This window comes from Sminthopsis crassicaudata, chromosome 5 (assembly GCF_048593235.1).
Source record: "Sminthopsis crassicaudata isolate SCR6 chromosome 5, ASM4859323v1, whole genome shotgun sequence".
Lineage (NCBI taxonomy): Eukaryota > Metazoa > Chordata > Mammalia > Dasyuromorphia > Dasyuridae > Sminthopsis > Sminthopsis crassicaudata.
Window position 1 is genome coordinate 150,383,023 of NC_133621.1, and position 144,179 is coordinate 150,527,201.

The window sequence follows — 144,179 nt, forward strand, 5'->3', positions numbered from 1 at the left end:
AATAATGAAATAATCAAAAATATATACAACAAGAGATATAGCATCGTATTCTTAAAGGGGAAGATAAGTGAGTTGCTGGAAGAAACAGACAGCAAAACTATACTAATGGAGGAATCTCAACCTTCGTCTGTCAGAACTAGATAAATCTAACCACAAATAATCAGGAAAGAAGTTAAGTAGGTAAATAGAATTTTAAAAAAGGTTAATGTGATAGACATCTGGGAAAAAATGAATAGTGATAGAAAGTAATATCCTGGATAGAAAGAATTGTATGATTTTTTGTTTGTTTGTTTGTTTGTTTGTTTTTCTTTGTCAGTGGTACAGACACCTACACAAAAATTAGCTGTATATTATGGCATTAAAACCTTATACTCATATACATAAAGGCAGAAATATGAAACTCTATCATTTCAGACTATGATGTAATGAAAATTATGTATAACAAAGGCCTATGGAAAAGTAGACCAAAAGTTAATTGAAAACTCAATAATCTAATGCTAAAAAATGAGTGACTCAAACACCAAAATCAATAATTTTATCCAAGGGAATGACAATAATGAAATGAATCAAAATTTGTGGGAAGCAGAAAAAGCGGTTCTTAGGAAAATATTGATATCTTTAAATGTTTACAATAGGAAAGAAGAGATCAATGAATTGGGCATGCAATTTAAAAAGCTAGAAAAAGAAAAAAAATTAAAACTCAAATACCAAATTAGGAATTCTGAAATCAGAGTAGAAGTTAATGAAATTGAAAATAAGGAAAGTACTGAACTAATAAATAAAGCTAAGAATTGGCTTTCTGAGGGGAAAAATAAAAAAAAAATAAACCTTGAATAACTTTAATAAGAAAAATAAAAGAAGAAAACCAAATTAGAAGTATGCAAAATAGAAACTTACCATCAATGAAGAGGAAATTAAAGCAATAATTAAGAACTATTTTGCTCTACTATATGCCAATAAATCTGACAATATAAGTGAAATGGATGAATATTTACAAAATCGAATTGCCTGGATTAACAGAAGAGGAAAAAAAATATTTAAGTAGCCTCATTTTTGAAAAAGAAATTAAACAAGCCATCAATGAACTCCCTGAGGGGGGGGGGGGAAACTGTATGGCTTGATGGATTTTCCAGTGAATTCTACAACACATTTAAGTGACAATCAATTTTAGTACTATATAATATATTCAGGGAAATGGGTAAAGGAATCCTACCAAACTCCTTTTATGGCACAAATATGGTGCTCATGCCTAACCCCAAAAGAGGGTTAACAGAAAAAGAATATTATAAAACAATTTCCTTAAGGACTATTGATGCAAAAATATTAAATAAAATATTAGCAAAGAGGTTATAGCATCTTATTACCAGGATAATACACTATAATCAAGTGGGATTTAAACCAAGAATGTGGTTCAATATAAGGAAAACTATTACCATAATTGCCTATATTAAAAAGAAAATAACAAAAAAGTGTATGATAATCTCAATAGATGGAGAAAAAAAACCTGTTGATAAAATACAGTACTCAGTGCTAATAAAAATCATAGAGAGCAGAAAAATTGTAAAGTTCTTGAATTGTGAGGGTCTGGTAGTCTGCTCAATTATAATCCTTCTCTGGGAGGAGATCTGTAAAATCTTTTCCTCTGTGTGCAGGTTTCTTGGGAGCTCTGAATCTTCTCCAACTCTTGTCCTTTCTCAAACCAGACTGGTCTCCTTTCAGCCTGCCTGGTGTCAAGACTTTATCCCAGAGTGCATTCTCTCAGACCTAATGCTGCCCTTCTTTTATCCTCCCAGAGAATGGGTGTGGGATAATGCAAGGGCTTCTGGGAAACATTACTTCAGCCAATGAGCTTGCTCCTCCTAGAATTCCTAAGGTGTAAACTCCCTTTAAAGGCCCAAACCAAAGGTCTGAGCCAGAGAACTGTCAAGTCAACCTGAATTCTCACCTTGTCACTGTCCAGACAACCTGAGTTCTCACCTTGTCACTGTCCAGACAACCTGAGTTCTCACCTGGTAATCCTAACAAAAAATAAATGGAGTTTTTCTTAAAAGTTTAAGTAACATCTATCTACAATCATCAGCAAGCATTATCTTTAATGGGGATAAGCTAGAAGCAATCTCAGTAAGATCAGGGGTGAAACATCAGGGATGACCATTATTACCACTATTATTCAATATTGTACTAAAAATATTAGCTTTATACAATAAGAAAAAAATTGAAGAAATTAGAGTAGGCCATGAAGAAATAAAATTATTCTTTGCAAATGATACGATGATATATTTAGATAATTCTACATAATTGACTAAAATATTATTACACACAATTAAACAATTAGCACAGTTGCAGGACATAAAATAAATCCAGATATATCATCAGCATTCCTAAATATTGCCAACAAAATCCAGCAGCAAGAGATAGTATCTGGGACTCTACCTGTCAAGACAGAGCTGGTAATTGTATGAAAACAATTATAAAACACTTTTCTTAACAGTCAGATCTTCACATGTGAGAAAAAAAATACCAATTGCTCATGAGTAGACCAACCTAATAAAATAAAAATGACAAATGCTACCAAAATTAATTTATTTATTCAGTGTAATATATTACTTAATTCAAAAGTTTTTGCACAAACAAAACCAATTCAATCAAGATTGGAAGAGAAACATAAAGCTGGGAAACAATTTTTATACCTAATGTTTTTGATAAAAGCTTCATTTCTAAAATATATAGTCAAACTTTAATTTCTTCACCTGAAAATTACCTGTTCAAACTTTTTAACCTTCATCAATTGAGGGATGACTTTTATTCATATAAATTTAAGTTTAAAAAAGGCAGATCTAAATATATGGGAAAATATCAATTGCTCATGAGTAGACCACACTAATATAAAAAAGTGACAAATTATACCTAAACTAATCTACATATTCAGTATCATTCCAATTAAAAATGGCAAAAATTACTTTATAAAACTAGAAAAAGTAATGAGAAAATTCATTTAGAAAAACAGTCAAGAATATCAAGGGAATTTTTTTTTTTTAAAAACTGCAAAGAAAGGTGGCCTAACCATACCAAAATATGTGAATATAAATCATTCCTCAAATGATAAAAGTCAAAGGATATAACCAGACAATTTTCAGATGAAATTAAAGCTATTTGTAATTACCTGAAAAATATCACTATTGAATAGATAAAAGCAAATTAAGATAACTTTGGGGAACTACTTTATGCCTCTTAGTTTGGCAAAAAGAAAAAAAAAATGACAGGAAAAGAATGATAAATGTTGTGTGGGGGGAATTTGGGAAAACTGGAATACTAATGCATTATTGGTAGAGTTATGAACTTAAACCAACTATTATGGAGCACAATTCAGAATTATGTCCAAAGGGCTATCAAACTGTACATATCCTTTGATCTATCAAGTCACTACAGGATGAAAAATATTTGTGGCAGCTCTTTTTGTAGTGGCTAGGAATTAGAAATTGAGTAGATCCCTACAATTGGTAAATGGCTGAATAAGTTATGACATGTGATTTTAATGGAATAAAAATGAGGGAGCAAATTGATTTCATAAAAATTTGGAAAGCCTTAGATGAAATGATAGAGTAAAATGAGAAAAATAGGACAACACTGTACAGAGGAGAACTTGTATAAACATTGAGCACAAGATTATATAATGATCAACTGGGATGAATTTGCCTCTTCTTAGCAATGCAGTAATCCAAGACAATTACACTAGACTTGGGATAGAAAATGCCATCTGCAACTAGAATGAGAATTATAGAGACTGAATGTGGATCAAAGAATAGTATATTAGCCTTTTTGATTGCTTGTATGCTTTTTCTTTCCTTTTTGAAATATGTTTAAAATATTTCATACATTTAACCTGTATTCCAGTGTTTGATGTCTTTGGGCAAGAGAGAAGTAAGGAAGGGAAGAATAAAAATTGGGAACATGGTCTTACAAAATCAGTGTTGATGGGACACTGATAGATTATTGGTAGAAATGTGAATGGATCCAACCATTGTGGAAAACAATTTGGAACTATGCTCAAAAAGTTATGATACTGTTCATACCCTTTGACCCAGCAATGTTTCTAGTGGGCTTATAGCCTAAAGAGATCTTAAAAGAGGGAAAGGGACTCACATGTGCAAAAATGTTTGTGGCAGCCCTTTTTGTAGTGTAAAGAAACTGGAAACTGAATGGCTGCCCATCAATTGAAGAATGGCTGAATAAATTATGATATATGAATGTTATGGAATACTATTGTTCTGTAAACAATGACCAGCAAGATGATTTCAGAGACACCTGGAGAGACTTTCATGAACTGATGCTAAGTGAAATGAGCAGAACCAAGAAATTATACATGGCAACAACATGTTATGCTGGATGATCAGTTTTGATGGATGTGGCTCTCTACAACAATGAGATGATTCAAATATGTTCTAATTTGTTCAGTGATAAAGAGAGCCATCTAAACCCAGAGAGAGGACTGTGGGAACTGTGTGGACCACAACATAGCATTTTCACTTTCTGTTGTTTTCTTGCATTTTGTTTTTTCTCTTTTTTTCTTATTTGATCTGATTTTTCTTGTGCAAGATACCTGTATAATTATGTATACATATATTGGATTTAACATATATTTTAACATATTTAACATGTATCGGACTACCTGCCATCTAGGAGAGGGGGTAGCAGGAAGGAGGGAAAAATTTGGAATATAAGGTTTTACAAGGGTCAATGTTGAAAAATTACCATTGCATATGTTTTGTAAATAAAAAGCTTTAATTTAAAAAACAACAAAGTTGAAAACTATCTTTGTATGTATTTGAAAAAAGTATACTATTGAAAAATTATGAAAAAATTAAAATACAAATACAGGACAAATGAGATATGAATGAACAAAAAAGTTATTAAGAACTTTCTAGATGAAATCACTGTGGCAAACTTTAAGGATAAAAATATAAAAACTACTCCCTGCTTTTAAGAATTTACATTCTAATATAAAAAGAAAATATACATAAGAAAGTAGTAGTAGCCAGGAAGGGTCACTATGATATGGATAACCATTATCTCATCAATCCTTTTCTTCCCTTCCTTTCCTCCCCCCCCTCCCCTCTCCTCTCTTCCCTTCTTTCTCCTCCTTTCCCTTTTCTCTCCTTTCCTTCCCTTTTCTTCCTTGCCCTTCTTCTTCTCCACTCCTTCTCCTTTCCTTCTCTTTTCTTCATATTCTTATATGGGATTCTCCTGAGAGGGAGTACCAAGACCATCTCTACCATTGATGCACAATAAGTTTTCTGCCATGTTGCAGAAACACCCTTGGACTATTTCTAGGACTTGTGGAGATGTATAATTCCTCATGTTGATTCATGTTGTTTGTTTGTAATACCTCTCATGTTGATGGATTTATGTATACCTGTTTCAAGTGAGACCCTTCAGAAACCTTCTAATCTGGTTTGATTCCCCATTTCTTTTGGTGTTTTCATCTCCTTTCCTGAGATGTCAGGGAGGTTGTGATCACCTACTTTTATGGTGTTTTCACCCCCTTTTTGGATGGGTTCACCTCCTTTTTGGGGTTCACACCTTGAGAAGTCAGGGAGGTCATGATCACCTATGTTCAAAAACAAAAACAAAAAAAAGTGGGAGATGTTATGGTCCAGAACTCTGAAACAAGGATTCTTACAAGATGTTAAGTCAGTGGAATTGATGAGATAATGGTTATCTAATTTAGCATGGTGTTTAATAGTTCTCTAAGTTCAGTATAATTGATTTAATCTTACAACAAATAATGGTTTCCTAGTAATATAATGATTTGTCTATATTCAGTGTAGAGCATATAAGCTAGGAGCCTCAACCAGATTCATTCAGAGCCAGCAAAAGACAGAAGACTAGAGGCAGTAGCTCAAGCTCTTGGACCCAAGGAGAGAGAGATTCATTTCCATCTTCATCAGCCTCGTGTTGGCTGGCCTGTCCTCCTGCATTTTCTCCACTGAAACCAAGTCCCCTCTGAAGACCACAAGTCCCCTCTGAGCACCAGGTGAAGGAGACAAGTCTTTATTGTCTCTCCTTGGGTCCAAGACATGGGAGTTACAATGATCTGTATAAATTCACTATGAATCAACAGCATGACATGGTAACCAAAAAATAAAAAAGCTATATCAATATGGCCAATGTTACACTCCTTTAATAGAATTATTGTGTCCAGAATGAAGATGATAGTAGACCCTCCCATCTGTAATGCCAAATTCTGATACCTCTACCAATGTATCTCTTTACCTTCAAAGCCTATCTTCTCCAAGAAGTCTTCTCAAATGAACTTCATGGAATTTATTTTGATCATTCACTTACACTTTATTTCAGCTGGTGCTATTAACTCAGAGTTATTATATTGATCTTAAATTTTTTTGATCACTTTTTGTCTTTAATTTGTCATTTAGAGGGTTTCACAAAAGTCAGGTTAGTTTTTAAAAATCACCTTAAATTTCTTTCTATTCATCTGAGCATGAATTTCTAGTTACAAAATGGATGCTAAAATAATTGTATAATTTATATTGAATAAGAAATCAAAACTCCTTAAAGATTGCCTCTCTATATAATGTCTGGAGCTAATAAGTGAATCCTGAGTCAGCAACATAATTTGATTTATATACATTTATTTATATAAATGAATTTACATGAATGAAGCATTTTTTAGACAGTCTTCATATATTGTTGATTGAGTTCATGCATATATCAATCATCCAGGATCTTTTCATTCCATGCTTTTATCTTAGCTCCTTCTTGGGTTAAGTTAAATATACATATACATACATATATACATATATACATATATACATATATATATATATATATACATACTTGGCTTCATTCTACAAATTCAATGATATAAAATAGCCTTCATTATTGTTATGTGAAGTGAGGTTTATGTGTTCTAAAATGATTCTATAATTGTTTTTATTGGTTTATGGTGTAATCTGAGTATATCTATCAATCATCAGCCTTTTATGAACAAGTATTAATCTGTGTCTTGCTGCTGTGATATGTGTGATAAGATAATCTCAATGTAAATTTTTCTTCCCACCTACCACAGGGGAATGGCCCACCAAAAAGAAGATCCCCAGTGGGATCTGATTAACTCTGGTCACTAGACTTCCTAGTTACCTAAGGGTTTAAAAAGACCCAGTCATGTTGAATCTAAACCTACCATACTTGGTGAACTTTTGAAGTGCATTTGAGTTAATTTATCTTGTTCTGATGTTGTTTGCCCTTCATTTTCAAAGAGGACCATGACATCAAACAGATACTGTCATGACAAGAAGTGAATTGAATTTAAGGGAGGGAGAGCTGTGAAAAGTCATTAGTCTCACTTTCCCTTCCAGAGCTATATGACTCCAGTGGCAAAATACAGATCAGGACAAGTGAAGATGGCTCTGGATTCAATAGGAGAACTTTTAAGCTAAGGCCTTCAACAGGTCTCATTTTGACTGAAAAAACACCTAATGACCTAATCAGGCATTAAATCTAGGTAAGAAATGAGGTAGAAGATGGCTTCTTTTACCAGTTGTATCTATGTATGTCTCTATCTGTGTGTCCATGCATGCATGTATGTTTACTTCTTTTATTTCCCTTCCCCTTTTGTAATCCTTTTCTTCCCTTCCTTTCCTCTCCCCCCCTCCCCTCTCCTCTTTTCCCTTCTTTCTCCTCCCTTCCCTTTCCTCTCCTTTCCTTCCCTTTTCTTCCTTGCCCTTCTTCTTCTCCACTCCTTCTCCTTTCCTTCTCTTTTCTTCATATTCTTATATGGGATTCTCCTGAGAGGGAGTACCAAGACCATCTCTACCATTGATGCACAATAAGTTTTCTGCCATGTTGCAGAAACACCCTTGTTGAGCAAGGAATATTGAATTATCATCATGGGAACAGATGAGCCAGAGGGTCATAGCCAGTGGCTCCGTGAACAGGTTTGCCTGAATAGGGTCTCTTGCCTGTGAGTGAGTTGCTGAATTGCTGGATTGGCTCTCCTCCCACTGGTAGATACCACATATACGCAATGCCCATGAGCTGCTTCTCTGAATGGTGATTGGGTATTGCCTACTGTCCACATACTGATCATGTTTGCAAAAATGTATATCAATAAGGCTGCCCAGCATAATAAACTGGCTCTTTTCACACCCATGAGTCCCCTAACTCATTTATCTCGCCTCTGAGATCAAAGGGCTCATATGCCATGAACTATTAAAAACCAGATGCATCAACTGGCAAACGAACAGGGATGTATGAGAACCTATATGGGTGCCAGAGCGACCACTTCCTGGGCAAACACTGCTACATGGTCAAGACAACCTCTATGAGGATTCCAGAGGGAGAACCCAGTGAGCTGTGCTGTTTCTGTACCAGCCAGAGTGCAGTAGATAGTGGTTAAGTAATCTAATGGGGCAGAAAATAGGCACCCTACCCCCTTCAGACAAGCAAGCATATGTCAGGTCTATATATAAATGTTTAAAAAAATCAGGGGTGCATAATTTAATTAGGAGACATTAGGACATTCTTGGGTGTAGAGTTCTGTTGTCTCTAAATTGTAGTCCTTCTCTTGAGGCAGATTTCTTGGGGAGGCTTCTGGAGGCAGCCTTAGTTTTAGTTCCAGTTCATTAATCCCAAAATGCAGCCAGGACTTAAAGTCCTTTACTATCTCTTTCCAAATCTTATCTCCAGATCTTTTATTTTCTCCTTCAAGCCTTGTCTCCTTTACTTGGGGCTTGGCCAACTTTAGTAGAGGCCTATCTCTCTTCTTGACTGCCAAGAGCTCTTGTCCGAATGTCTCCAAATCCAAAGGTTAGTCCTCCAGCCTCCAGGCTTTCGTCTTCTCCAGTGTCTCCAGCCAGCTAGCCAGGTAGACATGGGAATGAAATCTTACTCTGCCTCCCAGAGTGTGGGATTATGGGTTTCCAGAAGTCAATCCTAGTTGTGAATCTCCCAGAAGTCCATGAGCAGGCTTTTCCTTTAGACTTGTGAATCTCCTGGACTTGCGTATCCACTGAATCTTGGCTCTGAATCTTCTCCAGCTTCCCTGAAGTTCTCCCCTTGACTCCCTCCAGACTCTCTGAGAGTGGGCTTTTATATCCTCCCAGAGAATGGGCCTGTGAGTACTCCCTGGGCTTGTGGGAGCTCCTTAAAGGACCAATGAGCAAGCTCCTTTAAAGGTGTAAGCTCCTTTAAAGGGGTAAACTCCTTTAAAGGTATAAACTCCTTTAAAGGTATGAACCAAGTACATTACCTTGTAAGAATACTAACTTGGACATTGGTTACAAAGTTTCTTCATGGTTAATTGAGAAGGGCTGTTATAATTGTGATAGATGTATTGTTTTTTGGTGAACAGCTCACTGCCTTTGATAAACAATGCCCAGGAAAAATACAAAATAATTTCATTAAACAAAGTCCGAAATCAGAACCAGAAAAAAAAGTCAGGAGATTTATAATTGGAGCACTGGCAGGCCATCTCTTAGTAGTAGATGGCCCTCTCCGAACCTGAGCAAGATGACTTTGAATGGCCTCCCCCTCTCCACCACCTTCTGCCCTGCTTAATGTTGTGTTTATCCAGACCTACAGCCTTTCAAAGGCTCTCCTATTGTAAAAAATGAAATAAGAATTGAGGAAAAGTAGGATCAGAAATACAAAACAAAGACCACAGTGACACTTAGCAGATCAAAAGCAAAAGGTAATCAGTTATATTCTTTATCTTCACTTTAAAAAGTTTTGCAAAAGACTATAGATCAAGGAAAAGACATAGAGGGGTGGGAAGAATTATATCCTGTTATAGAGAATGATGACCCATTTAATACAGGGTAGAGAAGACACAGATATAAACCACTTCCCTTTAAAGTTCTAACCCAGCTTAAGGACTGAACTTATATATTACAATTTGAAACAATGTCATGGGAAATTTTGTACCCCAATCTTTGGAAAGCATTCTCACAGTGTTGATTCCAAGCCAGGCAGTGCTCAGGATGACAGAATTTTTAGAACAGACTCAGTTGACTGTCACTTAGGTTGCTTCAGGAACAAACATGAAGTTATATTTTGAGTAACTTAACGGCACTGGAGCCCCAAAACCAACCTGGGGAATGACAACTCAAGTAGGGACAGATATAAGTCTTGAATGAAGGAATAGGTATGCAGCTTTAGACACCAAGGAACACTCACTCGGGAGCAATGATTATTACTATCTGCCTCCTCATGCTATTTGTGAAGTGCCCATTCAACAGTATCAAAGAAAAAAAAAAACAACTAAAAATCCTTGTTATAAATTCTCCACTACCTGATTTTCATTAGCTATCCCAGTCATACAAATATATGAGAAACTGCCTGTCTGTAACTATGAGTAACACTTGCAATATTGAAACAAATCTTAATAAGGGACAATGTATAGCTCGCAGAATAGTCATTCCATCTGAACTTACAGTTAAAATAGAAGATAATAATTGTGAATTAGTTTGACAGATGGATCCCAATTCAGAGGCTGTTGTACAAATATATTTTACAAAGGCTATCACACTTGGCCGATACTAACCCTTACTTTAAATAATCAACAATTTGAAGGATTAATAGACACTGGAGCTGACAGGATTGTGGTGGCTGCTTCTCAGTAGCCTCCTTGGCAGAGGTAGGAGGCAGTAAGGAGGCTTTGATGTCCACTGAACCAGTAAATTGGCAAAAAGATGTAAAGACACGAACCATTTTTCCTTTAATAATAGATGGCTTACATATTAACTTATGGGATAGAGAAATATTACATGAATTTAGGGATGAAATATTACCACAAAATTTTTAGGAGGGGTCATTGCTATTAAGACTTCCAATACACTGGACCCTGTCCAAAGAGAAAACAGCCGTTCTACATCAGTTAGTACAAGAAGAATTAGAATTAGGACATATTGAGGAAACAAATAGCCCATGGAACTCCCCTATTTTTGTTATAAAGAAAAAAATGTGGTAAATGGAGAATGTTAACAGATTTAAGACAAGTAAACTCAGTCTTGAAAGATATGGATTCTTTACAGGTAGGTTTGCCATTTTCAAACATGATCCTCAGGGAATGGTCCTTATGGATAATAGATACTAAAGATTGCTTTTACTCTATCCCTCTTCACCCTGAGGACAGAGATAAATTTGCTTTCTCAATACCAACATATAACTCTCAAAGACCTGTAGGGCTGGAGATTAACCCCAGAGGTGACAGGCCAAATGATATATGGCAAATGGATGTTACACATATGGGAAAAACATGTATGCATGTTACAGTTGACACTTATTCAGGCTTTGTATCTGCATCCTCTCAACTAAGGGAAGCTTCACATGTAATAAATAATCTATTTCACTGTTTTACCTCTATGTATATTCAACACATCTTTAAGACTAATAATGAACCCTCATATATCTCAAAAATATTAAAGCAGTTTTTACAGGAATTCTCCATACATCATATTTTTGGGATCCCTTGCAACCCTACAGGACAGGTCATTGTTGAAAGGACTAATCAGACCCTCAAGAGATTTATCAAAAAACAAAAACAGGGAAATGGAGGTAGGGTTACTCAGAAAGATATAAAGCAGTGTACAGAATAAATAACTTAAATTTTGATTCAAATGATTTAAGTTCAGCTATGAAATATTCTTTGGTAAACACAGACAGAGAATCACTCAAAGATAACAACCACATCTTCATTAAGAAGGCCCCCTAAGAATGAGATCATAGTAATGAAAAAGGGTACTGAAGGATGGGAGGGACCCTATAGGGTCCTAATATGGGGCCAGGATATGCTTGTATCTCCACAGGAGAAAACCTTCAGCAGTGGATTCCCACCAGACACTTCAGAGTTGTCCATAGAACTAAAGAAGAAAAGAAGGAAAAAGAAGTGACCATCCAACAGGAGGAAAAGACATGCCTCTAAGACCACTAGATAAATGTATATATATATATATATATATAGATTTGTATTACACACAATCAGGACTGGCAACAGAGGCCAAAAGGTGGGCTGGATCACCATGGCCTAGTACTGTCTCATGGAGAGTGAGGTATCATGTGACACAAGCTGGGCAGGCAGGGGATGCCCTGTCATAGCGACACCCTCTTCTGAGCAAGAGGGGTGTAGCAGTGTGTCTACATAATGGATCATCAGGTTGGCCCCTTAGTAAGCACATGCCTCTAATGGGACACATTCTTGTCATTCAAGAATTGGGCTGGCAGTTTGGCACATGGAAAAACACTTTGGGACCTGGTTCTTGGAGAAATGGCATGAGAATTGGATACCAGTTTTATACTAAAGCCTGTCTAGGAGGGAAGTATGCATTTATATGGGGAGGTTCTGTAACTTACCAAAGAAACATTAGATTTTTACAATGTTACCTGTTGGAATTTTATACTGAAATTGAAAATCAGACTGTATTTGTGATCACTAGAGCTCATGTAGCAATGCTTTCGGTCAAAAGTAAGAAATAGATCTTAATCCCATTAGAAAAAAGAGAAGTATCATTAGGAATAGGAGCAGAAATAGAGTTATTGAAACTCCAGGCTCAATTTCAATGTGAATCCAGATAAAATTGCCCCAAAAAAAATCATACATTGGTTGATAATACCTTTTTCATAGTGATTAAAATTAGAATCATGGATTGCCCTGTGTGTTGTTACTGCTTTGTTGTTGCCCTATAATATTAGGATGCTTTTATATATCTTTCTCCACTATCCTTTCAGAGGTTGTAGATCAAAATATAACTTTTTATCTAAAAGATAAAAAAGGGGGAATTGCAAGAATGTAGGATTCTGCTGAGAGGGAGTACCAAGACCACTTCGACCCTTGATACACAATAAGTTTTCTGCCACTTGCAGAAATGCCCTTGTTGAGCAAGGAGCATTAATTTATCATTGAGAGAACAGGTGAATTGGTGGGTCACAGCCAGTGGCTCAGTGAACAGGGATGCCTGAATAGGGCCTCTTGAGTGAGTTGCTGCATTGATGGATTGGTTCTTCTCCACATTGGTAGATACCATGCATACGCAATGTCCAGGAGCAGCTTATTTGAATGGTGATAGAGGATTGTCTACTGTCCACAAGCTGATCACACTTGCAAAAATATATATCAATAAGGCTGCCTGGCATAACAAACTGGAGCTCTTTTCACACCCTATGAATCTCTGGCCTCATCATCTTGCCTCTGAAATCAAAAGGCTCATATGCTATGAGCTCTTAAAAGCTGGTCTTAACACCTTTCCTTTTCTTTCCTTTTTCCTTTCCTCTATCCAAATAGATTATTAGATCCTTACCTGCTGGTGCTGTGCTCAAAAGGAATGCAAATTTTGATTGATAAATAACATCTTGGGAGATCTCTTGGGGTGACTAAGAGCAGCTTGAATTGGCTAGAGAGATTTGATTGTTAAATTTTCAGCATTTACACCTCGGAAATAGGCAAACACCTAGGAAATAGGGCTTAATTCCTTGTTTTGTTGATATCTTAACTTGATAAAAAAAAAAAAAAAAAAAAAGATGAAGACAATGTTAACAAGTCAGACTAAATTTAAAAGTGGGTCATACAAACATTTTTCGCCTCTCCCCCAGAGAGCTGGTTGTTAAATATTAGCAATACATATGTTCCTGTGGACCAGACACATTTTCATATGGTGACTTTGGGACAACATCTAAAAAAGTTAAGTGTTGTTGCATATCCTTGTTGGATTAGGACCAAGTAAACCTCCTTTTGCTAAATATTCAATGACTTGCAATTGTCTTTTTTCATCCCAATATCAAAATTGAACTAAAAGATGGTATTATTAAAATCATTTTTCTTACAAAGGGATGAGGCCTGTTTATTTTTAAATAAATGTTATGAAGATTTTTGTTAGGAAGAATGTTTGTTCATAATGGTTATAGAAGTAACCATTTTTAAAACTGGTCTAATAGATGGCTTTTTGCTATCAATCTCAAAGTAATTATATCTATCTCCTTTTCAAAATCATTGTAGCATTATTAGATAGTATTTCTGGAATTTGGTTTCTGAGGAAATTAGATAGTACATTGAATAGAGCACCATCACTGTTGTCAAGAGGACCTGAGTTCAAATTCAGCCTCAGATAACTTTTTTTCTAGTTATGTGACACTAAGTTTTCAAACTTTGGTCCTTCAGTTTTGAATAACAACTCACCTTTCACTCTTATTCAGGTGGTCTTCTCCAAACAAGTTACATTGAACATAGGGCTATGAAGAAGAAGAGGCCATATTAGTTGACAGACTGACTAGAATCTTGAACTTAAAACTTAAAGACAAAAACACATTTTGGGAAATTAATACCTACATAATATTTGTGTTAAGTATACTTTTGATCTTGTAAAATCAGTAGTCAAAGATTAAAATATGCCCTAAAATATGCCCTCCAAAATCAATATAATATTGATATAAAACAAGTCATCACCAAAATGTTTCTAGCAAATGGGTGATGGGGATTTGTGATTTGTTCTCATATATGCTTGCTTTTCTGTAGTGCTATATCAACCACTAATGGTACAGAGTAGGAATAGCTAGTAGCCCCTATGTCGATGTCTCTTTCTTTTAACTCATACAAGTCATTTCATCACACTGGTCCTGTTATAAACCTTATCGATGATATTTTCAGGCACTTAATGGTGAGCAAAAGGTTATTTTCAGAATGTCAAATCAACAAAAATAATTTGTTAGGTTATCTATAATGTACCAGGCACTATATCAAGTGTTGGGGATACAGAATAAGACAAAAACAAAAAACAAAACAAAACAAAACAAAAAACAAAACAGACCTTGCTCTCAAGAAACTCAAATCTAGTTGGAAGGAAGTAATGCCTTTAACAGAAATGAGGAATTTAGGAAGTGCACAGCTATTATAATAGTCTCAGGGTACTTGCATATCATCTTGACTGTCATTTATTTACTCTGCTATTATTAGGATTGCTATCATTTCCTTCTCTCTTCTTTTTTTTCCCCAATGAAGTACAAATAGGGAGGGTGACAGGACACATTATATCCTGCTGTTATTTTTTCATATTTAGTGTTCCATGGACTGTTACACTGATAAATAAAGGAAGTATTTCATATTTCTGTAGCTTTATATACCTTTATATACTTTATATAATAAACCTTTTTATAGATACACTGCAGGCATCTTCAGTATAACTATTAGCAAATAGGAAAACAGTGATGGATGTTTAGTATCCTATTCTCCTTAGATAACTCTCATCTCCCAAGTCTCTATTTATTTATTTTTTTTCATGGTACTTAACTTGAATATTATGAACATTTAGTTTCACAATATCTATTTAGGATGCTGCTGTTCTTATGCTTTACTTGTGAAGTAATTGCCTTTTTTAACTTAACAGAATAGAAGGAATATAAATTTTGATAGTTTAGGCTGATAAATTAATAATAATCTGGAACCTGTCCCTGTTGGTGTTGTAAGCATTTTAAAGAAGGATTTGAGGTATGACTATAGATATCATTTCATAAGCTTAGTTGGGCTGACTTAGAGTTGAACATGTATTTACTTGTTGTTCCATGCCACTTCTGCCAGTCAGCTTTCTTTGGAGATCTGATCTAAGGCTATTTGGATTATATCATTAATTAGACCCACCTTTTTTTTTTTTTTTTTTTTTTTTTTCTTTAAGGGGAAAGAAATTTAGTATAATACTACCACTCTCTGCTGTTTCAGCAGGAAAAGAAAACCTTACAAAGAAATCACATACTTTTCTTTTCTTATCAGAAAGCAGTTTTGTCATTCTCATTCCCACCATTATTCTATTTACAACAGCAAGTGATTGTTAAATTTGTTTTCTTGAGGAGCCATTTGATAACAGTTAATGAGCATCTACTATGTGAAAGGCACTATACCAGGTCTTTGTGCTGATGAAACATAATTTGCTAGATATGACGCTTCTTAAAAAAAAAAAAATATATATATATATATATATATATATATATATATATAACCTAACTGAATAGCAGGGTAAATTGATATTTATACAATTCAATAAATGCTTATTAAGTTCTAATAAAAATGGCACTCTCAGGAATACAGGATCATAGTATTATAGTTTAGAAGAGATCTTAGAAGTCATCTAATCCAAACTCTACATTTCCCTGATAAACAAAGGAATATTTGGTCATGTTTTCTATGAGGTGGAGAGTAAGAGATGTAATATTTGAATACAATTCCTTGAACTTAAACTCCAGTGCACTTTCCAACATAAAACATAAAAACAGAAGTCAGATGCTTCCAGCTTATTAGCCTATACTAACCATTACACAAATTCAGCATTTATTAAGCACCTACAATATGCAAAGCATTTAACAGATATGGTCCTAACTTTACTCAAGGAGAATTATTATCAAGGGCAAATAAGACAAAAATACCCACGTGCCTCTAATACAAGTTAAAAGAGATTAAGGAAGAAGTCCAAAGAAAGTACTGGTGGAAATTCATAGAGAGGACCTTTTAAAATGAGATCTACATGCCCTAGTGGGCAGTTAATTTAGCCTTGAAAAGGAGGAAGGATATCAGAAGAGGTAGAGATAGGAGAGTCCATTCTGAGGACGAAGTGGGGAGGGTATAAGTATATAAAGCAGAGGTCTTCAAGGTACATCATGCATCATAGTTTCTGATGGAGTTAAAGTGCCTGTGTTTATCCAAGCACTTTATTCCATGTTTTGTTAGTTTATATGAAAATCTTGCTCTCTGAAGCCGTTTTATTTAGAACAATATTAGAGCACTGCTGGTGGTATCACTTATCCTAAATTTCTCTCCCACTTTTCTTCTCTGGCTTTCCCTACGTAGGGAGGGAATGGGGGATGGAGAGCAATCTTCAGCAAATGCTTTTGCTCCCTTCTTCCTTCTTCTCCATTTCCTTCCCACAGGCCTCAAATGCCAACAGACATGGGATCTACACTTTGAGAACTCCCCTGCGGCTTTAGCAACGGAGCTGGGCATGCTCAGACACCAAGGACTCGGTTTCTTTGGCTTCTAAGTTTGGCAGCTTCCCTCACCCCACAGCATATGAACAGGCAGATCTGCATTTGGGAAATGCAAAAAACCCAGGAGGAAATAAACCCATTTCTCACAGTGGTGGAAGGGAGCAGGGAAGAGGGGGCGGCCCCTACATTGGTGGAGTTTCTTTTTTCCCAGAACTTGACCTTCCTCTTCCTCTGGGCTGGGAAGTCTAGCAGGAACCCGAGTCAAGAAGAAGGGGCGCAAGCTTTTGCGCACTGGCCTCGGAAAAAGGGGGCGGGGGAGTGAAGTGGGTGGGAAAGGAAATGCGGGGGCGCGCGCGCGTCCTGCAGAGGGTGGTGTTGTCCGAGTGCACGTGTGCGGGTGCGCGCCGTGGGGAGTGGAGGGAAGGGAAAGAGGCGGGGCTGCCGCCAGGACCGGGTTGGGGTGAGAGTACACGGGCGCATTGCACTCCCGAGGAGGTACAGCTACAGCAGCCCGAGCAGTAGCGGTGGCGGCTGCGCGTAGATACTATATGTATCAGTTTTGGCAGCAGCAACAGTATCCCCTGAGTTCCATCCTTCAGTCTGGGTCATAGGAAACCGAGGTGCTCTTCTCAGAAGGGGAGCACAGGGCCTGAGAATCCACCCCTGGATGCTACTGGCACTCTGTTCTTAGACTCTTACTTTCGCCAGTGGGCTGGAGAGTGGGGAGAGCTCCCGGAGAGGGACACTGTGGAACCTCTCCTGCCGTCAAGCTCACTAGCGAGCTCATAGGCGACCGCGAAGGAGCCTGGCAATTGGGATTGTAGAAGAAGAAATAGACGTCGGAGGTGGAGGGAGGAACGGTCCTTCCTGACGCTCCACAAGATGGGCTGTACGTTGAGTGCGGAGGACAAGGCGGCGGTGGAACGGAGTAAGATGATTGACCGTAACCTGCGGGAGGATGGCGAGAAAGCCGCCCGGGAGGTCAAGCTGCTTCTGCTGGGTAAGAAAGAAAAAAAACCATAAGGAGGATGGCATGAGCTGAGGGTGTTGCTTACGACTACTGTAGTATTATATATCTCAGTTTGGGGGAGGGAGACGGACCCGAAGGATGTGGCTTTGGTGTGAATCACCAGATGATCCCATTTTGCTGAGTTGATCTTTTCAGTGGAGAGGCTGGTAATGGGTGGGGTGGGATGAGGGTGAGGGGAGAGTTAGTCTACACTGCCTTTTTTCCTTGCTCTTCCTGTTCACAGATTGGGTGGGTTTCAGAAGCCAGCTTGGAGGGAGGTATTGAAATATGTTCTTAAAGATGCAGACTCCTTTACGAAGGAGAGGGGGAGAGTGTATATATGTGTGTGTGTGTGTATATATATATATATATATATATATATATATATATATATATATATTTTTTTTTTTTTTTTTTTTTCTTCTTTTTCCTTTCCTTTTAAAGAACTTCAGTATATACACAGAGAGCTAAGGAGTAAGATGTTTGTTGATGTAGCGTAGGTTAAAAGCAAGCAAGCGCTCGATTTTCCCCACCCCACTTCTCTCCTCCCTCCTAAATGTGCTTAACAGAACTTGAGGAGAGGTTGGTTGTAGAGTAGATTTTTTTTTTTTTTTTTTACTTTACTCCAAAATCTTTTGATGCCATCCTTATTAAAAAGACAGGATCAGTTTTTGATTACATAGTGTGTACCTCAGTACATTCTAAAAACATTACTTTTAAAGTTTATTTTTTTTTTCACTACAGTGAAGGGTTTTTTTAAAAATCGACAATGATGTTCTCAGTCTTTAGGCGAGATTGAGTCTGCAAAGCTATGTACCTTGCTTTTACAAAGGTACTTTAGATATTGAACTTCAAAAGACCATTTCCTAAATATTAAGGTAATATTGCTGTTTTTAAGTTTCTAAATGACCTCTAAAGCATTAGAAGGTTGATATTTGTTGTTGCAAAGATGTAATTTTTCTGTAGCCATTACTTTAATATTCAGTTATTGTTTTATGTAGAAAAAATGCAAAGAATAACTTTGAAAAATTCATTCTCATCTATTTGCCCCCCTCATTTTTTCCTCTTCCCCTTTTCTTTTTCTAACCCATATAAGTAATTAACGTATATGAAACTTGGAATATATATATTCCATTCACCATCTTAGAGAGCAAATTGCTCATGTGAAATGCAAGGGAAAAATAAACAAAGTTTATGAGTCAAGGATATATTAAGTAGTTAGGTTGTTGTTTTTGTTTGTTTTGGGTTTTTTTAGTGAAAGGGTCCTATTCCCTTTAAACCCATAACATATTACATATAAAATTTGATATTTTCATTCTGGAGATTGTTAGGCTGTAAAGAAGCTTTTTGTTTGTTTGTTTTTTCCTCTTTTAAAAAATGGTTCAATGGAAGAATATTTTCATGGGCAATCTGTAGTTTTATTTTACTTGGTTAAATTAGCTATAAAATAAATGGAGGCTTTTGATTAGTTTTCCTGTATTATGTTTAAAAGTATGAAACTTGGACGGATTAAAATTCATAATGAATCATGTCATGTTGTAAGCAAGCTGTGAATATTTTAAGACTGAGATAGCCACTCTTTTTCTTGCTAATGCCTGCTTTTTCAGAGTTAAAAAAATTTTAAGTTCATGTAGCATGATATTGATATAAAGATACTGATAATGTCAAGATATATATGATATGTACAAAAAAGTCATGCAACTTAATGTCCATTTGTCTTGTGGGAGTGATCATCTTCTGATGTGGATGCTTTTGAGAGCACATGCAAAGCAAGAAGCCTCTTTCAAGTTTCAGGACTCTTGCTCTGAAATTATTATATAGGCCCAGTTCAAGCTGTCACTTTTAGAAGTCCATCTTAAAGGTTTTCATTAAAACAAACTTAAAATAAATTGGGATACCATTTTATTTGTTTAAAAATAAGGGGGGAAAATGGCCTTAAATTCTCATGAACACGTCCTGAAATTGCTTTTGAACATGGTAGTACATAGCATAGATAGCTCAGTACAAGTGCTAGATCTGGACTCAGGAAGACTAATCTTCCGGGGTTTAAATCTAATCTCAGCTCCTCAGTAGCTGTATGACTTTGGGCAAGTCACTTAATCCTGTTTGCCTCAGTTATCTCATCTCTCAAGTGAGTTGAAGAAAGAAATGGCAAACTACTATCATTGCCAAGAAAACCTCATCTGAAGTCAAGAAGAGGAAAACAAGTGGAAAAACAAACAAAGAAACAAACAAAAACAAATAGTAGATACTGTACTGGACCTGAAATAAGAATCTTTTGATACAAATTACTTTTTAAGCTTCAATTTCAGAAACTTTAAAATGCTCACATGTTCTGCATTTGGTTAATATTAACATTCAAGCTCTTCATTTGAAGTGCTCTGTAACTAAAGTTTATTATTATTAGTCTTGGTTCTTAGTTATGTCACTTCTATGCTTAACTTCTCTATAACTCAGCTTTCTAGTCTGAAAATGGAATTAATATTTCAATTGGGTATATTAGATAAGTAATATATAAGGCTTTTAAATTTCATAATATTATAGAAATATAAGCTATCATTCAAATTAATTTCACTAATAATAGGTTGATAGTCTGAAAGCTACAAGGGAATTAAAACAAATATAGGCCTACAGTGATCTATCTTCATTTTCCCAAGGCCATGTTTGCAGTATATATGGAAGCTGAGATTTCAATTCAGTCTTCCTCCATATCAAACATTCTTTTTTTATCATGTTGCCTCCTCATGAAGTAAAGTTATAAAATGGAGAGATAATTAAGGCCAGAGTGCTCCTTTTGTTTTTGCCACCTCTTGGGGGCCAATGCTTTTTAAGAAAATCTTGTATTAAAATATGTTTATTAAATCAGTGTTTTCTTTAATTTGCAGCATGTTTAAAGAATGTGAAGCTTTACAATACATGACAGGGAAAACAACCAGTAAATTAATAGTGGGTTCAGAAAATCATAAGAGATTAAATACTTGGTGCTAATTACACATAAATGTTTTGAAACAATTTTTCATTACTCTTGGTGTGGTGGGAATAAGTTTCCATAACTCTTTTTTTTTAATTGTTCTGTTTCTAGCCTTGGGTTCTTATTTTCTGAACAGAATTATGGCTAATTCCTTTTTTTTTTTTTCTTTTCTTTTTTACTTCTATTAATAGTGATGCTAGAGTACCATTGTGCCCAAAGTTCTCCTAACATTTTCTCAATTAGTAGTTCAGTGATTTCATAAATTTATCCTTCTATAATGTTTGAATACAGGCTTTGATTTCACTTTAGACTGTCAAAATCTGATCTTCACTACTTTTATTAGCTGCTAAAATTTTTATAGGTAGTTTAATCATTCCAATTCAAGGATCCACATGTATTAGCAGGAAACATAAAGTGATTTATAAGGAACACATATGGCCAGCATAATTTTCTATCTAATAAATTAGTCAAACAAAATTTTATTAAATGCCTAATATTGTGTTGAGTTTTGGGAGTACAAAGATAAAAAGCAACATTTTTCCTTTATGGGAGTTCCAGTCTGCTGAGAACATAAGATAAGGCATATATACAAATTAACATACTAGAAGAAGAGATTATAATTGAAATAATAAAAAAAAATGTTAACTAGCATTTATATATCACTTTGAAATCTGCAAAACACTTTACACTAACCTGTGAGGAAGGTGCTGTTATTATCCACATTTTATAGATGAGGAAACTGAGGGAGACAGAGATTGAACAGTTATTCAGAATTGCGGAGCTAGGGTTTGAGGCTAGATTTGAATTCAGTCTTTGAGGTCCAGCATTCTTTCATTGTTCCCCAGAGGTATATAACTGCTTTTTATAATAGATTTTTATCAACTTTCTAAGGTTTCCTATTCATCATTAAATCCTTCTAAAACCTCTGAGGTTGTTAGAGTAAGGAGAACGTTACTTAATGTCCTTAGACCTGTTTCCTCTTGTGTAAAATAAGGGATTTGGATTTTTGGTCTCTCAGGTTTCTTTTAGCTATCAATTTATGATACTTTACAAAAAATAATTGAAGAAACTGAAGCCCAAGAAAATTAGTTCAGTGATTATCTAAGGCCATAAGAGTAAGTGACAGAAAGGAAATTCAGGCTCAAGTCTGATGACACTAGGACTGCTAATCTTTCTTGCTCTCTCCCCTTGTGGTTACAGAAGTCTAGACACAGTGTAATAAGATATATGAAAAGAGAAAGATCCTTTTCAGCTGAGGAAATTGAGGAAAGAAGCTTCATGGAGAAAATAGCACCTGGCCTGCAACATAAAGGAAGAGGATCTAAGATATGTTCTTCTGATTATAGAACAACCCTTGAGAGAATGCTTAGAGGAGAGAGGACAGAAAAAAGAGGACAGGTTGAGAGTCCCTAGTGGTAATATGAAATGAGACAACAGAGACAGGCTAAGAAGTTTGTATTTTATGTCACACTAAATGAGGCTAAACTGACAATTTTTGAGTATTTAACCTTGTCTGGTTATAATTTCCTAAAGATACCTGGGATTTTGCAAGATACGTTAGGAACATACTTTCTGTTCTATTGTAGGAAAACACATCCATCAGGTGAATTCTTCACTAGAATTCATTTTCACTAAGTGTATACTCTCTGATGACCTTTTTTTTGTTTGTTTTTTGTTTTTGTTTTGTTGCTGTTGTTGTTTGTTTATTTTTATTCTTGTGACTTGAAGGAAAACTGCATTTTTTACCACTTTTTCTATGACACCTGTTTTTCTTTTTTTCTTTCTGATGAACTTTGCTATTAGAAATATTAGTTTGGTGTGTATGTGAAAGTTGAATTGCAGAAAATTAGGAAACTATACAATAGTATAGGCAATGGTATGAACTAAAAATTAATCAGGGAAAGAGTGCCAACTCAAAATTAGTAATTGATTAACTGTATTGTAGGTGTCAGAGAAGAGAGGTTTGATTTTGAGATTTCAATCTTGTTTTGAACTTGACTGGTAGATCATTTCCTAGTTTCTTTTTCTTTTTTTCTTTTCTTTCTTTCTTTCTTTCTTTTTTTTTTTGCTTGCTTTAATCTCTCTCCTTTTTAAAAAATGAAGCCTTTAAATTAAACTTAAGAAAACATCCCCATTTACTCCATATGTAAAAATGCAGAGATTGAATTGAATACTGAAGTCCATTTCCTTGCTAATAAGTCTCCCCCATGAATAAGGAGGTTTAAGATATATGTTTGTGCCTCTTGAAATTGTATTCTTATAACTAGGATTTGTTAGTTAATAGATTTTATAAATATATAAAATTACACTAAATTTTAATTTATCTTACGTGTTATTAATTGACTAGACCATGACAGCATAATCCAAGAAAGTATATCATTTATTCATTTCTTGATTGTGGTTTAGGCCTTTATTTTTTAAGTTTGATTTGTTATGTTTTTATATTGGAAAGATTTCTCAATATTTGTGTCAAAAAATAATGCCCTTTTCTTTAAAGTCAGAACTAGTTGAAGAACCCATTTTAAAAGAGAACAAATATCTTTGCATTGCATTTGTTTGATTCTTTTAAGAGGAAAAATAGTTCATATCGATGAGTTTTTTCTTAGAAGGGCCACAATTTGTATCTAGGATATACTATAATATATTTAATATGTATGGGAATGCCTGCCATCTAGGGGAGGGGGTGGAGGGAAGGAGGGGAAAATTCAGAACAAAAGGGAGTCAAGGGATAATGTTGTAAAAAAATGATCTATCCATATGTACTGTCAAAAAATGTTATAATTATAAAATTAATTAAAACAAAAAAAAACAAAAACAAAAACAAAAAAACCCAAACAAAAAAAAAAGAAGGGCCACAATTTAATATTGATATATATTTACTAGAAAAAAAGCTAGTCCTTTTTTTTTTTTCCCCTAAGGCAATTTGGGGTTAAGTGACTTGCCCAGGGTTACACAGCTAGGACATGTTAAATGTCTGAGACTCAGGGCTGGTCTATCTACTGTACCACCTAGCTGCCTTGAAAAGCTAGTCTTAACTTTTAGTGAATGTGTATATGTATGTGTTTGCCTTTAAACTGACTGCAATCTCTTTTTGTATCTCTCACACACATTTGTTAGATCATAACTTTCAAAAATTGATTTTTTTAAAGGGGCATTTGTATACTCTAGTGGTTCTTAATTTTGTCAACTGCCTCAATATTAATTTTTCAGTACATTAACCTTTATTACATCCCATCTTCACTAAAAAGAAAAAAAAATATCAGTTTTCTCTTGGATTTTGCAAGTAGGGTAGAAAGAAGATAAAAATTACAGTAAATTTGTTCCTAAGTGTATCTTTTATCACTAAAACCAACAAATTGCTGTTTAGAATGTAGCAATCTTAGTCTTATTTGCTTCCTTTGAATTTAACCTATGACTTCCCTAGAGATCCAGATCAAAATTGGGAAATCCTGGCAAAGCAAGACTTAACACAATTACGTTATTTCTTTTAAATTTGCACATATAAATATATTCCTAGAATCTCTTTTAGAGTAATCCAGTTTTCATTTTTAACTTTATAGATGAAGGACCTGAGGTGGAGAAGATGCGAAGTGATATGCCCAAGTTTTATTACCTCATATACTAAAAAAAAAAAAAACTTAGAATTTATAGTTTAAAATCATTTCCTTTTTTCAAATAAGATGATACTTGAACATTACATAGCTTGTCTTTATCATGTAGGTCCTGTATTTGGAACTAGTCAAATTGAAGTCATAAATTATAAAAATATTTCTGAAAGTGATTAATTCCTTCACCCCCCACATTTACAACTGTTTGATGTCTCACAAATATTCTCTTCATTTTTGTGTATTCATTTAATTGTCATATAGCAAAATTTTACAAAAAGTTCAGACCTGCAGGCTAAAGAGGACCTGCAAAAATTGAAAATAAAGTTCAAAAGCTATTTATCTCTATCACAATAATTATACTTCATATAATATAGTATATGATACTGATATTTGTTGTGATAATTGGTAAATAGATATTTAATCTGCCTCTCTGATGAGTTTCTAGTTCAATTTGATTAAAATACTGAAGTTTTAAAATTGATTTTTAAAAATTGGAATATCTCATGTCAATAATGGAGTACTCTTATACTCTATTGAATTTATTTTATTTGTATGCAAAATTGTTTTATTTAAGACTTTCTATAGTCTATCTTAGATATATATATATATATATATATATATATATATATTACATTTGATTTTAAACTTACTGCAGGCAAGCTAAGATTATAGGAATAGTTTGATTCCATTTTAACAAATCAATATCTCTCTCACACACAGATGGCTACATGTATATGTATGTATGTTCATATGAGTATGTATATTATTTATGTAAGTATATATGGCTAAATCAATCTATCTCTTATCTATCTATGCTGGGGAGAGAAGGGAAGCTAGGAGTCTAGAGCTCTGAGCTTGGAATTGAAAGACTGGACTTCAGGAGTTCAAATGTTACATTTAAGTAACTTTGTTTTCCTGGACAAGTCACTGAATCCTGTTTGCCTCTTAGTTCCTCATCTATAAAATGAGCTGGAGAAGGAAATGTCAAACCACTCCAGTATTTTAACACATAGGTATAAATTTGTGTGTGTGTGTGTGTGTGTGTGTGTGTGTGTGTGTGTGTGTGTGTGTGTGTGTTGTATAAATGTTTACATAGCTATTCTAACTGCAAAATTTGTGCTTTTGTTGTGTCATTTGTAAATTAGATCAATATATTTGATTCAGTGATGTTTAATACTTTGAAAAACTTTCCTCTTTGATTATAGTCTTTGAAGTAAATTAGAGGATGGATTTCTCTATGCATAATTCTTTTATATTATAATTGTGGATGATGATTCACAATTTTTATGTTGTTATTTTGGACCATTTACTAGCCTTGATTCCTGAAAGTTCTTGAAAGTAATTAATAGGCTTAAATGGCAGGAGGGGGCTGATGCCTTTGTGCAGGTCCTTCATTTCTAAAAAGCCTATAAGAATGTTTGTCTTGCTATTGTTTTCTCCTTAATGAATCTTGTAGAATACTTGAGTCTGATAAATGAAAGCTCTCTGTGTATATGTATATGTACACAAACACATACAGATATACATACACACACGTATACACATATTCATTTATATCCATCAGTCTGAACTCATTCAATTGAAACTCCTCTCCAAAAGTTACTAATCATCATTTTCTTGTCAAATCCTATGGATTTTTCTCAGTCTTTATCCTTCTTGATTTGTCTGCAGCATTTATTAGTGTTAGTGGTCATTTTCACCTTAATAGATTTTTGGGACATTGCTTTCTGGTTCTTCTCCTACTTATTTCTGAGTGTTCTTCTTAGTGTTCTTTGATGGATCATCAAACTGTCCTCACTAGGAAACAGCCCTTGGAGTCCTTCTATCTTGCATATTCATTTTCTCTCTCTACTGTTCTCTTGAAATTTTCATCAACTGTCTGTGAACTAGTTCTACATTACCACCTGCCTATTGCACATTTCAAATTGATAATTGTGTAAGATGTTTAGAACACTCCTCAGTATAGTTCCTTACACCTTATAACCTTGTGAATTTCACTGTTTCTATGGAAAGCATCTCAATTTATTTTGGTCATTTTGTTTTGCAATTTTGAAGTCATTCTGGAATTCCCACTCTCTCTAATCTCACATATTCAATTAGGTGCTTGCCAAGTCTTTTTCATTACACCTCTCAAACATTTCACAAGTCTATTCCCTTTACCACAGCCACCACCCTTATTTGAAACCCTTATCATCTCCTTTCTGAGATATTCCAGTTGCCATAATTGCTATATCTGCCTTCAGTTTTTGCCTTTTCCAGTTCTTCCTTTATTCATGCCAAAGTGATTTTCCAAAAAATAAGCCTCTGTCACTTCTCTACTCTATAAAACCTAGTGCCTCCCTATCATATCTGGGGTCATATATACAATACTCTGCTTAGCATTTAAAGGCCTTCCCAACCTAGTTGCAACCTGCCTTTCCAAGCATATTATACTCTTATCACGCTGTATGGTATAGTTAGACTGACCTGCTTGATGATATCTTCCCCCCTTTCACCTTTGCCTGTTATAATTCTTACCTCTCTGAAAATTTAGCTCCCTAAGTAGTCTTTTCTGTTTCCCTCATCCTAAAGTTACCTTGTATATATACTTTTGTAAAAAAAAATTTTTTTTTTTGTACTTTGTTGTTTCTTTTGAGAGTCCTGCAGTTGGTTCAGTCATGTTGGCTCACAAATTAAAGTCATTTTGTTCTAAGGAACGCCTCTGTATTTCTCTATTTTTCATTTCTCTTCCTATATAGTTTATTCAAGGATGATCATGAATATTTATTGGGCACCTACTCATAGTGGCAGTGTGATAGTATAAAAGTGTGGATTTTTTTGTGTGTGTTGACATCCTAGATGACTCAGTAGTACACTCCCTCTGCTGATGTAGGAAACAGGTTATGGTAGCCCATAACCTGTCAAAACAATTTCCTACTTCTCATGAATTCCTAAAGTGCTTTACAACTCAATGTCCTATTCTGTTATGTAGAGTTCATTTAGAGAGAATTAGTAAAATGGCCATATCCTAGCATTACATAGAAGCTTTAGTTTTACACCTGATTCTACAGAGACCCTCCCAAACTCTTATCACCCAATGATTTTGGTAACTGTCCAGAAGGGAAATACATTTTAGTGATAGAAAAGGAATTCTCTTCCTCTCATACCCTTCTTTTCAGTGTAGATAACCCATGGTACTACCGAGAGGAGTATGTTCCCCATGTTGTGACTTCAGTTCCTGTTAGAAATGCCAGCTTCATGGACTTCACAGGCCATCCTCTTTCTTTGAGAGGCATGCTTCTCAGAAGCTCCCCTTCTTTTTTTTAAGAAGGGCAAATCTTCTTATTCTTGAACTTGGATTTACCATGAAGACACTCTTGGGCTAACATGGCCTCAAAATTCTGTATCATTTACAACTAGTGCTGACTTTTAGTTCTTGTGAGATTCAGATTGACTTGAGACTACAAATTAATATTATCTGTGTTTTACTGTATTTTTGTTTATTTTGTTAAACATTTCCCAGTTATATTTTAATTTGGCCTGGTCTCAATAAGCACTGCAATTTGATACCTCTGTTCTAGAATGCTTGTTTTGAAACCATCTTTTCTGGAAATTGTATCTTCTAACTAAGAAATGGAAGTTGGGAAAATTTGACTATGAACTTAGATCTCAGCCTCATTGAATTCATTATTTAAGCCAGCCTTATGCTTCTATAGGAACTTTCCTTTTGTCTCAGCTGTCATTTCTTAAATTGAGAAAGTTTATCCACAGAACCAGCCTTCATGTCATGTGATCAAGCATTTACAGCTTATCAAACTGTACACCTGATGTACACCCTATACATTAATGGTGAATCTATAGGCAGAACTCAGGTTTACTCTTAGTTTCACTGCAGCTCATAGCTCATTTCAAAGACAATCAAAAATAGTTCCAGAATTGTTAAGTGAGTCTTAGCACTCATGTATGTAGACAATAGTATTTTGCTTTTTCCAATAGAGTCCATTATCCTAAGGTTCTGAAGCAACCAGGTCACCTTAAAGGCAGCCCTAGTTTCTGAAACACTTCTAGAATGGTGTCAAACATGAGGATTATAGATTTGGATTTGGAAGAGGCTTTAGAGGACTCCTAGTTCAATCCTCTTATTTTATAGGTGAACAATCTAATCTCAGAGAAGATATGTGATTTACCTAAGATCATACTAGTATTAAAAGGCAGAGGGAGGGAGGGTGTGAATTAGATCCTCTGTCACTTGGAGACAGCCTCAAATTAATAAGGAGTTATTTTTCTCTATAACATCTAACATTAATCACAGACTTCCCTTTATAGACCTTAAGTAATACTAGAGAGGACGTGAAGAGTAAGTGGAATAAATAGTGGCACAAATGGGACTAAATTAACCTTTTTAATAGTTTCATGATTGCTACTCTGAGACACCTGCCAATTTCCTATAGATAAGTGGGTCCTTATTTTTTTATTTTATTTTATTTTTGGCTCAGGGTACAAGTCTATTTTTTGCAGTGAGGGATACATGGCATGATAAATGTTTAATCTGGCAGAATTACAGAGGAGTTGCACATGTGCATGTGGTTGCAAATATGAATTCTGTATAATTTTTAGCACATCTCATGCCACAGCCAGCAAATGGCTTGGGAATCACTGCTATAGTTTTTCCTACAGGACCTGGATTATCGATTTAATTCTATTTGGCTGCTTAAACTTTGGGTGTATAAGCCTTTAATAAATACAAATTGCTGACTAGGAAGGCAGGCATGTTTGATTGAGATAGCAAACCATTTTACCTAAGTGATTGATTGATTACCTTTTGTATTTGTAGTCAAAGGCCTGGAATTCTAGAATTGAATGAACAAATAATGCCTTGTTTCCAAGAAGATCAGCTCCTCAATTTTTTGTTCCAGTGAATTGGTCTCTAGGAATGGGATTCATGAGTCCTATTTGTTACTGTTCAAAATTAATAGTTACAGTAGATATACAGTATTTTACAATTGTCTCTTTTGGTTTTTAAGATAGATACATTTGGAGTAATGAATGGCACCTGTTCATTCAACACAGATCCTGTAATGATAAACAAATAGATGAATTTCCTTGATATTTAGCTTGAATATTCAGAAGCAATAGAAGTGACAGAGGATTTTGGCATTCTAATGTTGGCTCTGGCAAAAACTGTGACTGTGGGCAAATTACGATCTTTTTGAAAATCGGTTTTCTTAAGATGAAGAGGTTTAGCAAGGTTAAAAGCTTTGGCCTTCTAATAACATTGCTGTAGAATGTCTCTTGAAGATCCCCCCTCCCCCAGTTTCCTTGGAGGCAGGCTATTAATATGTTATAAAATAACTCAACAGAAAATGTTTTCTTCGAAATAGTTTTTTTTTTTTTTTAAGTAATTCTCAACCCTGACTAAATAATTATTCTGATTCAGACTCCTGAATCGATACCCTAATTCCTAATTTTCTAAAGAAGGACAAGTAGGCAGTATGGTATAGTGAAAAGAGTACAGGCTTCAGTGAGTCTCAGAAGGGATCCCAAAAGATTGGGATCACAGACTGGTGTCCCGAGGTGTCCCAAAAGAATTTGCAGCCTTGAACCCAGGTCAGGAGGCAAAGTTTATTGTCATTGTAAGCTCAATTGAAGTGAGCTAAATTCTTCCAAAAGAATTTAGCAAAAAACTAGAAGCAAGGAGATATATTTATCCAGTTTTTCATGACATTGATATGCTAATTTTATGACCTAGAAGTAGAACTGAGGAGTGGTCTCTGGAATTTGATTATCACTGACCAGTAGATCCAGGACTATCCCAGGGCCAGAAGACTTTAGAGTCCTTGACAGAGTCAGAGCAATAGCACTCTTAAGGTCAGAGAGCCTGAGGATCACTATTATATCTTCCCTAAACTCTAAGGGAACAATTATTATTATATTCCTAGGTCAGAACACTTCTACAACCATTGAAGGACAGATTGTTAGAATGATTATACTCTAAGGTTGGGGAGACCTCAGTATTATTGATTCTAAAGTCAGAAATTTTAGAATCATTGACAGATTGTTAGAACAGAAGCACTCTAAGATGGGGGATGGGAGCCTCCTTCTTGCTATTTTCCCTACAAGCTACATTTCTACAGTTGGAGGACTTGGGTTCAAAATCCCACCTTGAATGCTTATTATTATATAATTGTATGATTTTTGGCAAATCACAACCTTTTAAAGTTTTAGTTTTGTCATCTGGAAAAATTAAGGCATAGCATCTGAGATCCCTTCCAGTTCCAGATCTTTGGTCTTATGGTAAGCATATGTGAATGGGACTGATTTTGAAAGAAGTATTTTTCAGTATTGTCACATGATCCCTGTTCCCAAAACTCTGGGACTTTGGGGAGGTCATTTGATCTGTGAAGGGATGAACTTTGAACCTTGAGGGTACAGAAAGTTGCAGGAAGTGATATGACCTGTGGGAGGCAGTCAACATTGGGTACAAGTCTATTCTTTGCAGTGAGGGATACATGGCATGATAAATGTTTAATCTGGCAGAATTACAGAGGAGTTGCACATGTGCATGTGGTTGCAAATATGAATTCTGTATAATTTTTAGCACATCTCATGCCACAGCCAGCAAATGGCTTGGGAATCACTGCTATAGTTTTTCCTATAGGATGGTTATGTCCTTTTAGTCTATCCAATGAGAAAACTCAAGTCTTTTGCTTTTAAACCCTGGACAAGCCTGAAACTGACCAGGTTTCAGGTGTACATGGTGGGAATTGGGATGGCTCCCAGGTGTGTCTGGGCCTTTCCCTTCAGGGATTAAATAAATGCTTTCTCTTTGTACCTGATTATGTCTCTGACATCAGTTAATAGGGAAGGGGGTCTTATATCCCACCTGCCCCACACATAGGTTATCTTTTGCTTAATTTGAGCAAAACTTATGTGACTCCCCACACTAACATTGTGCTGTTGTTGTTTTGGTTCAGTCATTTTTTCAGTCATGTTTGATATTCTGTGACCCCATTTGGTGTGTGTGTGTGTGTGTGTGTGTGTGTGTGTATGTGTGTGTGTATATATATATATATATATATATATATATATATATATATTTTTTTTTTTTTTTTTTTTTGTTAAGTATCCTGGAGAAGTTTGCCATTTCCTTTTCCAGCTTGTTTTACATCCAGCGAGGAACTGAGGAGAAACAGGATTAATTGACTTGTCTAAGGCCAAATTTTTCCTCAGACAAGTCTTCCTGACTTTTGGCCTAGCACTTGCTATCCAGCTGCCCAGAATTGTGCTTGGCTCTTCATAAAACAGTACAGGCAGTTCTTGATTAACATAAATTTACATTGTGCAAATTGACTTTCTATAAAGAATTCTAAAAGAAATTTTAATTAAAAAAAAAAAAAACACCCATGTTAACTTTATTTTACTCTCTCTAGGACCCTGCCTCTCAGTTTGAAACTGCCAGGAATCCTACTCTCCACTAAAAACAAACAAAATCAAAAACTAAACAAACCTTTAGTTGAAAGCAAAAGAAAGAAGCCTATGTCCTACCCTGTCACATGTTTTCTATTATTCAGTGTTGGGGGACTGCATCTGTTCCCCACCTCTCTTTGCTACCCACCCTCTCCTGTCTCAGTCAGATCCCAACATTTATGTTTCCCCTCCCCCTCAGTGCCCTTCTTCTAGTCATTTAGACCATCCCATATCTTCCTCCTCCTTTTCTCATTATTTTTCTGTCTCCTGACCCCAAATGTCCTTGAATTTTTCCTTGGGATTATCCCTCCACCCTTGTTTTGCTCCCTTTCTTCCTTCTTTCATTCCCTACTTCATTCCCTACATACTCCCTACTTCTCATTAAGTAAAGTAGTTTTAAGTAGGTGTGTGCATAATATAAAGCAAGAACTGTCTATATTGTGTAACGCTTATTATTCCTTTTGTTCTAATGAGTATTTAATTGATAAAATTTGTGAAAAGAAACAAAGATTTCAATTTTAGTGGTAGAAATTTTTTAATAAATTAGCAAATTTAATTTGAAATCTTTGATCCAGAATTCTATCTCTGAAAGCTGTCCTTTATTTATCTTACCTTTCTAAAGAGTTTTGCATTGTCTTCTCTGTTTACATTTGTCTTTCTCCTTTCCCTTTGCTTGTTTAGTTCAGTACTCTCATAAAAGGGCTTTCCTTATTTTGTCTCTTGTTGCTCTTATTTTTTTTTTTTTTTTTTTTTTAATCCTGGCATACAAGCTCAAAGACATAAAACCTGAAAGGAATCACACAAATGAAAATCAATAGCTGTAATTGAGTTTTAGAGCAAAATTATCTTCTTTCTTTGATACCATCTGGGTAGCAGAATATTCAAAAATCTTTGAACCTTGATGCATATTGTACCCTAGGCAACTACCTACCTTACCTACCATTATTTTACTCTGGCCTTTAATTTTGTTTATTTGGTGTAGATTTGTTTGATACTATGAGACACTGAGACACAGACCAAGTAACTTATCTGTGATCACCCTCTGTTAGATGGGAGATTACAACCTAAGTCTTCTTGATTCTAAGGCTATGCTTTTTTTCTTCTGACTCATAGCAGTTACCTTTTAAGTTAAGTTTAGGAGATGTTTTAGATAATGTACATATTTCTTTTTTCAATAGTGCCTAAATGAAATGTTGAAGGCCTTTAAGATTAAAAAGGCCTTCCCTCCAAAAAATTATTTTGATAAAAATAAAAATAGCATATTTGAGTGATTTTCTCTTAAAGAGTTACTTTTATTGATTGCATTTTAAAATAAATTTTGTTTTCATTCTCTTTTGTGAGTCTTTTCAAAGAAGTTAGCCTTTTATTTTAAAGTAAATTTGTCATAATATTAAAGGGTATCAAGCTGTGCATTCTTTCTGGTTTGTGGATCAGAATATTAGATTTTTTAAATGAGCTAAATTTTGTGTAACTTTTTACAAATTTTACACAGTTCAGTAAATGGATAGAATCTAATATAGAGAATTTGATTGGCAGTCATCAATCACCTTCATCCTATTAAAGTATATAATCAGGCCCTTCCTAATTGAAATAGTACCCCCCCCCTTACACTCCTGTAATTTCCATAGCCTGATCTTGATACACAATTGAGCAATGGTTCCTTGATCATCCCATTCCATTTTTAAGTCCATAAGTTATATCTATTTATTCTCATTTGGCAATAATGGTATTATATCTCCAGTTCATAGAGCTATTATGGTTATGATTTTCAAAAATCCAGGGCATTTAATGTAGATTTTTGTGAATACTAATTCAAAAAGCATATTATCTTCCTAACTGCCTTCCTGTAAGGTACTAGGGACTAATTGAAGATAATGGTATAGAGCATTTTATTTTCTGTGAAAGAAATATTCCAATCCAATATCAAGTTCATGATCTGTTTCTGATGCTTATTGCACGTAAACAATCACCTCACAGTCAGACTGCTGTACTAAATATGATGACAGTTGATGGGAATTTTGAGATGAAGCATATGCAAAGGTAGGAAACTTTGAGTTGTAAGTAAAAGTCATAATTTTTAATGTCTCTCTGGGTTACTATCCTTCCTTATCCTTAGTTTAAGCTTGAAAATTGTATTCACTTGAAGATGGCTTTCTCACGTTCAAGGTACTTTAAAAGATTAATCCTTCTAAAACTAAAAGCTTATCAGCTGATAAGACCTGGGTGTTGTTTATCATGGCTGTTTTTTAAATTGTTGATTCAAGTCATCTAGAGCAAGATTTCTCAAATTGTTTCAACTTGCAACCCCTCTTCACTGGAGAAATTTTTACATGAGCCTAGGTATATAAGTATATAAAATAGGTATACAAATCAAACATTTACTTATTGTAAATCATAATTTCACAACTCCCGCATTCAATTATGAGACTCCTTGGGTCACAAACCAGTTTAAGAAGCTGGTTCTTAGAGGACATGATTCGCTCATAACAAAGTCATGTAGTGACCTAATGTAAGAAGAGCAGTACCTTAATATTCTCTGGAGAGGACGCAATAATCAAGCTTCAATCTGGAGGATGGACTTAAACTTCTCAAGTAGACATTCATGCAAAGAGGGAACATAGGGCCATGCTGAGAGGCAATTTATGCAGGATTGCACAGTGTTGCAGGATTATCAATCTTGGTCTCTAAATCATTTGTGGGTGTTGCTTTATTCTGGCTCTAGTTACAACTGCCTCCAGCATTTAGCTTAGCTAGCATCCTGGCCTAGAGTAACTATATATCATTCTAGAAAAAGCTGGAACCTGTGAGTAGCCTAAGAACACTAGGAGTTATGGTATATGATATCTCTTGCTCAATAGTCATCTCCAGTCTCTGCACTCTAAATTATGTTCATGGACTTCACCTGAGTTAGCTGGTGGGCACTGTTAGATGCTGTCAAATTTCCACCATGTTTTTATGTATTTTCTAAGAGGACCAAGGGCAAGGTGAAAAGACAGTTTCCTAAAGCTGGCTCTCTTGTCCATGTCTCTTGCTTGGAACCAGTTTACTTTTTAATCTAGATTATAAAGAGCAGAGCTAATCTCTCAGCACATCATCGATTGTCACTATCCTAATACTGTATGATGGGTGCTCAAGTCTGAAAAGGTCTCACCTATATATCCTATAATTTTATCAACCTAATCTAGGAGGACTGTTTGCTGGAGTTCCTTGATCCTCACCTTTGTAGGCTTTCTTTTAAGGCTGCAAAGTAGATCTATTTATTCTCTGTTGGTATTAATAGTATTTTGTTTCTAAATATGCTTACTGTTATTTTGCCTGTCTTCTAAGTAACTAATTTCAAGGAGACATGTTTTATCAAATGCTATCACATTAACTCATTTACCTGTGAGACAGCTTTCCACAATTTGGCACCTTTGTTACATTTATTATTCTTGTCACATAGTCACTTCTCAGACTACTTGATTAATGTGAACTAGACATGCCAATTCTGCTGAAATATAAATAGTGGAGTTGATTAGAATAACACCAGTAAGAGCATTACAAAGATTTTCTGAGTCCTTTTTCCTATCAGACAACAATATTATAGTTTATTAATGCTATTATAGTGTTTTCCTCTTTTTGCCCTGTGTGATTTGCTTTGGCTCACTAGTACTTTCTTCCCTTCTCTCCTTCCCTGCCTCTCCTTTCCCTTTCTGTTTTCCCCAGGACCCTTCCATAGCTTGTCCAGTTATTCATTTTGACTTAGTTTTAGTGATCTTTTCATTTGCATTGTTTGTTATATGTATTCTTTCATTTCTGATTTTCAGTCTGCATTTGTTCACATGAATCTTCCTGTCTTTGATTTCCTCATTCATTATTGTAAATACTATTATTTTTGGCTCATAGGTCCTTTTTACAACCATTAACTTAGTCTCTTTCAGCCTTAGTTTTCTCTTTTGTAAAATGAGACTCTATCAGAGGCTTGTAGGGAACAAGTGAAATAATGTTTGCAAGCATATTATTACATCTCTAATTGGGAACTCTCATATGGTTTTAATAATTTTGTAATTCTATTTTTGAGTATAGGTTGTTCATATTCTTCATATTTGAGGGAATGGCTTTTAGTCTTATGTATTCATATTATAGCACAGTCCTATAAAAAATCTGAATAGAGATATTTTATGCAATGACTTTTCTCACCCCTTCCATCCATAGCTTTTTTTTTTCATTATAATAAAAAGCATTTATATAATACCAAGAGCTAATACAAGGTATAATTAAGTATAATTAAGAAACCCTTTCCCATTTAAATGTAGGATGTACTCTCTACCTAGTATTACTTAATATAGTACTAGAAATACTAGCTAGAATAACAACAAAACAAAATAAAAGGCCTAAGTATTGACAAAGGAAGAGTTAAATGTATTCCTACATGCAGATGAACTGACATATATATATATATATATGTACCATTATTATATAATACAATATGTTATCATAATATATAATATAGTATAATATAGCATTATATTATGTTTTTATAATGTTATAAATAATGTATCATATTATATTTATATATTAAATGCTATGTAAAAGTCTATTTTATAGTACTAACAAAAATCAGAAAGAAATTATGAAAAAAAATCCATTAAATATTGGTAAAAATAATTAATACAAGTAGGATTTATATAGCTGTAAATATAAAACTGTATTTACCAAAATATTTAAATAATTATATTCACTAGCAAAATTGGCTTTAAAAATATATAATAGATCACTTAATTTAGTAATTGGGTTTTAAGACATACAAAAAAGTACAAAATCAGCAGAATAAAAAAAAAAATAAAGTTCCTTAAAAATAGTATTTTACTTTTTCCACACATGAGATCTTTTTGAGTTTTATTATGTTTAGCTGGAGGCTTTGGAGCCATAATTGCCTTTTGGGCAATTGTAAAGTATTTTGGCCTGCAGTTTTGTAGATAGAAGATTTTTTTAAAGTTGATTGCATATTTCAAAATCTAAATTTCAACTTTAATGAATAAAAGTATTGAAAAGAGACATTTATAATGCATTATCTAAATTTGTCATGTATTTAGAGAGTATATATCTTTGAACTAGTCTGTATTTTATTCTGTATATTAACTTATTAGAAAGATATAAGCTGCTCATTTGAATTTCTTTTCAGATTAAACAGATGAATAAAAATAGTTTCATTTTTGAACTACTGGACATTTTGTCATAGAAAGGAAGAAAAAAAAAAAACTATTCCCCTCTGTAGCTGTAATTAAAAAGTTTGTAGTTCCTTAAAATCTTTATTTTCAGTTTGGAACTTGACCTTTTAACATGAATAAGGTTAAATTAACACTTTATTATTAGGTGTTGATTAGAAGAACAAGAAGCATCTTGTTTAAATGACATCATAATTACAAAGCATTATTTGTTTTGACTCTTCACAATTTATATTTATGTATAATTTCTAATCCTATTTTTGTTCTTAATTGAGGTAGTCACCAATATATATGTCATAAGAGAGATGTACATAGAGAGATACAGACAGGCAGAGAGAGGGGGAGGGTTAAAGAAGGAGGGATGCAGATGGAAGGGAGGGAAGGAGAGAGAAAGAAAGCCAGCCTGTGGTCACAGCAACTACTCATTCCTTACACATACATACACCACCCCATTTCATTTGGTATTTAATAGCTCCTATTTTACAAAGTTGTTGTGAGAATCAGCTGTGATACTATTTGTACAGTACTTAGCATAGTGCCTGGCACAGAATAGGTTCTTAACAAATGCATTGCTCCTCTCACCCTATCCACTCTATCCCTTTTCTGAGACCATTACCCTGTTTGTTTCCTACCAATTTTAGCTGCTTTGTGGTCTAGGGCCATGTTTTACTTGACTAGAGGGATGGTATAAAAAGAGAAGGATTGGAAGGGAAGGTAGAACCTCTGTTATTGAATTTATATTTCATTACTATTCTCTTACCCCCTTCTCAATCACATCTTAGCCCTTTCCTACCTTCTAAACACTTTACTTTCTCCCAAATACTCTACTACCCACCTAGAATTGCCTGCTTGCTAGTCCTTAATCAGGAAAATAATTTATTTTAAAATTTTCTGCATTTCCCAACTCTTTTGAATTTGTACTAGTTGTCCTCTATGTCCTAGAGTGTTCTTCTCTCTTTGTTCAGTTTTCCTTTTCTATTCTTGGCCCTTCAAGATTCAGACTAAATCTCACCTATTGTATAAAGACTTCATTAATCCTCTCCCTGAGATTTCATACCCTTCATTTACATACCGTATGTCTTAGATATACACATATGGCCAATGATTATGTTTTTGCTTTTCTTTATACTCTAGCACTTATCACAATGTATGATACACAGTAAATGTTTTATAAGTGTTATTTACTTCTCATGCTGCCTTTTTAAGGGCCTCCAACCACCTCTTCAGCCTCTCTGCTCTGTGGTCTTAACCTCTTCACCCCACAGTCCACATTAATACCATAAACAAAATGATAAGGATAACCTGAGGGTGATTTTCTTCTATAATATAGATGAATCTTATTTAAGTCTCTTATGTGCAGAACTTCACCGTGTAGCTACTTACGTCTTGATTGATGTGTAACTTTATTTTCCAAAAAGAATTAAGTGAAAAATGAGAATGTGGTAAAGAATTTAAAGTCCCTTTTATTCCTTGATGATTTTCTTTTTGTTCACTTTTTAACTATTCTAAAATAGTGTGAGCTTTCTAAAGTAAAAGCTTTCATAGAAATAATCATATTACTCATTCTCTAAATAATCATATTATTTACTCTCTAAAATAATTGTAAAATTTCTGTGTGCCACACTATAGCCACACTATATGTGTGGGCCGAATGAAAGAGAATCCCTGGGAGGGAGGGGGGTAAGATATGGTGATGAGGTCAGTCCACAGGGGTTCAATATAAAAAGATATGTCAGTTTAGATTAAAAAAAAAATTCCAAATGTTGCTACCAGCTGAAAGTTCTGATCCTTCAGTACTTTCTATAAGAAATCTTACCTTGAGCTTTAGGCCTTGCTATCTATTGTCATCTACAATTTTTGGAACCAATCTAGTGTTACACTACTTGTTGCCCAAATTGTTGCTTGGATTTCTAACTCCATGCTACCCTCATGGAGCCCTTTTCATTTTGATCCCTGAACATATCTAGCAACATGGGTTCCTATTTAGCTACCTAATTAAGTCTCTTTCTCCAACCAAAAGAGAGAAGAGATAATAAAAATAATCATAATAATTATATTTTCATCATTATCATCAAAAGTAAAGTAAGCTTTGTCTAACATCCAGTTTATCCCCAAATGTCACAGAAGACACTCCCTTTCATTAATTCCATTTTATTGTACTTACCAGGTATTTATAACATAAAGATAGGTAGCTTCTTCCCTCCAGGAGCTTACATTCTACTGGATTGCCCTTATCTGTCACTGTGGGAATATATCTCAGATTTCATATTCAGAGTGTTACCCTACACTATTTATTATCTCCATCTATGCAATCATATTCCAAATCTTGTGGTTTCTGTAGTTTATGTTTATGCAGGTCTTTATAGATTTTTTTTTCTGAAATTATTCCTCTCATCATTTCTTATAGTATAATAATAGTTCATTACAATCATATGCCACAACTTGTTAAGCTGTTCCTCAACTGATGGACATCCCCTAATTTTCCAGTTCTTAGTCACCACAAGAAAGAATTAATGTAAATACTTTTGTACAAATATTTTCTTCCTTTTCCCTCTATGGAGTACCAGTATCTGTCTATGCGAAAATAAGTTGGACAGAGGAGTAAAGGGGTATGCTATGCCTTCACAATCACAGTGGTGAAGACTCTTGGCTTCATAAAATGGAGTGTATTTTTATATCTTTTTTGCCATATGGCCACAGGTTGGACCTAAGGAACATAAATAGGATGAAAACTTTCAACCACTGGTGTATGAGCTGGAAAGGATAGCATAGGCTTTGTCCTTTTGGATGCAGAGCAAGGCTGTTTCAGAAACATGACAATCACATGATACCTTCAATTTCTTAGTCCTTCCCCCCCTCTGTTCTTTCATCTCCCCCTCCACTACTCCTGCTCATTGCTGTCTCTAACACGAGTCCTTTTCAGACTGTCTGGATACATAAAGGCCAATGATGTTGGCTGTAACTTAAAAACTAGAAAGTGTGTGAGTATTAATACACTTTGTCTAAAGCCATTTAGAGATCATCCCTCATTAATTGGTTCACAATTCTGATTTCATTCTTCTCCTAACTCATGTTTATATGGTACTTAAGATTATTTGTTGATCAATCTGCTACTGATATATTTATTGTGCCTTCAACAAATCCCCTTTTACATTTTTTAACTTGTGTGGTAACAGTGAAAAACTTGACCCACCTCTTCCTAACCCAAATCTTAAAGCCTTATTAGGCTAATCTTATTTTGAGCCTGGCCAGGTAGAACAAGGCAATTATCCACCATCCCCAGGAGACATCCTGATAGTTTAGAATTGGGAGGAAGGAAAAAAAACTGTGTTCCTGGTGTATTATTCAATTGTGAATGCATTTTCATGTAGAAACATTGCTCATTGTTAAAAGTATTTTCTTTTTATTAGTATATTGTATAGTATAATTGTTCAGTATAACATTAGCACATCTCAACTTTAAATGCATCATAGTTACAATAGTCTTTTCAGGACTGGTCTGAGATAACACCTTTTTTAAAGAATCTGATATGAAAATGTGTTCAAAATGTCAAATGTAAAGACTTATACATGTACTTTTGGAATGCAATATATATTTGTAAGTTCGGCACTATATTTTATCCTCTCTGGTAAATAAAACCGGAAAAGACAGCATATTAAATATTTATAAGAATCTAATAGTAACTAGGCAACTGAGAACCCAGAATGAAATCTCTGTTTTCACAGTGTTAAGTGCATTGCATTTCCAAGAGCACATTCAAATGTGATCCCAGTTTGTTTTCAGACTGCCAGGTTAGATCTCATGCCATGAATACAGGTGCTCAATAAATATTTGTAGAAATGAAAAATGAGGTAGAAAATATTTTTTAAACATGGTGATTAGGAAATAATAATCATATCCTTACTCTCAACTTAACAGAGGCTTGTATAATTTCCAGAGTAATGCTTTGCTGCTGGGGGAAGGGTGATAGAGCTGGTTATTTTTAGTTATGGGATGGATCTTGGAGGTAGACACAATTTATATAGTGACTTAAAACAACTTGAAAATATTGGTTACATCCCTGAAAATGATGTACTAGTTAATTAATAGACTGGAAGTAGTCTGTGCTCCTCATTTTACAGAGGTGAAAATTGAAAAGTGAAATGACTTTCCCAAGATCACAAAAATAATAAATATTGAGCAGAGAAATTTAAGTTTTAGTGAGTTACCAGGATCAAGATAGTGACTGGGTTGGTACGAAATGTCTTGAACTCTGAGGTCTTCTAGTTCTCTGTACCTTTTCTATAGTTGATGCCTGGTTGTTCAAATTATCACCAAATAAATTTCTCTACTACTCAATATCATATTTAGACTCCCTCTTTTTAATTGTAATGTTTTCCAATTTCTAAATAAGCCATTAGTTTAATTCTTAAAATAGCTATTTATTATTTTCATAAACTCACATACCCACATTGATGAGGTTTCAAATCTACTGAAATATTGATATCACAGAAGTGGAAACACTTAGGAGAGCTTGTTGTGGTGGAGAGAGTAAATGTCTGCTTTTGGATTCAGGAAAACTTGGGTTAAGGTTCTGTCTCTGACAAGTACTATCATCTCAGTGTCCCAGATAACTCTTTAAAACCTAAAATTATAAAAATTGTAATTGCTTATGTGTTGTATCTGTGGAGACATTTTAAAAGCATTACATGTAAAACAAATTTTTAATATTAGCCTTTTTAAAAAGTTTGAGTTACAAATTCTTTCCCTCCTTTCTTCCCCTTCCCCCATTAAAAAGGCAAGTGATTTGATATATGTTATATACGTGCAGGCATAGAAAACATATTTCCATATTAATCATGTTATGAAAGAAAACACAGAGCAGGAAAAAAAGAAGTTTAAAAAATTATTTATCTCTGGAGGTAGATAGCACCCCTCCCTCCTCCTCTACCCTTCACCCAAATCATAAGTCCTTCAGGATTGTCTTGATTCATTATATTGTGAAGAATAGCTAAAACATGCATTGTTGATCATTATAAAATATTAATATTCCTGTATACACTGTTCACTTGGTTTTGCCCATTTCACTTGGCAGCAGTTTGTGCAAGTCTTTACAGGTTTTTCTGAAAGCATCTTACTCATCGTTTCTTATATAGCAGAATAACAATCCATTTCAGTCCTATACCACAAATTGTTCTGCCATTCCCCAATTCAGTTCATCCATTCAATATCCATTTCTTTGCCACCACAAAAACAGCTGCTATAAAAAGTTTTGCAGTTCCCTTTCCTTTTTTAAAATATCACTGGGATAAAGAACTAGTAGTGATATTATTGGATAAAAGGACATACATTTTTAAGCCTTTTTGGTATAATTCCAAATAACTTTCCAGAATGTGGATCAGTGTACAATTTCACCAGCAGTCTTTTAGTATTAATTTTTCTACATCTCTCTCAGCATTTGTCCTTTTCCTTTTCTATTAGCCAATCTGATAAATGGGAGGTGGTATCTCAGAGTTCTTTTAATTCGCATTTCTCTAGTCAGTAGTGGCTTAGAGCATTTTATATGATTATAAATAGCTTTGATTTGTTCATCTGAAAACTGCTTGTTCATATCCTTTGATCATTTATCAGTTGGGTAATGATTTACATTTTTATAAATTTTATACAATTCTTTATGAGGTCTTTATTGAGAAACTTGCCTTAATTTTTTCATAGTTATGATTAGCATTATGATTCATATCCATTATATTTTTTTCATTTCTTATTTTCTCTCAGCCTTTTACTATTACCACTTGAGAAGTATTTTGCTTCTGACCATGCCTCTTCCAATATGTCTTATGTTCTTTCAAATATCCCCACCTTCTCTTATTACTTTCCTGTGGCAAAGATAGATTTATATACTCAACTGAGTTGTATAATATTCCCTCTTTGACCTAATTCTGAGGAGATTTAAGGTTTGAACATTTTCTGTACCCCCCATCCACTATAAAAGCTCTTTCATATGAGATAATTTCCCTTTCTTTCTCCAAGTGTGTATTTACTTCTTGCCCCTTAGTTTTATTTTTGTTTTTTAGATAGCCTTCTATCATAATCGATCCATGAACTGCCTCCCTCTCTCCCCTCCACTCCCCTTTCTCTCTCTCTCCTTTTAACTTACCTAATAAAAATAAAGTTCTAAGGAGTTACAAGTCATCTTTCTACATAGGAATATAAACAGCTTATCCTTATTGAAACCTTGAATATTTCTCTTTCCAATTTACCTTTTTAGTACTTCTCTTAAGTCTTAGATTTGAAAGTAAATTTTTCTGTTCTATTCTTTCCTTTGCATAAATAATCCTCTATTTCATTCAATTCCTATTTTCTCCCTGAAAGATAATAGTCATTTTTCTAGGTTGGTTGATTTTTGAATTGTAATGTTACCTCCTCTTTCTCTCCAGAACATCATATTCTAAGTCCTTTGATCATTTAATATAGAAGCTATTAAGTCTTTTGCTATCCTATGTCTGTATGTTTGGATTGCTTCTTTCTGACTGCTTATAGTATTTTCATAATTTTTTTCATTTTTTGTTTTATTGCTGTTTGATATCTCATAAAGTCATTAGCTACTGTCTGCCGGATTAATAATTTTTAGGTATTATTTTGTTTAGTGTTTTCTCTTGTATCTCTTTTCCATTTGACTAATTCTATTTTTAGAAGTTCTTTTCTTCATGAAATTTTTGATGACTATGGGGATAAGAATGGAGAGATAGTGAGGGATTCATGATGATTCCTAGGTTGTGAGCCTGATGGACAGGAGGATGGTGTTATACTCTATAGTAATAGGAAGGTAAAAAAATGAGAAAGTTAAAGGACAAAAGTAATGAGTTTAGGAAATTAACTGGGCATCCAATTTGATGTTGAAAGAGCAGTTGGAGATATGAGACTAGATATCAGTGGAGAGATTGGGTCAAAATAAGCAGATTTGACAATTGTCAGTATAGAGATAGTAATTTAATCCATGGAAATTGATGACGTTGCCAAGTGCCATAATATAGAGGAAGAAGAAAGAGGACCCTAAAGAGAACCCTAGGAACACCAATATAAATATTGGAAAGAGCAGTTTCAGTGGAATCATAAGAGAAAGAATGTGAATGACACAGGGATTTGTTGGAGGAGAAGAGATAGAATGGGATTGCTTGAACAAAAAGATTAGCCTTGTTAACAAACTTCATCATGTGCGTCAGGAGTAAAGGAGGAGAAAATGGCATAAGGTGTTTGAGTAATAGAAGGTGAAAAAGAAAATTCGTGACAATGAAATGAACTAATTTTTTTCTTGTAAAAGGAAAAAGTGAAGCAAAGTTTTCAGCTGATGGAATGAGGGTAAAGGGAGTGATGGAATATTTATAAAGGGATGAAAAAATTTTGAAGAGTTAATTTGGAGAGAGTTAATAATGGAGAAAATGGAAGAATTGTATAATAGCAATGAATATCCAGTTAAGGTTATTCAGAATGATTTCCTGATTTTCTCCACCTTCATTCATTTGTAAGCATATTTGTAAGCCAGAAAATGGCCAAGGCTAAAGATTGACTGAATGTAATTATTTATATAATAAGGGGGTTAAGGATTTATGAGAAGAGGCAATAGAGTTGAATTGATTAATGAAAGAGTCAAGATGGGGAGAAAAGGAGCGAGTGGCTAGAGCAAGGGAGATAGCTAGGGAGAGAATTGATGGACTAATGGATTGGAAGTTGCAATTTAAGTCAAAGCAGAGGGAGAAGTAAAAAAGGCAATAAATTATTACCAAAGGATAGGATGTCAGGATTTTTGAATTCAGAGATGGTACATTTGTTGGTGATGGCAAGATCAAAGGTATGACCAGCTTTTTTGTTTTTATAACCATTCTAGGGCTTTCTTTATAGAAGTATTTTTCTTTTTCTTTGTCCAAGTAGAAATATCTGTTGGTTACAGTTGTTTCAGGTCATCATCTGGTTGCCCTGAGGGGCAAAAGCTTACTTGCCCACTTTAGTGCTGACTTTGTGGCCATCTTTTCTATTGTTCATAGGCTATTGACTGACTTTTGTCTTAATTTAAAGTAGAAAAAGCCACTCACACGAATTTTACAATGTATTTGCTAATCCATATTCATTGTGGTTGAAACACTAGTTTTTTTTTTTGTTTGTTTTTTTGTTTTTTTGTTTTTTTTGTTTTTTTGTTTTTTGGCTGAAGTAGATGAAGGGCATTTTAGCAGGCTGTCATGACTGGAAGTCATACTTTTGATGACCAAGGGCTTGTAAACTGGCTTATAAAAATCTCATCTAGAAAAGATAGTGTGAAATTTTAGCGGTAAGGAAAGACATATTAAAAAAAAAAATCTGCAGTGAATTTTAAAATAAATCTTTTCCTAGTTAAGGAGGCTGGAACTAGTTAGTGTCCATACTTGGACACTAACGTTACAATTCTTTTTTTGTTTGTTTCTTTGTTTTGCTGAGGCAGTTGGGGTTGTGATTTGTCCAAGGTCAAGTGTCTTAGACCAGATTTGAATTCCGGGTCTCCTGAATTCAGATCTGTGCTCTATCCACTGCACCACCTAGCTGTTCCAATGTTACAGTTCTGAACAAGCTTCTAGAAGAAGTGGAAATAGCATCATGGAGAACAAAGATATGAAAGTCACAATGATAGTACTAAGAATTACACAGAAAGGATTCATGCTGGAAGCAACAAAACCACAAAGGCACCGGGACATAGAGAAACTTTTGGAAAGAATAGGAAGATAGAAAAAGCATGGGGGAAAAAAACTCAGACTTTGCCATTCTGGGAAAAGCCAACATAGAATAGTATTAAGTATTGACAGAGGCTGTTATTATTCCCATTTTATAAGAATAATCTGTACATTTATCAGGTGTAACGTTTTATTAGTAAGGAACAGAGACAGCCTTGTGAAAGTTGTATTGTATTGTATCTGGTATCTTTACCGCCACATAATGGACTTTAAAAAGTATGATGGTTAAATTCATTCTATATTTACTTTTTGAGGATTTTTTTTAATTGATTCTATTTAAAAAGTGTCACTTTTAAGTTGTTTTGTGTGTGTGTGTGTGTGTGTGTGTGTGTGTGTGTGTGTGTGTGTGTGTGTGTTTTAACAATAAGGTATCTGTCTACCATGGTTATGTTAAAATTATTTAAATTTCCTTAAACAATATCAGATGAGGTAGAAAAAGCCAGACATGTGCCTTCTAGAAATGTTACTGGTATTGGTGGTTGTAGGGAAGATAAGGGTATTACGGGTAGGGGGGGCTGGGGTAGGGATTAGTGCTGATGGGAGTGAGAGTGGTGATGGTGGTGGTACTGTTGCTACTCATAATAGAGTAGAATTCAATTCAGAATCTAAATTGAAGAATTCCCTATAAGTGAAATCCTTTATGTTTGAAGTTGACATTGTTAGTTATATTCTGCTTCACAGTGTTGTAGAGCCTTCTGGAGAACTTTATTCTTAGTATTCCAAAATGTACTATGGCTATAAATGATTTTTCTTGCTACAAAATATGATATGGTATAAAACAAAACTGTTAATTAACTCCTAGTCAAGCACTTTTGATGTTATATTTCCATTGAGTTAGCTTACTCTTTTGACACTGGTGATATTCTTAGACAATTAGAAATCAATGTCAGTATTACCTAAGATAAAATGTTAGCATTGATAATATGATGAAGGTAAAAATAAGAGAGGCAGGGAGGTAATCTTAAAAAATGAAACAAAAACAAAACAAAACAAAACAAAAACATGAAATATGTAAGTTATCCTTTAGTATGAATCGCTCTGTGAAAGAACTCATTTATTGCTGTCAGTTGTTGATTGCTTATCTTGCAATATTTAAGACTGAGTGTATGAATGTTTTATGTTTTATGTAGGAGTGTGGCAGGTACATTGGTACAGAACTAAAGGTTAGAAAAGAATTTTAAACCTGTTTTTATGTGAAAATTAATATATTAGCAATATCAAACATTCATATAATCACTTTAAGGTTGGTAGAGTAATTTTTCAAGTCACCAGTTAAAAATTAGAATTTCACTACTTTTCTTTTTCGTTAAAAGTTTTTTTTTATTAATAATTTTTTATTATATATATATTTTTATAATATTATCCCTTGTATTCATTTTTCCAAATTATACCCCCCTCCCTCTATTCCCTCCCCCCGATGACAGGCAATCCCATACATTTTACATGTGTTACAATATAGTCTAGGTACAATACATGTGTGTGAATATCATTTTCTTGTTGCACAATAAACTTTAGATTCCGAAGGTACATGTAACCTGGGCAGACAGATATTAGTGCTAACAATTTACATTCACTTACCAGTGTTTCTTCTCTGGGTGTAGCTACCTCTGTCCATCATTGATCAACTGGAAGTGAGTTGGTTTTTCTTTATGTTGAAGATTTCCACTTCCATCAGAATACATCCTCATACCGTATTGTTGTTGAAGTGTACAGTGATCTTCTGGTTCTGCTCATTTCACTCAGCATCAGTTGATTTAAGTCTCTCCAGGCCTCTCTGTATTCCTCCTGCTGGTCATTTCTTACAGAGCAATAATATTCCATAACCTTCATATACCATAATTTACCCAACCATTCTCCAACTGATGGACATCCATTCATCTTCCAGTTTCTAGCTACTACAAAAAGAGCTGCCACAAACATTTTGGCACATATATGTCTCTTTCCGCTCTTTAGTATTTCTTTGGGATATAAGCCCAGTAGTAGCGCTGCTGGGTCAAAGGGTATGCACAGTTTGATAACTTTTTGGGCATAATTCCAGATTGCTCTCCAGAATGGCTGGATTCTTTCGCAACTCCACCAGCAATGTATTAGTGTCCCAGTTTCCCCACATCCCCTCCAACATTCATCATTATTTGTTCCTGTCATCTTAGCCAATCTGACAGGTGTGTAGTGGTATCTCAGAGTTGTCTTAATTTGCATTTCTCTGATCAATAATGATTTGGAACACTCTTTCATGTGAGTGGATATAGTTTCAATTTCTTCCTCTGAGAATTGTCTGTTCATATCCTTTGACCATTTATCAATTGGAGAATGGTTCGGTTTCTTATAAATTAGGGTCAGTTCTCTATATATTTTGGAAATGAGACCTTTGTCAGAACCTTTGTTTTTAAAAATATTTTCCCAATTTGTTACTTCCCTTCTAATCTTGTTTGCATTAGTATTATTTGTACAGAAACTTTTTAGTTTGATGTAATCAAAATCTTCTATTTTGTGATCAATAATGATCTCTAGTTCTCCTCTGGTCATAAATTCCTTCCTCCTCCACAAGTCTGAGAGGTAGATTATCCTCTGTTCCTCTAATCTATTTATTATCTCCCTCTTTATGCCTAAATCATGGACCCATTTTGATCTTATCTTGGTATATGGTGTTAAGTGTGGATCCATATCTAATTTCTGCCATACTAATTTTCAGTTTTCCCAACAGTTTTTTCCGAATAATGAATTTTTGTCCCTAATGTTGGAATCTTTGGGTTTGTCAAAGATTAGATTGCTATAGATGTACCCTTTTTTGTCCTTTGTATCTAATCTGTTCCACTGATCTACCGGTCTATTTCTGTAGCCAATACCAAATGGTTTTGGTGACTGCTGCTATATAATATAGCTTTAGATCAGGTACACTTAGACCACCTTCCTCTGAGTTTTTTTTCATTAGTTCCCTTGCAATTCTTGACCTTTTATTCTTCCATATGAATTTTGTTGTTATTTTTTCTAGGTCATTAAAATAGTTTCTTGGGAGTCTGATTGGTATAGCACTAAATAAATAGATTAGTTTGGGGAGTATTGTCATCTTTATTATATTCGCTCGGCCTATCCAAGAGCACTGAATGTCTTTCCAATTATTTAAATCTGATTTTATTTTTGTGGCAAGTGTTTTGTAATTTTTCTCATATAATTCCTGACTTTTCTTTGGTAGATGGATTCCCAAATACTTTATACTCTCAACATTTGTTTGGAATGGAATTTCTCTTTGTATCTCTTGCTGCTGCATTTTGTTAGTGATATATAAAAATGCCGAGGATTTATGTGGATTTATTTTGTATCCTGCCACTTTGCTGAAATTTTGAATTATTTCTAGTAGCTTTTTAGCAGAGTCTTTGGGGTTCTCTAAGTATACCATCATGTCATCTGCAAAAAGTGATAGTTTAATTTCCTCATTTCCTACTCTAATTCCTTGAATCTCTTTCTCGGCTCTTATTGCCGAGGCTAGCGTTTCTAGTACTATATTGAATAGTAATGGTGATAGTGGGCAACCTTGTTTCACTCCTGATCTTACTGGGAAAGGTTGCAGTTTATTTCTATTGCATATTATACTTACTGAAGGTCTTAAATATATGCTCCTGATTATTCTAAGGAATAGTCCATTTATTCCTATACTCTCAAGAGTTTTTAGTAGGAATGGATGTTGGATTTTGTCAAATGCTTTTTCTGCATCTTTTGAGATGATCATATGGTTCTTATTAATTTGATTATTAATATGGTCAATTATATTAATAGTTTTCCTAATATTAAACCAGCCCTGCATTCCTGGAATAAATCCTCCTTGATCATAGTGTATTATCCTGGAGATGATTTTCTGAAGTCTTTTTGCTAATATCTTATTTAAGATTTTAGCATCAATATTCATTAAGGAGATTGGTCTATAATTTTCTTTCTCAGTTTTCGATCTACCTGGTTTAGGTATCAGTACCATGTCTTTGTGATAAAAGGAGTTTGGTAGGACTCCTTCATCCCCTATTTTTTCAAATAGTTTATATAGCATTGGGGCTAATTGTTCTTTAAATGTTTGGTAGAATTCACATGTGAATCCATCTGACCCTGGGGATTTTTTCCTGGGGAGTTGATTAATAGCTTGTTCTATTTCTTTTTCTGAAATGGGATTATTTAAGCAATTTATCTCCTCCTCTGTTAATCTAGGGAGCCTATATTTTTGGAGGAAGTCATCCATTTCACTTAAGTTATCAAATTTATTGGCATAAAGTTGGGCAAAGTAACTCCTTATTATTTCTCTAATTTCCTCTTCATTGGTGGAAAAATCCCCCTTTTCATTTGTAAGACTATCAATTTTATTTTCCTCTTTCTTTTTTTTTGATCAAATTTACCAAAGGTTTATCTATTTTATTGGCTTTTTCATAAAACCAACTCTTGGTTTTATTTATTAATTCAATAGTTTTTTTACTTTCAATATTATTGATTTCTCCTTTTAATTTTTGTATTTCAAGTTTAATTTTTGGTTGGGGGTTTATAATTTGGTCTTTTTCTAGCCTTTTAAGTTGTAAGCCCAATTCGTTAATCTTCTTTTTCTCTATTTTCTTCAAATAAGCCTCTAAAGATATAAAATTTCCCCTTATTACTGCTTTAGCTGCATCCCAAAGATTTTGGTATGATGTCTCATCATTGTCATTATCTTGGGTGAAATTGTTAATTGTTTCTATAATTTGCTCTTTCACCCACCGTTAAAAGTTTTAATGAGAACCTATATGCTCAATAAAGCTTTTAGAGATTTCCAAAGTTCCAAACAGGCTTTTGTTCTTATTTTTCTGATATAGGTTTTTTGGGTCGTAAAGCAAAATAGTCATTTCTGCTTTCTTCTAGAAAGATATTTTAATGTAGTCTAGTTTTCAAAACTTTGCACTCTTAGTCATGGTGTCAAAGTCAATGAGTGGGCTGATGTCTATTATTATTAAAGATCAGTGATAATAATTGAAGTTTTAGAATTTTAATGGCATACCATTAACGATGATAGAAGGGTTTATACTCTTCGATGTTAAAATTTCTAGTGTGTCACTGATCATACTGTTAGAAAATTAATATGCATACAAGGAGTTAAGTCTGGCTTTTCCCAGTGACAAAAACACAGAAAACAAAGTTTTGTGGCAGTGAGTTTCAAGTGGCTTATGTTTCCATATTGTTCTTTTTTTGTTTTGTTTTGTTTTGTTTTTGTTTGTTTGTTTTTGTTTTGTTTTTTGTTTAATTTTACCATATTTTAAAAATCTCTTCTTTAAAATAACATCCAGATTTTTAGGGATACTTTAAATTCAGAATAATTTCTAATTAAGATTTAAATATATAAATATATACTTTTCATAAAGGAAGGCATATTGCTCTAACTTGTTAGTTGTATATGACCAGGATTTTTGTGTGTATACTCACTATAATTATTCCATTTTGTATCATTATTATATTTTAATTTTTTGTTTATTTTATAATCAAACTAGAGCTCACACAGAATATCCATCTTTTGTAAGACTGAGAGATCTTGAATCACACTAGAAACTTAACTATTTGCATTATCCATAAATAGGTTATCTTTCTTTTGGTTACTTTAACTTGTGGGAAATCTTGTTTTCAAATTGAGGAAGTAACGTAATATGGTTGAAAGAACATTTGTCAGGATGCCTAGTGTTGAAAACAACATTCTGAAGCCCCAAAAAGGCACAATAAGTAAACAGGGCACAATAAGTAAACAATCTCAGATGACTAAAACAGTTTAAACATTTAATGTAGAACCTTGGAAACTTCTTATTAATACACAAGCTGATATGAAAAGGAGAACAAGCTTTTATACTCTAAAATTAGTCCTACTCCTCACCTCAAAGTTCTGGTTGGCCCCAACCCTTCTGGGTTGCAGTCTTCCTTATTAGTCACTTACATGTTGCTCCTAGACATGTTCTTCCTACCTGGTCATACATCCCACCTTCAAAGACACACTTCAGGGTGTGTCAATTAATATGTATGAGGTTCATTAAGCATGCATCATTGCTAAAAAAACTATGTTCTGTCCTTGATTCTAGTGGGTTTAAGCCAGCTTTAAGTTTGGGCCCCTAATCAGGAATGCATGGTTTACCTAGATTCTTGACTCACAAGGTGATTGGTTAGTGATAGCTTAAGAAGATGTTTCACCCTCTTTGCAATGTTTGTGGAAACCTACTTTTTAACATTTCTTACATCTAGTTTATGGTGCTATCTCTGTTTATCTGTACATCTCTGTTTTATTATTATTATTATTTTAATTTGTAGAATGAGGAGATAATAAGAAAAGAACTCCAAAGAGTTCTATGATTTATATGTTCATTGATGTTATTTAGGCATTTTCTCCCCTCACTGATTTGTTTTGTTTGCATGTCCTTTTTTGTGTTATACTTTAATATCTTGCTTGCTCTGATTTTTAAAATATGCAACCAATATTTATTTATGCATGCAATTTCTTCTTGAAATCCAAACAATAACCACTGATTCTAATCTAATCAATGCAATTCAATTTTTTTGTGTGTGTGTGTCTAAGAAAATAGTTGTCCCTGAAAATTAAAGGGTAAATTTCTCAGATGAATTGAAATGAGGTCATGATTTGAAAACTATTTAGCTTTTCAGTGATGCCTGCTAAGCAAGATGTTGAAGGGTGGTTTTGTTATTGTATTTGAACTAACTTCCATTATTCCAAATTCATATAATGTAATAATCTACATCGAAATGAAAGGGAAAAATTCAATTTAAATTACTTCTGTTATTTCTAGGAATGTGATCCCCTCCTTTCATAGCTAAAATAAAAATGATTATGCTGCCTTGATTTTTGCATAAATGGACTCTTAAAAACTATTTTCACCCATTTATTTCATCTGAACTTTAAAACAACACTGGGAAAAATATTGGGCAAGTTATAACATTTTTTGTTAATAGCTGAGAAAATAGATATTGAGAAGTTAGGGGAATTTAAACACTTGGTAACAGGCCCATGGCAGTCACTAATTATATAACAGCCCAAATCATTCTTAGTCCAACACTCTAGAATGCAGCTTCTAATATTAGTAATTGGGTTTTTATGATGTGTTTAATTAATGATAGATTTCACTATTCAGTCCAGCATTTATTAAACATCTGCATTATTTATACCTAGCATTTTTCTAGGTACTGTGTGTTCAAATACAAGAGAGATAGTTCCTGGCATTAAGGACCTTATAATTTACTAGAGAGATCCAACAAGAACACAGATAAGTTAATAGTTATCTCATGGTGCATATGTACTAATGTCTGGGGAAAATAAAGAAAGGCCTCTGCAAGGAGGTGGTCCTTGTTGAGCCTAGAAGGCAAGTGGGAGTTCTTAGATGTGTGGGGTGCAAGTGATAGCATTTGATATACAGAGGACAATCTCTACAAAAGCATAGAATGGTATGTTCTAGAAATGATATATTGTATCTATGGAACAATTAATAGGCCTCCAATTTTTGCTAAAAGGTAGAATGCTTGATGGAGGACTAATGAGTCTGCATAGATTACCATATTGTGAAGAACTTTAATTGATAAACAAAAGAGTTTCCATTTATTCAGTCAGCCATAAAAGCTTCTTGAGCCAGGCAATAGTGGCAATTGGACCTATGATATAGGAATGTCAATTTGACAGTTGTATAGAGGTTGGATTGGAAAGAGGAGAAATGAGATGCAGAGAGATTAATTAGTTGGTTGTGTGATTGTGTATGAATAGAGAGAAGAGGATGAATGCAAGAGATACTGAGGAGATAGAATTGAGAAACTGTGACGATTGAATATTGTAATGAAAGGGCATTAGTGAGAACACAGAGTTAAACATGATTTCTAGGTAACTGGAAAAATGATGGTGTAATGAACAGAAAATAGGGTAGTTAGAAAAACTTCCCTCTTCCCTCTATGTGTGTGAAAGAAAATTTTGAGTTGTGTTTTTGAACATGTTGAGTTTAAGATGCTTTTTCTAAGCACCAATTTGAGATGTCTGTCTAGCAGGTAGTTAGTTAGACTTGTGAGACGTGCTCTGATTGGATGAATAGATTTAAGTAAGTAATAGATGAATCCACAGAAATTTATGAATGATAAAAAGAAAAGAGAAGACTCAATGAGAACAGTTATTTTCTTTAGTAAAGACACAAGTGAAGATGAATCAGTCAGTGAATAAACAGTTATAAAATGTTTGCATGCCCCAAGCCCTATCATAAATGTTAGAGGTACAAATATATATAAAAAAAAAAAGAAAGAAAGAAAGAAAGAAAGCAATGCGCTAGACTTTACCTTTGAGTAACTTATACTTTGAAATGGTGGGGAAAGGAATTTGATTCAAGAATCACAGAAATGGCGAATTGATCCATAGGGAAATCAGAATCAGCAGAATTTATTAATTATCCCAGAGTAAGAGATATAACTAATAGGAGATGACATAGAATGTAAGAGCAAAAGATGTTGAGACTAAGAGATATATAGTAGGATATATGTTTTAGGTTACCCTCACTCCAAGTAAGATGTCGGGGATATTTAGATAACTATATTTTGCTTTAAACTTCCTTCAGATTTTTTAAAGCTTCTGAAATTTTAAAAATCTTTCAGAACCTATTTAGGTTATTTTTGTTTGGTTTGTTTTTGCTGTGCTTTTATTTACAATGCCTGCTACATGATAAGTACTTAATAAATATGTATTGACTTGTTATTGATTACAAAATATAGCACACTGAATAAGGTATTATGAACTAAAGAAAATAGCTCAATACATATTAAACTTTTTCTTGGTCCTTTTTCATATTTTCACTGCACTTTTTTCTTGCCTGTGTATCTCCTTTGAGCATTTACTAAATGGTTTTTAAGTGAATGTTAAAGGTGAGGTCATGCTTGCTTTTGCTCAATCATTTTGTAAATTTTTTCACTTCATTATTGTCCTCATACAACTTTTCTCCAGCTCCAGCTCCATCTCTTTTATTCTGCTCCTCTCTCTGCTACTATATTTTCTATGAAATTCTATTGCATTCTGTGTGTATTCTCATATTGGGAATGTACCTCAAAAATAGTCTTTTTCAATTTGTATCTGAAAAATAATTCCTTTCCAGCATTTCTGACAAGTGGCAATCTGTCTCTTCCCAAAGATCACCAGTTGTGAAGAAATACAAATTTCTTAAATTTTGAGTAGCTCATTCTACCTTTGAATAACTCTTAATTGCAAGGAAGTCTTTCCTAATATTAAGTCAGTTCAGCTTTTTTACAAATTCTATCCACTGATCCTAGTTATCGTTTCTTGGTTCAAGAAAAACAAGTCTAAGCCTTTCTATGCATTAGTGTTTTCCAGATAGTTGATGGCTCTAATTCATTCTTTTCTTCCTCTTAACCCAAAGATTTCCATTGCCTAGTCTAATCCTGTTTGTTTCCTTGAATCACTCTTCATATGGTATTTTTTAGGTCTTTTGATTATACTAATTACTCTCTGGCCCATGGTAGATAATAAATATTTGTTCGATGAAGGGAAAGTAGAATTCATTCTTGATGGCTCATATACTGAATTTAGTATTTTTTTCCTAGAAAAAGTCCATGTTATAACAATTGTGTTAAGCCACGGAACATTATATTACCTTTACACTAAAATCCACAATTACTTAAAAGAGAACTAACATCCTATCCTGGGGAATATTTTTCAAAATGTAGCTGGGAAATGTAAACTTTTCAGTTTGGCCCATTTTAAAAAATGTCACAGTAATGCTATAGATTAATGGGATAGTGAGTGATTTGGGAAACATTTCTATTATATTGCTGCACTCCAAGTAGTCACTGCATTATCTTTATTTAAAATGACATCCAAAATTAAAAATACTGGAAGATTTTCTTTTCTTTTTTTTTTTTTTTTTCTCTTTTTTTAAAATAGCTTTTTAATAGAATCTCTGGGATTCTCTAAATATACCATCATATCATCAGCAAAGAGTGATAATTTGGTTTCCTCATTACCTACTCTAATTCCTTTAATCTCTTTCTCAACTCTTATTGCCAAAGCTAGCATTTCTAATACAATGTTGAATAGTAATGGTGATAGTGGGCAACCTTGTTTCACTCCTGATTTTATTGGGAATGATTGCAGTTTATTCCCATTACATATGATGCTTACTGATGGTTTTAAATAGATGCTACTGATTATTTTAGGGAAAAGTCCATTTATTCTATACTCTCAAGTGTTTTTAATAGGAATGGATGTTGGATTTTATCAATTGATTTTTCTTCATCTATTGAGATAATCGTATGTTTGTTGTTAATTTGGTTATTCATATGGCCAATTATACTGACAGTTTTCCTAATATCGAACCAGCCCTGAATTCCTGATATAAATCCTACTTGATCAGGGTGTGTTATCCTAGGGAGGATTTTCTGTAATCTTTTTGCTAATATCTTGTTTAAGATTTTAGCATCAATATTCATTAGGGAGATTGGTCTATAATTTTCTTTCTCTGTTTTCAACCTACCTGGTTTAAGTATCAGTACTATGTCTGTATCATAAAAGGAATTTGGTAGGACTCCTTCATCCCTATTTTTTCAAATAATTTATATAACATTGGGGCTAATTGTTCTTTAAATGTTTGGTAGAATTCACATGTAAATCCATCTGGTCCTGGGGTTTTTTTCTTAGGGAGTTGATTAATAGCTTATTCTATTTCTTTTTCTGAAACGGGACTATTTAAACAATTTATTTCCTCCTCTGTTAATCTGGGAAGCCTATATATGTATATATTTGGAGTAGTCGTCCATTTCACTTAGGTTATTAAATTTACTGGCATAAAGTTGGGCAAAGTAACTCATTATTTCTCTAATTTCCTCTTCATTGGTGGAAAGTTCTCCCTTTTCATTTTAAAGACTAATAATTTGATTTTCCTCATTACTTTTTCTAATCAGATTTATCAGAAGTTTATCTATTTTATTTTTTTTTCATAAAACCAACTCTTAGTTTTATTTATTAGTTCAATAGATTTTTTTTTATTTTCAACATTATTAATTTCTCTTTTTAATTTTAGAATTTCAAGTTTAATATTTGATTGGTGGGTTTTAATTTGGTCTTTTTCTAGCTTTTTAACTTGCAAGTCCAATTAATTGATCTTCTTTTTCTCTATTTTATTCAAGTAAGCCTATAAAGATATAAAATTTCCCCTTTTTACCGCTTTGGCTGAATCCCACAAATTTTGGTATGATATCTCATCATTATCTTGAGTGAAATTATTAATTGTGTCTATAATTTGCTGTTTCACCAATCATTCTTTAAGATGAGATTAGTTTTCAATTACTTTTTGGTCTATTTACCCCTAACTTTTTATTGAATGTAGTTTTTATTGCATTGTGGTCTGAAAAGAAAGCATTTACTATTTCTGCCTTCTGCATTTAATTTTGAAGTCTTTATGTCCTAATATATGGTCAATTTTTGTATAGGTTCCATGAACTGCTGAGAAGAAAGTATACTCCTTTCTGTCACCATTCAGTTTTCTCCAAAGATCTATCATACCCAATTTTTCTAATATTTTATTTACCACTTTAATTTATTCTTGTTTTGTGGTTTGATTTATCTGATTATGAGAGTGCAAGGTTGAGATCTCCCACTATTATAGTTTTGCTGTCTATTTCTTCTTGCAACTCTCTTAACTTCTCCTTTAGGATGTTAGATGCTCTACCATTTGGTGCATATATGTTTAGTATTGATATTGCTTCATTGTCTATGCTACCTTTTAGCAAGATATATTTCTTCCTTATGTCTTTTAATGAGATCAATTTTTGCTTTTGCTTGGTCTGAGATAAGGATGGCTACCCCTGCTTTTTTAACTTCACCTGAGGCATAGTAGATTCTGCTGCAGCCTTTTACCTTTACCCTGTATGTATCTCCCTCCTTTAAATGTGTTTCCTATAAACATCATATTGTAGGATTCTGACTTTTGATCCAGTCTTGCTATCTGCCTCTACTTTATGGGAGAGTGTATAATCTACAACAAAAATACAGTTCTCAAGAGTTCCTTTTACCTTTTTCTGCTTCTCTTGAGTCCTATGGTTAGAGATCAGATTTTTTTGTTTAGACCTGGTTTTTTCCTTAGAAACAATTGGAATTAATGTGTTTCATTAAATGTCCGTCTTCTTCCATGGAAGAAAATGCTCAGCTTAGCTGGGTAATTTATTCTTGGCTGCATTTCCAGTTCTTTTGCCTTTCAGAATATCAGACTCCAGGCTTTTTGATCCTTTAATGTGGAGGCAGCCAGATCTTGAGTGATCCTTATTGTGGCACGTCAGTATTTTAATTGTTTTTTCTTGGCTGCTTGCAATATTTTTTCCTTAGTCTGATAGTTCTGAAATTTGGCCACAATGTTCCGAGGTTTGTGTTTTTTTTTTTTTTTTTTTTTTTTTTTTTTTTTTTTTTGTTAGGGTCTTTTTTAGAAGGTGTTAGATGAATTCTTTCAATGCCTATTTTACCTTTTGATTTTATTACATCTGGGCAGTTCTCTTTGATGATTTACTGTAAAATAGTATCTAGGCCCTTTTTTTTTTCATCATAATTTTCAAGTAATCCAATAATCCCTGAGATTATCTCTCCCATATCTATTTTCCAGGTCTGTTGTTTTTCCAAGAAGATATTTAACATTTTTCTCTAATTCTTCATTTTTTTTGGTTTTGCTTGACTGATTCTTGATGTCTTAATGAATCATTCATTTCAGTTTGTCAGTTCTGATTTTTAATAAGTTATTTTCTTCATTAGCTTTTTTTACTTCTTTTTTATATATTTCCAACTGAATTTTTAAATGAGTTGTTTTGCTTCATGGAATTTTCTTTTCCATTTCACTATTTTTTTTTAAAGTGAGTTATTTTCTTTTTCCAACAAATCCTATTTTCTCTGGTTTCTTTACATTTTCCAATTCACAAATTCAGTTTCCCTCCACTTTTTGGGAATTCTTTACCTTTTTTAATTGACCTTTCAGGAAGTTATTACTCTCTTACATAGCTTCTCTTTCCTTCTTCCAACTCTTTTTTGAGATTTTTAATAGTTTCTTTTAGGAGATTGTTATTTGAGGTAGTCTGTAGACTTTACTATTTGTCTCCTTGGGGTTGAGAACCTGCTCTCTTTCTGTATAGAAGCTATACGTTGTCCTTTTGATTTTTTTTTTTTTTTTTTTACAAAATTTTAATAGCCTGTAAGATCTGCCTTCAGGCCAAGGAGGTTACCATCTTCCTCTGCAAAGCAGGGATACAGAGAGTGGCCAGTTGAGCTGTGGAAGTACCCTTTGAAGAACCCAGAGAATTAGCAACTTCCCTGGGGCTAGAGACGGGTAGTGAAAGTGTCACTGCCCCAAGCCAAAACCTGCAATGGGGCTGTAGGTATTAGCAGCTGACCAGCTTTGGGGATGGAAGTGGCTCTGCCCGGAAGCACAGGCTTGCTACAGAAGTTCTATTTCTCCAGGCCAAGCCCTCCACTGTGCCCCGAGGAAAATCCCTGTACTGCAGAATAGGGCCCTATAGCTGTGTTGTGGTCTGTGTTGAGTCATTTCTGGTTTTGGATGGGTATAGCCAGGTCCTGTTAGGATTTGGTGTTTTTTAGAGTACCCTCTGCCTTTGCTCTCTGCTGGTCTGCTGCTTTATAACCAAGGTAGAGCAATCAGCTTATGCCACAGTCTCATTTCTGTACTTTTTCTAACCACAGAGGCCAATCCCTCTCCAGGTCTGCTCTGTTTTCTAGCCTTTCCCACCTCCAAGTTTGTGCTGATGTGCTGTGGCCCCTCAGGACAAACCTTTTCTGATGAACTGCCGGATTATCTGCTGGGGGATGAGTTATACTTCTGTCTTAGTGAATTTTGCCCATCAAGAGCTATTTTTGAGGCTGAATTCAATTATTGGTCTTGACATAGAGAAGAACTTAGAAAGACCCATATGATTCTTCCGCCATCTTGGCTCCACCTGGTAGATTTTCTTAACAGGATATGTTTGTTCCTTTCCTCTCCTTCCAAAGTTCTTCACTATGCAAAATTTTAAAATAAAAAGTGCTTATGGGAAAAAAATAGTGCTCAAATATTTCATCAATAACACATTAAAAAATTAGGAACCTTATAAGCTATTGCACATTTTAATACATGACAAATGGTTAAGGAATACAAAAAACAAAACAAAAACAAAAAACAAACAAAAAACCAACAATAATCAGTGGCTAGATATATTTCCTTAATCTGGTACTCAGCCTGAATCTCAGGATCTGCATAAGCAAGTTGGACTGGCCAATAGGACTCTTACTGAAAGGTATAGGATGTGGATGGAAGTGGAGATCTTGTGTTTATGAAACTTCTTAAGGAAGAAATCACACAGAAGCAAATTTGTGCTATTCTTAAATTGTTTCTTGATATATCAGTTGTGTTGAAAGAAATCTGAGTTTTTGCAAACCATTAAAGTATAATTGACTAATAAGGGTGCTCTTTTTGTTGCATTTTCATAATATTCCTTTAATTTGAATAACATAAGAATTGAAAACATATTTTCACCCATCATGTCTTTCTCCATTGTTCCTTGGCTGAACTTTCTTCTGAGGTTGCTATTCCATAACTCATATTGATATTAAAAATGAGAGACTTTATTGTAGGAGAAGATGGAGTCATTTGCCCGCACAAAAAAGTTTCTGAAATGTAATTCAACTTACTCCATTTCAGTTATGTTCCCACTTTATTGTTCATCCAAAGATTTCTGCTGATAAATCAGTTCTCTCTGAGTCATCCATCTAACTCTCAAATCTTAATTTGTGTTTTTAATTCTATAGATAGATTGATCTCTTAAGCTGATCTTATTTACCCAGTTCTTTCATGTTCTAAAGTTGCTTTTTGTCAGCACGCTATCATCAGTAAACAGTATAGTGGCAAACAATTTTGGTTAGCTATTTATTTTTTTCTTCACACAGCATGAATAATCAGAATTTCAAAATAGTTGATATAACTTTTGATATAACTTTTAAATAATCAAAATCTCAAAGATTCCATTAACTTTTTTTGCAGCCACATCATGTCTTAGACTCAAACAAAACTTTTAACTTAAATTTACCTCACATTTTTCACATGGCTATGAAAAAGAAGTTGGTAAACTGTATCACTCCCATCTTGTACTAAAATTGAACTTTGGCTACTAAATATAGAATATATGTTTCATTGTTAACTTATTCTGTTTCAGCTTATAGCTCCATCTTTTTGTTTGTACTGCTTTTTTATCCCAAATTAGCTTACTTCTCCCTTCTTTGTGCCACCTGTTTTTTGATAATCATGTCTTCTTCAGATTCATTCAACATTTGAATGGAACAGGACACTGCCCTATTGCACTTAACTGGAGAATATCTTTCTAATTAACCTTTCTACATTTGTGAATATTTTTCAATCATTTTCCTTGATTGTACTCTCATTAAAACCACATTTGCCAATCTTTTTTACAAGGTGCTGTGAGAAACTTTATGAAATCCTTTGCTCAAATAATGGATATATCATCCGAATAACTTTTCTTTAATTTACCTGAAAAGATGGCCATTTTTAATAAAGGAAATTTTTTAATTGCACTTCTTCTACCACCGTAATTTCTCAAAGGTACTTCAATGCAAAGAAACATAGCACTTTGGTTTCTGAAGCAAAAGTATGCAGATGATATAAATAATGAAATTTTTTTTAATAATAGATACTTTTAAAATATTCTCTAAAATTGGATCTTATACTTGAGGAATAGGAAGATTTCATTAGGCCTTATTCCTTCTTGTTTTCTACAGCAAATGTGTAAAGCAAGATTGTTGCTTTTCAATTTTTATTTTTAGAAATACAGTCTGAAATGATTCCTAACAAACAGAATTGAGGATTGACTGTCCTATGAATCTTTACATACTTGTTTCGATGACCAGCTGTTCTTCACAGCCCACAAAGACCAAACAAGAGGAAATGAACTTAAGCTGTACACTGAAGAATTTAGACTGAGTATAAATAGGAATTTCCTGACTGTAAAAGTTATTAAGCTCTGGAATGATTTTGTAAAGGAAGTTGTGATATCTCTTTAACCCCCAGGAAGTCTCTAAAAATAGTAAGATTATAAGAGGTCAGGAATGATTTAGGTTGATCAGACTACTTTGAAGTAACAGTTACATATATAAAAACCATTAATGATCTTTTCCAACTTAATGATTATTCTTCTAATTTTCCTTAGTCAATTTTTCCAAGCTTTATCCTATATCCAGGTCACAGTTCAAATGTGTAGAGGAATACTTTTGGTTAAGAAGGAACAAAAGCCCTGTGATTTTGGTCACAAGGTATTAGAGACCTTGAGGAACAGTTTTATTTCCAGTTCAAAGTGAGTAGGAATACTGAGGAGTAGTACAAATGAAAACTTCAAGGGAACAGAGTCTCTTTCCTGGATAAGGAACAGAATGCAAAGAGAATAGTAATTATACTTCTTCCTGGTTCATTCCACATTGGAAGTATGAAAAGCTTCCAAACCCCCGGAACGAACTCTGAATACCTATGTGGAAACAATCTTGAAGCTTGAAACATTGACCATCTACCCCACAAATACATGAGTAACAAATCCCAATGTTAAAATAAACTTCTAAATCAAGTAATTGCATGGAAAAATCAGCAAATAACAAAAATAAATAAATAAATAAATAAAGAACCTGCTGATGCAAAGCTATTGTGGTAATAAGGAAGATCAAGACACAAAGCCAGAATAGTCAGGGAGCCAAAATAGCTATAAGCAAAGGTTCAAATTAAAAATGTAAGGAGAACAATGAGAATTTCTGAAAGAGATTTAGAAGATGTTTTCAAAGTCAAATAAAAGTAGTAGAAAGAAAATAAAGCTAAAAAGACAAGAAGAAAATCATGTAGATAACAAAATTAGTAAAAAAAGAAAAAAGAAAAAGCAAAGTACGAGCATGCACAATAGTGAAGAAAATAACGCATTAAAAATAAAGATGGGAGAAATGGAAAATAAGGGATACTAAAGAAGCTAGCCAAAGTCTATAAAAAATTTAGATTGGGTATGTGGAAGCAAATGACTCTGAGACTTCCCCAAAAAAATAAGTAAATAAATAAAGCCAGAAGAATGGAAGAAAAGAGAAGAAATTGTGACATATTTTATTTTTTATATCTTTTTTACTCACACGATATACGCATGGGTAATTTTTCAGCATTGGCCCTTGCAAATCCTTCTGTTCCAACTTTTCCCCTCGTTCCCCTCACCCCCTGCCCCACATTGCAGGTAGACCAATACATGTTAAGTATGTTAAAGTATATGTTCAATACAACATATGTATACATATCCATATAGTTATTTTGCTGCACAAGAAAAAATGGACTTAGAAATAAGGTAAAATTAACCTGAGAAGGAAATCAAAAATACAAGTGGACAAAAACAGAGGGAGTGGAAATGCTATGTTGTGGTTCACACTCAATTCCCAGAGTTCTTTTGCTAGGTTCTATTCATTATTGAACAAATGGAACTGATTTGGTTCATCTCATTGTTGAAGATGGCCATGTCCATCAGAATTGATCATCATATAGTATTGTTATTGAAGTATATAATGATCTCCTGGTCCTGCTCATTTCACTTAGCATCAATTTATGTAAGTCTCTCCAGGCCTTTTTGAAATTATACTGCTGGTCATTTCCTACAGAATAATAATATTCCATAACATTGATATATCATAATTTATTCAGCCATTCTCCAATTGATGGGAATCCATTCAGTTTCCAGTTTCTAGGCACTACAACAAGGGATGCCACAAACATTTTTGCACATACAGATCCCTTTCACTTCTTTAAGATCTTTTTGGGACATAAGCCCAGTAAGTAACACTGCTGGATCAAAATATTTGCAGTTTGATAACTTTTTGAGCATTGTTCCAAATTGCTCGCCAGAATTGCTGGATGCATTCATAATTCCACCAACAATGTATCAGTGTCCCATATCCCCTCCAACATTCAGCATTATCTTTTCCTGTCATCTTAACCAATCTGAGAGGTGTGGAGTGGTATTTCAGAGTTGTCTTAATTTGCATTTCTCTGATTAATAATGACTTGGAGCATCTTTTCATATGACTAGAAATAGTTTTAATTTCTTCATCTGAAAATTGTCTGTTCATATCCTTTGACCATTTATCAATTGGAGAATGGCTTGATTTCTTAAAATTAGACTCACTTCTTTATATATTTTGGAAATGAGGCCTTTATCAGAACCTTTGACTGTAAAAATGTATTCCCAGTTTATTGCTTCCCTTTTAATCTTCTCTGCCTTAGTTTTGTACAAAAACTTTTTAATTTGATATAATCAACATTTTCTATTTTGTGATCAATAATGATCTCTAGTTCTTCTTTGGTCACAAATTCCTTCCTCCTCCACAGGTCTGAGAAGTAAACTATCCTATGTTCTTCTAATTTATTTATAATCTTATCCTTTATACCTAGATCATAAATCCATTTTGACCTTGATGTACAGCGTTAAGTGTGAGTCAGTGCCTAGTCTCTGCCATATGGATTTCCAATTTTCCCAGCATTTTTTGTCAAATAGTGAATTCTTATCCCAAAAACTGAGGTCTTTGGGTTTGTAAAACACTAGATTATTAAATTTATTAACTATTTTGTCCTTTGAACCTAACCTATTCCACTGATATACTAGTCTATTTCTTAGACAATACCAAATGGTTTTGATGACCTGCTGCTTTATAATATAGTTTTAGATCTGGTACAATTAGGCCACCTTCATTTGATTTTTTTTTTTTTCAGTAGTTCCCTTGAAAGTCTTGACCTTTTGTTCTTCCAGTTGAATTTTGTTGTTATTTTTTCTATGTCATTAAAATAGTTTTTGGGGGGTCTGAATGGTATAGCACTAAATAAATAGATTACTTTAGATAGTATTGTCATCTTTATTAATATTCACTTGACCTATCTAAGAGCACTTAATATTTTTCCAATTGGTTAGATCTGACTTTATTTGTGTGGAAAGTGTTTTGTGGTTTTTTTCATATAGTTTCTGACTTTCCCTTGGCAGATAGATTCCCAAATATTTTATACTATCGGCAATTATTTTAAATGGAATTTCTCTTTGTATCTCTAACTGTTGGATTTTATTAGTGATATATAAGAATGCCGATGACTTATGTGGGTTTATTTTGTATCCTGAATCTTTGCTAAAGTTGTGAATTATTTCTAATGGCTTTTTAGTCTCATCTCTGGGGTTCTGTAAGTATGCCATCATATCATCTGCAAAAAGTGATAATTTGGTGTCCTCATTATCTACTTTAATCTCTTTCTCAACTCATTGCTGAAGCTAGCATGTGTAATACAATATTGAATATTAATGGCAATCTTGTTTCACTCCTGATCTTATTGGGAATGGTTGCAGTTTATCCCCATTACATATGATGCTTATTGGAAAAGTCCATTTATTCCTATATTTTCAAGTGTTTTTAATAGGAATGGATGTTGGATTTTATCAAATTTTATCTATTGACAAGATCATATGTTTTTTGCTAATTTGGTTACTGATATAGTCAAGTATGCTGATAGTTTTCCTAATATTGAACCAGCCCTGCATTGTTGGTATGAATCCTACTTGGTCATAGTCTATTATCCTGGGGATGATTTTCTGTAGTCTTTTTGCTTATATTTTATTTAAGATTTTTGCATCAATATTCATTAGAGAGATTGATCTATAATTTTCTTTTTTTATTTTCATCCTGCCTGATTTAGGTATCAGTATCATGTCTGTGTCAGAAAAGGAATTTGGTAGGAGTCTTACATTCCCTATTTTTTTCAAATAGTTTAAATAACGTTGGAGTTAATTATTCTTTAAATGTTTGGTAGAATTCACCTGTAAATCCATCTGGTCCTAGGACTTTTTTCTTAGGGAGATGATTAATAGCTTTTTTTAAAAAATGGGACTATTTAAGCAATTTACTTCCTCTTCTGTTAATCTGGGCAGCCTATATTTTTGGAGGTAGTCATCCATTTCACTTAGGTTATCAAATTTATTGGCATAAAGTTGGGCAAAGCAACTCCTAATTATTGCTCTAGTTTCCTTTTCATTGGTGGAAAGTTTTCCCTTTTCATTTTTAAGACTAATAACTTGATTTTCCTCTTTCCTTTTTTTAATCAGATTTACCAAAGGTTTATCTATTTTTTTTTTCATAAAACCAACTCTTAGTTTTATTTATTAATTCAATAGCTTTTTACTTTCAATTTTATTAATTTCTCCTTTTAATTTTAGAATTTAAAGTTTAGTATTTGATTGGTGGGTTTTAATTTGCTCTTTTTCTAGCTTTTTATGTTGTAAGCCAATTCATCTTCTCTTTCTCTATTTTATTCAAGCAAGCCTTTAGAGATATAAAATTTCCCCTTTCAACGATTTTGGAATGTTTTACCTCTTTAACTTCTTTCTTAGTTTTGTTGTTTGATTTGTCTAATTCTAAGAGTCCAAGTTTGAGATCTGACACTATTATAGTTTTGTTGTCTGTTTCTTCTTACAACTCTCTTAACTGCTCCTTTAGGAAGTTAAATGTTGTACCACTTGGTACATATATGTTTAGTATTGATATTGCTTCATTGTCTATGCTACCCTTTAGCAAAATATACTTTCCTTCCTTATGTCTTTTAATTAGACCAATTTTTGCTTTTGCTTGATCTGACATAAGGATGGCTACCCCTCCTTTTTTGACTTCACCTGAAGCATAATAGATTCTGCTCCAACCTTTTACCTTTACTCTGTATGTATCACCTGCTTCAAATCCCCAGATTATGATTTTCTTTTTCTTCCCCCCCTTAACTCCCTTCCCCAGTATTAAACTTGTGGGCGCTGCTTGCCTCATGCAGCGCTCCCTCTTTAGAATCACCCCCCCATCCCTTGGAGTCTCTTGCCCTTTCCTATACCCTTATTTTTTCTGTATTTCCTTCTATTTAACCTACTCTTTTCCTTTTCCCTTTTCTCACTTTTTAATGAGGTCAGAGAAGTTTCTCTTTAAATCAAATATATCTAATCTTTTCTCTTTGAGCCAAATCTAATGAGAGTAAGATTAACATAATGTTTCTCCCCCTCCCTTGATTCCCTCAGATATGATAGTTTTCCTTTGCCTCTTTGTGGGATGTAATTTTCTAGCTTTCTTTTAAGATCTTTTATAATTTCTTCTAGGAGAGCTTTGTGTGATGCGGACCAGGTTATATCCCCCTTTGGGGTTTTGTCTGGAGGCTGTCTGTTGTTAGTCTCCTCAGGGTTGGAAATCTGTTCTCTTTGTGTATAGAAGCTATCTATAGGGAGAGTTAGCTTTGCTCTTTTACTTGTTTTTTTAAAAGTCCTTTGGGCCTGCCTTCAGGACAAGAAGGTTACCAGCTTACTCTACATAATAGGGACAGATGGACAGTAGCTATTCTACAAATGGGCTGCAAAGATCAGCCAAGCTGCTGAAGTACCACTGCCCTGGGAGGAGCCCCGCCCATTGGAAGTGCTACTTTCCTGGAAAGAACCCTATAAGCAGAAGTGCAACTGCCCTGAGAAGAGCCTTGCAGTGAAAGTGCCACTGCCCTGGGAAGAGCCCCTCTGTGCAGAAGTATGACTGCTCTGAACAAAGCCATGTGGTCAGTGCTGAGTCACTCCTGGTGCTGCGTGAGTGTGGCCAGGTCCTTTTAAACTCTGGCATTATGTAAATTCTGAGAACTTTATTATTATTATTATTATAGCTGTTAAAAGAAATGTTCATAGAGGGAGTAGGAGTGACTAATTTATATTGGGATGATGTAAAGGAGAGGAAGAATAGGGAAAATTATTTCACGAAAAAGTGGCATTTTACATAGACTTCTCTAATGATAGGAAAAAGGCTGCATGTGTATGTGACAACATGAACCTCATTCAGCTCAAAATCAGTTGAAGGAAGCAACCAACTTACTTAAGGAAATCTCTTACATAAAAGGAAATAAAAGGAGATAAGAAAAAACAAAAGATAAAATGGAGAGTGAGTAAAAGGAATCAGTAGTAAGAAGTAAAACAGATTTTAGAGAAGAGAAAGAAAAATATAGTATGAAGGAAAATGTGAATGTGAATGAAAATGAGATGAACTCACTCATAAAACTGAAATTTATTACAGAATGGATTAGAAACTAGGATTTTATAATGTTTTTTACGAGCAACATTTTTGAAAGAGAGAAACATTCTCTTGAGTCAAAATAAGTGACTGGAGCAGAATAAAAATTCTTTAGCTTAAGTAAAACAAACAAACCCGTAATGAAATCACAAATCTCTGAAATGCAAAAGCAAAACTAGACATGATTAAAAATCATAACCAGGGAAATTTTACCTTGCTGAAATAGATCATAGACAGTAAAATAATATCAATACTAAAGATATAAGTATAAAATATCATTTTATCCAAAGTTTTAAATGAAAAATATAATCAATTATCAGAGGAAATAATAACACTATCTCCCCTTCTGGAGAACCTCAGCTTTCCCCTCTTTGAGCTGGATATATATAACCACAAAATAAATAAGAAAGAAGTCTAGAATCTTAAAAAGTTAGATATGGTAGAACTCTAGAGAAAACTGAATGGATATAGGAATATACCTGTTTTCAGATATACATGCCACTTCCACAAAAATTGACCACATATTACAACATAAAAGCTTCACAACCAAGTTCACAATAGCAGAAATAGTAAATGCTCCTTGTTCAGACAATACTGAAAAATTAAATTTAATTAAGAGTCATGGAAGCATAAATGAAAACTTAATTGGAAATTAAACAATCTAATCCTAAAGAATAAATAGGTGAAAGGATAAAACATAGAAACCATCAATAATTTCATTTAAAAAAAAAGATGACAGCAGTGAAATATGCTTCCACAATTTGTGTTCTACAACAAAGCAACATTTAGGAGGAAATGCGTTTATCAGTAAAAGAGAAAATCAGTGAGTTGAGATGAATTTGAAAAATACAGAAAAATAATATATTAAAAATCTCCAAAATGGAAAATTTCAAAATCAAAAGAGAGATTGTAAAATTAAAAGTAAAGGAAAAAAATGAACTAAGAAATAAAACTAGGAGTTGCCTTTGTTTAAAAAAAAATAGGAAAAATGGTGAATTATGAAAACCAAATTACAGGTATCAAAAAATGAAAATGTAAAAGCACTACCAGTTAATATGAAATCAACACAATTATTTGGAGCTATTTTGCCCAATTATGTATCATTATAACTGAATCTATACGAAATAAGTGAATATTCAAAAATATAAATAATTTATAGCTGAACCCACCAAGGCAAGACTATCCAAGATCAGAAGGATTTATAAGTGAATTCTACTAAAGAATAAAGAACAGTCAATCTCAGTATTGTATAAACTACTTGAAAAAGATGTCATTGTTCATTCTTTGTTCTTGAAGAGAACCTGTGGCATCAAAAGAGCGATGACTTGTAAGTGAATTAGAGGCAGGGCTGGGCAAAGTCATAATCCTCACTTTCTTCTCTGAAGTCAAAAGGAGTTCAATGGCAAAAAAAAAATAGATCAATATAACTAGTGATAGTGCCATGTTTGGGGGAAAAAGAAAACTGATAAAGCAGTACTATCAAATTTCTTTTATAACATGGTTCTGATATGTAAACCAGGGAAAATAAATATAGAGAAAGAAAAGTATTTTATAATTTATGTAATGATTATTATTGTAAAACTTTTAAATAAAATACTACCAAGGACATTATTGCAACATATCACAAAGATTAATCACCTATGACCAGGTGGAATTTTTTAGGGAATCTTGTATTAGAAAAAATATTATTTGATTTTAAGAATAAACATTATTCCTAAATATTTTAGAACTACTAAGAAGCTAGAAACTATTAGCAAATTTATTTTTAGGAAATAATATTGAGACTATTAGGATATAAGTGTAATTGAGCATCTTAATAACCAAAATAATAATTGTATGATTATATTAGAAATAGAAAAATCCTTTGAGAAAATACAACACTATTCCTATTACAAACACTATAAAGCATAGAAATAAATGGAACTTTTCTTAAAATGATAATAATATTCATCAAACACCAGCAGCAAGCAGTATAAGTTATAGGAGTAACCCTTCCCAATAAAATCAGAGATAAAGTAAGAATGTACATCATCCCTACTATTTATTCAGAAGTGTATTAATAATGTTAACTATATCCATAAAACAAGAAAAAATAAATTAGGATAAAAATAGACAATAAGGAAGCAAAACAATTACTCCTTGAAGATGATATAATGATATGTTTAGAGAATTATAGAGAATTAATTGAAAAAACAGTCACAATAATTAGCTACTTTAGCAAAGTTACAGGCTATAAAATAAACATATATAAATCTTGTACTACCTTATACTATCAAAACAAAACAAGCAAACAAAAAAAAAAAACTAAAAACATGAGATAGAAATTCTATTTGAATATTTGAAATAGCTATAGACAATATAAAGTAACTCGGAATTTACTGATAAGATAAATTCAGTACTATATGAATACAGTTAAAAAACATTTCACATGAATAAAGATAGATCTAAAGAACTGAAGAAATGTTAACTGCTCATGGGTAAACTGTATCAATATAATTAAAATGACAATTCTACTTATATTAATTTGTTCAATACCATAGCTATCAACAACCAGAGAATTGTTTCATAGAGCTAGAAAAATAGAGTTCTGTTTTGCACAGCTAAAATTCATCTGGAAGAACAAGTCATAGAAAAATTAATGGGGGAAAAATATGAAGGAAGGTGGCCTTAGCAGCTCCAGGTTTTAAACTGTGTTACAAAGCAATAATCACCAAAACAAATCTGGTAGTGGGTAATAAGTAGAGTGATGTAATAGACTAGGTACACAATGCACAGTAGTAAAGTACTCTAGTGATTTATTTTTGAATAAACTCAAAAGATTTAAGCTTTGGGGGTTAGAATTCAACATTGACAAAAACTTCTGGGAAAACTGGAAAACAGTTTGGAAGAAATGAGGCATTGACTAACCTCACACTGAATACCAAGATAAGATGAAAATGATTAATTGATTTAGACATAGAGAGTTAAATAAATAAATAAATAAATAAATAAATAAATAAATAAATAAATAAATAAATAAATAAATAAATAAATAAATAAGGGAAACAGATCTATGGATAAGGGAAGAGTTTATGACCAAACAAGACATTGATAAGATCAAAGGAAATAAAATGAGTAACTTTGATTAGTGGAATTAAAAAGCCTTTAAAAAAGTAAATCTAATCTTGAATTAGAAGGAAAATAAGAAGTTGAAAGTAGGAGAAATTTAAAGGAGATTACACCTTTAAAAAGAACTTACTGCAAATTTTCTGATAAAGCTTTTCTCAAATTTATAGAAAACAGGACCACATTTTTAAAAATAACCATTTCACAGTTGACAAATGATCAAAGGATATGAACCAGGAGTTTTTAGCAGAAGCAATAAAAACTATCAAGTCACAAAAAACAAAAACAAAAACAAAAAAACTAACAAAAAAACACCAACTGCTGATCAAAGAAATGTAAATTAAAATATGTGAGATACCACCTTACATCTTTTAGATTAGTTAAACTAACAAAAAAAAAATGGCAAATGTTTAAGAGGATGTGGAAAAGTTGTGATACTAATATACTGTTGGTAGATTTGTGAACTAGTCCAATTATTCTGGAGAACGATTTGGAACTATGCCCAAACAACTATCGAACTGATAATCTTTGACCCAGGTGCTACTAGTAGGTCTATATGCCAAAGAAATCAAAGAAAATGATCTATCTGTATAAAATAACAAATATGTTTATATTTAGTTGTGCAAAATATATTTCTGCATTGTGATGGCAGAGAATTAGAAATCAAGGGTGCTTTCCCCTGAGTTGGAGAATGGCTGAGCACAAATGTAGTGTGATGGAAGCTGATCTATTAGAAATAATGAAATGAATAGTTTCAGAAAAACCTGGGAAGATTCATATGAACTCATACCAAGTAAAGTGAGTGTCAAAATACTGAAGAAAGTGAAAAAAAAAGTATTGTAAGAATGATCAACTGTGAAAAACTTAATCGTCCAAGATAAGATCATGGTTTTGATCCACGTCATTTCCAAAAGACCCATGCTGAAGAAATGTCATATCTATCTCCAGAGAGAAAACTGATGAACTCAAACCACAGATTAAAGTTTGCTTTTTGTAACTTGCTTACTTTTTCTTTTCTTCTGTAACATGTCTTTTCTTCTGTAATGTCGTTAATAATAGAAATATGTAAATTCTATTCATGTTTTACATGACTTCACATAAAGTTTGCTTTTTGTAACTTGCTTACTTTTTCTTTTCTTCTGTAACATGTCTTTTCTTCTGTAATATCGTTAATAATAGAAATATGTAAATTCTATTCATGTTTTACATGACTTCACATATCAATATCATATCACATTACATCATAAATCAGTATCAAATAACTAGCCTTCTCCAGTGGGTTGGTACAGGAGGGATGGAGAGAAGTTGAAAGTAAAAAAAATTCTGGAAATAAATGTATAAAAATTTACATGTATTTAGGAAATATGTAATAAAATAAAATATATTAAACAAAAAAAATTAGATACCATTAGGTATTAACTACCAGAAAAGTGAATATTTTTTAGAATTCATATTTTAACCTAATAAGACCATGGTTTTCAAAACTAGCCTAAGTACTTAATTCAACTTTTTTTTCTACATTTTTATATCTATCATAATTAAGTCAATAATAAGTATATTAAGTCAACTACCAAGAGGGTGAACTTCTGGGAACAGAGGGACAACCAAGTTGTCTTAAGGAAGGACAAATCATTCTGCTTTCTAAAAATAGAGTACGGCTTTGTGGTTTATCAGTATTCGAACCAACATGAATGTCTGCTATATTTGCGGCCTCAGTCATATAAGGAGACCTAGTCTTATCTCTTCCCCATTAAAAAAAAAAAAAAAAAAAAAAAAAGTTAAATGTCTTGTCATATCTCTATAAGTTTACATTCTTGATGTTTCCGATAATACATTGGAGTCCTGGTTTCTGTAGTTACTGTGATATATATTCAAAGAAGTCCTTAATGATATGTCACATTAATATTATTGCTATGGGAAAGTATATTCACAAAAGTCTTCTAGTCAGCACCCCTCAATAGTTCTTGAGTAATATATAGGAAATGGCATACATTTTCAATTAAATACAATAACTATATCTTTTCCTATTGAAGTAGTTAAAACCAGAAGAGGAAAAATGTTTTAAAAAATGTGAATTTTGAGAATTTTATAGGAAAACATACTTATGGAGACTGGAAAGGACATTTTGAATGAACTCTTGGTATTCATAAACACTGATTTCCTTTTCTATTCCTATTCTATTAGATAGATAAAAGTATTTCATCACTCTCATAGATAAAAGTATTTCATTACTAGAACAATTTTAAAATTAATCATTCATGATTAGAATCTTTTTTTACTCACAAATAAAATGAAGGAAATATATAGAGAGAAATAGGGAAGAGATTTTGCCAAGGTAATTGTATTACAAGAGACACAAAGAGAATATGTTAAGTGTGTGTGTGTGTGTGTGTGTGTGTGTGTGAGAGAGAGAGAGAGAGAGAGAGAGAGAGAGAGAGACAGACAGACAGACAGACAGACACACAGAGATTGTGTGTGTATGTTCCTGAGGTAGTGAAATCTGATGATCATATGTAATCATCATATTGAAATATTATGAAAAAAGCTTAATGTCATGGATGTCCCTAAGTGGGAAGCAATGGGTGGTGGCAGAGGAGAGATGGTGCAAGTTATGGGGAGCTGCCTGATTTGACAGTGGTTCCTCAACTGAAATAACTTCAGATTTATGTTCAAGTGGAGTATGATGAGGACAGAGAAGCCAGAATACTACTAGCTGTTTGAGTGACTAAAAGTGTGTATGTATGTGTGAATAGGTGGATAGCATGCCAGACCTAGAGTCAGGAACACTCATTTTCCTGAATAAAATCCAGCCTTTTGACACTTCCTAGCTATGTGGGCCTGAGCAAGTCATTTCACCATGTTTGTCTCAGGTCCTTATCAATAAAATGAGCTGAAGAAGGAAATAGCAAACAACTTTTGCCAAGAAGAATTGCGTACAACTGAAAAACTAAGACTAACAAGGTTCTAGACAATTTAATATATCTTTGACTTGTGGAAATGACTAATTACAATTGCATGTTGTGGAAAAATTATTTGAGTTAATTTTATTTTGATTTACCTCATCCTTACTTTCTGAATTTTTTTTTTCCTATAAAGCTACAGTGATTTGGTAATCTAATGATCCTATGAGAATGTTTTATGGTACTGATTCTTTTGTTAAAGCTTGCCTCTTCCCCTAGATTTATAGAACCTCTCATAAAGGGGTCTAATGTATTAGACTATATTTCTTGCTCAACAAATTATTAATTAACATTGCTTTCTTTTTTATATTAAAATATATGTTAAATCCAACATATTTATACAGTTATCTTGCTGCACAAGAAAAATAAGATCTAGAATGAAAGAAAAAATTAAAAAAAAAACCTAAGAAGAAAAACAAAAATGCAAGCAAACAATAACAGAAAGAGTAAAAATGTTATGTTGTGGTCTACACTCAGTTCCCATAGTCCTCTCTCTGGGTGTAGATGACTCTTTTCATTACTGAACAATTGGAACTGATTTGAATCATCTCATTGTTGAAGATAGCCACACCAATCAGAATCGATCATAGTATAGTCTTCTTATTGTTGTGTATAATCATCTCCTGGTTCTGCTCATTTCACTCAGCATCAATTCATGTGAGTCTCTCCAGGCCTCTCAGAAATCATCCCGTTGGCTATTTCTTACAGAATAATAATATTCCATAACATTCATATACCATCATTTATTCAGCCATTTTTCAACTGATGGGCATCTATTCAGTTTCCAGTTTCTTGCCACTACAAAAAGGGCTGCTACAAACATTTTGGCACATGTGAGCCAAAGGAGTTCCCTCCTTTAAGATCTCTTTGGAATATAATCCCAGTACTAACGCTGATGGATCCAAAGGTATGATTAGTTTGATAACTTTTTGAGCATAGTTCCAAATTGCTCACAGTTTTGTTCACAGTTCTACCAACAATGTATCAGTGTCCCAGTTTTCGCACATCCCCTCCAACATTTATCATTATCTTTTCTTGTCTTCTTAGCCAATCTGAGAGGAGTGTAGTGGTATCTCAGAGTTGACTTAATTTGCATTCCTCTGATCAATAGTAATTTGGAGCACCTTTTCATATGACTAGAAATAGTTTCAATTTCATCTGAAAATTGTTCGGTCATGTCCTTTGTCCATTAAGCAATTGCAGAATGGCTTGATTTCTTACAAATTTGAGTCAGTTCTCTATATATTTTAGAAATGAAGCCTTCATCAGAACCTTTGAATGTAAAAAAAAAAATGTTTTCCCAGTTTATTGCTTCCCTTCTAATCTTATCTGTATTAATTTTCTTTGTACAAAAACTTTTGAACTTAATATAATCATATAATATATAATCTAATAATACAGTCAATAATGGTCTCTAGTTCTTTTTTTGGTCACAAATTACTTACTCTTCCACAGGTCTGAGAGGTAATTACCCCATAGTCTTCCCATTTATAATATCATTCTTTATGTCTAAATCATGAACCCATTTTGATCTTCTCTTGGTATATGGTGTTAGGTTTGGGTCAATGCCTCGTTTCTACCATAATATTAACATTGCTTTCTAAGAAGAAAGAGAGTAGTCCTGGAAGAAGAGCCCCCCCCCCCCCAACACAGGTCTAGTTTAAAATTGTACCTCAGCTAGGAGCTTCAATGAACAATTCCAAACATTGTCCTTTTATAACTCTTGCCTCAGCTTTCCTAAAAATGTACTTATACTTAAGATTGTGGTTAATGCAACTCTGACTTACTTTGTAGTTTAATTTTTCAAACCACTGTTTTCTATTTCTATCATAACTGCCTTGCTACCCCTCCACTGATGCTACATCGTGGTATCATCTTCTCTGTAACGGAGTACATGTGGAGCTTTCCATTTACAGATTCAATCAGTATGTTTCAAATTCAGAAATATTTCTTGACCAAATTAGCTTGGGCATTTTATTTATTTATTTTTTAAATTCTCAACTTAAATACATAATAAAGCAAGCATTTCTATCTATAAAAGACCAGAAAAAGATCAAAGACAAAATTGCAAATTGATGCTTTTGCTTTGAAATGGAGCCAACATGTAATTTTAAAGGTGTTCTTCTCATCCAAATTTCCTTCTGGTTTTTCTTCTGTTTTCTTTGGTATTAAAAAAAAATGTTTCAGTGATCCTCTTTGAGGGGGGACAGGTAGTCCTCTTATGATACTTTCTCTCTCTACAATTTTTCACCTCATCTGAAAAAAAAAAGTATGTTATTAATAGATAAGCAGTCCAGACAAACAAATTGACATGTAGACCAGGTTTCATTCTGTCTCTTGAGTCTATCACTTTTCTTTCAGGAGGAAGAATGTGTGCTTCATCTTTAGCATTCTGAAATTATTGTTGATTATTATTATATATTTTTTCATTTTTATTTATTTTTTATTTTATAATTATGACTTTTTTTGACAGTACATATGCATGGGTAATATTTTACAACATTATCCCTTGTACTCACTTCTGTTCTGATTTTTCCCTTCCCTCTCTCCACCCCTTTCCCTAGGTGGCAGGCAGACTCATACATGTTAAATATGTTATATATATCCTAGATACAACATATGTGTGCAGAACCAAATTTCTTGTTGCACAGGAAGAATGGGATTCAGAAGGTAAAAATAACCTGGAAAGAAAAACAAAAATGCAAAGTTTACACTCATTTCCAAGTGTTCCTTCTCTGGGTGTAGCTGATTGTAGCTGATTCTGTCCATCATTGATCAATTGGAACTGAATTAAATCTTCTCTTTGTCAAAAATATCCACTTCCATCAGAATATGTTGTCATACAATATTATTGTTGAAGTGTATAATGATCTGGTTCTGCTCATTTCACTCAGCATCAGTTCATGGAAGTCTCTCCAAGCCTGTCTGTATTCATCCTGCTGGTGTTTCTTACAGAACAGATTATTATTATAGTGATCCTAAATCTTAAGTTTTTGTTTTGGAAATCTCTTTGTGCCTCCTAGATTAGTTCAAAAGCCACTCACAGGCTCAGTGCAAATACGGACTGATACAGAAGCTTTGAAGTGCTGCATTCCAGTCTTTTCTCCTTCCCATAGGTAGTCTAATGACTCTAAAAAAGCAAGAGTCGTCATATTCTTGCTATGCTTATTTGTACAGACCCAGTTGCTTAAGCATACTGTTACCTCAGAATTCCAGAGCTCAAGCAATCCACCAGCTTCTCCTTTCCTAATAGCATTGATTACAGGCATGTAGTACCACACCCAGCTGTAAATCTTTCACAGTGGTTTTCTTTGCAATCTTACTGAATAAATTGTTTAGGCCCTACTCATATTGCTATGCATTAGTCCATGCAAGTAATTTTTATTTTCTTAGTTTCTCCATTTACTTCATCATTGCGATATGATGCAATAATACTACATTACATTCATATGTAATAATTTGTTCAACCATTTCTGATCTGATAGGCACCCCCCTTGGTTTCCTGTTTGTTTGTTTTTTTGTTTTGTTTTGTTTTGTTTTGTTTTTGACTGGCTCATAAGTGGTAGTAGTCATAGTAGGGATGCTAAGACAAAAACGTGTAATTTAATGACTTTGGCATCATAATTCAAAATTACTTTCTAGAATTGTAAGACTAATTCACTTCTCTATCTATAATATATTATTGTTTGAGTAATATTTATTTTAAGCTTCCATAATGGATGGAAGCGACTGGCCTTGAAATCCTAGAAGACTGGGATTCAAGTCCTGAGTCTGACACATCAGGGTTATGTGATCATGAGCAAATCCCTTACAGCTTCGTGCCCCTGGAAACTCTCTTTAATTATTTCTTATAGACTTGTAGCAGATCTGCTTGGCAAAGTTAGGAGTGGGGAATATGAAGTCGTCCTACTCTGCCTATTCCATGAGTGTTTAGGCTTTTTCTTAGTTCCATCCTTTAGTTGTAGCTATAATGTGTAATACAGTTATTCACATTTGTGTCCTAGGGGAAAAGTTTTAACATATCTAGTCTTGGCTAAAAGATGTATCATAATTAAGGACCAATCTTATTCTAAGTAAACTTTTAAAATATGATTTAACTATTAACAACACTTTAGTTTCATTTTATAGTATCATTAATCATATACATTATGAAGTATTTATGCCATGCCATTGTCATTTTTCTCTGTGGATTTGGGAAAAGTGTAGGAAACTTTGTTTTTCAAAAGATCTTCTCTTCTTATTACCTTAAAGGACTTGATTTTTTAAAAAGTTATCCTTAGGTATTCTCAGCAACTTAGATTCTTAGAGTTTTCCAAAACACTGAGAAGTTAGATCATTTGCCAGAGTCATAAAACCAGTATGTATGAGAGGTGGAATTTAAACTGAACTCTTTCTGTTTCATAGGCTAACCCTATCCAAGATATCACACTGAAAATAATTGAAGATTATGTGGACTTTTTTTTTTTTAAGAAGACAGTGAATATAAATGATCTTAATTATTTGTAGGTAGCTGAATTTAAGAAGATACCCTGAAAACAATGTAGAACATAAGCAGTATGTCTGTGTATTATTTCTTTAAAACTAAATAGAATCTGGGAAAGAAAGAAATTTGGGGTCTGCAAATTAAATTCATTTTATTGAGTTTGAAGTGAGTTATCTTCCCTTTTCCTCTGGCAAAGCTATAAGAAAAAGTCTTTTAAAATAAAAAGGTTTACTTGAGTTAACTTTGAACCATTTATTTCCTTTCTTCACATAGCCAAACTAAAGAAGGTATGAATTAGTCCAATAGGGAATTTAACAAAAAGGAAAGCTATACAAAAATGTTTGAATCTTTTCATTATAATGTTATGATATCTATTCCTTAGTGAATCATTAATTTTCATTCTTTAAAAAAGTAATGGATGAGGGAAGCTGGGAATATTAAAAGGTTCCATAATAAAATATTCGTAATATGAATGTATTATTGAAAAGCTTCTTAAAATGTAATATGTGTATGTGGGTGCATATACATATATATGCGTGTATATATTCAAGTTTATATGTGTGTTTATGAGTTAGTAAAAAAAGAAAAGAAAAAAGATGAGTGTGCTACACAATGTACCTATAAATAGAATAGTAGCTTAATTACATTACATTTTAATCTGCTTTGTGTTTTAATTTTGAACTCAGATTTGAGTTTCTCACCTGAAATAGGAAAATTGAGAGAGAAAAAGATATTTCCACAAATAGATTTCGTTGATATTTGACTAATGGGTAATTCTACCACATTAAACTGCTTGTAATCTCAGGAAGCAACAAGGTCAGTCATGTGTATGTATCCTTGAAATAAAAAAATATCTTGGAAAATCATTCACTTTATGATCTTAGAGTATTTTTCCTATCTTTTCCCTACATTGCCAAAAGTTGAAACTTTAACAATTTGGGTTTAATCCAAATTTTATTTTTATTGTCTGTTTTTACTATGAAATGTATCTAGAAAATGAAGTTTTAGAACTTTGCTGATTACATTTGGAAGACTGCTATTTCAAGATCAAAATAAGACCAGTCAATAAGATTGATTAAAAGATATTTTGAAAGAGATTCCAAGTAGTAATGCCTCTATTTATCCATTCCATATAAAGATAAATATATTTCATCAAATAACATAATAATTAAATTAGAGGAAAACAAAACAAATTGTAATGCTATTGGACCATAAAGTGTATGTAGACATTCAACCTATTTGACAAGTCAAGTAAATTGGTCAATGTCACATATCACCTTTATAAGTAAACAGCAAATTAAACTTGGAAGAAAATTTCTTGAATGATTCTGTGAAAATACTTTTTGAACATAGATATTTAAAGTAATTCTTTTTACCTGCTCAGTGGTGTACATGACTTTCAAAGTTTAGAGGTTTGTGTGTTCTCTTTCAGAAGATGCATCTACTCCATAATAGTGGATATGGCAGGATTTGAAGTGTTCACAGATTTATGGGATTATTTCCACAGTGGCTCACTAATATTTGATATGCATTCTTGTATATTTTAATGAGGCATCAGTGCTAGCCAGAAAATCTGTGAAATGTTTGGGAAACTCAAGAAGCATTATTGTTATGTGTGCCTCTTGATAAAAGCTGACCATGATGGATGACTATAGTTATTTACCCCATAAATGCTGAAAAATAGTTTTCTTTACTAAGCTGTAAAGACTGAGATTGTGATTTTCACAGTGCCAAATACTCTATTGTTGATTAATAAGTAATGGTGTGTTTATCTTGGAACTGTGTTCATTGACACAAACTCTAGAAAGCTGAGGCTATAAATGTGATTGTGGTGGATCCAGTTCTTGTTTTGTGTTTTCTTTTCTTTTTTTTTTTTTTTTTTTTCCTGCTTCATGGAGAGTAGACGTTGAATGTAATTTCTTAAAATATTGAATGACAACTCATGTTTATTTTTTTCTTCAGGCATTCACATCAACGGTAAATTATTTGCAATTATATATCTGGAATACCATGAATAATTAAATCCCCAGTTAAGCCCAAACTCAATTTTAGCACATAGCTAAAACTTCCCTCCCCCCTCATTTTGTCAAATGTTTCACACCATTATCTTTTTTCTGAGTATAGTTTTCTCTTCACTTTTTAACAGAATGGCAAAAAAGGAGCCCTGTGTGTGCAACTCTATGAGCTACAAACTAGATAATTAAATGTTTAACTATCAAGAGAGTTAGTAATAAAGACCAGAGATCTGTTTTTGTACCATACTTCCTTCTTTATACAAGTTCAACCTTCTACCTTCAGGGTTCGAGGGATTGTAATTATGATTTTGATATTATAGAGTCATTCTAAAGTATGTTTTTTTTATTAAACTACTCTCAATCTTCATGGACTTTATATAAAAAATTCTATCTGCATCCAGAAAAAGAACCAAGGAAACTGAATGTAAATTAACTCATGCCATGTTCACTCTTTTTCTGATTTTTTTTTTTAATCTCTCCCATGGTTTTTCCCTTTTGCTCTAATTTTTCTTTACCAACATGATTCACAAAGCAATATATGTTAAAAATAAATAAAAAGTACTCTAAATGTTGGGATATATAATTGCAAAATAATATTTTGTATGAAACAAATTAGCATCCTAGAATAGCAGAGAAATACCCCCATTTCTTTATCTACACATTTTAGATAGTCCTAATTAATAGGAAATTAAAATCTGCTCTTGCTCTAGTATTTTATTCTCTCCTCCTCCCTGAGTACCGCAATATATTTTTACAAATATAAATACAAATAAGATAGTAATGTGGCTTCTCTGATATGAGGAACTCCCAGATGTGGAAACTCATTCTACTAAAATAGGTCATAACCCTCTTCTGCAATTTGTAGTTTCTTAGAGCATTCAGAGTTGTCACAGATCACATAATATGTGTCCCTGGTTTGGAGGTTTGCCTTCTATTCACTATGTTGCCTCTCAGTTACAAATAATATACTAAAAATAACTGCCTTAGAAATAGCATTTTGAGAGATGTTGATAAGGATAACTTAAAATTACATCATTTTTAAAGGAAAGACTTTCTTCTTTCCTTTAAAATGGTATGTTATATTAGAGCTTTCTCAAAAATAAAAGCATTTTTTGAAATTAAAAAAAAAAAGCCAACTTAAGTTTTGTAATAAAAGCTGTTGTACAAAGAGCCTTTGTAATTGTGTCTCTTCATTTTTAGGAGCTGGTGAATCAGGGAAAAGTACAATTGTAAAACAAATGAAGTAAGTGGAATTAAGAATCATTGTGAGATTCCTATTTGGAATATGCCTTTTTGGTAAAAGAAATAAATTATTGTTCTTTCTCTTAGAATTATCCATGAAGCTGGTTATTCAGAAGAAGAATGTAAACAATATAAAGCAGTTGTTTACAGCAACACCATTCAGTCAATTATTGCTATTATTAGGGCAATGGGAAGATTAAAGATAGACTTTGGAGATTCTGCTAGAGCGGTAAGTATCATTGGGCAATCACATTTGATAACACCCTACTAGATTTAAAAATAATTTTTCTTATATGTTTTGTTTTTCTTAAAAAACATAACCATGTTGTCTTATCTATGGGAAATCTTACCTGATTTTCTCCAACTGTGCCTTCTCTCTTAAATTACCTTTCATATTTAATTACTTTGTATTTATTCTGTATCTACTTAGGTAAAATAAAAATTAAAGTTACTTGTGTATAAGTGTTGTTTGATTCATTGTATTTGTGCCCCCACCATCTAATAAGCCTGATATATTGATCATTTTATGTTGAAAGGACAAATTGCATAGTGGTAATATCTCATAGTAAATTTTAATAAAACTATCTAATGTTGATTTTAAGCAGGCAAGGTCCTTGTTAACAAGGTCTTCCTTTTCTCAGTCTCTACAAGGTATCTTCTTTTGGATTTGATCTAGATCTGTGATTTCATCTATATAGACAATTCTTACTGAGGAAAGCCATTTTGCCATTTGTAAATCAACAAGTATCCTTGAATTTATAATCTTAGGTCGCATGGGCTACAGAGTTTTAGGCCTCAGTATCACATAACCAGAATTTATAATAGGTACTTAATAATAAATGCACATTGACTGTCTCATCTACTTGGAGCCTTGATCCTGCTAATGTAGAGTTTAGCTCTCTATCCATTATGGACAGTGTTCTGGGAGCTTGTTTAAGGAAGAAAAAGTACAAAACTAAAATATTTTGTAATGAATTCATATATAAAATGAATCTTCTTTCAAATAATTCTCCCACATATTTTCAATATGAGTGTAGATAGAACTGCAAAAAAATAATAATAATTAAGAAAGGAAAGGTTCTTGGGAAAATTGATGTAACACACAAATCATTTTTCTGGAGCAAAATCTTTATGAATTCCCTATAAAATTCAGACATATAGTGACAGATGTTATATTTTGTCAAAAAAAAATTCCTCAAAAAATCAAGACTAGAGTCTAAAATTTAGTGCATATGTGTAGTTACATATTCTAGTTACATAGTGTATTTTTACATAATATATTTTGTCAAAATTCATATGTTTGTATGTATCTGTATATATCTGAAGCTAAATTCCTAATTAATCCTTTGAATGTGTACCATGAGAAAATCAATCTCTATTTTGATTGATTAAGAATCAGTCATCATCAGAGGTGTACCTCCAGTGGTAGTAAACTGTGTAAAAGATAGACAAGGGGATATTTATAATGAAATATTTCTTAAAAACCATGACATTAGAAACTTGAAAATGATGGGATAATTATTCTCTGCTATAATTTTATCTCGCCAATGGCAAACTTGATAACTTTTTTCAGTGAAAATGTTCTACCTATATAATGACACTACTCTAGAGGCCACCAAGATTCCTTCCAGTTTTAGATCTATGGTTGTAATTATATTTTCAACCTTTTCAGATCACCTTAAGTATTAAATCAATGTAGGAAGGTTCAGGATTTGTTTGGGTGGAGCATACAGAATATAATGGGCACAATAATAAAAAGAAGGTAGTTAAAGTAAGTCCTAGAAAGAACATAATAGATTTATTGGTTTAAAATCAGAAGAAATTAGAGTCCATTTAGTCTATCCTCATCATGGCAGAGATGAGGAAATGGGTCACAGAGCTGTTAAGTAATTTCACTCAAAATCATATTCAAACTAAGAAGCAGGATTAGACCCAGTGCCTATGATTTCCATGCTGCTTATCTCCTGGTTTTATGTGTCATGTGACATTAACAATTGGAATTGTTAAACAGATTTCTGTTTTTTATCTTCCAAGGTTTTTTTTTTTTTTTTTTTTTTTTTTTTTTTTTTTATCTTGACATGTTCATGGGTAGTGCATATTAGTTTTTACTTACATGGACATTACACTAGTTTAGGATTTTTATGACCTCACATGTAGACTCTCATTTCTCTACTTCTCTCATTTTTTCTAGGTTTATTTTTTTTTCATTGTAATATTCTCTATTCTTTTCTCAATTCTTCCTACCAGATTTTGAAATGTTATTCTGCAGGCACTTTTTTTCTTCATGTTAAACTTTAAAAAGAACTTAATCCATCACCTATCATAATAAATTGAAATTTTTACCTTTGTAAAACTTAGTTTAGTTGAATGTGTCTTAATAATAGCTAACTATGTGATATATTATAAATATCACATAATTATATATACAATATAATTTGTAATTTTATATAATATGAAATAATATAACATTTACTATGTACCTGGCATTATTCTTAGTGTTTTATAATTATTATCTCATTTGTTCCTCACATAAGAAATAAATGATATTTTATCCCCATTTTACAGATGGGGAAACTGAAACAAGCATAGTTAAGTGATTTTGTTGAGTCACATAGCTAGTACATATATGAGGCTGGATTTAAACTGGTTCTTCCCAACTCCAAGCCCAGAATTGTATTCAGGTGCCACCTAGTTAACTCAATTTTTTGGTGTGATTTCTTTAGTATAGAGAAACTCTCAGATGAGATTCTACCAATGTAGATGGTCAATTGCTCTAATTTTCTTAGAGCAATAGTGTTAAACTCAAGTAGAAAGAGAATACACAACTAAAATATTTCTGGTTTTCCATATTGACTTAGAAAAACACATTATCTATGTTGTATAGAACTCTGATTTATTTTGTTAAATATTTCCTAATTTACTTCTGGTTCTCACTGTATTTCAGGCAGAATAGTTAGCTTTCTGTTTGGCACCTGTCTTAGATCATTGCCTTGAGCAACAAGAAGATGAATAGATTGCCTGTGGATATGCAATGTGGATTGCCAGGATTTAGAACCTGGTTTTATAACTTTGAGGACAGCTGTCCTGTCTCCTAAACCACACTGTTTTTACCAATTAGATTTGTCACTATTTTGGGCAAAACTGATTTAATTGAGCATGTACCCTGTCTACTTTTCATTTATTTCTCTTTTTAGAAATATTCTCTGCATTTTTGCATACTTTTTTGTAAATTTCTATTACATGGTAAACATATTGAATATAAGGTCCTGTTGACTTGTTTGGAAACTCTTCTCTAGTTCTCCCCACTTGTTTTCAGTGCCAATGCTTATTAAAATGTGTGTCTATATAGACACACACACACACACACACACACACAATAACTGATTTAAATGTTATGTCTGAAAGTGCATATTCATTTGGATTCTAGTGTCTTACAGATGATTATATGGTTAGTAATCTGTTGCTATTTGGATGATTTTATATCATTTAGGGGAATTGGTTGCTTTTGTCAAAGAAAGAGGACAAATGTTATTAATAAATATAGTGAAAATTGTTTTGAGTTCCCCTTCTATTTATGAAATACTCCTTTAGTTTTACATGCTATATTATAGTCCACAAGTTTTAGCACCCCAATATTGAGAAAATAATAATAAACAATTATAAATGAAGCACAGTTCTTTCCCATACAATCTCACCTTACACCTTAACTTTGAGCCTTTAAAATAAATTGGGGAGTTTTATATGAATAAGTTTTGGATAGAAACAAATAATTTCTTTTTACTTCAATTTTGCTAATGATTACAGAAATGTGAACTTTTAAGGAATTTTTAAATTTGGGGTTTATTAAGGATGTATTACTTATGGTGGCTGATTGCATGCATTCTTCTTGAGATTTCCTCAAAAAAAAATTAAATGAGACATATGCTTATGTGTGATTCCATCTGGAAGACTTGATTATTTTTCACATTTTTTTCACATCTGAAAAAATGGTGAGCTTTATATATTGCCAAGAAAAAAGGCTCTATTTTCTTTCAACTAATATGTTTCACTATACAACTCTATTAAAAAACTCTTTTCTTTTCTCTATTTTCACCACAGGTTTGTGGGTTTTTTTTTTTTTTTTGGGGGGGTAAACAATCATATTTTTCCATTTTGCTTAAAAAATACAGAATATAGACTAAAGTGAATAACTATGAGGATTTTGGATTTTAAGTTCTTAGGGAAGCTAAGAAATAAATTTTTGAAGGTGGCCAAAGTATTTATTCCTTTATTAAACATATTACGTGTAAATGAGGAAGTAAAATAAATAATCAATTAAAAATTATCTCAACTGCATAATTATAGTCAAATCCATTCAAGACAGAAATATGATGCTATAATCATGCCTTTTTCATTTTCAAGCAATAATTTTTTTAACTAAAGTTAATAAATGGCCAAGAATCTGGTACTGACTTTTAAAAAATCACAATATAATTTAGTCTGTATTGTGGTCTACTTATATCTCACATGGCATGTTGCTGACTTTTCTGAAAGATGCTCAGAGTAGACAGTACATTCTGGCAGATGCTAGCTATTTGGAAGAACATCAGATAGGTCTTGCCCTAGAAATAATCTAGTTAAGCCCTGGAAGATTTTTTTGCTCTACTGGCCATGTGGTGATAAATTGTTTTGCCATAGCAGTTTTTGAAGACTACCTATTAAATACAGACAGTATAATTAATATTAAACTAGGTATAAAGTCAAATGTATTTGAAGTATTAAATTAGGAAAAATTACCTTAAATGTTTGGAAAATACTTTTTAATATTATATTTTAAACACTGACTACATAAAATGCAGGCTGTTTTAAGAGATGATAAAATATATTAAAAATATATTAAACATTCTGTATTCTGGAAATGTTTATATAATTGCCATAAACGTTCACTATTAAGAGATAAAATGGGGGGCAGAGCCAAGATAGTGGAGAGGAGACATGTCCTTTTCTGAATTCTCTCAATATCCCTCAAATTAACAGCAAATTAAACATCTGGACTGGTTTTGGAGTGACAGAACTCACAAATATTTGGAGTGTAACAAATTTCCAGCAGAAGATAATTTGAAAGATCTTCAGAAAAGATCTGTTTCAATCAGGCATGGAGGGAGATAGGTCAAGTGCAGTCAGCCACTCAGAAAACTGAGTGCAGGCAGTGCAGAGACATCTACAGCAGGGTTGGCTATTCTGTCCTGATTGCAAGCCAATAATAGATCAGCAGACTAGCTCTAATACATCCAACACAAATACTAAAGGAAAATAGTGAGCCCCTGAACCCCATAATATCATAACCTGGCCATGCTCACCCAGCACCAGGAGTTAGTAAGCACTGACCCAGCACAGCCACTATCAGTGTAGAGAAAGCTTGGACAATCTCCCCTTTGTCCTAAAAGCAGAACTCATCCTTTAAAAAAAATAGCAAAAAATAAAAAAAAACTCTTGAGAATAGATAGTTTTTATGGAGAAAGAAAACATATTTCAAACCTGAGGAAACTGAAAGAAGATCATCTCCACATGAAGCCCCAAAAGGTGATATGAATTGGTCCCCATCTCACAAGGCTCTCTTGGAAGAATTAAAAAAGAATCTTAAAAAAGAGTTAAAAGAAAAAGGGGGAAAGGAAAGAACTTTGCAAGAGGGTTTGGAAAGGAAACAGAAATTATGTGAAGAAAACTCCTTACAAAATAGATTTAGTGAAAAGGAAAAAGCATATAACTTCTTACAAATAGATTTGACAAATGAAAAAAGAAAACAACTCCTTGTAAAACAGAATTTGTGAAATGGGAAAAAAATCCATAGAACAAAACAACTCATTTAACAATTCAATTGGGGTTTAAAAAGATAAGTGAAGAAAATAATTCATTAAAAATTAGAACTGGACAAAAGGAAATGAATGACTCAATGAGACATCAAGAATCAGTCAAGCAAAACCAAAAAAAAGGAAAAAAATTGAAGAAAATTTAAAATGCCTTATTAAAAAAAAAAACAACTAAATTGGGAAATAGATGCAGGAGAGATACTCTAAGGAATATTGGACTTCCTGGAAACCATGATGAAAAAAATGCCTAGACATTATCTTTCAGGAAATCATCAAAGAAAACTGCCCTAATGTCCTAGAATCCAAATGTAAGATAATCATTGAAAGAATTCATCAATTGCCTTCTAAAAGAGATCCCAAAATTAAAACTCCAAGGAATATAGTAGCTAAGATTTGGGATTATTGGACCAAGGAAATAATACTGCAAGCAACCTGAAGGAAATGATTCAAATATTGAGAGGCCCAATCAAGATTACCAGTACCTAGCAGTTTCCACCTTAAAGGATCAAAGGGCCTGGAATCTGATATCCCCAAAGGCAAAGGAACTTGGATTGCAGCCAAGAATCACCTATCCAGCTAAATTGAGCATTATCTTTCAGGGAAGAAGATGGACATTCATTGATAGTGTGAATTTAATTTATTTTTGATGAAAAGACCAGAGCTGAACAAAAAATTTGATCTCCAAATATAGAATTTAAGAGAAGCATAAGAAGGTAAAAAATTAAAGAACTCATGAGAACAATATATTATTGGTATGCTTAGAGAATGTGGGTATACTTTGATTTTATTATGATAATATGAAAAAGAAGCTAGAAGTAGAAAGTATATTATACTGGAAAAAGAGGAAAACGGAGGTAAAATGAAGGAAATTACATCTCATGAAGTGGCAAAGAAGACCTATTATAATTGAGTGAAAGAAGGAAAGGGGGAATGAACATTGTGTGAATCTTACTCTCCTCAGATTTCATTCAAAGAATATTAGACACGTTGGTTTCAGAAAAAAAAAAAAAGAAAGAAAAAAACTTTTCTTACCTTCTAGGAAAGTGGGAGGGGAAAGGGAAAAAGAAAAATGGGAGACTAATAGAAGGGAAAAAAGGGTAGGGGCTTTAAAGGGAGTGGGCATTTTGAGGAAAGTGGTGGACAAAAGTAAAATACTGGGGAGAAGGGGAAGGGGGAAGAAAAGAGAAAAGTATAACTTGGGATAAATAAGATGGGGATGGATACAGAATTAGTCATTTTTAGTTATGAATGTGAATGGGATAAAGGGAAGCAGATAGCAAACTGAATTAAAAGCTAAAATCCTACAAAATGTTGTTAGCAGAAACACATTTAAAACAGAGTGATGCATATAGAATAAAGGTAGAAGGCTAGAGCAGAATCTATTAGTCTTCATCTAAAGAAAAAAAAAGCAAGGATAGCTATACTGATTTCAGATCAAGCAATAGCAAAAATAGATCTAATTAAAAGAGAAAAGGAATGAAACTGTATCTTGCTAAGGGGTACCATAGATAATGAAGTAATATCAACAATAAACATATATGTACCAAGTGGTATAGCATCCAAATTTCTAGAAGAAAAGTTGAGAGCTGCAAGAAGAAATAGGCAACAAAACTCTACTAGTGGAGCATCTCAACTTTGTGCTCTCAGAACTAGATAAATCGAACTACAAAATAAAGAAGTTAAGTTTCACTTCAAAATAACTGTTATAGTGCCCCACATAAATCAGATAATTTGATTCAGAATGTCTTCATAAAAAGATGCTGCAGTAAGTACATGGGTTAGCTGTGCTAGTATGGATCAGTCTCACATTTCTCTAAGCTCTAATTTCCTTATCAGTTTTTTTTAAATGTTATTCTAAACATTACCTCAAAAAGTTTTTTGGGGGGGTTGGTAGAAAGTTCTTTGACAAAGAACTCTTGATTAGAGTTCTAGTTCTATCTCTTACTACCTAGGAGACACCTTGGACAAATTATTTTTCTCTGGACCTTACTTTCTCTATCTGTAAAATAAATGTGTGTAAAGAGATAAATTCCAATCTTCTTTTTTACTTCTAACATTTTTTCTTAATGTAAATACATAATAATGTGTAGGAAGAGCACATTTGCCACTCTTTTTTAAATTTTGTTTTTTTAGAAAAGAATGAATTTGGTATTTTTGTTTTATAACAGCTTTTTTCCTCCCTTTATCTTTTACATTTGTTTAGGATGATGCCCGGCAACTTTTTGTTCTTGCTGGAGCTGCTGAAGAAGGTTTTATGACAGCAGAACTTGCAGGTGTTATCAAAAGATTGTGGAAAGATAGTGGTGTACAAGCCTGTTTCAACAGGTCCCGGGAGTATCAACTTAATGATTCTGCAGCATAGTAAGTAATTTTAAATTCAGAATTAAAATATCATTAATAATTCTAAAAAGTCTCCTTGTAATTAAATGTTATGTTATTGTAAGATGCATTGCTACACAATTCTAAATATTTCAGTGTCTTTGATGTTTTATTTTGTATGTTTCAGTATGTCATTGTTATTTCCTTTCTGTTCAGAAATGCCTGAAGACATGAATGTATGTGTTTTTAATAAAAATATATATGAGGGGAATGTTTTAAAGATACATTTCCAAGAAAAAAACAAATATGGTCTTCAATGCCAGTAGTCACATATATATGTGAAAATCTTACAAGTCTTGCTGGAGCCAGAGAAATTAAGGTATACTTGGATTATTACTGTACTATTGTTCTAGATCAAGGGTTCTTAACCAAGGAGTTTGGAAATATTTTTCTGATGTTCCTGCAATTTAAATTGAGGGAGGGTTATTTTTTTAAAGTAACCCCTAAGTGAAATTTAGCATTTCCTCATTTATGAATTGAAAAATGAACATCTTGATGAAAAGAATTTGATTAAATTATCAAAAATGTCCATTATACAAAATGAATGAAGAAACTGTTTTCTAGCCTAATATTGAGAAACCATGCTCTAACAAAGTGTACCTGAAGGAGATATTTCTTTCAAAGGTTCCAGGCTCTCAATTGGGAGATTAATTGCTCTTAAGTTTCCTCACAAGACAGTAGCTTATCTAAAAATGGTCTTGAGTATATCACATGTTGCAGTAGACTACTTTAGAGAAAATAGAAGGTCTTTAAATGGTCATTTAATGAACAACCTCCTCAACTTATGCCTGTTAATGCAATCAGTTATGAAACCTTACCTGCCTTCTAAATTTTGCCCCAGAGGTTGTTGATAGTTTAAAAAATTCTAAAGAAAGTGTCTAGTATTAATTTAATCTGTTTTTGTTCTTTAATATTGCAAAGGGGGAAAAAAAAGATATATATATACTCTATGTTTGCTAAACTTTCCAAAATGTTTTCATTTTCTTGTTGGCATTGTTGACATTTTTGGAGTTCAAATGACTCAATTCAATGAGAAATAGCTTGTGATAGATTATATGACTCTTGAGATATGTGAATGGTGAAGTCTTCCTTCCTTAATTCCACACAGTGTCATTTCAGAACATCTTTAGTAATTATCATCTATCGTATTCTTTACTTATAATATACTCAATGTTTGTGTCCTCTTGATGAGGTCTAGAATTGGAATACCTATGGAATTAAGGTTTAATTGAGGTCTAGTGGCAGATTTGGGGTATAGGGAGTCAAATAGAGCTCCCCTGAAACCCCTTTGGATTCGGGCATAAGGATACGGAATTAAATGAGGTCTAGTGGCGGTACAAGAGTCCCCTGAATTTACAGATTTGAAAACCTAGATTGATAAAAGAGAAACCTCTTTATAAACCTTTATTATAGGGTTTGGAAGTAAAGTTAAAGTCTAGTTAGTAAAGTTGAAGAGGGCTCTGGAAACAGTGTTCCAGTGAGCAGAGATCCTTGGTGCCAAGTGTAAGGCTGCCATGTTTGGGACCTCTGCCAAGAGAGGACTGCAGTTTGACTCTTTTCATATGGGGCTTTGGCTACAAGCTGAAAGGGGGCTTGTAGGTGGAGTCCCAGATTGGCTCTTGGCTGGGTTTCAGCCAGGGTTAGAATATGAATTGAATTCAGTGGGTTTCCAGACTGAGCCATCCCCACCCAGATAACAAAGATGAAACTGTTTGTGCTTGGGGTGGAGTCCCTTCACTGAGGCAGAGTTGAAGGAGGTTTTCTCCTTTAAGGATTTTTCAGAGTTTTGGAATTTCCTTTTCACTCTCAATTTTAATTGTTAGCATTTTTATGGACAGGAATTTTATTTTATACAGCTTTTTTATATCTGTAGCTAATACAGTATCTTTCTTATAATCAATGCTTTATAAATGTTAATCATGATGACCGGTCCTTTTTTCATGCTTTTCTTTATGTCATTATTGCATTGTTTATAGTGAATAGTCAGTGATTCACTAAATCTCTCTCAATAATCTTCATTTTTTCCCAACTAACTCTCAATAAAATAATTACAATATATTGTAGAGAAGTAGAGAAATATAGTTTAAATGAAATTCTCTATGCATATTGACTTTATTTTTTTTATTTATTAGAACAACTGAAATTTGAAAAGACCCATACTTGAATTTTACAAGATAATGGTTTTAGTGATTGTATAACAGTCACTTTCTCATATTCCCCTTATAGATACTTTCCATAACTTTTAAGCACTTTTTGGTAAAATTCTTAAGATTCACTCCTTTCTTCTTCTTTTCATACCATGAAAAATAAAAATAATACTATATTATGATAGAAATGTCATTGAAAAGTTGAGGCCTAAACATAATTTTATAAATTCTAAAGAATTAGAGCAGCTCTTTAGTTGAATAAATTTAAGGGATGTTTTCTTTGTACTTTATAAACTTGTGATTTCTTACAACTGTTTTCTCATAGCAAGATGCACAAATTTACAAAACAAATTTTGTCTTTTTTAAACGCTTACAACATACAAGAGGGTTCTTTTAAATATTTTAACAATATTATCTTTTTTTCTAAAAGGGATTTAACATTGCATTCCTTTCTCTCATATATAGAAGCATATTGCATAATATAGTATGTTCCTCCCTATTGAGTTTTTTTTTTTCTTTCCTGTAATTTCATGGTTATAAGGAGGTACTAGAGAAGAAATCTTGTCCATCAATGTAGATGGACAACTAGCTCTCCAATTTGTAGTTTTAGATTATTTGAGCCACTGAGAGGTTTGAATAATTTACTCAGGGTCAGATAGTCAACATATTAAACACAAGATTTGAACCTAGGCTCCCCCAACTCCAAGAGCAGCCCTTTATCCACCTAACTACACTACCTAATAACTTTAAAGAATTATTACTTTTTTCTTGCCAAAATTTGTTTGAATGGTTCTTTACTACTTATGTCCCCATTAAGATTTAAGTACGTGTGCATAAAAGTTATTACACTGTGTATCGATATTAATGGGTAAGAACTATCTGGAACAACTCTATTTTATAAATCTTTTGATTGATCAATTCCTGTCTTTGTTTGCCGCTATCAGATTAATCATCCAAAACAATTCTTTTATCAATTATGTTTTTCATCATGTGGTAGTCAACACATCATTTAGCTTAAATTAAAACACCAGTGTTTAGATCATGGTTTTAATACTAACTGAGCTTACAAGAGCTGCTAACAATCTTTCTAAGACAGCATGCAATTCTTTTTATCTAGAATGCTTTCCCCATCCTTTATATGCAAGGGGCAGTTCTATTCTCACCTCCTTTACTTATTCTTTCTGGACTAATTAGCCTTACATTTCCATATAGCATTCAGACCTTATTGAGCACTTATTGTGTGTACCATATATTTTGCTAGTATCTATATTGTCTGGACTAGCTTCCTGGAGGACCTCGGGATCAGCCAGAGTCAGGATAAATCACAGTTCTTGGTTTTTAGGGGAAGAAGTGAAGGAAGCAGGCAAGCTTCCTTGAGGCTTGCCAAAGATGTATTCTGGATTCTGGAGTCCAGAGTCTCCAGCCTCTCTCTTCTTCATCCTTCAGCCAAGTGACTCTGACTTCTCTCCCCCAGCCCTCCAATCTTTGCCTACAATTATCTCTCTACCAAAATATTCTGGAAGTACCAATGGTGAGGAGAGTCATCACTATACCATCTCATCTAAATATGTATATGGAGCCATTATCTCACAATAGAATAGGTAATTAGCCTTAAGTGCTATCTTGTCTGATTCAAGCACATCTTTTTCAGAGTTTCAGCCCTCTACAAGTATACATTCACTTTGTCCTTTTTTTCCTGTTTTCTAAATTAAGTTCTTAGAGATCAACCACTCTGTATCTCCAGCCACCATTTGGCACAGTCAAAGCACACAGTTGTAATGTTCTTGAATTGTGAGGGTCTGTTCGTCTGCTCAATTATAATCCTTCTCTGGGAGGAGATCGGTAAAAATCTTTTCCTCTGTGCGCAGGTTTCTTGGGAGCTCTGAATCTCCTCCAACTCTTGTCCTTTCTCAAATCAGACTGGTCTCCTTTCAGCCTGCCTGGCGTCAAGACTTTATCCCAGAGTCCATTCTCTCAGACCCAATGCTGCCCTTCTTTTATCCTCCCAGAGAATGGGCGTGGGATAACGCAAGGGCTTCTGGGTTAGCCAATGAGCTTGCTCCTCCTAGAATTCCTAAGGTGTAAACTCCCTTTAAAGGCCCAAACCAAAGGTCTGAGCCAGAGAACTGTCAAGTCAACCTGAATTCTCACCTTGTCACTGTCCAGACAACCTGAGTTCTCACCTTGTCACTGTCCAGACAACCTGAGTATTGTAATCAATATGAATTAAATTAAGTTGGTACAGATAAGTGGATTTATAAAGGATGAACAGTCTCCAGAGACCAGTGTGTTTTTCTTAGGTATTTAACATGGATATATTGAAGGTTTAGGAATCCTTTTTCATCTATCCATTAAAGTATATAAGCATGCAAATTCTATTGGCCTTGTTTGAAACTGAATTGTAAAATTTCAAAGTATGACCACTGTGAGGATTAAATCAATTTTTGTTTTCCAGTAGTTAGCACTTTTAATTAGGGAGCAAAGAGAAAGAAATTGAAAATTAAGTAAGCCCAGTTGGTTTTATAGAATTATTTTTATTTTATCCAAGAGCTATGTGGTCTCTGACCTTTTAAAATAACTATATTATCAAGCCTTTAAACACTGGAAATAGATCTAAACAGGAGGACAGTATTGTAACTTCAACTTTGCTGGAATAGTGAGCTATACATACAGGTCAGTAACTGTGCAGTTACCTAAATTTTGGAAGTTACTACCAATTTAAATAAATTTTGACATGAAGAAAATTCAATAAATGGATTTCAAATGTTTTTCCAATAGGAGGCTAGGGGTAAGTCTGAAGCTAACCAACAAGGAAAAGACAGATACCTGGGCAAGTTGCCAAAGGATTATTGCTAAGGCATCATTAAGAGCATATACCAGTACTGGTGACACTGGTGAGTCAGCCCAGATATCTGGCAAATTTCAGGGCAAATTGTATAATGTTGAATCTCCTCAGAATTCACATAGGGCTTTGGACCCAAAGAAAGAAATTTCCCTATTTGTGGAAAAGTAGCATATGATGAAGATACCCTGGTAATTTCTTAAATAAATGAGTCTTACCTTGAAATTCCTGGAGTTGGAAAAAATAACAGTCTAATTCACTTTAATGCTTTAAAGATAATTATTGCAATTCAAAATTGAATTATTAACATCACTTTCCTTTAAGTATGTAACTAGAAGCTAATTTTGTTGTTTACTTCATTAATACTATGCTGTATTGTTAACTTTAGCCAACAGGTCAGAAATATCATTTTTTCATAGAATAGAAAACATTTAATATAAATAAAAACTATTGTTTATGCCCTTCCATTTAATTTAAGCCTAAAAGAAGGCATTTTTATTGAATTCTACTGGACTATAGGGGGAAAATCATTTGAGGTCTACGTACAAGAAAACAACTAATGTTTGAACAGAGTATCTGTTCTAGTAAGGAGACTTTCAAACGAACTACACCTTATTAACTAGAATTAATGAAGAATAAGAATAGAGAATATAAAATTTTATTCTGTAACTGCCTGTCTATTTGTCATTAGTATAGATTCTCATTTTTCTACTTTCCCTCTATCTTTTTAGGTCATATCTTACTATGGTACAGTCATATCTCATTATCAAGGATGTCATGACATCTTATTCAGTTCTTATCCATGTCTTCACATATATCATAGAGGATTGACACACCATAAAGTGGGTGCCTTTGTATGTTGTGAGGTGTTTTTTTAAAATAGATTCATTATTTAACTTATCTTATTTATTCCTTGCTAAAAAGGGGGGGCAAAAAAGACAAGAAAACTATAATGCAAATTTAAAAGAAAAGCGATAGCCATCAAGCACTTACCTCTTATACAAAGGAGGTCAAGGCAAACAAAGTCAGCACTACTTTTTAAATAGAGGAGGGCAGAGAGAAATTATAAGTAGCTTTACTTTATAAAATAGTGAAAAACAGAAGAAAAAATAAGTCTCCAGATGTTGAACATGAGACCCAATTAAATCAAAAAATCAGAGAACACTTTCAGATTAAACTTTTGAAGTAAAGCAAATAATGTGACCAGTAACAAATTTGCCAGTTTTTCTATAGCAGACTGTTCTCATTTCTAATGACAGTGCCATTTCCACATTTGAACTCAGGATATTATGTGTAGACTCCATATCTAATGTGTAGAAAAGAGATCAAATTAGGAATATGGAAGGATCTAACCATAGGATGCATAGAATAAATCTATGCTGATTTTACCATGAAAATAAAAATAAAATAACATAAACTATTTTAAATGCTTATCATCATTTATTCTCCCCTTGTCTTAAAGTTTCTCCAGTCTTCTCATTAACAGCTAACATGGACAAATCCTTACTTATACCCATTACCATCAATCCTAATCAGTTGTATTATTTGGACTAAGGACACTTTCATCTATGGTTTTCCTCTTTCCTTTTAAATTTTTGACCACTTTTCTAAAGCTATTATCTTATATTTCTTTTTGGGCCAAACTCCTGAAAAAAGCAATTTGCATTCATTACTCAGTTTTTTCTTTACTCAACTTTTTCTTATCTTCCCTTCCTTCTTGGTTTCTTGCATTTTGTTTTCTGGCCCTATTACTCAATTGATTTTATTCTGTGAGATTTCTAATTATTATTCTTTAGTCATTCAGTCTTGTTTGAATCTTTGTGAACCCAAAGAGCATAAGTTCATAGATTTTTTTTTCTTGGAAAAGACATTGGAGTATTTTACCATTTCCTTCTCCATCTTGTTTTACAAATGAGGGAACTGAGGCAAACAGGATTAAAATGACTTGCCTCAAAGTCAGATAGTAGGTATCTGGAACCAGTTTTGACCTCAGGTATTCTATACTTCAAACTCAGCACTCTTTTTCCTAGTTATAATCAATTAAATCACTTGGCTTTTTTCAGTAATTTTACTTCAACTTGCTGTAACATTTGGTTCTGTTGACTATACTGTTTTCCTACTGGATGCTATGCCCTGTGTAATAATTACCTTTCCTCATTTGCTTCCTATTTGTCTGAATCTTACTCATTTTCCTTTGTTACTTCATAATTCCATGTCCTATCTCCTTTTTTTTTAATAGTTTTTATTTACCAGGTATATGCATGGGTAATTTTACAACATTGACAATTGCCAAACCTGTTGTTCCAATTTTTCCCCTCCCTCCCTCTCCCCAGATGGCAGGTTGACCAATACACGCTAAACATGTTAAAGTATAAATTAAAAGCAATATATGTATGCATGTCCAAACAGTTATTTTGCTGTATAAAAAGAATCAGACTTTGAAATAGTGTACAATTAGCCTGTGAAGGAAATCAGAAATGCAGGCAGACAAAAATAGAGGGATTGGGAATTCTATGTAGTGGTTCATGGTCATCTCCCAGAGTTCTTTTGCTGGTTATAGCTAGTTCAGTTCATTACTGCTCTATTGGAACTGATTTAGTTCATCTCATTGTTGAAAATGGCCACATCCATCAGAACTGATCATCATATAGTATTGTTGTTGAAGTATATAATGATCTCCTGGTCCTGCTCATTTCACTCAGCATCAGTTAATATAAGTTTCTCCAGGCCTTTCTGAAATCATCTTGTTGGTCATTTCTTACAGAACAATAATATTCCATAATATTCATATACCACAGTTTATTCAGCCATTCTCCAATTGATGGGCATCCACTCAGTTTCCAGTTTCTGGCCACTACAAAGAGGGCTGCCACAAACATTCTTGCACATACAGGTCCCTTTCCCTTCTTTAAGATCTCTTTGGGATATAAGCCCAGTAGTAACACTGCTGGGTCAAAGGGTATGCACAGTTTGCCATGTCCTATCTCCTAATCATGTTTCTTCCCCTCCCCAAAGCATTTCTCTGAGCCCTTTTTTTGTGTGTGTGTGTTTATCTCTACATTTAGCAAGTTTATCATTGACCTTTAAGTGAATGGCTCTCAGAATTATATACCCAGCCCTAGTTTCCTAAGTCTCTCTTTGGAATCTCTTTTTAGGATATCCTACAGTCATCTCAACTTTTCTTCATGTACCAGACAGAACTTATTATTTCCCGTCACTCCAAACACTTCCATGTTTCAGTTGAAGACACCATCATCCGAGTCACTAAGGTCTCTAGTCTCTGACTTATCCTAGACTTTTTCTCACTGTAAGTTAATTGCTGAGTCTTGTTGATTCTACCATCACATCTCTTTTATATATTCTCTTTCCACTCATTTGATTGACACATTAGTTCAGACCTCTCAGTACCTTTTCCCTTGTCTGTCTCCTCTTTCCTTCAAGTTTCTTTCCAGTTCATTCCATCTTCTACATAACCATAAAAATATTTTTTCCTTTAGCATAGATCTAATGATATCACTTAGCTATATTTACCACTAACCTCCAGTGATTACTCTCCTAAATGTAGTATTACATATAAGCTCTGTTATATAAAGTGTTTTTTTTTGTTGGAGTTCCATCCATAAATTCATATTTTTGCTTATTTCTTTGTTTGTTATACCCTTTCATCAAAATGTACTGAAATATGGTTATATAGCTGAGGCATTGTTTTTTCCAATGTTCTAAGGTAAGAGATAATGAGTTGCTGAATGACTTGGAAGAGATCACTTTAAATTGGGTTGATTAGCAAAAGAAAAAAAAAGTTATGGAAGATTTGAGTTTCAGGCAGGTTTTAAAGAATAGAAGAAAAAGAAGATTATTTTGTGGGTGGAATGGCACCAGCAAAAGTGAATTACTATTTATTTGGGTATCTTCTAGTTTCTACCTGTTATTTCCTAGCTAACAGTTATATTTCTCAAAGAAATATTCTGTTAATCTTAGCCTATATCCTAACACATATAACCACACAACAAACATTTTGCTATTTCTATGATATAAAATGACCCTGGAAACATCATTCCTGGTCAAATGAATCCCATGACAGATAGAGCAAGAAGAGCTAGTTGAGTTGAATGAACTGCTTTTGTATAAATAGTAGAAAATTGACTGGATAGAGAAATAGAAAATAGAAAAACAAAAAAACAAAAAACAGAACATGACTGGGGAGTTAACAGTTTGAGAGAAGTTTCATGAAAGAATTACTACAACTTTTTATAAAAAAAGTTCCCCAACATAATTCAAACCATATAGCTGTCACATAGATTACATAGATATATAACCACAAAAAGTTGGGCAGATTCATTTTTTATAAAAAAGCCAGTGAAGTTAGGTATGATACTCAGAAATTCAAAGAATAATCATTTCATTTGTGTGGGCATATATTCCCCGATTGCAGAATTCAGTTCCTTTGTACCTTTTTGAAAGTTGTTATGCCAGGAAATAATTCATGAATGAATTGAATAAAGAATATTGTTGTGAGCTACTCTACACTTGGACTGGTCCTTGGGCAGCAGATCATTGTCCAGTCTGTCTGCAGTCAAAGCTTTTCCATCCTGTTAAGGGAATACATTGTTATCAGATGTTCTCTCACTAAACCTTGAACACATTTAGAAATTAGGCGTAAAATTAAACTTGTTGCTTTTCTGGATTTTGCTTTTGTTTCTACTTGAAACATAATTTTTTTTACTTAATTTTTTTAAAATTCATTTTACTTCAATAGGAATTTTCATAAATATTTAGGCCTCAACTTGAACAAGTACTTAGAAACTGTTTTACTTTTTTTTTTTTTTTTTTTTTGTACTGCTAGTTCATCTTTATTGGTATGATTAACCTACCATATTTTCCCCCCAGCTACTTGAATGACTTGGACAGAATAGCACATCCAAATTATATCCCAACACAGCAAGATGTTCTCAGAACCAGAGTGAAAACGACAGGAATAGTTGAAACACATTTTACTTTCAAGGATCTTCATTTTAAGTGAGTGTATAACATATGCATGATGTATAATTTTTAAATATAAAACTCATTGCTTAAGAAATGCAAAGCTTAGAAGTACAAATATTTAAAGACCTAAATGTTGAGAAGTGATAAATTGTTTTCTCAGAAATGGAAAAAGTATGATTTCCAATGAAAAAATATAAGAAATAAATATTCTGGGAGTGATATTTAAATTTTAGCCAGAAAGATATGGAATTTCTACCTACCCACCTTAGTTTTAGGGGTAGAGATTTAAAAATAATTTTTTTCTATAAAGTTCATGAACAAAAATTGAAGAGCTAATGCTACTAAATTGTGATATTATACATATATGTGTGTGTGTTTAGTGAAAATTAATGTATTCACAAAATTTTAAAGTTATTAAATTATTTGAAATAATGAAATTTCAAGTTATTGAATGATGCAAAATAATGTAAAATAATTAAAAATTTGAAAATTTCTGTGGAGCCATTTTGTCATTTCTTTGGCTATATATCTATTAATTAGCTCTACCTTTGTGATTTCTCAGTCTTCTTACAGAGTATTGTATTATACTTATCTCTTGTTTACATTGTTATTTATTATGAAATGTTCTTTTTGTGGATAAGGGGACTAAGTACCAAAGGTTAAAAGGAGTATCCTATTAAATATTAAAGCAAAATGTCTATAATATTTATTATTTTTATCAGTTTAAAAAATATCTCTACAAAAGGTATAGAAAAGCTACCACATTTGTAAAATCCCGAAATAGCTTTTTCTTTTTTTTTTTAATATTCAAATGTGCCTGCTTTATTCATAAAACTGAATGATGTGTTTTTCTCTCTTTTCATTTCTGCTTGCTCCCTTTTTCTTTTATGTTAAAACTTTCATGTTTTAATTTTCCCTCTGATTTTCTCATTTTTCCCATTTAAATCTTTGTCATTAAAAAATAAGACCTCTATTCACTTTATTCTCTTTAGCTTATCTTTTGAAAAGTCCAAGTTCATGGAAAATTAAGGTGTATGTTTCAAGTGAGATGGGAAATTATATTCACATGATCATAAAGTTCTAAGGGCAGATGTGCAGTATCAGGACTGCTCTGTTTTTAAAAAGACCAATTTTAGATTCCAGTAAAACAAATGGTGTATTTTATGTTATGTGTCCTTTTTTTTTTCAGAATATATTTAGTATTATTTGGTAAATGTCTATAATGTCTCTAGCACTAAAAATGTTTCCAGAAGCCTCTCATTCATTGAGTGGGATATTAATATATTGAAGATTCTATTATAAAGTAGTCTCATGGCATGGACCCAAAATCATTATTGGCATGTCAACTAATTAGCTAACTTACTCTACGTTGGATTATTACTGGGTTTTAGGTTTTCAATGAAAAAGCAAAAACACTCCCTCAAGAAGCTTACATTTTAATAGGAAAGACAACATATAGGTAGATAGGTATATATAAGACAAATATAGAGTGGAATGATGATATCCTTGGAGAGGAAATTAGTACAAGCTATGGAAACAAGGAATAGCCTATTATGGTGTCTGCTTGGTCTTGAAGGAAGCCAGGGACTATAAGAATCAAATGATATGAAAAACAACATTCCAAATATGAAGATAGCCAGTGTATAGAACATAGAAGAAGTAAATAGTTGGTATGTATAAGGAACAAAAAAGACAATGTGTGGTTGTACATCATAGTGCCTGAAATGTTAAGCAGGAACCATATTGGCAAGATCTTTTTTAAAAATATATATTTTTTATTTTCAAAATATATATAAGGATAGTTTTCAGTATTCACTCTTGAAAAACCTTGTATTCCAAATCCCCCCCCGTTTCCATAACCCTTTCTCCTAAATAGCAAGTAATCCAATATGCTGCACAGTAAAGTTCTTCTGTATATATATTTCCACATTTATCATGCTCACAAGAAAAAAAATAGATCAAAAATAAGAAAAAAAAATGGGAGAGAAAACAAAAAGCAAACAACAATAGAAAAGTGAAAATACTGTGTTGTGATTCACATGAAGTTCCCACAGACCTCTCTTTGGGTGCAGATGTTTCTCTTCATTCCCAAGATATATTGAAATTGACCTGAATTACCTCATGGGTAAAAAAAAGCCAAGTATATCAGGATTGATAATTGCATATTGGTTTGGTAAATATATTGTTACTTTTGTTCTACTCACTTCACTTAACATCAATTCAGATAAGTTTCTCCAGGTCTCTCTGAAATCATTCTGCTGATAAAACAATAACATTTCATAATATTTATATACTATAATGTATTTATCCATTTTCCAAATAATGGGCATCTACTGAGTTTCCAGTTCCTTGTGACTACCAAAAGGGCTGCTGCAAATATTTTCCACATGTGGGTCATTTTCCCTTTTTTATTGAGATACAGACCCAGTAGAGACACTGCTGTATCAAAGGGTATGGACAGTTTGATAGCCCTTTGGGCATAGTTCCAGAATGGTTGGATCACTTCACCAACAATGTATCAGTATCCTAGTTTTACAGCATTCCTCCAACATTTATCTTTATCTTTTCCTGTCCTAGCCAATCACAGAAGTATATAGTGATACCTCAGAGTTGTCTTAATTTGCATTTCTCTTATCAGTACTGATTTAGAACATTTTTTTCTTATAACTAGAAATAGCTTTAATTTCTTCATCTGAAAATTTTATGTTGCTATCATATGACCATTTATCAGTTGGAGAATGGCTTGTATTCTTATAAAATTGAGCCAGTTCTCTATATATTTTAGAAACTAGACCTTTATCAGAACCCTCGGATGTAAAATTCCCTCCTTTTCCCTGTTCTCTGCTTCCCTTCTAATATTTTCTGCATTGGTTTTGTTTGTACAAAAGTTTTTAACTTTCATTTGGAGAATGGCTGAATAAGTTATGGTACATTAATGTTGTGGAATATTATGGTGATGTAAAAAACAATCAGCAGGATGATTTTAAAAAGGCCTGGAGAGAGTTAGATGAACCAATGCTAAGTGAAATGAGCAGAACAAGGCTTCCATTATACAGGGAAACAGCAAGGTTATATGATGATCAATTCTGTTGGATTTAGGCCTTCTCACCAATGAGACAACTCAAGCCAGTTCCAATTATTTTGTGATGATGAGAGGGAGGGATTAATGGAACTGAGTGTGGATCACAACATAGCATTTTCACTTCTTTTATTGTTGGCTTGAATTTTATTTTGTTTCTTATTTTTTTTCCCTTTTGGATCTAATTCTTCTTGTGCAGTGAGATAATTATACAAATAAATATGCCTATATTGAATGTATATGTATGTTACTATGTTTAACATATATCGGATTACTTATCATCTAGGAGAGGGGGTGGGTGGAAAAGGAAGACATTGGAACAAAAGGTTTTGCAAGAATCATAGGTAAAAAAATTATACTTCCATATGATTTGAAAATAAAAAGCTTCAATTAAAAAGTTTTAACTTAATATAATCAAAATTATCCATTTTGCATTTCACAATGTTCTATAATTCTTCTTTGGCCACAAATTACTTCCTCCACAGATCTGAGAGTTAAACTATCCTTTGTTCTTCTAATTTACTTATAGTATCCCTCTTTCTGTTTAAACCATGAACCCATTTTGACCTTATCTTGGTATGGGGTGTTAGATGTGTATCATTGCCTAGTTTTTGCCACACTAATTTCCAAATTTCCCAGCAATTTTTGTCAAATAATGAGTTCTTATGCCAGAAGTTGGGGTCTTTGGGTTTATCAAACACTAAGTTACTATAGTTATTGACTATTGTGTCTATTCTTCCCTGTCTCCATAATAGCTATCTATGGTCAGCTATCTATGATCTTTTTGCTTTTTTTTGCTCATTTTTAGAGGTTGGCGTCTGCTCTTACTATAGTAGTGCAAAGTAGATATTTTTCCAACCTTCCTCTACAGATGACAGGGACTTCATTCTTCCCTGGGGCTGGTGCTGCTAGTTCCCTTCCCATATTGTGTAGGTATGACCAAGTCCCACATTTTGCTGTTGTTGGAGGCTCACTATTTACCTTCTGTAGTTGTGTTGGAGATCTCACATCTGGTCTGCTGCTCCACTGGCTTCTGAACCAGGACAGAGTAGCAAATTCTGTTTTATTTTGGTTAGTAGCCTCCCACTAGATTACTCCTGCACACGCAGGCCACTCTGTTCTGGGTTGTTGCACTCTGGTGTGTTGTGCCTACCCAGGGCTGCAACCCCCATTGAGACAAATCTTTCCTGAAGTTCTTCCAAAATATCTTCTGCTGGAAATTTGTTACACTCCAAATATTTGTGGATTTTATCACTCCAAAAAACATTCTTTCACTTCCACAACCTAGTTTGATCTGCTGTAGATCTAGGGTAAGGTAGGAAGAGCTCAAAGACCTATCAACTCTCTGCCATCTTGCTCTACCCCTTGGCAAGATCTTTAAATGCTAAATAAAGAAGCTTATACTTGATCCTCAATTTAATAGGGAACTTAAAAATATATTGAGTTGGAGAATGGGTGAAACAGGCAGACCTGCTTTTAGGAAAGTCTCCTAGCAAGCTGCTTGGAATTAGTAAAGACATGGAACAAAAAAAAATCTTAATTAGAAAGATTATTGGAATAGTGCAGTTATAAAGTAATCAAAGCAAGGTCTAGTATAGAAGCTGTGTGAATAGAGAGAAGACCTCTGCAGAAGACATGTTGGGGGGGGAGAATTTTATGATATAAAAGCATCCCTTTAGAGGAGATTAATATTTGCATATGGAGTGTGAAACTATTCTCAAAAGTCCATGACTAATATTTCAGTAATAATAACACAATTTTACTCATGGTCTCAGCTACAAGAAAACCTAACAATCACCAAATAATTTTGGAAAAGTCCTACGTTCTAAAATAAGTTGCAGTACAGAACATTGTAGGTGACAGGCACATTCACCTGGGAATTTTACCCAATAGTTTAGTTTATTTGATTACCCATAAAAATACATACTATATATTCATTCACAGTTCATCTTTTTTGGGGGGGAGTTGGGGGGAATGAGATATTGAACATCATTAAGCTTTCTAATAACTAAAGTTTCTCCAAAATGGGACATTTTTTGTCTTAAATTATTTTTGGGTCTCTTTATCAAGAAAATTTTATATCACTCTAAAGAAATATATTTTTTACACTAAATTTAATTTAGCATTTACTGGATTTCTCAGTTAGCATTAACAGCCTGTCTTCCTTGTATTTTGTAATAACAGCTTTTTTATTTCATTCTTCTGTTATCTTTTTTTTTTTTCCTTCTGGCAATTTGTCTAATGTCACTTCTCATCCTGTCAGATTTTAATAAGTTAGACTCTAATTTCAGCTTTTCCTTTTTTTAACAAAACTTGTTATAAATAGTGAAACATTAGTAAGCCATCAATAATCTTAAATCTGTCTTAGTACTAGATATTTGTGATGTTTTGGTCCATGTTTTATGTGTTGCCCTGAGTTTTAGGGGTAGAGTTTTACAAAAAGTACTTAGCACTTCAGGCATATTCCCTGAGGAGAATTTGCTACAAGAAGGAGACAAGTCTTAAATAAAATTTAAATGAAGGGATGAGTTGAAATCAACACTATTAGAAGAATTCACCCTTAGAAAAAATAATTTATTCAAGATTCAGAAACCTTTTTTCACTTATTTGTTACTAAGAGCTTGTTCTAGAGGATTGAGGTTGCAGGTATCTGGTCTCTAGATAGATAATGGATTATTGCCAGTTTTTTTTTTTCTTTTAGTAATCACTACAAAGTGATTTCCATTATGGAGTTCTTTGGCACAGAACTCCAAAGTGTTAGAATTGTTATGAAGCTCCAGAATGTTTCCTAGCCTTCTAAAATTCAGTTTTAAAAGCTTGCTAACTTAAAGAATAAATAACAAATTTTGGAAATTAAAAAAACAGATAAAAATAGAGTCTAAATGGATTGTATTCTTTGCAGATAGAGAGAATAACACTAATCACAGGTCCATTAAAGTAAGGAATTAACTATTGATGCAGATTTATGTAGAATACCACTTTCACTTATTTCTGTCAGTTTATAGTTTATGATCAAAAGACCTATGACCTTCACTCATTATGTGCCACTAAGTCTCTGTGATTCTTTGTCTTTGCTTCCTTAATACCAAACAAGGATAAACATACCCAACTTTTTTTTCTTACTGTTTTAAGATATTTAAAATATTGATTACTACATGTATTGAAAAAATTAGTCACTTATTAACTTTAAGAAATTATTGACTCAACTATTGGAACATAAAGCAGGTCTTCCATGTAACATTTGCTTTAAATTTTGATTTGATTAAGTTTTGGAAATCCATGTTTGAGTCATCATTTTTATCTTTAGGCTGAGTTTCTAAAGTTCTATCATGTCTTTACCAGGCAAGTATAAACTAACCTGCTATATTAAATGATTACTCATGTTTTTTTGGTAGGCAAAATATATATTTCAGATGAGATAGCATCTTATATGTTTAGGGTGATTTAATGCCTTAAGGATAATTTTGGGTTATTTAGGAATTATTGAATTATTTTATCTTATTTTTGAACTGGTAATAATAAATTACTATTCTTGACAAAGTAATGGTGTCAGTTTTCCATGAGTATCATGTAAATCCCAGAAGAAAAAAAACAAAAGTATATTTTGGATGTCCTCAATGGAAAGACTCAGTATATTTAAGTAGAACAAAATACTTATCAGTATCTGATGTTAATTGAATTTGATGACAGTTCTCTTTAATTCTCTTCAGTCATTTCAGGCATGTCCCATACTTCATGATTGCCAGTAGGGTTTTCTTTGCAAAGATACTAGAGTGGTTTTCCATTTCCTTTTCTAGCTCTTTTTACAGACGAGGAAACTGAGACAGAATTAAGACTTGCCCAGGGTTATCCAGGACAAACATGATCACACATGTGTATATGTATGCATACATACATGCATGTATATACACATATACCTATAAAGCATATATACATATATGTCTACATATAAGACTATTTCTGAATTAAATAAGTCTTCTAATTGTATGTGTGTGTGTGTGTGTGTGTGTGTGTGTGTGTGTGTGTGTGTGTGAAATACTGACCATAGAAATATAGGAAATATTAAAAATAAAAAATCATTTCAAATAATTATTTTTAAACCAACTTCTTATAATATTTGTGTAGGATGATTTTATTTAACCCATAGTTTGGCTGGCAAAGAGTTCATACTCTTTTATAATCCATTCTAGCAGAAATGTCTCTACCAACTTCTTGTATGCTGATAACCAGAAGGCATTGAGAGATTGTGATATAATGAGGATCATATAATCAATCTGTGGTAGCAAGCCTTATCCTAAGGTCCTCTTGAGTCTGAGATCTGCCCACTTCTCAATTTAAACCTTTAAGTATCTATAATAATAAAGAAATTTAGGGTACTGATCCACTACTTTGACTAGTCAAGTTATTAACTTTTGGGTTCCCCCCCAATTCCTCTGAAATTCTTGACTGCACTATTTTTTCTTGGTATTCTGATTATTGTCCCTCTCTCTTACAAATTACTTTTTCCTATTTTACATGTTTTCATTTGTATAATATGTTTCATTCTCCCACTCCCAGCCCTCTATCCTATCTTTAATAGTAGACTTTAAAACAGGGACTTACTCATTTGTGGCTTTGTACTCACTAGTGCACCTGATAGACATTTAATAGATGCACATTAGATCTATTTTATTTCCATTTAGGTCAAACTTATAGCTAAAACTAAGAAAATATCCTACCCTAGTCATGTGTGTGTGTGTATATATATATATATATGAATAAAATAGGACCTTGTTTAGACATTAACCCACAACCCTCGTGTATATATATATATACGTATATATATATATATATATGTATGTATATATATGTGTGTGTGTGTGTGTATATATATATATATATATATATATATATATATGTATGTATAAAATAGGACCTTGTTTAGACATTAACCCACAACCCTCGCCCTGATCTTTGTTAACATAAAAAAGTCACTACACCAAATGAATAGTTATTAAAAACACAGATTTTCCTTAAATGTTTAGAGCCTTACCTCCTTCCATTATCTTTGCATGAAAATGGAGATATGAGCATGGTACTGAGTCCTTGTGATTTCACTTTTTCTTGTATTTTTTAAAATAATTAATCTTTTTTCTTTTTCCTAGGTAGCAATTAAAAGTTTCCATTCTCCCCAACTACACTTTCACTCATGACTAACTTCTTTTATATTTGTTATAACAATTTAAACATTTCCTTTTTTGATAAAGTATCTTTTTAAAATAAAGTATATTAGTAGGAAAGATATAACTTGTTATTGATGTGACAATTCAGTGATTTAAAATCTTATTCTGTATTTACCCCTGATTTGTCAATTTTTTTTTGCTTGGTTTCCTGGACTGCATTGTTATATGGTAGACTTTAGAGAAGTTTTATTTTCTTGTAAAATGCTCATGAAATTTGTGGAGCATAATTAAATAATAACAATAATAATTTATTATGATCTTTTTGTCTTCCTAAATGGCTGGGTTAAATATTCTGAAATCAGGTTTGATTTGTCTTTGTTCAAATTATCGGTTTTTTCCTCTGTGTTCTCCATAATTCAGACAAGCACACTTTCATAAATAATATTTTTTCTTGTATGTTTTAAGAGCCTTTCTTTATTAAGTGCTGGAATTTGATGACAATATTAAAGAATACTCTTGGAAGATATGGCTTCCTGTCCTGATTGTGATAATGACTCCGAAACTTTTTAAAAACAATTTACCCTCTCAAACTTCAGTTTCCTCATATTTTAAATGATGAATTGAATGAAATATTTTCTGAAGTATTTCCGGCTCTTAAGATCTATATACATATAACTATTCAATCTGTATTTAAAATTGTCTTTCTCAAAAACTGTCTGAAGTCTGTCAGTCTGTAGTTATCTGGATTTTTTAGACTAGGAGATTATTTTGACAATAACTTAGAAATTGGTGGTCAGGCTGTCATTTTTTTTAAAGTTTAATATTAAAATTCTTAGATGATCTCAGCAAGCTTTATTGTGCTTTAGTATGATAATTGTTAAAGTTCTTAATGTCTCTAAATCTGATCTTGTCCTCCTCAGTACTTAGTAAATTCCATATTGACTTAAAAAGTCAAAATGTCTGTCTGCTTGAAGAAGATTAGAACACAAACATCAATTATTTTATTCTTTAATTTAAACTAACAGAGAGAGAATGATTGTTGGAATAGGAGGGGGAAAAAAAAAAACTTGGCAGGAAGTTGTGATGCCATTCTATAGTTAGTTGGTGATTGGGCAGAGGACATTTGGACATGGCTAATAGGCACTCTGGATTTGGAAAAGAATATTTTATTGTACACACCCTCATGGATTAAAGTGCTTTAGCATCAATCAAGCCAGGAATGAATGGAGCTATCAAAAAGTGAAATTCTGAAGTTGAAGGGAATCATTTTTTCCAGGGAAGAAAAATGGGATTTATTTGAAAGGTTTCATGTGGTTGCAGAGGCAGCTCAACAAAAAATCTTAAGATTGTTAAGAATGAACAAAACTCAGAAGCAAGACCAAATTCTTAGTATAGTTTTATACCCCTAAAATTGTCTTAGAGATACTAACTCAGAAAGAATTGAGACTAGGGCTGGGAGAGACTAAGGACAAGAGAAAAAAAGAACTTTATTGGAAGAAAAAGAAAATCAAAGAAGGACTGTTTTCTTTCCTTGCAGTAGACACAATGATAATAAATTAGATTTATGCAATTCCTGCCTTTTCTGTTTTGTTTATCAAAGAGAATGACTTTTAAATTGGAAATGACAGAACAAAAATGATCAATGGGAAGTTGATATCAAAGATTAATAAGAAGATAGCAAAAGAACACCTAGGTCATCTTTCTCTGTGCCTTACTATCCCTAATCTTGTCCATCATTTTTACTTTAGGCCTTTAGTAGTTCTCTACCCCTTGATCCTTTTGGAGTTTATTATCCCTGCAATGGCTAAATTATTGTTCCTTTCCTAACTCAACCTCTTGGTGAATCATTTTAACTCTATACCATTCTCTGTATTTGAAATTTTTGGCTCCTTGCCAGATTTTATGCACCTATCTGTGTCAAACACTGTGCTAAGTACTTATTACAAAAAGCAATTCAAAAAACAATCTTGCTCTCAAAAAGCTTATTCTACATTCCAGCTACAGTGGCATATTTGCTATCCTCATATACCATATACCATTCCCCCCACCAAATCATTTATTGTTTCCATACCACCATAGTCTTCCATCCTTACCTCTACCTCCTTACACTGCTAATAAATCTCCACAGATATTACCTTCAATTTATGCAGTATATATTTTGTCTATATGCAACTGTTTGTTTGTTGTGTCCCCTTTAAATGTGTGACCCTGTTTTAGGATTTCTGTGTATCCCCAATGTTTATCCACAGTAATCATTTATTAAATGTTAGTTGACTCCTTAAATTTTTCTAGGTATTAGTAATGGAACATAGAACTTAGATAGGTACTTGATTATTATAGTACAAATACTCAATATGGAAATGTAAAAAAATATTCCCTTATTAAAATATGGAAATAATGAATTTTCTAAATATCAAGATTTCAAAAAAGCTGACCACACAATCATGATGACCTAATTCCTTCCCTGGATCAATAGATAATTCATATATGAATAATTCTAGTTGTTGTTTTCTGACCTAATAGGGCCAGGTAGTAACATTACCTTGGTTCTCTTTAACCACACTGGAATGGTTATGCAAAGTTATGAATTTGATCTCTGTGTAAGAAGTTTAAATCCAAGGGTAATATATTTATTCCTTAAGTCATAAAGGATATAAGAAAATAGATATGATTCAACACAGACCATCACCACTACCGAGAAAAAATCTCAAAAGCAATGACCATCTTTAAGTGCCATCTTTTTAAAAAGGAAAAAAAAATAGCTTTATGTCTTTGATTCTTTTTCAGATGAAAGTACTCATGCTTAAACATAATGTCATATAAAACATATATAATTTTAGATTTCAGGGTTGTATTTTACACCTATTATACAGTCACACTGAGCCAACACCGAAATAACAATCAATCTTTCTTCTTTGAATTTTCTTTGTTCCTCAGCCAGCTGGCTTTTACTCTATGCAATTCACTAAAACTGTTCTCACTTATGTAATTGTTTACTACCTTCTGGCCAAGGTTAATATCCTATTCTCAATCATTATGTCCCTTGACCTGTGGACTGAAGGAACATCACTTACGTCATCTTTGTCCTAGATTTTTTTCCTCTTCATCAATGGTGAAAATTGTAAGATGCTTCTATCATAAAATTCTCATTACCTCTAATTACCAGTTGAGACTTTAATGAAGCATAGAATTATTTTATATAGTACATTGAAAATACTATACAATATATTAATTGGTAGATAAAATTTAAGCATAACAACTAGGTTGTTGGCAGCCTTTAAGCCTTTATTCAGTTGGTAAATTAAGTCTTTTTTGCAATTCATTGAATGCCAGTAAATTTTTTTTTGGTAAATGTTTTTATTATATTTTTTTTTCCTTAGGAGATTGAGTGGATGGATATTTAAATGTCTCTCTCTCTCTCTCTCTCTCTCTCTCTCTCTCTCTCTCTCTCTCTCTCTCTCTCTCTCTCTCTCTCTCTCTCTCTCTGTCTCTTTGTGTGTGTGTGTGTGTGTAAATATAAATGCATATTTATAATCTTGGAATTTTACCTGTTTGATATAATCAAAGACATCTAAATGGAGAAATGATAGAGCATTGAACCTGAAGTCAGGAAGACCCATTTTCAAATTTATCTTCCAATACTTAATCATGGGCCCAGTTTTAACCTTTGCTTCAGTTTCTTAATCTGTAAAACGGGTATAAAATTCGCACCTATCTCTCAGGATTGTGGTAAGGATAAAATGAAATAATATTTGTAAAGTATCCCCAGAGTTATTTTAACTTTTCTTTAATCAGTAGTTATTTAGAACATTTTTATGTAATCACTGATTACTCTGATTTATTTCTCAGAAAACTGTTCACATTTTTGATCATTTATCAATTGAGCAATGGTTTGTATTCCCCTTCACATTTATAGACGGTAAAAACGAAATCCAAATATGTCAAATGACTTGGCTACCAAAAATAATAAATCAGTCTGCCATGTAGAAAGAGTTATGAAATTTATTACTTCATTATAGTTTATAGAAACTAAAAAATGAGATTCAGTCCTGACCTAAAATCACATACTTCATGAAAAAGCTACATCCTGTATCCTCTGACATAGCAAGAAAACAATTTTGTAGGCCTAAGTCTGTTAATAGATATTGTAAAATTAATTAAGTCTTTTTCTTTCTATTGTATAAATAATGTCACATCAACTAAGGTATTTTGAATAATATGTAGTTTGTATTGATCTGTACAATTTTTTGTGTTCCTTTCTAAATGTTTTGACTTTTTTAAAAGATGTTTTGTCTAATCAATTAGTTTATAATATATTTTTGGACATATATTATCTATCTTTTTTTATTTTCCTGTAGTAATGTGTCATTAATAGGAAGGAGTTCACTAATTCTTAACTATGAGTAGAATTAATTTTAAACAGTTTTTTTAAAGTGATATAGTTTTCTTTGCACACTTTCAGCATAAGATATGATTTAAGCTTTTAAAAAATACAAAATGTTGTACTGTTTTTTAAATTTACATTTATAACAGGATGCCTTGTAGCTATTTTGTTAACAATTCAGTATTTCTGAGATTGCTGAATATTTTGAAACCATGTCAACAAACTATTATTTCTTTTGAAGAATGTTTGATGTGGGAGGACAGAGATCGGAAAGGAAGAAGTGGATCCATTGCTTTGAAGGAGTAACTGCTATCATATTTTGTGTAGCACTAAGTGATTATGACTTGGTTCTGGCTGAAGATGAAGAAATGGCAAGTATAATCATTTTTAAGAACTAAACATCAAAGTTAATAGTATTGTTATTTTACCCAATATTGTTCTAAAAGAAAATTTTTACTTTTTGATTGATGATTAAAAGATAAACATTAATAGATCTTGCTATATCTTTAGTATATCTTTTAAAAGATCTACTACAGAAGGAATATTAGTTAGATGATGTAGTTTTAACAAGTTAAATATCTTTACTGATCAAACATGATGAGCTCCTGCAAGTCAGACATATCCACAACTCCCACAGGTGGAAGAAACTCTAGTTTGTTCCTTCTATCTTCCCCCCTTTTAATTACAAGGGAACTTAAGAAGACAAAAACGATTCTGCATTTATATCTGTAAGCACGCTTTTTCATAGAGCAAAGGTCATATTTCCTATCTTTTACTTAAAAGTAGTTTAAACAATCAATATATATTAGCAACATAATGTTATATATGAAAATTTTCATTATTCATATTGAAATAACATGGGCAAAAAAAAAAAAGCCATCACATAGGTTTTTTTGGAGATAAAGAAGGATGAATTTAGGAAGTAGGTAAAAAAAAATAGGTGTGCACTAAATTTTTCACCAACATGTGGAACATTGTGAAGCTACCTACATTATAGAGGTCAAGAAAATTTGTTTTTATTTATGTGTATTTAACCTAATAAACCATATTATAATTCAAGTAAAACCTGTAAGTTGAGCATTTTCAATTCTAACACATTTTCAGTACTTTCATTTCAAATAGGTAATAAGAAGATGCTACTTTTGAGTGGCAGTAATATATCTTAACAAGAATTCCTGTTAGTCACTTAATGAAGCCCTAAATGTTAGAAACTAATAAATTTATGAAATTGTTGTTACTCTTGACATAATTACATTTATATTATTTTTGCAATAGAATCGGATGCATGAAAGTATGAAATTGTTTGACAGCATCTGCAACAACAAATGGTTTACAGATACATCTATTATTCTTTTTCTAAACAAGAAGGATCTCTTTGAAGAAAAAATTAAGAGGAGTCCTCTTACTATCTGCTATCCTGAATATTCAGGTATTTTATTTTCTTTGGGAAACCTGTCAATTGCCTTAGTCTTTATGTATAACTGAAAAGTCCCTCAGTGGAAAATCACACTTTTACATGATACTATTCTTGCAAAAACTCCTACTTTTAATCATTCAGAGAAAACCAGTATTTGTTAAGGAAAATTTTTGTATTGGATGAAAGCCCATGTCACGTAGTGAATTAAAATTTTCTTGTTAGCCTCTGAGTTGAGAAAATCTAGGTATAAATGCACTTTCTGACAAGGTTAGTTTGTTTAGCTCCAAGCTGGGTAATTAGTGACTCAGTCAGGGCCCAAATAACTATTTAGGACTATAAAATGCATAATACTTGCATATCTGCAATGGAGGAAGTTGATCATCCTCATGATTTAACCCATTACTTGGTCCGTTTTTTGGATTTTTGATCTAGACCTTTGATTTCATCACTACTATAGATCATTTTAGGTGGGGAAATTTCTTCTACCAGTGAAGTTCTACCAGCATTTATCTCCCTGAACTGTTTCCCTAGAGCACTGATTGAGAGGTTTCTGGCTTTGGACTATACAGCTAGATTGTCAAAAGGGAGTATATACATTAATTCAGGTCTTCCTTGTTCCTTCTTATCCAAAGCGAGTTTTTAAGAGTACAAATAATTTTGTTAAAGTCACAAAAAGAAAGTAATTTTTAAATGGGTATTCCCCTGGAAATTAAAGAACGTTTCAGGGACAGAGTGCTATTTTAAAAGTTATCTTAAAAAGTGAGTAAAATTTGAGTAGGTAGTAATCAAAGGTACTGGGGATATACAGCAGAAAGTGAGTAGTTGAAATATAGAACATATGATGGGGCACAGCAAAAGAGAGGTTTAGAAAGGTAGACAAATTAAATTGCTAGAAAAATTTTATATTTCATGGATTTAACTCACAAAATAACATGTATGTAATACATTGTAATGTAATAACATTACTTATTGGTGACTTATTAGTGCCTTTAGTATATAAGTTACTTATTAGTATCATAGATAGTAAAATTCGCCTTTTTCAGAAATTTATTTTCAGTTTGTACTTTACACACACACACACACACACACACACACACACACACACACTTTGGCCTTGGCCTCCTCTTCTATTTCCCCTCCAGTGAATTCAATGATAAACTCCATGCCTATAATTCCCATTTCCCTGTATCCTCTCTTATCTCTTGTCTGAGCTACATTCTCATATCAGCAGCTGCCTTTCAGACATCTCAATTTTGTTGTTTCATAGGCATCTCAGGCTTAATATGTTCAAATTAGAATTCATATTTCCTCCCATATCCTTTCTTTTCCCAATTTCCCAATTTCTTTTGAGAGCTGCCACTTAATTTTCAGCCATTTAGGCTTATAGCCTTTACTTTAATTCATTCCACATATCCAATCTGTTGCCAAACCTTATCATTTCTGCCTTTAGAACAGGTCTAGATTATATTCCCTTCTCTCTACTCATAGTCATTATTTTAATTGAGGCCCTTAACTTCTCATCCGGATTATTGTAATAGCCTTCTATTTGGTCCCCTGATTCAGCTCTTATCATTGCAACCCATGTTCTTTGCTGTTGCAAATATATAAACAGTTTTCTTTTAGTGTAGGTCTGATCATTTTATACTTTTCCACCTCTACCACATACATAAACACACTCAATAACTTCATCTTCTTGCCCTCAGTTTCTTGATCTATAAGAAAGGATGTAAATTTACCTACTGACTTCATAGAGCAATTTAGAATAAAATAGAAAGAGATGCGGGGAGGGAAAGAGGGAGAGGGAGAAGGAGAAGAAGAGAATGGGGGGGAGAGAGCCAGAGAGAACAAGTGTGTATAGATAACACTACATAAAATTCACTTAATACTAATGTGAAATAAATTTTGCTTTGTTTGTAAAAAGACATTGAAATATGTTTAAAGTCAAGTTGAATTTGGGTAGTAAAATGTTATCATGTTATAAGAATTGACAGGATTATGGTTTTTAAAAATTAGATTTTTTAGAATGATACAAAGTGATCAGAACTAATAGAATATTGTACATAGTAACAGCAACAGCAATATTGTATAATGATCAATTATGAAAGATTAGCCATAGGTTAGCATTTATAAGCAGTACACTTTTTTTTTAAATTTGGAATTTTTTATTTTTGTTCCACTATTTTTCCCTTTTAAGGTTCCAACACATATGAAGAAGCAGCAGCATATATTCAGTGTCAATTTGAAGACCTCAACAAAAGAAAGGACACAAAGGAAATATATACCCACTTCACATGTGCCACAGATACTAAGAATGTTCAGTTTGTGTTTGATGCTGTAACAGATGTCATCATAAAAAATAATCTAAAGGATTGTGGCCTCTTTTAAGATTTTTAAGTTTAATGGTAAATCAAGTTTCTTAAGCCAAATGTAATTAAATCTGGAGCTGTATACACAGGAGCCTCTCTATAGTATGACCAGTTGTAGCATGAAATTCACAAGGCAGGTCCATCAGGGACCTAAATTGAAGATTGTTCCCCTTTCTCCCTCACTGGAAATATTAGAAGGACCTTATTGTAACACTGTTAAGCCTATAACAGAGTCCTTAAGCATGGAACCTAGGACAAAGTTATAGCGAGGCTCCAGTGTATGATATTTGCATATTTGCAAATATGGAAATTATTCTGTGCATACCTATATTTATAAGTTTAACTGTTGATCTTTAGATTTGAAGAATGGCTTCACAAAAATCTAATCTGATGGTTTTCAAGGTGACAAATATAAAGTAACTTGTGCTGAATGATAGACCAGTACTGTATTTGCCAGTTTTAAACAGCTTTATTTATGTTCATGTCTTGTAAATTTTTAAGTACAGTAATATTAAGAAACATTGAAAAACTACCTTGATTGTATGTATACTTGTAATTGTAGGAATGTTATTTGTACAAATACTGAACAAAATATTTTAATAACTTGGTTTGTCCTCTAAATTTGTTGTTTTATTGAAATGCTCTTAAAAGAGGATGAATATACTTGCCTTTGGATTGATTATTTAAATAAATCTTGTACATTTTAGCTTTTTTCTTTCTTTTTAAAGGTGCATGCTGCCTTCTCTTTTAGATTTCAGTTGCAAAACTAAAATGTTATTTCCTATTTTTTGATATGTTGTAGAAAGCCTTATACTTAGTATTATACCTGATTTTTATTCATTCAACTTGTTTTCACTCTTAAATTTGCTGATTGGCATATATGCATTGCCTTACTGGTGGTGCCAAGATTAATTTTTATACATTTTAAATGAATAAGCTTTTATTTATACATAAATTGAAGTAGATGTTGAGAGCATTTTTTGTGGGCTAAAATGTGAGTGTAATAAATTTAGAGACATTCATTTGTGTATTTCCTTTGGGAAACTCCTTGTATCTAGCATACATGATAGTTTGAATAGTCTACTACTGATTCAGCAAAAGCTTTAAATTTAGCTATATAAGTAGATTCAGATTTTATTATCTTGCTATGCTGAAGTTGCCCTTTTTTCTTCTTTTAGGGTATCCATATTTCCTTCAAGTGTCTTAAGTCTGTTTTATTTCATTTTAAAATGTTTCATTTCTTTTAAATATGAAGAATTATATTTTCAAAGAATACTAATGCTTATTTGAAGTAAATAATAATTAATACTCATAAGTGTTACATAACATTGAGATGTTGCACTTTGATAAAAATTCATCACTTTCCGATTACTTAAGCTTGTCTCCCCATGTATCTGTTTAAGCCATTCCTAGCAAAATTACAAAGGGCCATCTGCTCATCCCAGATAAATTGCTACTTTAGTTTTTTGCCTGTAAGCAAGTTAATGGTGTTTAGCTCATTTCATTTTAATCTAACAGTTATTGTTCATCAGTTTGTATGTGTGTGTTCTTTAAAGTGCTTTCATGTGACTTTGCATTTATGTCAGTCTCAAGTATAAGAGCTTTTTAAAAATAATTGGAAATAATTGGAAATTACCAAAATTTTTTAACTTTGTTGGTCTAAATTCTTTATGTGCCTTTTCTGAAAAATGTTTTTCATTGAATTTATTGATGGTAGAATGGCTATATATGTTCATAGTATTAAGATGAAAATAAAATGAGATTATACTATGAAGAAATTTTCATCACAGGAATTGTGTTTGAAGGAAAAACACAAAACAAGAAAGACGTACTGGTGAGCCATTACTGGTGAGGACCTGAACTTTATTCTCTGTAATTCTGTGTAATTCTAATAAAGCCTAATAAATTTAAGATTTTTAAAATTTTACAATCCATTTTGTTGGTTCCATGTCTTACTTTGAATTCAGAATATGTTGCAGTCTTAATAGATTTTTCAAAATTATTTTTACAAATCTTTTTTTTTCTTTTATAAACTTACCCAGCCTTTTAAAGAATTTATTCATTGCTTAAACCTGCAGTTTGCTTTCTGAATTTTGTTTTTGTTTTCATTGTATAGAGCACCAGATATTTCTATAGCTTCCATTTCTCCAAGAAACATTTCATATGTCTTATATAAATCTTAATTTCCTATAGTGAAGTGAATTGAACCCACCCAGTCCCCTTCTCTCAACAAGGAATAAATCATGACTTCTACAGTCTCCTATTAAAACTCCATATCAATGTTAATATAAAAGAATAAACTATTCATTTCCCAAATGTGCTCTTCCCTGCTGTGAAAATTAGCTGGCATTTGCATTGGTGAGTTAGAACTTTATGAAGCAGACAAACTTGTTGAGAAGTTGTTCTTTTTCAGTAGGAATAAAGGAGACCCAAAATCTTATTAGCATTTTTTTTTCCTTTGAAACATTAGCCTGTTTTGAATGAAACTGGTAAATCAGCCTACACTAAATTACCAGATTTCATTTGCCATGTACTTTTCCACGTATCAGTATTATTATCAGGCATGACAAATTTATATTTTCTTGATATACATGCCTCAACTCCTCCTTTATAAAATAATTTACAAATATTCTTTATTTATTAGAGTTGTCGCAGTTTTGACTTGAGTTTACTTTCTTTGCTACCCTTATGTATTGGCATGTGACCTATTTTTCTTTTCTTTCCACATAAGACAAAAAAACTTACATTGTGAACAGGATTTAATTTTCTGAAATAAGAGATTGGATTAGGAATATAAATCAGTATAGTAATACTTATAGTTCTTGAATGGGTATAAAATGCATAAAAATGAATCCCAGAACATAAAGAAATACCTATTGTTGTGTAATCTTTAAATCTTTCCAACACATAGCATTTTAAAAATAAAGCAGCACTATATATAAAAAGACTCTTAAAAATAATTCTTGGGGGACAGAGCGATAAGTTTTGCCCATTTTCTTGGCTGAAGACCTTATATTTTACTAATAATATTAGGCATGAGCTCTTTTTCTTCCAATTCTCTTTATCTTAAGCTTCTTTCACCACCTCTTCAATGCTCTACAGCTTCCCCCTTTCCCTGACAAAGATTTTGTCAAAGCCAATCTCTACTCATGTACACTCATTCCATTTTTTCCTCCCTTCCAATCTTTTCCAGCAAATAGCAATCTTGACAATTTCTTCCCTTTCGTCTATCAAATATTCAACCTTTTTCGTCTGATGGTTCTTATTAATTTCAGAAATGTTTTTCTCCCCATCCTGAAAATAAAGAGCAAACAAAAACAACAAAACAACAATAACAAAAACTTTACTAGATTTACCATCCATTTTTTCCCTCTGTATCTTAACTTTTCTCAGCCAACCCCCTGGAAGCAGCCATCCATAATTGCTTACTAGATCTGATGCTTTCCTCCTTTCCCCCATTTTCATGTTTATTGAACTATCTACTACAACTATGACTGTTGACTAATCATTAGACAATCATTTTCTCTTTCAACCTTTATGATTTTATTGTTTTGAGTTTGTTTTTGTTTGGAGGATTTTTTGATACTTTTATAACAACTCTTTAATTCATTTTGCCTAGTATGTTATCCAGATCATTTCTAAGTTCTCTCCCTTTCCCCATACACACACACAAACACAAATATATGTATCATTGTGTAATATACATATACATATCCTCTCAACACCTACAATCTTAGTTCATGCCTGTATCATCTAATCAGCTTAGAAATAATAATGAAATTCAATGGAGCTATTTAGATATAGATGTCTCTATCTGCCTCTCAACAGTTGTGATCTTAATTTATGCCTTTATTACTTCTTGTTTGTACTTCCAAATTCCAATTGTTACCTCAAGTGTCTCCTCACACTACTGTGACCTCTTGAATAAAATAAGAATTCTTCTTATTAGTTTTTAAAAGTCCTTCAAAATATGAAGCCTCAGTGGACATGAGATTGAAATACACACACATACATATAGAAAGATATATACACATCTCTCTCTCTCTCTCTCTCTCTCTCTCTCTCTCTCTCTCTCTATATATATATATATATATATATATATATATATATATATATATATATATATATATATATATATATATATATATGCATGTACACACTACTACCACCACCACCACCACTACTACTAGGCATATGAATGGGATACTACCAAAAAGACACAGCAAAGCAAAAGTTCAAAAAGGACAGGTTTGCAACTACTTCATTAACTTTAATGTATATATGCAAAAGTTGCATAAGAAAGATTTGCAGTTGTCATATAATCCTCTTTTATTTTTATAAGGATAAATGTATGTTGATATAATAGTGAAAAGGATATAATGTATTCTTCCCAGCTGCTAGTGGTCTTCACTCCCTCCTCCTCTGTGGCATCCCTACACATACATTTGGATTTATTTAGTTTATTTTGTATCTGTTTTTATTTTTGATTTTTTTTTCTCTTTTGAAATATAGTATTTGAGAGGAAATTAGTTTTTATCATTTCCCCAATGCCTGCACAGATAAAGTATTTAATTACTATATATTGATTTCTTAAAAATAATTTGCACAGGCAAGTCACTTAATTTCTTAGAGTTTTTGTTTCAACATCTATAAAATAGGAATGATTATGCTTGAACTATTTATCTTAAGTGTATTGTGACAAAAAAGTTTTATAATTCTAAAGTACTATACATTTTCATAGAACTGATACACTAACTTGATGGACTGATTATCTGATGCATACCAAGATCTGATCCAAAGAGATGTCATCACTTTTTGTTTCTGGTATAGATGGTTAAATTATCCATTAAGGAGGTTTTGTAGTATTAAAATTAGTATGTTATTACAAAACTAATTTTTGGAGGTTCATAAATCTTTCTCTTAAAATTCTTTCCAGAATATCTTTCATGATATTAGAGGAGGTGAACATCTCTTTTTTTATACCTTGATTAATTTTGATAACTCAGATCAATGCACAAAATTATGTATGCAATTGCATTTATCACAGAATATGTCATTTTAACTTATGTGAGGAAAATAATTTGCTCATAGAGTGATTAAATCTGCATTATGTTGTGAGTCAAATATTTATCATTAAAAAAAGCAAGCATCCTGTTCTCCTTATGTCTCTTTGCAACTAAAATTATCAGCTATAAGATTTATGAAATGCTCCTTATTTCATTTTAATGTTTTGTATCACTGATGCCTCTATATGGGCATAGACTTTTATTTGGCCTTTTTTTTTTACATTTTCCTGTATTTATTTAAAACTTAAATGCAAAAATAAAATAAAAAAAGAGAGGCAGAGGAAAAAACATTATCATGTTCCCAGTACAATATCTGGGAAGATTCAAAATATGTTAACAAATTTCCATTTCAAGAAGGCATATGTAATAATTGAAAATACTGTTTCCCTAACCATCCATCTTTGTTTCTTTGTAGATTTTCTTTTCTTCTTTGTTGTAGTTTTTTTTTTTACTTTATTCATTTTTCTCCTTTCTTTCCCCATCCTACCAAGCAGACTACTGTTAAGAAGAGAGATATTTGCATGTGTGTGCATGTATATTGAATCTCTTGAAAGTAGACTTTGATGTTGGCTTTTATATTTTAAATTTCCTATTAAGTTCAGGTTTGAGACAAAACCCTGAAAATATCTCCTTTTTTATTTAATATTTTATTTAATCTTGCTGAATAAAATATTTTCACCACAATCCCAATCTTGATTGATGATAGGTAGTAACCCAGGAATTGCATTTTTATTATACCTGCTTATAAATTCGATGTAATCTTTATTCAAGCTCCAGCATATTTGAATTGCTTTGTTGTTGTCATTTGTAAAATTTTCTCTTTGATCTGAGAGTTTTTAAATATATCAATGCTATTTCTATCTGTTTTCCTTGTAAGATCTCTTAGTTGGGGATTGGTATATATATATTTTTTTCTATTTGTACTTTCCCTTCCTATGATTTCATGACAGCTTTATTTTGTTCTTGTAGTACATTTACTTTTTAAATATATATATTGCTTTATGAATCATGTTGGAAAAAAAATCAGAGCAAAGGTGAAATACCATGGGAGAGATTACAAAACAAAAAAAGAAGTGAACATAGCATGTTTTAATTTACATTCAGTATCCTTAGTTCTTTTTCTGGATGCAAATGGCATTTTCTATCCAAAAATCTATTGGGATTGTTTTGGATAACTGAACCATTGAGAAGAACCAAGCCTTTCATAGTTGATCATTGCACATTTTTGTTGTTATTGTGTAAAATGTATTCATGGTTTTACTTGTTTCACTCAGCATCAGTTCACGTACCTCTTTCCAGATCTTTCTTTAATCAACTTGTTCATCATTTCTTATAAAACAATAATATTCCATTACCTTCATGTACCACGACTTGTTTAGCCATTCCCCAACTGATGGATATCCATTCTTTTCCAATTTTTTGCTCCCATAAAAAGAGCTGCTACAAACATTCTTGCACATGTGGATCCTTTTCCCTCCTTTACAATTTTGTGGGAAACAGACCCCGTGATGGCACTGCTGAGTCAAAGGGTATGTACAGTTTTATAGACTTTTGGGCATAGTTACAAATTATTCTCCAGAAATGGCTAGATCTGTTCCAAAATTCCACCAATAATGCACTAGCGTCCCAGTTTTCCCACATCCCCTCTAACATTTGTCATTATCTTTTCCTGTCATTTTGAACAATCTGAGAAGTGTGAGGTGGTATCTAAGAGTTGTCTTAATTTGCAATTACAATCAACAGCAATTTAGAGCATTTTTTCAATTTGTCTTCAGCTAGAGATTGATTCATTGGCTCAGATTCTATTCAGAGGCTTTATTTCATATGGTTTCCAGGGAAAGTGGGAGAGCTAGAGCAGCTTTCTGACTTTGCTTTGATATCTTGGACCCCAACCCCAGACTTCCAAAATTTTTCTTTTTTTCTATGCTGTGTATGAAAGAATCAAGAGTTTGGAAAAGAATGAGAAAAAATTAGTTTGAAGAAAACAGCTGACCATGTATTAAGAACATAAAAACCTCACAATCAAATGCAAAAAGGCAGAGATAGTAAGTGCTTCATTTTCAGACCATAATATAATAAAAAATACATTCAATAAATGGCCAAGGAAAGATAAACTAAACAGCCAACTGAAAAATAATAAAACAGATAAACATTTGATTTATTTGATAAGAAAAAAGGAAAGAAAAACCAAATCACCAATATCAAAAATGAAATGGTGAATTTGCCCACAACGTAAAATAAATGAAAGTAATAACTTTACTCAACTACATGGCAGCAAGTATGACAATCTAATTGAAATGGAAAAATATTTATAAAAATATAAATTACCCAGGTTAACAGAAGAGAAAAAAAAATACAGACTAAACTTCCTAATGAATACTGATGCAAAAAAAAAAGCCTTCCTATGTTTGACATTTAGTGAGAATCCATATAAAACACACACACACACACACACATACAGACACAGACACTCTCACACAGTGGATACATCTTAGTAATTAATTTACATTAACTATCAATTTAAAAAATGAAACAATGCAACTCATTGCTGTCTCTTTCTATTCCCTTACAAATATCTATAAGAACAGTATGTCCAATATGAATTTTTATTTTCCAATTTTGCCAACTAACAGAAGCTTAATGTAAGTAAATGATAACTTTAATTACTAACATTATTTTTAAGCTTATTTTCTTTGATTTTACTTTGAACATTTTTTATTACAAGATGAAAAGCAAAGAGATTATTAGGAGAGAGCTACAAATCATATTTTATATTTTTATCAATAAAAACACAGCTTCTAAATTCTGATATTTCTCCCAAATTAAGGTTAACAACCAAATTGAGTGTTGAAAAAACATTTTTATTGGTACGGCACTTGGAAAATGTTGTATAATGTTATATATTAGCTATATATTCAATATATAGCTAATCATTTTCAGTCAATGAGAAGATAATTTGTGATCATTAAAAAGACAGTAATAAAGATAAAGGTTAGACATAAAATATTTCAAAGAACAATAATTTGATTCCCTTTCTCAGATCTAAAAGAACTGTTGACTTCTTTGTTCATGTCTTCTAGAAACAATTACTCATGATGACACAAAGAATGTGAACTTATAGGTTATTGATATTTCATTATTTATTGAAATTTGCTTTGTGGTTCATAAAGTTTCAAATTTAGAAATGTAGTCATGCAAGATTATAGCCATCCCCACTACACTCTGATTCCTGCAGTGAAATCCAAAAAAGAGTTCATCACCCCAGACCCACCTTTTAGTGAGGTAATGCACAGCAAGTATATAATCAGAATTTTGGATTTGGTTCTAAGTATGCTCTGTGGTGACAAAATTTTGGCCTACTAGTTTCAATGACCTTGTGATTAGGAGAGCCTTCTACACCTAGAAAAATGACTGAGGGAATTGAGTATCAATCACAAAATAGTATTCTCAATCTTTTATTTATTGTTTTTTGCTTGCATTTTACCTTCTTTCTCATTTTTTTCCTTTGTGATTTGATTTTTCTTATGTAGCAAGATAATTGTATAAGTGTGTATGCACATATTGAATTTAACATATATTTTTACCATATTTAACATGTATTAGATTGCTTCCTATCTAGGGGAGGGCTGGGAAGAAAGAGGGAAAGTTGGAACAGGGTTTTGCAAGGGTTAATGTTGAAAAATTATTGATGTATTTCTTTTGAAAGTTAAAAAGCTTTAATAAATAAACAAACAAATAAAAGATGTAAGCAGTTTAACCTTTAAGAAATTGTCCTACTTACCACTGTTTTATTGTCAGTAGCATTTTCTTTTGAGTACCTCCCAACCTACTACATTCTTCTTACTAATGATCCCTTGATACAGACTTTTTGCATCCCTCTGGCTTTCTATATTCATCTCTACACTGTGTAGTTTTACTCCTATAAAAATCCATTCTCCAAATATTGACATTGTCCCATCTAACTTCTTCAGAATAAAGACTTTTTATATTATAAAATATTTAATTAAGGTGCTTTTTTTACTTTCTTGTTGAATCCTAGAAGAAGAGAATAATTCCCCAACAACTGTAAGGCAAGTGTCAGAAAAAAAAAAAGAAAGAAAGAAAATAGAAGCTACTGATCATTTAAAAATGGAATTTTCCTTTATGCTCTAGTGTTTTTAATAGGAATGGGTGTTGGATTTTGTCAAATGCTTTTTCTGCATCTATTGAGATAATTATATATGATTTTTGTTAGCTTGGTTATTGATAGAGTCAATTATGCTGATAGTTTTCCTAATATTGAACCAGACCTGCATTCTTGGTTTAAATCCTACTTGGTCATGGTATATTATCCTGAGAATAATTTGCAGTAATCTCTTTGATAGTATTTTATTTAGGATTTTTGCATCAATATTCATTAGGAAATTGGTCCATAATTTTATTTCTCTCTTTTGAGCCTACCTGGTTTAAGTATCAGCACCATATCTGTGTCATAAAAGGAATTTGGTAAGGTTCCTTCTTTCGTTGTTTCTCCAAATAGTTTCCATATTATTGGAATTGCCATTTAAATATTTGGTAGGATTCAAATGTAAATCCATCTGGCCCTGGAGATTTTTTTCTTAAGGAGCTGATTAATAACTTGTTCAATTTTTTTTCTAAAATGGAACTATTTAAATAATTTATTTTCTCCTCTGTTCATCTGAGCAATCTATATTTTTGTAAGAATTCATCCATTTCACTCATATTTTCAAATTTATTATCATACCATTGGGCAAAATAGCAACTAATTTTTGCTCTAATTTCCTCTTCATTAGTGGAATGTTCACCCTTTTCATTTTTGAGACTAATGAAGGTATATATATTTTGTTAGTTTTTTTTTCATAAAACCAACTCTTAGTTTAGTTTATTAGTTTAAAGGCTTTTTGTCTTTCAATTTTATTAATCTCCTCTTTTTTCAGAATTTCAAATTCTGTTTTTAATTTGGTTTTTTTTCCTAGCTTTTTTAGTTGCAATCCCAATTCATTAATCTTCTTTTTCTCTATTTTATGCAAGTGAACATCCAGGGATATAAAACTGTCCCCTAAGAACTGCTTTGGCTGCCTCCCATAAATTTTGATATGTTGTCTCATTATTGTCATTCTTTTGGATGAAATTATCAATCGTGTCTATCATTTATTGTTTCACCCACTAATTCTTTAGGATAAGATTATTTAGTTTCCAATTAATTTTGGCCTCTTTTTCCTGGACCTTTATTACATGTAGTTTTTTATTCCATCATGAATTGAAAAGGTGCATTTACAATTTCTGCTTCTCTGCATTTGATTTTGACTTTTTAAATGACCTAATACATGGTCAATTTTTGTATAAGTTCTATGTAGCACTAAGAAAAAAAAGTGTAGTCCTTTCTTTCTCCTTTCAATTTTCTCCAAAGATCTTTCATACCTAAGTTTTCTAACATTCTATACCTTGTTAACTTCTTTTTTATTTATTTTGTGATTTGATTATCTAGTTCTGAGAGAGCAAGGGTGAGATACCCCATTAGTATTGTTTTGCTGTCTAATTTTTCAGGTCTCTAACTTCACCTCTATGAATTCGGATGTTATATCATTTGGTTCATATATGTTCAGTATTGATATTACTCCACTATCTTCATTGATATTACTTCATTATCCTTTATCAAAATGTAGTTTCCTTCCTCGTCTCTTTTAATTAATTTTATTTTTGTTTTTGTTTGATCTAAGATCAGGATAGCTATCTCTGTTTTATTTTTTTTTTGTTTGTTTCATTTTTTTTTGTTTTTTTTTTGTTTTTACTTCAGCTGAAACATATTAGATTCTGCTCCAGCCTTTTGCCTTTATTCTGTATGTATCACTCTCCTTTAAATGTGTCTTCTACAAAACTTATTGTATGATTCAGGCTTTAATCTAGTCTGCTATTGCTTACATTTTATGTGAGAGTTCAATTCACAGTTAAAATCACTAACTCTGTATTTCCCATCATGTTATGTTCTCCATATTGTACTTTTCTCTTTCCTTTTCCCCTTTGCTTCCTTAAACAGTATTTTGCTTTTGATTACCTTACTCACATATTCCTCCCCTTCTACTATCCCTTTCTCTTTCTTATCCCTTTCCTTTTCTACATTTGTTCTCTCTTTCATTGGTCTCCTCTTTACCTTCCCCCTTTTCCCTTCTACTTCTGTTCTCCTTTCTAATATCTTCCTCCTTTTCTTTCCTCTTTCCCATCCTACTTCTCTATAGGGTGAAACAAGTTGATCTGTGAAGCTAAATGTGTTTGATATTCTCTCTTTGAGCAAAATCTGATGAATGTAACATTCACACAATGTTCTTCACCCTCCCAACTTTCTCTCAATTGTAATAGTTCTTTTTTGCCTTTTCATGAGATGTATTTTACCCAATTTTACCTCCATTTTCTTCTTTTTCCACTACAATTTCCTTTCCACCTCTAGTTTCTTTTTTATATCATCACAATGAAATTAAATTATACTTGCGTCCTCTAAGTATACCCATAACAGATATACAGTTCTCAAGAGTTAAACATATCCTCTTCTTATATGGGGATTTAGACTTTTTTTTTTAATTTTGAAAGAAACAGCTATTTTTTTTTTCTTTCCTGTTTACATCTTTGTGCTTCTCTTGAGTAATGTATTTGAAGATCAAATTTTATATTCATCTCTGGTCTTTTCATCAGAAGTAAATGACATTCATCATTTTCATTGAATGTACATCTTTTTCCCTGAAAGATAATGCTTAAATTTACCAGATATTTGATTCTTGGCTGCAATCCAAGTTGTTTGCTTTTTGAATATCACATTCCAGGCCCTTTAATCCTTTAAAGTAAAAGCTGCTAGGTCATGTGTAATCCTGATTGTAGCTCCTCAATATTTGAATTTTTTTTCTGCATACTTGCAATCTTTTCTCCTTAATATGATAATTCTGAAATTTAGCTAAGATATTAATTTGGAGTTTTAATTTGGTGTCTCTTTCAGGAGGTGATTGGTAGATTCTTTCAAAGGCTATTTTATCCTCTGGTTCTAAGACATAAGGACAGTTTACCTTGAAGATTTCCTAAAAATGATGTCTAGGCTCTTTTTGTCATTATGGTTTTCAGGGGATCCAATTCTTCTTAGATTGTCTATTTTCCAATCGATTTTCCAAATTCTGAATCAATCTATTCCAGTGAGGTATTTTTCATTTTTTTCCCATTTTTCCTTTTGGTTTTATTTGACTGATTCTTGATGTCTCATTGAGTCATTAAGTTCTATTTTTTTCTATTTTAATTTTTACTGAATCATTTTCTTCAGTTAGATTTTTTAATCTTCTTTTGCATTTGGCCAATTGAATGTTTGAATGAGTTGTTTTGTTCACTGTTTTTTTTTCCTATTTTGCAAATTCTGTTTTTCAATGAGTTTTTTTTTTTTCCAAATCTATTTTCTAAGGAATTATATGCCTTTTCTATTTCACAAAACCTATTTTGTAAGGAGTTATATGCTTGGCTCCTCATTTGCAAATATTAAAACTGCAATATATATTTTAGATATTATATGATTCTGAATTTAGGATTGCAAGAAAGGGCTTTACCTCTAAGGCCATCATATCCAATATTATGATTATTTGTTCATTTCTTATATAAACACCTTGCAAAAATGGCCTGTGTTTTGTTCATCTTTCTGCCCCCAACTGTGTCTTGCACACTAAGTGATTTAAATATTGGTACTGTCTTGTACTTCATAATTCTTAGACTGATACTGATATCTGAGTGAAATATATTCTCTGTCACATTTTCTTTGTAAATGTCAGGATGCAAAGACAAAAACACCCCTATCCTTAAAGAATTTTCATTTTGCTTATCTACTTATATTCTGCCTCAGCCATTTACTGAAGTGTGATACTTTCCAAAATCTTATATTTATAGTGGAAGGGGGAATAACTTATTTTAACTATTTTACCTTAATGCTTTTATTTTGAGGCATTTATCCTATTTCAAAGTTCAAAACTTTGCAATTCTATTATTTAAATTAGCAAACTTTATTCAAATCCCAAGTTTCATTTAATAGTTGGCTGATAATAAAACTATATTTAATTAATTGTAGCTTATGACAGGATATAATTGCTTAGTCTGGCTCATAGATATTTTTCCCTTGAAAAGTAAGTTTTTGCTTTGTTATTTAAAACTTCTAGGTAAGGTAATACTGGAGTTTGGTTTCAAATGTTGAACAAATAAATTGAATGCTAAAATTGTATAAATTAACTTCATTTTCCATAAGTAAAATATGTACAATCATTTGGGTTGATTTACTACAACAACATAGTTCAGATTCTGTCTTGTTTTGAATTATATAACTTGGGACATGCCATTTAAATTTTCAGTCTCAGTTTTCTCATTTGCAAAGAGGATATTATATTTTTATAGACCTACCAAATGAGTCTTGTAAAGATGAAATAAAATATTGAATTGGAAAATTATTTATAAATTATAAACTCCATATTAAGTGTTCAAGGATATAAAGAAAGGACAAACAGAAAAGTTCTAATTCTAGCCCTGATAAATATTGACCATCTGACCCAAGACAAAGTGCTACCTTGCTATGCTTCTTCCATATTGGTATTATGGAAGTGAATTTTTGAACCTACATAATATAAGATGTCAGAGGTCAGAGACTTTACCCCAGCACCCTGCATCCCCTAGAGATGTCTTTACCCTTGTGGTCCTGTCTCTGATTGATTTTTTTCTTCTTGACTCACAGAGCTACCCTATGACCCTTACAAACTGGAGGTTGATGGAGAGAGAACCTATGAAAGTTCCATCTCCACTGGCTTCAAGATTACAGGAGGTACATGCAACAAAAGTATTAAAAGGAGCAAAGCTCTCTACTTGCTGAAATGTTCTGAGCCCAGGATTAATATATAAATATATATATATATATATATATATATATATATATATGTTTTTCTATATATTTGAAGCGAGTCATTTATTTAAGAAACTATAATATTTTCTTCCCAATTTTCTTTTTATTTTCTGTTTTCCTTCTAATCTTGGTTACATTAGTTTTATTTATACAAAATATTTTTAACTTAATGAAATCAAAATATCCATTTTATACCTCATGTTGTCCTCTTTCTATTCTTCATTCATAAATATTTCTCCTTCTATCCCAAAATCTGATAGGTACTATGGTCTATTTTTTGCAATTTTCTTATGATATCTCCCTTTATATGTAGATCATGCATCCATTTTGACTGTATCTTGGTAAATGGCATAAGATATTGCTCTATACTGAATTTCTACCAGACTGCTTTCCAGTTTTCTCAATTTTTTTTCCCCAAATAGCATACTCTTATCCTCAAAGCCTAAATTTTACATTTGTCAAACACAACTTTACTATAATTATTTGCTATTGTAAGTTTTGTCTACTATGCTCCACTGATATAACTTTCTATTTCTTAACCAGTAGCAGATGTTTCGATAATTACTGTTTTGTATAATGTATTTAAAATCTGCTATTATTAAACCTTCTTCCTTTACATTTTTCATTAATTTCTATGAAATTTATCTTTTTTCTTTTCTAAATAAAATTTATTGTTGTTTTTTTTCTTAAATCAGTAATTTTGGGGGGTCATTTAATTGTAGTGGCATTGAATAAGTAAATAAATTTAGGTATAATTGTCATTTTATTACACCAATTTTGCATACCCATGAGCAGTTAATATTTCTCTAATTATTTCAATCTGAGTTTGTCATGAAAATGTTCTGTAATTTATTCTTATAATTCTAGGGTTTATCATGGCAGGTGTACTGCATGGTTATTTTTAAAATGGTATATGTCTTGCTATCTCTTCTTTTAGTTTTTCGGTGGTGATATACAGAAATATTGATGATTTATGTGGATTTATTTTATATCATGCTACTTTGATAAGATTATTAATTGCTTAAATAATTTTAGTTGAATTTTGTAGAGGGATGCAGATAGTGGGGGAACTCTGAGTGAGGTATAAGACCCTTCAGCCCAGAGAAAACCTGCTAAAAATATCTGGTTTGGCTCCCCAATTTCTCTATGGAATTTCTCACCTCCCTCCCTGAGAAGTCAGAGAGTACATGACCACCTGTGTTTTACTTGAGGCAAGAATGCTTACAGCAGGGTGCTTACTCAGAGTGATTAATAAGATAACGGTTCTCTAGTTCACATACAATATATATAATGTATATATGTATATAATGTATGTGTGTGTATATATATACACACACACACACACACACACACACACACACACACACACACACACACATATATATATATATATATATATATATATATATATATATATATATATATATATATAATATGATGATATAACTACTCTCCAGTTTGATATAATGATGTAATCACTCTAGTTGGCATATACTTAGTGTGATATAATGATGTAATCAGGCTGAGGTATTTAAGGGTTGAGAGGACTGGAGATGAAAGCTCAATCTCAGACTCAGACTCAGACAGGGACACAGAGGAGACACAGAAGATGGAGAAAGAAACAGAGATCCTCATGGTGGTTTTCCTGCCTTCACCACTTCTCCACCAAACACCAAGGCTTGTCCAGAGATTCACCAGAGAGCTAGTCTGGATGTTACAGAATCTCTAGAATTTTCCAAGTGTATCATCATATTGTATGCAAAACTTTATAATTTTATTACCTAATTGTCCATTCCAATTCCTTCCATTTATTTTTCTTCTCATTGCTATTGTTACATTTTATTATGTTATCGAATGATATTGAAAATAATACACATTCTTGTGTCATTCCTCATCTTATTGGAAAGGCATATAGCTTAGAGCCTTAGACTCTTTGTGAATAATGCTTGCTCCTGGTTTTATGTTGTTCTTACCATTTTAAGTAAAAATCCATTTATACCTATGCTTTCCAGTGTTTTTAAAATAGTATTGACTGTTGTATTTTGTGAAAAAAAATTTTTTCTGTGACTATTTATATGATCATATAGTTTTTATTACTTTTGTCCTTCCTTCTTTCCTTCTTCCTTCTTCCTTCCTTCCTCTTTCCTTCCTTCCTTCCTTCCTTCTTTCCTTCCTTCCTTCCTTCTTTCCTTCCTTCCTTCCTTCCTTCCTTCCTTCTTCCTTCCTTCCTTCCTTCCTTCCTTCCTTCCTTCCTTCCTTCCTTCCTTCCTTCCTCCCTTCCTCCTTCCTTCCTTCCTTCCTTCCTTCCTTCCTTCCTTCCTTCCTTCCTTCCTTCCTTCCTTCCTTCCTTCCTTCCTTCCTTCCTTCCTTCCTTCCTTCCTTCCTTCCTTCTTTCCTTCCTTCCTTCCTTCCTTCCTTCCTTCCTTCCTTCCTTCCTTCCTTCTTCCTTCCTTCCTTGCTTTCTTTCTTGCTTTTTCTCTTCTTTTCTTCCTGTTTTCTTTCTCAAAGCAAGTACTGATCTAGTGATCTCTGATTCAGTACCAGGCACTGATGACTTTCAAACCTCTCAGTCAGACCAGAGCTGAATGGAAATTTTGATTTTCAAATACAGGACTCTGGAGAAGCCCAAGGAGATAATCAGGAATGTGACATAATAAGGAACTAAAAAAGGTTTATTTCTTTACATTCCTACATGGTAGGATGATACTTGCAACTCATTAGAACTTTCTCATTTATATGGCAGTTTGAAGTTGTATATATGGACAGAGGGCACAGATGTGAGTTGAATATGAAGAGGTAATATCTAAAAAAAAAGATGAAATTACAAGGTGAGAAAGAAATGTATTAGGAGAAAGGGGAAGCGAGAAATAGAATGGTTTAAATTATTTGCCATAAAAAGAAGCAAGAAAAACATTTTATAATTGAGGGGAAGTGAATCAGTGAACCTTACTCTCATTAGAATTGGTTCAAAACATACTCAATATGGGCATAGAAATCTCTCTTGATCTGCAGGAAAGAAGGAAGGAAATAGGGTATGGGAAAAGGAGAGGCTTATAAATGAGGACATATTGGGGAAGGGAGTGATCATAAATAAAGCACTTTTGTGAAGGACAGGGTGAAAGCAGATAGAGAATAGAATAAATTGGGAATACAATTAGAAATAGGAATTGTAAAACAGATTTTGAAGCAAGTTTCTCAGACGACCTCATTTCTCAAACATAGAAGGAACTGAGTTAAATTTATTTTAAAAAATAAGAACCATGCCACAATTGATAAGTGATGCAAAGTTATGATGTATTCATAAAGGGTTTATGTATAAATTCATGTACATCCTTTGACCTAACAATAACACTACTAGGCTTGAATACCAAAAGAGATTTTTAAAAAGGAAAAAAAGACATATATTCTCAGGGCAAAAAAAGTTGGAAATTGAGGGGATGTCCATCACATGGGAAATTGCGGTATGTGATTGTGATGGAATATTATTTTTTCTGTAGGAATTGATGAGAAAGATATTCTCAGAAAAACCTGGAAAGTCCTCCATGAATTCAAGCAAATTGAAATGTACTATGTACTAGCTGAATGATCAATTGTAAATGACTTTGTTATTGTCAGAAGTAAAATGATCCACAATTACTCAGAAAAATCCTACGCATAGCCAGAGAAGGAACTAATTGTGTCTGAATACATATTCAAGTATAGTTGCTAGCACTAGTGCTCTCTCAGGGTCTTGCTCTATGTCTCTCTGTGTGTCTCTTCTTCCTTTCCCCTCCCCTCCTCTCCACTCCATTCCCCACACTTCTCCTCTCCTCTGCTCTCCTCCGCTCTCCTCTCCTCTGCTCTCCCCTCCTCTCCTCTCCTCTCCTCTGCTCTCCCCTCCTCTCCTCTGCTCTCCTCTGCTCTCCTCTCCTCTCCTCTGCTCTCCTCTCCTCTTCCCTTCTTTTCTTTTTCTTGAGGGTTGTTTTTTGTTGTTGATGTCTATCTGTTTTTTTAGAACAGGTGATCTATGTTTTCTTTCACAACATTTTTATGGAAACATTTTGCATAACTTCACATGTGGCTTATTAATGGGATTATACTAATTAAGAATAAGGAAGAGAATCTGAAACTCAAATGTTTAAAAAAATGTAAAAATGTTTTAAATGTAATTGGGAGACATATATAATGCGTTTTTAAAAATGATCAGCCAAGAGCAATGTGTATGAAGTGTTTTAACAATATCATTTAAAAAGAGTTTCTCTGATTCATTGCCTCTTAACAAGATTACATTTTTTGAGCCAGATCATCTGCATTATAAGTTTTTGATTCTTAGGAAGGATATGTCTCCCTTTCCATATCATAGACTGACTGGACTTTTCCTGCAAATTCAATCCAATCCTCAAAATAACTTCTATCTATGAATGCCTTCCACATCTTGGTTCCCCAACACTATTATTCACTTAGGCCTTTTTTTTCTTTCTTTTTTTTTCTTCACACCAATGTCAAGTTTTAATGAAAACTTTGGAATGCCTTTTTCTTTAGCTTTGGAAACTTTGTTCATGTTCAAAAATTTTAAAGTAAAATCAGTTTTATTGAGTCTTCAAGCCTATCATTTTGCTATCCCTCTTTCTCAATCTGTTTCTGCTCCCTGTCTGTCTCTAGCATGTAAGCTCTTTCCAGTGAGGCAGACTGCAGCTCACCTGTACCTTACAGTTTTAGAGTTAACTTCAATACTGAAAATTAAGTGGATTTTCATGAATATTAAAAATGATATTTGTCGGAGTTAGGACTGGAATTTAGGCCTTCTAAACTTAAAGGCTAGTCCAATATTCAGTAGGCTATGTTTCTTCAAATAATTGATTTCTTCTTAAAATTTATTTTTACTGGTACAGTTGAATTCTAATGTTTTACAGTTCATTCTCAAATGAATCCAGATGCACTTTGATTCAAATCATGTCACCTGAATCATTACAACTATACAAAAAGGCCTATTATCTTTAAAGAAATTGATTTATGAGATATCACTCATGTATTCCAAAACCTGCGTTCTACTGTATTATTAATGATATTCATTACACGGCTACTTTTGGAACAAAAATTTATAGATGTTCATTTTCAGTTCTGGCCTATTAACTGAAAAGAACAGCTTGTATTTCCAAATTCCAATTCCTCAATTTAATTTGAAATGAACAAGATCTGTATCTTTAAATTGAATGCAGGCAATAGGTGTGGACTCATCAGGATTTTACTGGAACATTTCTAAGCCCTGGTTTACAAACCTATTTTCTCCCCAGTGTTCTTTAGCCATATCACAAAATTTGTTTTTATGTACTTCAATTTCCCCAGCCAAATTTCTGTCTTCCTCCATACCTCCCACAGGACTATACTGAGCACAATGATGTATTAAGAAAAATTACAAACTTAAAGCAACTCTCTGAAATTGTGGAGGAGGACAGGAATTTTATTTTCTGCAGGACATAAATGGGAGTAGATACCAAATAGCTCAAGCTTTTAAATTGTTTTGGTGTACAAATAAATAATATGCTGCAGTCATAATTTAGCAGATGTGATTTAGGATATTTAAAAATCCTATGTCATTCAGATATTTGGTAAACCCAAAAATTAAAAGTAAGGGGAAAATACTGTATGTTTGATAATAACTGCTGGGGAAATTAGAAACAGTTCAGTAGAAATTGAATTTAGACCAGCATCTAACATTAGTTACTAAAATGAACTTTAAATTAATATTTGATATAATAAACATTTCATTTTTAAAAATACAGAGAGAGAAGTGTGAAAAAGGCACTTTTTTCATGGCTAGGAGAAGAATTTTTAAATAATTAGCATCCAGAAGATCATAAAACACCAATAGGCAATTAGATATTCATAAAATTTCAGATATTTTACTTGAATAAAGTCAATGAAGATAGAATAAGAAAATTTTCAAGTAAGAAAAATATATGCACCAATAAAAATTTGATAACTAAGATATATACCTCTTTTTTTGTGCTCAGGCATGTAGTAGGAATTGAGGTAAATAAAAGTAAGCTTTCTTCATTAAGAGATTTCAGACTCCTTGTTATTGACTGACTAAACCATTCCCCTTTGTTGGGTCATAGGTACAACATTATTTGTGACTAATATTTACTTGAGTCTTCCCCAAAATGTTATACTAAAAAGGTAGTCAGTATCATATGTGAATCAATTGTGGAATAGGCAATAATTCTTATACACAAAGTGGATATTAAACATAAGACATTTACAAGTTCAAAGGATATGAACAGACAATTTTCAGATGATGAAATTAAAACTATTTCCACTCATATGAAAGAGTGTTCCAAATCACTATTGATCAGAGAAATGCAAATTAAGACAACTCTGAGGTATCATTACACACCTGTCAGATTGGCTAAGATGACAGGAACAAATAACGATGAATGTTGGAGGGGCTGTGGGAAAACTGGGACACTGATGCATTGTTGGTGGAGTTGTAAAAGAATCCAACCATTCTGGAGAGCAATCTGGAATTATGCCCAAAAAGTTATCAAAATGTGCATACCCTTTGACCCAGCCATACTACTACTGGGCTTATACCCCAAGGAACTACTAGAGAAGGGAAAGGGTCCTGTATGTGCCAAAATGTTTGTGGCAGCCCTTTTCATAGTGGCTAGAAGCTGGAAGATGAATGGATGTCCATCAATTGGAGAATGGTTGGGTAAACTATGGTATATGAATGTTATGGAATATTATTGTTCTATAAGAAATGACCAACAGGAGAAATACAGAGAGGCTTGGAGAGACTTACATCAACTGATGCTGAGTGAAACGAGCAGAACCAGAAGATCATTATACACTTCAACAATGATACTGTACGAGGATGTATGCTGATGGAAGTGGATTTCTTCAACATAGAGAAGAGCTAATCCAATTCCAATTGATTAATGATGGACAGAACCAGCTACATCCAGAAAAGGAACACTGGGAAATGAATGTAAACTGTTATTTTTACCTTCTGAATCCAATTCTTCCTGTGCAACAAAAAATTCGGTTCTACACACATATATTGTATCTAAATTATACTGTAATATATTTAACATATATAAGACTGCTTGCCATCTGGGGGAGGGGGTTGGGGGAAGAAGGGAAAAAATCTGAATAGAAGTAAGTGCAAGGGATAATGTTGTAAAAAATTACCCATGCATATGTACTGTCAAAAAATGTTATAATTATAAAATAAAAAAAAGACATTTACAAGTTTTGTACATATATAAGTTTGAGCTTAAAACAAGTTTCAGTAATGTAACATAACTGTTGTTGCAATTTGCTAGTAGAATGACATTCAAACTTCATTAGAATATAAAGTATTGTTTAAGGTATTTGAGTAGACCTTCTATATATTGATTTTTCTTTCCTAAAACTTTACTCCATCCTTTAATCTTCTTTGAATTTTGTACATAGCCACTTGAAAAATCAACGACTCTGCTGCAACCAACTATTCATTGTGCTGCTACAGCCTGCTGGATCTTTCAGATTAACAAATGTATTTTCTAGCATGGACATTGATTATAAAATGGAATGGACAACCAAAGATTCAGTCAAATGTATAGTGTGCCTAACTGGGTCCTTGCTCCATATCTTGAGGTTAGGGGAAATAATATTGCTCTTATTGCTGCATTGGAAATCTAAACAAATACCACACTAGTCTCCATATGTGGGATTTGCAGCCCAAAAGATCATCAGGAAGCTTTCACTTATTTTTGACGGATACAGCAATCCATATTCCCATTGCTGGACAAATTAGCATTTGCCATACCATAATAAAATGCTTTGTACTCTTACCCCATTAGAAAAGGAGCATCCAAAAATTTTCTTATCTCTCAAACACTCAGTAAGTAACCATATTTTTGTAGTATCTAGGTATTTCTAAGGTACCTCTTGACTCACAATCTCTGTAAAGGCTACTCACTCATACAAATGTATAGGACCAAGGGCCAATCTCCAATAGAAAAATGATCAAAGAGAGAGGTAAAAAACCTCTCAAACAGAGAGGTTTTTTAAAAAATGTTAATTATTTATTTTATTAAAGCATTTTGTTTACAAAACATATACATGGGTAATTTTTCAGCACTGACCTTTGCAAAACCTTCTGTTCTAAATTTTCCCCTCCTTCTCCCCAACTCCTCCCCTATATGGCAGATAGTCCAATACATCTTAAATATGTTAACATATATGTTAAATCCAACATATGTATACATATTTATACGGTTATCTTGCTGCACAAGAAAAATCGGCTCCAAAAGAAAAAAAAAATTTAGGAAAAAAAAAAAAAACAAAATGAAAGCAACAACAACAAAAAGAGTGAAATGGCTATGTTGTGGTCCACACTCAGTTCCCACAGTCCTCTCTCTGCATCAATATTCATTATGGAGATTGGTGTATAATTTTCTTTCTGTTTTTGTCTTATCTGATTTAGGTATCAGTACCATGTCTGTGTCATAAGAGGAATTTGGTAGGATTCCTTCCTTCCCTATTTTTTTTCAAATAGTTTATATAGTATTGGAGTTAATTTTCTTTAAATTTTTGGTAGAATTCATATGTAAATATATTTGGTCCTGGGGAATTTTTCCTTAGGCAGTTTTTTAATAGCTTGTTCTATTTTTTTTTTTTTCTAAAATGGAACTACTTAAGTAATTTATTTCCTCTTCTGTTAATATGGGTAATCTATATTTTTGTAGGTCTTTGTCCATTTCACTTAGGTTATCAAATTTATTGGCATAAAGTTGACCAAAGTAGCTCCTAATTATTGCTCTAATTTCTTCTTTATTGGTGGAAAGTTCTCCCATTTCATTTTTGAGACTTTCCTTTTCTTTAATCAAATTAAGTAAAAGTTTATCTATTTTGTTGTTTTTTTCATAAACAACTCAGTTTTATTTATTACTTCATTTTACTTTACTTTCAATTTTATTAATCTCTCCTTTTTATTTTTAGAATTTCAAGTTTAGTATTTGATTGGGATTTTTTAATTGGCTCTTTTTCTAGCTTTTGTAGTTGCAAGCCCAATTCATTAGTCTTCTCATTCTCTATTTTATGCAAGTAAGCATCTAGATATATAAAACTTCCCCTTAGTACCACTTTGGATATATCCCATATATTTTGGTATGTTATATTATTATTGGAATTTTCTTGATGAAATTATTGATTGTGTCTGTGATTTTTTTTTGTTTTACCCACTCCTTTACAATCAGATTATTTAGTTTGCAATGTACTTTTGGTCTATTTTTCCCTGGCTCTTTATTATATGATCTTTGTATTGCATCTTGCCTGAAAAAAATGATGCATTTAGTATTTCTGCCTTTCTGCATTTGATATTGATGTTTTTATGCTCTAATAAATGACCAATTTTTGTATATGTTCCATTATTCACCAAGAAAAATAAAGTATATTTCTTTCTGTCTCTATTCAATTTTTTTAAAGATCTATCATATTCAACTTTTCTAAAATTCTATTTGCCTCCTTAACTTCTTTCTTATTTCTTTTGTGGTTCGATTTTTTTTTTTGTTCCAGGAGAGCAAGGTTGAGATTCCCCACTAGTATAGTTTCACTGTCTATTTATTCTTATAGCTCTCTTAACTTCTCCTTTAGGAATTTCCATGCTATACCACTTGATACATACATATTTAGTATTGATATTGCTTCATTATCTATGGTACCCTTTAGTAAGATGTAGTTTCCTTCCTTATTTCTTATTAGACCAATTTTTTCTTTTGCTTGATCTGAGATCAGGATGTCTTCTATTGCTTTTCTTACTTCACATGAAGCATAATAGATTGTGCATCAGTCTTTTACCTTTACTCTGTATGTGTTACTCTGCTTTAATTATGTTTTTTTGTAAACAGCATATTGTAGGATTCTGGATTTTAATCCAGTCTGCTATCCCCTTATGTTTTATGTGAGATTTCACCCCATTTACATTTATGGTTAAAACTACTGACTCTATATTTCCCATCATCTTATTAACCCCAAATTTTACTTTTATTTCCTTTTCCCTTTTTGCTCCTCCCCAGTATTTTACTTATGTGCACCATTTGCCTCAAGCAGCTTTCCCCTTTAGAGTCTCTCCCCTTTATTATACTTTTCCCCTACTATATTGTTTCCCCTTCTATTTAGTATGCCCCTTCCTTTTTCCCCTCCCAGTTTTCTATGAAGTGAGAGAAGTTTCTTGGTGAAAGTAAATATGACTAATATTTTTTTTCTTTGAGCCAAATCTGATGAGACTAAAATTTACACAACATTCATCACCTTCCCTTCTTTCCATCAATTATAACAGGTTTTCTTTCCCTCTTCCTAAGACACAATTTCCCTCATTTTACCTCCACTTTTACTTTTTTCCAATAGCTTCCCCTTTCCACCTCTAGTTTTTTTTTTTATGTCATAACTGTAAAATCAAATTATACATGTACACTCTATGTATAACCATAGCAGAACTGCAGAACTACGGTTTTCAAGAGTTCTTTTCTTTTTACCATTATATGCTCCTCTTGAGTTCTATATTTGGAAGTCTTTTTTTTTTTTTTTTTTAGCACTGGTATTTTCTTCACAAATAAATAGGATTCATCTGTTTCATTGAAGGTCCATTTCCTTCCATGGAATAAAATGCTCATTTTAGCAAGGTAGTTTATTTTTGGCTGCATTCCAAGTTCCTTTGCCTTTTTGAATATCAGATTCCAGGTACTTTGATCCTTTAAGTTGGAAGCTTCTAGGTCTTGGGTAATCCTTATTGTGGTTCTTCAGTATTTGAATTTTTTTCTGGATCTTTGTAATATATATTTTTCCTTGCTCTGATAGTTCTAAAGTTTAGCCATGATATTCCTTGGAGTTTTAATTTTGGGGTCTCTTTCAGTAGGTGGCTGGTGAATTCTTTCAATGCCTATTTTACCTTCTGATTCTATGATATCTGGGGCAATTCTCTTTGAACTGAAAAATAATGTCTAGACTCTTTGTCTCATCATGCTTTTCAGAAAGTCCAATAACTTATATTTTCTGTCCTAGATTTATTTTCTAGTTCAGTTATTTTCCCAAGTATTTTTTTTGCATTTTTATTTTTAATTTTTTTTTTATATTTTTTTCATTTTTAAAAATTTTGTTTGACTGATTTTTTATTTTTCATTGAGTCATTTATTTCTATTTATTCAGTTCTGATTTTTAGTGAATTAGTTTCATGATTTACTTTTTTTTTTTAAACTTATTTTTGTCTTTGTCCAATTGAATTTTTAAATGAGTTCTTTTGTTGTATGGATTTTTTTTTCCATTTCACAAATTCTGTTTTTCAGGAAGTTGTTTTCTTTTTTCACTTTGTCAAATCTATTTTTAAAGAGGTACATGGGGCCAAGATGGCAGAGAGAACACATACATTTATCTAAACTCTTTCTTGCCCTCAGAATATTTTTTTCATGATATGGCCTTGGAATTAGTGCTTGACTGAAAAAAATCCACAAATATATTACCAACAGAATTATTGAAATTCACCAGAAAAGGTCTGTTTTTGCTCACAGGCAGGAACAGTTAGACCAGGCACAGACTGCAGGCAAGCAGCGAGAGCACAGAAGACAGCTCACACTGAGCAGACTGGAGGGGGACAAGGTGTGGCCTCAGCCATTAGAAAATTTGGGGGAAGAACGTTACCCAGTGTGAGCTTCTTTGCTCTGACAACAAGCCAGTAGATCAATAGAGAAGTTATAAACATTGGGGGTAAAGACTTCAATTCCCAAAACATTAGGTCTCTTGGAACCTGACCATACCCATCCAACACCAAGAGTGATTCAGCATGCTCTCAGAGTCTCAGAGAGTGGCCACTGTACAGGCACCATAGCCATTGCTGGTCCACTGCTGCTTCATTGTTACCTCCTATAGTCTGTAGAGGAAGCTTAGTAATACAATACTGCCCAAAAAGCAGACTGCATTTACTTTTTTTTCTTTGTTTTTTCTTTGACTCTTTTTTGTCAAAATGAGCAAAAAATTAAAGTGAGCTCTAACTATTGATAGCTTCTATATGGATAGAGAGCAGACTTCAAACCCCAAAAAGACTAAAAACATTGTCTCCAGATGAAGCTCCAAAGGGGGATATGATCTGATTCACACCACACAAGACTCTCATAGAAGAAATTAAAAAGGCTCTTACAAGAGAGCTAGAAGAAAGATGGGGAAAGGAAAGGGAAGCTTGGCAAGAGGATCTGGATAAGTCATTCCATTCATTTAAACACAGAGTGGATAAAGAAATAAAATCCCCCAAAAACAGAATTGGTGAATTAGAAAAGGTAAAAAATTCCAAGGAAAATAGAATTAATGAATTGGGAAAATAACTCTCTAAAAAATAAAACTGGTGAAATGGGAAAAAAAACCCATAGAACAAAACAACTCACTTAAAAACTCCATTGGACAATTACAAAAAGAAATAAAAAAGTAAATGAAGAAAATAATTCATTAAAAATCAGAATTGAACAAATGGAAATGAATGACTCAAGGAGGCACCAAGAATCAGTCAAGCAAAGCCAAAAAAATGAAATAATGGAAAAAATGTTAAACACCTATTTGGGAAAACAACAGACTTGGAAAATGGATCTAGGAGAGATAATCTAAGGTTATTGGACTTTCTGAAAATTATGATGAAAAAAAGAGCCTAGACATTATTTTCCAGGAAATCATCAAAGAGAAGTGACCAAATGTTATAGAAACAGAGGGTGAAATACACATTGAAAGAATTCATTGTTCACCTACTAAAAGAGACCCCAAAATCAAAACTCCAAGAAATATTGTGGCTAATTCCAGAAGTATCAGACTAAGGAAAAAATACAGGGAGCTAGAAAAAAATCAAATATAGGGGAGCCCCAATATGTATTACTCTGGATCTAGCAGCCTCCACATTAAAGGATTGAAGGGCTTGGGATCTAATATTCTGAAATGCTAAGCAACTTGGTATGGAGTCAAGAATAATTTACCCAGCCGAAATTACCTTGTTTTTTTTCAGAAAAGAAGATGGACATTCAATAAAATAGGTGAATTTCATATATTTCTGATGAAAAAAACAGAACTAAACAAAGTTTGATTTCTAAATATAGACCTCAAGAGAAACATTAAGAGGTAAAAAGAAATCTTGGGAACTATATTTCTGTTATAAATATACATAAAGAACACATGAATAATTTGGTGTTACAGTTATAATATAAAAAAAGAAAATAAAGGTGGAAAGGAAATTGTACCAGAAAAAGGGTAAAGTGGTGGGGTACTTCATCTCACGAAGAGGCAAAGGAAATCTATTATATTTGAGGGAAAGAAGGAAGAGGGATGAACATAGTGTGTATTTTACTCTCATCAGAAATGACTTAAAGAGAAAAATATTAGACATATTCAATTTACAGAGAAACTTCTCCCACCTCATTGAAAACTGGGAGGGGAAAAGTGAAAAGGGAGGGTAAGCTAGGGGGAAGGGAATACAGAAATAGTGAGGAAAAGGAATAAGAAAAGGAGAGGAACTCTAAGATGGGGAGAGGGATCCTCAAAAGGGAGGGCTATGAGAGGCAAGTGGTACTCACAAATTTAATACTGGGGAAGGGGGTAATGGAGAAGGAGAGGAGAAAAGATTAGCAGGGGTTCACAAGATGGCAAGAAATACAGAATTAATAATTTTAACCAAGGAAATGACAATTA

At 32.8% G+C, this 144,179-nt stretch overlaps 1 protein-coding gene and 1 long non-coding RNA gene across 2 annotated transcripts; one reads left to right on the forward strand and one right to left on the reverse strand.

The window, feature by feature from the left end:
* Positions 1–11,736: 11,736 nt before the first annotated feature.
* LOC141542492 (uncharacterized) lies at positions 11,737–17,281 on the reverse strand. Its single transcript, XR_012482179.1, has 3 exons — positions 17,128–17,281; positions 14,189–14,241; positions 11,737–11,879 (listed from the first exon to the last, which is right to left on the reverse strand). It is a non-coding gene; the product is annotated as an uncharacterized LOC141542492 (long non-coding RNA).
* Positions 17,282–17,386: 105 nt separating this feature from the next.
* GNAI1 (G protein subunit alpha i1) lies at positions 17,387–118,456 on the forward strand. The gene is made up of 8 exons (XM_074268484.1): positions 17,387–17,980; positions 81,873–81,915; positions 82,002–82,143; positions 89,967–90,124; positions 100,019–100,147; positions 112,981–113,110; positions 114,015–114,168; positions 116,351–118,456. Exons 1-8 carry the CDS (start codon positions 17,863–17,865, stop codon positions 116,539–116,541), a joined length of 1,065 nt encoding a protein of 354 aa, XP_074124585.1. The 5' UTR covers positions 17,387–17,862; the 3' UTR covers positions 116,542–118,456.
* The last annotated feature ends 25,723 nt before the right edge of the window (positions 118,457–144,179 follow it).

Bases quoted from the DNA above. Each gene is read 5' to 3' on its own strand.
- GNAI1 (XM_074268484.1), top strand. From the start codon at position 17,863: ATGGGCTGTACGTTGAGTGCGGAGGACAAGGCGGCGGTGGAACGGAGT. The intron at 17,981-81,872 runs GTAAGAAAGAAA...CTTCATTTTTAG, and splicing joins GGTCAAGCTGCTTCTGCTGG to GAGCTGGTGAATCAGGGAAA. The intron at 90,125-100,018 runs GTAAGTAATTTT...TTTTCCCCCCAG, and splicing joins CTTAATGATTCTGCAGCATA to CTACTTGAATGACTTGGACA.